At 45.9% G+C, this 144179-nt stretch overlaps 2 protein-coding genes across 3 annotated transcripts; both read right to left on the bottom strand.

The window, feature by feature from the left end:
• Positions 1 to 35057: 35057 nt before the first annotated feature.
• On the bottom strand, positions 35058 to 82469 carry LOC141139047 (L-threonine 3-dehydrogenase, mitochondrial-like). 2 transcript variants are annotated; one of them, XM_073624823.1, is made up of 9 exons: positions 82358 to 82469; positions 55078 to 55276; positions 52531 to 52573; positions 50523 to 50593; positions 46559 to 46708; positions 45825 to 45997; positions 40922 to 41012; positions 38878 to 39147; positions 35058 to 37742 (listed from the first exon to the last, which is right to left on the bottom strand). In XM_073624823.1, the coding sequence occupies exons 2-9, from the start codon at positions 55256 to 55258 to the stop codon at positions 37603 to 37605; spliced, it is 1119 nt and encodes a 372-aa protein (XP_073480924.1). In that variant the 5' UTR covers positions 55259 to 55276; positions 82358 to 82469; the 3' UTR covers positions 35058 to 37602. The 2 variants fall into 2 exon arrangements, with proteins under 2 accessions (XP_073480924.1, XP_073480923.1); XM_073624822.1 differs by lacking the exon at positions 82358 to 82469 and adding an exon at positions 64722 to 64864.
• Positions 82470 to 99461: 16992 nt separating this feature from the next.
• Positions 99462 to 142192, bottom strand: MTMR9 (myotubularin related protein 9). Its single transcript, XM_073624821.1, has 10 exons — positions 141872 to 142192; positions 134191 to 134299; positions 133938 to 134063; positions 123261 to 123434; positions 120005 to 120222; positions 111404 to 111565; positions 110857 to 110998; positions 108959 to 109179; positions 107364 to 107515; positions 99462 to 104609 (listed from the first exon to the last, which is right to left on the bottom strand). The coding sequence occupies exons 1-10, from the start codon at positions 142051 to 142053 to the stop codon at positions 104446 to 104448; spliced, it is 1650 nt and encodes a 549-aa protein (XP_073480922.1). The 5' UTR covers positions 142054 to 142192; the 3' UTR covers positions 99462 to 104445.
• Between the last annotated feature and the right edge of the window lie 1987 nt (positions 142193 to 144179).

Raw genomic sequence — 144179 nt, 5'->3', positions numbered from 1 at the left:
AAAGTTTTAACCCCTTGATCACCCCCTGTCACCAGTGTTGCTAAGCGATCATTTTTCTGATCGCTGTATTAGTGTCGCTGGTGACGCTAGTTAGGGACGTAAATATTTAGGTTCGCCGTCAGCGTTTTATAGTGTCAGGGACCCCCATATACTATCTAATAAATGTTTTAACCCCTTGATTGCCCCCTAGTTAACCCTTTCACCACTGATCACCGTATAAACGTTACGGTTGACGCTGGTTAGTTTGTTTATTTTTTATAGTGTCAGGGCACCCGCCGTTTATTACCGAATAAAGGTTTAGCCCCCTGATCGCCCGGCAGTGATATGCGTCGCCCCAGGCAGTGTCAGATTAGCGCCAGTACCGCTAACACCCACGCACGCAGCATACGCCTCCCTTAGTGGTATAGTATCTGTACAGATCAATATCTGATCCGATCAGATCTATACTAGTGTCCCCAGCAGTTTAGGGTTCCCAAAAACGCAGTGTTAGCGGGATCAGCCCAGATACCCGCTAGCACCTGCGTTTTGCCCCTCCGCCCGGCCCACCCAAGTGCAGTATCGATCGATCGCTGTCACTTACAAAACACTAAACGCATAACTGCAGCGTTCGCAGAGTCAGGCCTGATCCCTGCGATCGCTAACAGTTTTTTTTGTAGCATTTTGGTGAACTGGCAAGCAAGCACCAGGCAGCGTCAGGTTAGCGCCAGTAGCGCTAACACCCACGCACGCACCGTACACCTCCCTTAGTGGTATAGTATCTGTACGGATCAATATCTGATCCGATCAGATCTATACTAGCGTCCCCAGCAGTTTAGGGTTCCCAAAAACGCAGTGTTAGCGGGATCAGCCCAGATACCTGCTAGCACCTGCGTTTTGCCCCTCCGCCCGGCCCGGCCCACCCAAGTGCAGTATCGATCGATCACTGTCCCTTACAAAACACTAAACGCATAACTGCAGCGTTCGCAGAGTCAGGCCTGATCCCTGCGATCGCTAACAGTTTTTTTGGTGGCGTTTTGGTGAACTGGCAAGCACCAGCCCCAGGCAGCATCAGGTTAGCGCCAGTACCGCTAACACCCACGCACGCAGCATACACCTCCCTTAGTGGTATAGTATCTGAACGGATCAATATCTGATCCGATCAGATCTATACTAGCGTCCCCAGCAGTTTAGGGTTCCCAAAAACGCAGTGTTAGCGGGATCAGCCCAGATACCTGCTAGCACCTGTGTTTTGCCCCTCCGCCCGGCCCAGCCCAGCCCACCCAAGTGCAGTATCGATCGATCGATCACTGACACTTACAAAACACTAAACGCATAACTGCAGCGTTCGCAGAGTCAGGCCTGATCCCTGCGATCGCTAACAGTTTTTTTGGTAGCGTTTTGGTGAACTGGCAAGCACCAGCGGCCTAGTACACCCCGGTCGTAGTCAAACCAGCACTGCAGTAACACTTGGTGACGTGGCGAGTCCCATAAGTGCAGTTCAAGCTGGTGAGGTGGCAAGCACAAGTAGTGTCCCGCTGCCACCAAGAAGAGGACAAACAGGCCCGTCGTGCCCATAGTGCCCTTCCTGCTGCATTCGCCAATCTTAATTGGGAACCCACCGCTTCTGCAGCACCCGTACTTCCCCCATTCACATCCCCAACCAAATGCAGTCGGCTGCATGAGAGGCATTTTCTTTATGTCCTACCGAGTACCCCTACCCAACAAACCCCCAAAAAAGATGTTGTGTCTGCAGCAAGCGCGGATATAGGCGTGACACCCGCTATTATTGTCCCTCCTGTCCTGACAATCCTGGTCTTTGCATTGGTGAATGTTTTGAACGCTACCATACACTAGTTGAGTATTAGCGTAGGGTACAGCATTGCACAGACTAGGCACACTTTCACAGGGTCTCCCAAGATGCCATCGCATTTTGAGAGACCCGAACCTGGAACCGGTTACAGTTACAAAAGTTAGTTACAAAAAAAGTGTAAAAAAAAAAATATATATATAAAATAAAAAAAAATAGTTGTCGTTTTATTGTTCTCTCTCTCTCTATTCTCTCTCTATTGTTCTGCTCTTTTTTACTGTATTCTATTCTGCAATGTTTTATTGTTATTATGTTTTATCATGTTTGCTTTTTCAGGTATGCAATTTTTTATACTTTACCGTTTACTGTGCTTTATTGTTAACCATTTTTTTGTCTTCAGGTACGCCATTCACGACTTTGAGTGGTTATACCAGAATGATGCCTGCAGGTTTAGGTATCATCTTGGTATCATTCTTTTCAGCCAGCGGTCGGCTTTCATGTAAAAGCAATCCTAGCGGCTAATTAGCCTCTAGACTGCTTTTACAAGCCGTGGGAGGGAATGCCCCCCCCCCCCACCGTCTTCCGTGTTTTTCTCTGGCTCTCCTGTCTCAACAGGGAACCTGAGAATGCAGCCGGTGATTCAGCCAGCTGACCATAGAGCTGATCAGAGACCAGAGTGGCTCCAAACATCTCTATGGCCTAAGAAACCGGAAGCTACGAGCATTTTATGACTTAGATTTCGCCGGATGTAAATAGCGCCATTGGGAAATTGGGGAAGCATTTTATCATACCGATCTTGGTGTGGTCAGATGCTTTGAGGGCAGAGGAGAGATCTAGGGTCTAATAGACCCCAATTTTTTCAAAAAAGAGTACCTGTCACTACCTATTGCTATCATAGGGGATATTTACATTCCCCGAGATAACAATAAAAATGATTAAAAAAAAAAAATATGAAAGGAACAGTTTAAAAATAAGATAAAAAAAGCAGAAAAATAATAAAGAAAAAAAAAAAAAAAAAAAAAAACACCCCTGTCGCCCCCTGCTCTCGCGCTAAGGCGAACGCAATCGGCGGTCTGTCGTCAAACGTAAACAGCAATTGCACCATGCATGTGAGGTATCACCGCGAAGGTCAGATCGAGGGCAGTAATTTTTGCAGTAGACCTCCTCTGTAGATCTAAAGTGGTAACCTGTAAAGGCTTTTAAAGGCTTTTAAAAATGTATTTATTTTGTTGCCACTGCACGTTTGTGCGCAATTTTAAAGCATGTCATGTTTGGTATCCATGTACTCGGCCTAAGATCATCTTTTTTATTTCATCAAACATTTGGGCAATATAGTGTGTTTTAGTGCATTAAAATTTAAAAAAGTGTGTTTTTTCCCCAAAAAATGCGTTTGAAAAATCGCTGCGCAAATACTGTGTGAAAAAAAAAAATGAAACACCCACCATTTTAATCTGTAGGGCATTTGCTTTAAAAAAATATATAATGTTTGGGGGTTCAAAGTAATTTTTTTGCAAAAAAAAAAATAACTTTTTCATGTAAACAATAAGTGTCAGAATCGGCTTTGTCTTCAAGTGGTTAGAAGAGTGGGTGATGTGTGACATAAGCTTCTAAATGTTGTGCATAAAATGCCAGGACAGTTCAAAACCCCCCCAAATGACCCCATTTTGGAAAGTAGACACCCCAAGCTATTTGCTGAGAGGCATGTCGAGTCCATGGAATATTTTATATTGCGACACAAGTTGCGGGAAAGAGACACATTTTTTTTTTTTTTTTTTTTTTTTTTGCACAAAGTTGTCACTAAATGTTATATTGCTCAAACATGCCATGGAAATATGTGAAATTACACCCCAAAATACATTCTGCTGCTTCTCCTGAGTACGGGGATACCACATGTGTGAGACTTTTTGGGAGCCTAGCCGCGTACGGGGCTCCGAAAACCAATCACCGCCTTCAGGCTTTCTAAGGGCGTGAATTTTTGATTTCACTCTTCACTGCCTATCACAGTTTCGGAGGCCATGGAAAGCCCAGGTGGCACAACCCCCCCCCCAAATGACCCCATTTTGGAAAGTAGACACCCCAAGCTATTTGCTGAGAGGTATAGTGAGTATTTTGCAGACCTCACTTTTTGTCACAAAGTTTTGAAAATTGAAAAAAGAAAAAAAAAAATGTTTTTTCTTGTCTTTCTTCATTTTCAAAAACAAATGAGAGCTGCAAAATACTCACCATGCCTCTCAGCAAATAGCTTGGGGTGTCTACTTTCCAAAATGGGGTCATTTGGGGGGGTTTTGTGCCACCTGGGCATTCCATGGCCTCCGAAACTGTGATAGGCAGTGAAGAGTGAAATCAAAAATTTTCACCCTTAGAAATCCTGAAGGCGGTGATTGGTTTTCGGGGTCCCGTACGCGGCTAGGCTCCCAAAAAGTCCCACACATGTGGTATCCCCATACTCAGGAGAAGCAGCTAAATGTATTTTGGGGTGCAATTCCACATATGCCCATGGTCTGTGTGAGCAATATATCATTTAGTGACAACTTTATGCAAAAAAAAAAAAAAAAAAAAAAGTGTCACTTTCCCACAACTTGTGTCAAAATATAAAATATTCCATGGACTCAATATGCCTCTCAGCAAATAGCTTGGGGTGTCTACTTTCCAAAATGGGGTCATTTTGGGGGGTTTTGTGCCACCTGGGCATTCCATGGCCTCCGAAACTGTGATAGGTAGTGAGGAGTAAAATCAAAAATTTACACCCTTAGAAATCCTGAAGGTGGTGATTGGTTTTCGGGGCCCCGTACGCGGCTAGGCTCCCAAAAAGTCCCACACATGTGGTATCTCCATACTCAGGAGAAGCAGCTGAATGTATTTTGGGGTGCAATTCCACATAGGCCCATGGCCTGTGTGAGCAATATATCATTTAGTGACAACTTTTTGTAAATATTTTTTTTTTTTTTTTTTTTTGTCATTATTCAATCACTTGGGACAAAAAAAATAAATATTCAATGGGTTCAACATGCCTCTCAGCAATTTCCTTGGGGTGTCTACTTTCCAAAATGGGGTCACTTGGGGGGGTTTTGTACTGCCCTGCCATTTTAGCACCTCAAGAAATGACATAGGCAGTCATAAACTAAAAGCTGTGTAAATTACAGAAAATGTACCCTAGTTTGTAGACGCTATAACTTTTGCGTAAACCAATAAATATACGCTTATTGACATTTTTTTTACCAAAGACATGTGGCCGAATACATTTTGGCCTAAATGTATGACTAAAATTTAGTTTATTGGATTTTTTTTATAACAAAAAGTAGAAAATATCATTTTTTTTCAAAATTTTCGGTCTTTTTCCGTTTATAGCGCAAAAAATAAAAACCGCAGAGGTGATCAAATACCATCAAAAGAAAGCTCTATTTGTGGGAAGAAAAGGACGCAAATTTCGTTTGGGTACAGCATTGCATGACCGCGCAATTAGCAGTTAAAGCGACGCAGTGCCAAATTGGAAAAAGACCTCTGGTCCTTAGGCAGCATAATGGTCCGGGGCTCAAGTGGTTAAAAAGTGCTCCAATCTTTATTTATATATTTATTTTGAGGTTTATTTTGTGGGGTGTGGTGTGTATTTAGAATGGTTTTGCTTATTTTGTTTAGTCTTTTTTTGTAAGTGTTTTTTTTCCTTTTTTTAGGGGTGTTTTTTATCGTTATTTGTGTGCTGTTTGCTTTAGATTTTTTTATTTTACATTTTTATTCACAATACAATTATGAGGCCAATTTGGGGATGTTTTTGTAATGAGAACAGGTCCGGGATAGTTGAACAGAGCCTCCAAAGCAATTTTAAACCCATTGTACTCTTAAGACCACAAAAAAACGACCTTAAAGTAGAACTATAGGCAAAACTTTTTTGTTGAAATTACTTTACTCCTTACCAACCACTATATGTGCTGTATAATAGATTTGTATCACATGTTGGCAATCAATCATGATACCACTTTGAGCATGGTCTTCTTTAATCACTAGCTGGTGATTGTCTATCAGGTTGTCCTCTTAACCAATATGCTGCTGTAGGTGCCGCTGCTTTTTTCACCATGCGCTTCCACCCTTGGAGACCAGTGACTGTATTTTAGCCACGTAAAGGGTTAGTCACTGGTTCCTTAGGTCTTCCTCAATGTGTTTGGGCCGTGTTTTTTTCGGTGGTGCTCGTTAAATCCCCCAGTCCACAGGTCAGTCTCGCCAGTGACATTTATATAGCAGCCTACTGCTGTTTATTTTGCAAAAGCGGCAAAATCAATCCATTTTTGTTCTTTGGGTGAAGGTCGTAACGTGTCCAAATTGCCTTGTTCCAAATGGCAATCACAAAGAGAGTTACACCCAAAATCTGTCTTGGGCAATGCATTTGGAAGACCTCCATCATGATACCACAGTCTTTGGTGCATTTTTTTATCTTTTTGAACTGATACCACCCTGGGATTAATCACAATGACCTTGTGGGTTTCAATTTACTAAAACTGGAGAGTGCAAAAATCTGATGCAGCTCTCCATAGAAAACAATTAGCTTCCAGTTTTGTTTTTTTTTTGTCAAAGCTTAACCGCTTCAGCCCCGGAAGATTTTACCCCCTTCCTGACCAGAGCACTTTTTGCGATTCGGCACTGCGCCGCTTTAACTGACAATTGCGCGGTTGTGCGACGTTGCACCCAAACAAAATTGGTGTCCTTTTTTTCCCACAAATAGAGCTTTCTTTTGGTGGTATTTGATCACCTCTGCTGTTTTTATTTTTTGCGCTATAAACAAAAAAAGAGCTACAATTTTGAGAAAAACGCAATACTTTTTGCTATAATAAATATCCCCCAAAAATAAATTTAAAAAAACCCACTTTTTTTCCTCAGTTTAGGCCGATATGTATTCTTCTACATATTTTTGGTAAAAAAAATATCCCAATAAGCGTATATTGGTTGGTTTGCGCAAAAGTTAAAGCATTTACAAAATAGGGGATAGTTTTATGGCATTTTTATTATTATTTTATTTTTATTAGTAATGGCGGCGATCTGCGATTTTTATCAGGACTGCAACATTATGGCGGACACATCGGACATTTTTTACACTATTTTGGGACCAGTGACATTTATACTGCAATCAGTGCTATAAAAATGCATTGATCACTGTGTAAATGACACTGGCAGTGAAGGGGTTAACCACTAGGAGGCGATGAAGGGGTTAGGTGTGTCCTAGGGAGTGATTCTATCTATGGGCGTGATGGGCTACTAGTCACATGACAACAATCACTGCTCTCGATGACAGGGAGCAGTGATCTCTGTCATGACACAAGGCAGAACGGGGAAATGCCTTGTTTACATAGGCACTTCCCCGTTCTGAGGTTCCATGACATGATCACCGGGAGACCGGCGGACATCGAGTCCGGCGGTCCCACGGGCACGGTTACGCTGTATGCGGCAGGCGCGCGCACGCTCCTGCTATCCCCGGCTCTTAAATTGGACATACAGGTACGCCCATTTGCCCACCGCCGCCATTGTGCCGACGTATATCGGCGTGCGGCGGTCGGCAACTGGTTAATTGAACAAGTTGAAGTTAGAAGCTGATTGGCTACAATATAGAGCTGCACCAGATTTTGCACTCTCCAGTTTTAGTAAATCAAGCCCTGTGTGTCCACATGGCCTATCCTAAGATAAGATAAAAAAAAAAAGAGTACCAATTTTTTTGTGCATAGTTGAGTCACTTAGCCTTGTTTTCCATGTCCTGGGGTGCAGAAAAATGGCAACAGTTGCTCTGGACTAATGAGTCAAAAAAATGAAATATTTGGCTGTAGCAGGAAGCAGTTTGTTGGTGAAAGGCTGGAGAGTGGCACAATAATGAGTGTCTGCAGGCAACTGTGAAGCATGGTGGAGGTTCCTTGCAAGTTTGGGGCTGCCTTTCTGCAAATGGAGTTAGTGATTAGGTCCGGATCAATGGTGTCCTCAATGCTGAGAAATACAGGCAGATACTTATCCATCATGTCATACGATCAGGGAGGTGTGTGATTGGCCCCAAATTTATTTTGCAGCAGAACAACGACCCCAAACATACCCCAATGTCATTAAAAACTGTCTTCATTGTAAAGAAGAACAAGGAGTCCTGGAAGTGATGGTTTGGCCCCCACTGAGCTCTGATCTCACCATCATGGAGCCTGCCTGGGATTACATGAAGGATTTGAGGCAGCCAACATCCACAGAAGACCTATGCTTAGTTCTCCAAGGTGTTTGGAGCAAACCTACCTGCCGAGTTCCTTCAAGTACTGTATATATATAAATCCTCATGCAAATAAAATATTCCTTTATTTATTTGAATGCTTATTCTCTTTATAGGCTGATATTGTTTGCTAAAGAATTTGTTATATTTTAACACTATGCATGCAATAAATGTGATATTGTAACATGTGAATGTCCCACTGATAGCATTCTGAGTTTATTACAAGTTCCCCCGGAGAAAGGGAAGGGGCTCATTCTATGGAGCGTCACCTTACCTATAATAGACTGGATTACATTACCTCCAGTTTGAGCATGACCTTGTTGTGATCAGTAACACCACCTCTTATCTCCGCTCTGGAATGTTCCAGGCTATTTTTGTCATCGTTGCATTTTTAACTGAATCTTAAATTTAGCGGCTCATTTGTCCTAATCAAACAGCATCGTGTGTAGAGGAAGATAAGACTGCGGAGGAATAAATCAGCGTTGTGCATGGACAGCGGCGTCCTTGAGGCTGTCTGCACATTACAGCTGTGTCCAGGCATTATTCTCCCAGGATAAAACGTCATGATACACGGTGATCTATATATTCAAGGGTACTCCAGCCGAAAATTGGGAAATTACACCCAACGTGGGATATCTGACAAGACACACGCTGTCACCTTATATACAACTCACCGATCCAGTACTTCTTCCTCCTTCATTATCTGACAAGGCACACATTGTCTTATAATCTTATACATTGCTTTTTTTCCCAGTCAGCCAGTGACATAACAGCTGGTGTGGAGCGTTATCCTGATCATTAAAGGTACTTCTACACCTAACTGTACACCCTAGTGCATACAATATACAAATGTAGGTAGTTTAGATTTATGGTCATGATGCATGGCAATGCACATTATGTGTGTTATGGAATGCTTTGATGTGCAATGTAAAGTGTGGCAACATGCATGCCAAGACACAAAGGTGTATTTGGCCCCTTAAGGGAAATACACTTTAGCGTTTTTGAATCCAGCCTAGGTAGAGGTATACTGCCGTAAGAGGCCATGCTGGTTTTTCTATGGAAATGACACAACAGAAGTTATTACCTTTCAGACTGTCTTTCAAGAATAGTATAAATGAGGGGTGGGGGGGGGGAAGGGGAGTGAGTTACACCTCTGACATTTCCTATCGTAAACTTGATATTGAGCTATTGAGAACTGTAAACATCCAACTTCTTTTTTTTTTGGGCACCAGTCCTCAGGAAGGATGTACTGGAAATGGAGAGAGTACAAAGAAGGGCAACAAAGCTAATAAAGGGTCTGGAGGATATTAGCTATGAGGAAAGGTTGCGAGCACTGAACTTATTCTCTCTGGAAAAGAGACGCTTGAGAGGGGATATGATTTCAATTTACAAATACCGTACTGGTGACCTCACAATAGGGCTAAAACTTTTTCGCGGAAGGGAGTTTAACAACACATGTGGCCACTCATTAAAATTAGACGAAAAGAGGTTTAACCTTAAACTACGTGGAGGGTTCTTTACTGTAAGAGCGTCAAGGATGTGGAATCCCCTCCGGTGGTCTCAGCGGGGGGCATCAATAGTTTCAAGAAACTATTAGATAAGCACCTGAATGACCACAACATACAGGGATATACAAGGTAATGCTGACATATAATCACGCACATAGGTTGGACTTGATGGACTTGTGTCTTTTTTCGACCTCACCTACTATGTAACTGTAACTTTTTAGTAAAACAGCTAAAGATAAACTAGTAAATGTGCAAAAAGGAGTTTAGGTCTCCACCTGTTGACTGGACACTGTACATTCCATCTTCCCTCAAATTCGCTGTACCCATGATTTATTTCAATGCCCCCTGCCCTGATCTCTTTCCTCCCCAACATCACATACTATCCTTTCCTTTAACTCCCCCACAGTTTTCAGAACTGCCTGAAATGAGTAAAGGAAATCCCTTTGTAACTTCCAAGTCTCTCTAGATGGAACTTACTCATTGCTAAGGACTCTCTTCCCACCCACATATGACAGCACTAGGTCAATCAACAAGTACCAATAATAAGTGGAAAGGAAGTGAGTTACTCCATACCCGGAAGGGCTAGATATTTTCGTTCATGCTTCCCCATGCCCCAAAGTGCCAGGCATTTTCCATCATCCAGCAGCCAAACGGATGGTTAGAGGCCAAGATGGCGAGGGGACTTCACTTACACCACTGGTCTAAAAACCCCTGGAGTGGAGCATAGGGAATGAAAAAACCCAGGGAGGCATGGATGCCCAAAGTCCAGTCCATGGAAGCTGACTTCTAGAAGGCTCGATTGTGAGGATTCTTGCAAAGGTCAAAGAAAAGATCAACAAGGTGAAAGAGATTGAAAGGTAGCTGGCAGACTTCTGAAGCGTGTGGCAGGCTAGATGTGTAGTCAGAGACAGACATGATTTGACAGTTGAGAAGATATACAATAGGCAGCAGAGTCAGCAGAGAAAGGCCATTGTCAGTAACTAGGTGAAAAAATATTGTGGTGCCCGGATCTACCGCACTATTAGTATACTAATAGTAACTATTTAGATAATTAATGTAGTAATTACTCCAACCTTTCACCATGCAGTATCAACAACATGGCGCAGTCCATGCGACCACAAAACGTGCATATAAGAAAAAAATAATTTTATTTAGAAAAAACACACCATAATATCAAATATGACAGAATACCAAAAATAGTGGTCTGAGTATAACCTTCCAAAACATTAAAAAAGACAAGGTTGTCATTTAAAAAGAGGGATCGCAGCTGCACATACATCCACACAATCACACAATCAGACATACACACAGCTCAAAGGATGAGAGTTGATTGAAGTATTGTTGATCAATATATTACATATACTATCATCCTCCTTCCTAATTAAGCAGTGGATTGAGGTCATCCCAAACAGGATATGTAACTGTAAACTGATTGAGATGTGGATGCGAATAAACAAACAGGTAGGTATATCATGGGCCGTCCTAAGTCATTAGTACACAAATTCAACTGTGGCACCTAGGATTAGGGGCTCTCATTTATCTATTGGAGGCACAAGTGGCTTAATTGTATAGGCTTAATTGTACGGACAACAACCATCTCAACCCGCTACAGTCTGGCTTCCGCCTACAACATTCTACTGAAACTGCCCTACTAAAACTCACCAATAGGGATGAGCTCCGGCGTGTTCGCATGGCGCACGTGCCGAGCCCGCCAGGAAGTCGGCACGGCGCAGCGCTAATCACAAGCAGTGAGACATTTCCCGATCTCTGCAGCCGCACATCGGGAAATGTCTCACTGCTTGTGATTAGCGCTGCCCCGTGCCGACTTCCTGGCGGGCTCGGCACGTGCGCCATGCGAACACGCCGGAGCTCATCCCTACTCACCAATGACCTAATAACTGCCAAAACCAATGGCCACTACTCCATACTCATACTTTTAGACCTCTCTGCTGCCTTTGACACAGTTGACCACCTGCTGCTCCTCAGCAAATCACACTCCCTTGGCCTCCGTGATTCTGCATTATCCTGGTTCTCCTCCTACCTATCTCAGCACACTTTCAGTGTCACTTACAACTCCATCTCCTCCGCTCTCCTTCCTCTTTCTGTTGGGGTACCCCAAGGCTCTGTCCTTGGGCCTCTCCTTTTCTCACTCTATACCTCTTCCCTGGGCCAGTTGATAACCTCCCATGGCTTCCAATACCACCTCTATGCCAATGACACACAGAACTATCTCTCTACTCCTCAACTCACCCCCACTATCTCCTCACGGATCTCAAACTTGCTGAATGACATATCGGTATGAATGTCACGCCACTTCCTCAAACTTAATCTTTCTAAAACTGAGCTTGTTATATTTCCTCCTTCACAGTCCCCCTCCTGTGACTTCACCATTAATATCAACAACACAACCATTGGTCCCTCCACACATGCCAGGGTGTTGGGTGTAATCCTTGACTCTGACCTCTCCTTCAGCCCCCATATCCAATCACTGGCTCAATCCTGCCGCCTTAAACTCCGCAACATCTCCAGAATTCGACCCTTCCTGACCAATGACACCACAAAGCAACTTATTCACTCCTTGATTATTACCCGCCTCGACTACTGCAACTCTCTCCTTAATGGCCTACCCTTAAGCAGGCTATCCCCCCTTCAGTCTATTATGAATGCTGCTGCTAGACTAATACACCTCACTAATCGATCCGTGACTGCTGCTCCTCTCTGCCAATCCCTTCACTGGCTTCCCCTACCCCACCGTGTAAAATTCAAAATCCTAACCATAACATACAAGGCCATTCACAACATCGCCCCCATCTACATCACCAACCTCATCTGCAGATATCGCCCAAATCGCCCCCTCCGCTCCTCCCAGGACCACCTGCTCTCTAGCTCCTTTGTTACCTCCTCCCATGCTCGCCTCCAGGACTTCTCCAGAGCCTCTCCCATCCTCTGGAATTCCCTGCCCCAGTATGTCCAATCAGCCCCTACCCTGTCCACCTTTAGGAGATCCCTGAAAACTCATTTAATCAGGGAAGCCTATCCCACACCCACATAACTGTCCCTGAGCCACCCCCATCAAATCATTCTTTGCAGCTATTACCTTTTGTACCACCACCCCCTCCCTTTAGAATGTAAGCTTTATGAGCAGGGCCCTCCTGTACCTTTTTGTATTGAACTGTACTGTAATTGTGTTGTCCCCCTTATACATTGTAAAGCAATGCGTAAACTGTTGGCGCTATATAAATCTCGTATAATAATAATAATAATAGGCTACAGTGCCCAGTAAGCAAGGCTGTAGGGGTAAAACTTCTTAAGTATAATACTTATTTAAAAGTTCACTGATCCATCACAAGTAGGTATGGGGAGGGAGGAACACAGCAGGGGGAGTTGGTGTTGTCAGTCCACAGCTAATCAGCAAGTTCAACTGAATAATAGCAATGTAAGATACTCTCACCCACGTCTGTGTGCCTCCACCCATCCTTTCTGAGCCGCGCTCCACTCCTGAAGTCACCGGATTATCCCCTTGGGAAGTTGATCTAGGTGTTGGATCCAGTGTCATTCCCGCCTCTACAAGCTCTCAGCTGTTCCTTTGCCACTGCCTCAATACACTGTGTTAGTGCTATGACCCCTCCATCGTCACGAACGTGCTGGCGTCACGCTGACATGTGTCGTTAGCCAATGGCAGCTAACGTCCTCAGAGGCACGTATCACGAGACCCGATGCATTTTGTCAGCAATGTCTGATGTCATCATGATCCCTGATAACATTAGACATTGCTGACAAAACACGTTGGATCCGTGATATGTGCCACGTCACTTCCACCATTCGTTAGAGCGCAGGTGGAACCCCTGCCATTTCCTATGAGCATGATTTGATCTTCTGTTTGTAAGTGCAACTTGTAGTTTTATATAATACATTATTTTAATGGTATTGCACCATGAGGAGCCCCTTTCTTTCTTTCACTCAGTGGTCTTGCCATTTCCTGAGCTGCTGGTTCTGGAGATCTGTCTGCTCTGCTGGTTTTGACTACCTGTCATGGGTGTAAATTCCGTCTGGTGAGTAGGATACTTACCTAGAAGTTGGTGGAAGGAAACGCACCCTTGAAGACACTATTATTTATTTATTTCAGGTACTTATATAGCGCCGTCAATTTACGCAGCGCTTTACATATACATTATACATTCACATCAGTCCCTACACCCTCAAGGGGCTTACAATCTAAGGGCCCTAACTCACATTCATACATACTAGGGACAATATAGACAGGATCCAATTAACCTACCAGCATGTCTTTGGAGTGTGGGAGGAAACCGGAGTACCCGGAGGAAACCCACGCAGACACAGGGAGAACATGCAAACTCCAGGCAGGTGGTGTCGTGGTCGGGATTCGAACCAGTGACCCTTCTTGCTGCTAGGCGAGAGTGCTACTCACTACACCACTGTGCCACCCCACTAAAATATCATTTAATTTTTGAACCACAATGTTTGAAGAATTAGAAGATTCCACCGGCACATTTGTGGGGACTATTTGTTTTGGTGGTGGTTTATTGGACATTTATACATATTTGTTTGTTTAGCATGGTATGAAATCACAGTTGCTTTCTTTGCAAAGACAGGAACTAGCCCAAGTCACACCAGGAATCAGCAGAGTTAAGCAAAAGTCAAGAACTTGCCAGTTCACACCAGGGATCAGCTGAGAAAAGCCGAAGACAGGAACTAGCCAAGGTCACACCAGGAATCAGCAGAGGCAAGCTGCAGTCTTGTAGACATGTCATAAGTCACAGCATAACAGCTAAAGATCATCCAGTAACTTCCTAGCTCAGCTTTGCCTCTTAATAGGCCATCTGGTTCCAAGCCTGGGGCTAGGAATGTGTTTCCTTGTGTTTGCATTCCCAGACGTCTGAACAACTTGCCCATGTAGATTAGCTTGTGCAAATGTGCATGGAGGCACAACCTGCTGGCAATGACCCTGGATCTGTGTATTGGTGCACGTTCTGGTTGTCTTCTGACACCATCTTGTCAGGCAGTAAACAAAGGACCGTTGACCATGTGCTGCACCAAAGGGGGACATTAAAGCGCAGTTCTACCTAGGGCATAAAATCCAATGGCCGATCCAAAGCAGCTCATTAAAAATAATAAAAGCAGTTCCATTTGCTAAAATCACCTCCTCTACCCCATGAAACCAGTGCCTCTCCTCTTCCAGGTTGATTGACATCTGGAATCATTCAACCTACTGCCCTTAAGCCTAGGGTGTCAAGGCTCCACCCCCTGCCCAAGGTGCACAGGAGAAAGCTGCAAGGTCCTCTAAGAACATAAGGGGGCCCTGCAATAATTAAAACACAAGCTTAGAGATAGGAAATTATCGGGCAAAACACCTCCGTGAACCTGTGAAGCCTTTGATCATGGTAGATAGATGATGATCATGTCTACTCTATAGTGTTTTTACTGTTTATACTGGACTGTGAGTATTATTATATGCAACTGCATATGTTGATGAATCACTTTTTTTATGTAATGTTTTATTTATTATTTTACCAGGTTCCAATAGATGAGGGCGAGTTATTAATGATTCAGAATATGAGAATAATAATATTACACTATGTAAGTGTCTCTAATGCCCTGTACACACAATTGGTTTTGCCATTGGAAAAAACTCTGATGGGGCGTACACACAGTCGGACTTTTCGGCTACAAAAGTCAGACGGATGCCGACGGACCAAATCCGGCGGACAAACCGATCGTGTGTGGGCTTCCCCGGACTTTCAGCTGACTTTTTCCGTCGCAAATCTGACGGACTTTAGATTTGGAACTTGCTTCAAATCTTTACGTCGTAACTCCGCCGCACCCAGAAATCCGCTCGTCTGTATGCTAGTCCGACGGACAAAAACCCACGCTAGGGCAGCTATTGGCTACTGGCTATCAACTTCCTTATTTTAGTCCGGTGTACGTCATCATGTACGAATCCGTCGGACTTTTGTGTGATCATGTGTAGGCAAGTCCGTTCGTTAGAAAGTCCGCCGCAAGTCCGCCGAAAGTCCGTCGAAAGTTTGTCGGACGGGCTGTCGGACTTTTGTAGCCGAAAAGTCTGACCGTGTGTACGCCCCATGAAAGTTTTTCCAATGGAGTTCTGTCAGAATTCCACTCAAGCTGTCTTGCATACACACGGTCACACCAAATTCCGACCGTCCAGAACGATGTGACGTACACCACATACGACGGGACTAGAAAAAGGAAGTTCAAGAGCCAGTAGCCAATAGCCTCCGTCTCGTACTTGCTTCAGAGCATGCGTCGTTTTTGGTCCGTCGGAAAAGCATACAGACGAGCGATTTTACCGATAGTAATTTGTTTCGTCTGAAAAATTTAGAACATGTTCTCTATCTAAGTCCGTCAGAATTTTCGACAGGAAAAAGTCCGATGGAGCGTACACACGATCGGAAAATACGATGAAAAGCTCCCATCGGACTTTTTCTGACGGACATTCCGCTCGTGTGTACGCGGCATTATAGTGGGGGTAGAGTTTCCAGAGTTCTACATTTTTTTATTATACCTTCCATTACAATGACTAGACTGTGTGTCATGGTGACTGTGGGAATGCTGAATCATGCTTTCTTTGCATTTGCTGCATTTAGTTCTGTCAATAGACCAAGAATGACTGTCAATGTATAAATATGGTCTAAAGTCAATGTCACTTTTCAATGAACCCGACTCAGCTAGTGCTTAAAGTGATATAAACGATATTACTTAATAGCCCTGCAATCCATTTTTTTATTAAATCGTTTCTTGCTGTTCTGCCTCCTTGTAGCATCCTCTGTGAGCTCCTCTCCTTTTCCTCCATTTTTATCATTCAGAATTTTACAATACAAAGGATTATTGAAAATACGATTACATGTGCTTGCTTCTTGTTTCCATTGAGAACAGGAGTAGTATGAACATTGAAGGTTACAAATCCTAGAAGATGTGGGCTTGTTGCTGCAATAAAGAGCTGCTGCTTTAAAGGGTGTAGTCTGGGGGCCAGCCTTGTTCAGATGTTGAGAATTTTATATAACATGCATATTATGTTAGCTGCTGACCAGAAAATAAAGGAGCAGGAGCACTTTGATAGCAGGAGCATATTGATCTGGGCTTCCTACTCTTGTTAGCATGTTCACAGTGTTCGATTAAGAACACTATGCAGAGCCCTCATTGGATCCTAACTTAGTTCTCATTTATTCAACCCCCAGGAAAAAGGAGCCGATCAGGATCCTATTGCTTTGCGCAGTGCTGTCAGTCTAACACAGTGAATGTGCCTACATGAGGTAGAGCAGTGTAGCAACCACTTCATGCTGCTGCTGCTCCTTCACTGTCCAGTCACAAGCTGTGGTGGGTCCTGGTCCAGGCAATATTGTTAAAAGGATATTTACAGATGTTTTGTACATATTTTCTTTCTTATTGTCAGGATTAAACGCTTCCCGACCAGCGCACGCCGATATACGTCGGCAGAATGGCACTGGTGGGCAAAGGGGAGTACAGGTACGTCCCCTTTAAGAAGCGGCGCTGAGGGTGCACGCCGCGTTCTCCGTGACCGTGGGTCCTGCGGACTCTATGTCCGCCAAGTGCCCGCGATCATGTCACGGAGAGGTAGAACGGGGAGATGCTTTTGTAAACAAGGCATTTCCCCGTTCTGCCTAGTGACAGGACAGAGATCACTGCTCACTGTCAATGAGAGCTGTGATCGCTGTCATGTGTGTCCCCCCAACAGTTAGAATCACTCCCTAGGACACACTTAACCCCTTCATCGCCCCCTAGTGGTTAACCCCTTCACTGCCAGTGTCATTTACACAGTAATCAATGCATTTTTATAGCACTGATCGCTGTATAAATGACAATGGTCCCAAAATAGTGTCAAAATTGTCCGTTGTGTCCGCCGTAATGTCGCAGTCCCGATAAAAATCGCAGATCACCGCCATTACTAATAAAAACAAATCTAATAATAAAAATGCTATAAAACTATCCCCTATTTTGTAGACGCTATAATTTTTGCGCAGACCAATCAATATGCACATTTTTTTTTTACCAAAAATATTTAGAAGAATACATATCGGCCTAAACTGAGGAAAAAAAAAATTTTATATATATTTTTGGGGGATATTTATTATAGCAAAAAGAAAAAAATAATGCGATTTTTTCAAAATTGGCGCTCTTTTTTTGTTTATAGCGCAAAACATAAAAACCACAGAGGTGATCAAATACCATCAAAAGAAACCTTTATTTGTGGGAAAAAAGGGACGTCAATTTTGTTTGAGTACAACGTCGCACAACCACGCAATTGTCAGTTAAAGTGATGCAGTGCCGAATTGCAAAAAGTGCTCTGGTTAAAATAAAATTACATTTTACAATTTCTATGTGTGCTTTTAACTTAGATATGCATAAACTATTTTATATAAATATTTAGCATTTTTTTTCAGCCAGTAGCCCTTTAGGTTACTTTGTTCCTGTTAAGACGTTATCTCCTTATGGTCTTTTGAGTAAAGATTGTTTACAGACCTCAATAGCTTAGCATGGAATGTATGTACATAAGTGGATGACTTATTGCTGTGACCTTTCCCTGATTGGAAGGCACAGTCCAATGTTTAATTCAGACAAACGGAGGCAGAAATACAGGCAGCACCTGCTATGCTTTCTCTTTAGCTAACCCATCGTGCTCAGGGAACTGCCTGTAAGATATTTAATTTCTATTTGTTAAACATAGTATATATAGAGTAAACAACATAAAGTTACATAGTTAATCAGGTTGAAAAACGATATATGTCTATTGAGTTCTCCCAAAAGACAAAAATGAAAAGACCTTCCATTCTCAGAACACTAACATTGCAGCTGATCTGAAAGAGCAGTGTTTCTCAACTAGGGTTCCTCCAGAGGTTGCTAGGGGTTCCTTCAGCATTAAGCAATTGTGCTCTCGCAAATACGTTCCCACTGACACCTTTGATCCTTTAAACTATCTGTAAGGGGGTAATTCTTCTCAATGACCACAAGTGTAAGGATCATTATTCCCACTGACCATCACACTAATGTATCATGTGTTGTAGATATAGTCATTTTAGCAGGGGTTTGCTGAGACCGGAAAGTTATTTTAAGGGTTCCTCTGTGTTGAAAAGGTAGAAAAGGGCTGCATAAGAGGTAAAAAAAAATTCTCCATCAGGAAACTTCCTTCCTATTCCCTTAACCTCCCTGGCGGTAATCCCGAGTGTGGCTCGGGGTTCATTTTCAGTACCAAAAGCGGTAACCCTGAGCCATCCCTCTAATTTACTTACCTTGTCCCTACGATCCCCCAGTGTCTTCCCGCTGTCTCCTCCGGCCGATGCATCTGTCTTCCAGGTTCCATTCCCTGCGAGCGCCGCAACGCATAGGGGCGGAGCCGGCGGGAAATTAAAAAAAGTTTAAAACATAACATACACACAATGCATTGTAATCTGTAGCTTACATTACTGTATCAAACCATTTCACCTCAGTTTTGTCCCTAGTGCTTTGTCCAGTGCCCTGCTTGCACTTTTACCGTTCTTTCTGCCTGGAAGATTGAGAATGTCCATGGCATTCAAAAAGCGTCTCTTTAGGACAAAAGCGATTTTAGACCAGCTAGAAAACAGCGATAGTGAATTAGAATCACTTGCAGAATTGAGCGATAGTGATTCGTGGGGAAATTCATCATCAGACACTGAAAGTGACGGCAGCAACGATTCTGCGACTGAACTCGGTGATGTGAGAACTTGGTGCTCTATTGACTGTGGTACGGATCAGGCAGCGCCCCCAAGATTACCATTTACTGGAGCATCTGGTCAGGGCCGTCTTTAATATTGATTGGACCCTGGGCAAAAATTTTCTTGGGCTCCCCCATGCAGTTTCGCTCTCCACCTGTTCTGAGACATACAATAAATAGCAGCTAGACTTAAAATCAGTTTACTGTATCAGATCAGGCAGCGATTGCGATTGGTTGCCAGAGGCTACATCTTATCATTATGGCTTACTGACTGGTTGCTAGAGGTTACAGCACACATTAAGGCTCACTGATTAATTGCTAGAGGTTACAGCACATGATTTTTGCTTGTTGATTGGTTGCTGGAGATTACTGTACAGTAACACTGCTCACTGGTTGCTATAGGTTACATACTCCTCACTCCTCACTTCAGGGGGGCATGATATACATATGAATGCCGCCTGTATTTACATATCAATGCAGCCGGCCTCAGCTATACATATGAATGCAGCTGCTATTTACATATGAATGCTGCCGCTATTTACATATTATTGACGGTTATTTACATGTAAACATGGGGTCTGCAGGTGAGTCACCTGTACACAACAATAGGGCAGAGCTGAGCAGCATTAATAGCAGCACTTCACACTGAGATATCGGGACACAGCACAGGACTAAAACTTCAAGGGACAAAGGAATTTAAACTGGGATAGTTGGCAAGTATGAAGCAGCTGCTTTGGGCCCCACAACAATGACAGGGCCCAGGGCAGCTGTCCCTTTTGCCCTGCCTTAAAGACGGCCCTGCATCTGGTATGAAATTAGAAATTGAACATGACAACCCCTTGGCATACCTACAATTATTTCTGACCAATGAGGTTATTGAAAAAATAGTTACTGAGTCAACCCAATACAAAGAGCAACAATTAGCTACTATGCATCGGAAGTTCCTAGAAGCAGAATGTGGGAAGCAGTGGCCAAAGATGACGTTTGAAAATTTCTGCGCCTAATATTACTTCAGGGAGCGGTGGGAAACCTCTGCAGAAGTGGTATTGGACAACTAACAAATTACTTGCCACTCCATTCTTCGGCACGGTCATGTCAGAGTATAGATTTTCCCTGATCATGAAATATTTACAAAATTTGATGAATCTACTGATCCTGCACCAAAACTAAAGAAAATTTGGGAAGTATCTCAAATGATTTTAAAGAATTTCCAACAGAGCTATGTGCCAGAAAGAGATATCATCATAGATGAAAGTCTAATGGCCCACAAGGGAAGGCTCAGCTGGGTACAATACATTGCATCAAAGAGAGCATGATTTGGCCTAAAATCGTACATGCTATGTGAATCGTCAACTGGCTACATTTGGAGTTCAGTCCTATACACTGGAAAGGGAAAAAAATCCAATCTAAAATACAGCAACCATGAAATGGCAACATCTTCCGTTCTTTCACTCATTGAGCCATTGCTAAATCAGGGCTATTGCATAACAACCAACAACTTTTATACGTCTCCTGAACTTTATGAGTTTCTTCTGCAAAACAAAACAGATGCCTATGGAACCGTTAGGGCTAACCGGCGCGACATGCCGCCAATGTTTGGGAATGAGAAGATAAAGACTGGAGAAATGGTTGCCTGGTGGAAAGGCAAAATGATGGCACTGCAATGGCGTGACAAAGAAAGATGTGTGCCTAATGAGTACAGTCCATAATACCTCCACTGTTATGGTACGCACAAAAGGTCGGAAAGAAATCATGAAGCCACAAGTAGTGATATACTACAATAACTCCATATGAAGTGTCGACAGAGCCGACCAAGCAATGACATTCTAACCAGCAATGAGGAAACAGCTAAAGAAGTACTACAAGAAGATCTTCAGGCATCTTCTTGAGCAATGCTTGTCTAATGCCTACATTCTGCTAAAAAAAAAGAGTGACAAGCCTGGGATTCATTCTGACTTCATTTGGAAAGTTGCCGAACATATCTTTGTGAACCACCAAACACCATGAATGGTTGTGAATAGAGCTGGAGGTCGTGCTGTTGGCATTGTCAACCCGGAAATGCCTGACTGGTCATCACTTTATGGACTACAATCCACCAACCAAGAAAAAGTCAGCACCTACAAGGATGTGCGTGGTTTATTGCTCGAAGCGAGATGACAGTGGAAAAAAAAATCAGAAAGGAAGCCAGGTTCCATTGTCCTGATTGTGACATCGGACTTTGTGCAGTCCCAGGTTTCAAAATCTTTCATACCCGGGATGTTTGCTAATTTGCAGTGTCTAGTATTACAGTGACTAGCAATATTGCACCTTTGTTCGGACAAATTTCAGTGTTTTTAGTTTGATTACACTATTGAATAACATTTATTATTATTATATATTTTTTTATAACTATTCATTATATTATAAATTTATGATTTTGTGTTTCAAACGTTATCATACGGGGGATGTCTACTAGACTCTTGTTTGGACAGATTTAAGTGCGTTATTCCTTATGCCCCGTACACACGATCGGACTTTCTGACAACAAAACTGTGGAATTTTGTTCGAAGGTTGTTGGCTCCATCTTGTCTTGCATACACACGGTCACACAAATGTTGGCCAACAATTACGAACGTAGTGACGTACAAGACGTACGTGATATCTCCATTACGAACGCTAGTTTTACAAGACCGAGCGCTTCCGGCTTGTACTTGATTCCGAGCATGCATGGACTTTTGTGCGACAGACTTGTGCACACACGATCGGAAAGTCCGACAACAAAACTTTGTTGGCGGAAAATCTGAGAACCTGCTAGCCAACATTTGTTGGCTGAAAGTCCGACAACAAACGTTCGATGGAGCATACACACGGTCTGACTTTCCGCCAACAAGCTCACATCCAACATTTGTTGTCGGAAAATCTGATCGTGTGTACGGGGCATAAGAATTACAGGTCTACTGTATAAAACAACAAATTTCCATGTAAAACAATGTACCGCTTTGACATTCAAAAATACTGACATAATCAGACCGCCAGGGAGGTTAAAGCAATCGGATACTCTAACAATCTAAGGTGGTGTATTACTTATAAATATGAATAGTCAATTATATTCTGTACATTTAGAAACACATCTGGACTTTTTAAAAATCTATTTACCTATAACTAGTTCCTGAGGGATTCTATTCCACATCTTCACAGCTTTTACTAAAAAGAAGCCCTTCACTTTGTTGAGGTTCAATCTTTTTTTTCTCCAGGCAAAAAAAGTGCCCCCTTTTATTTGTATCAACTTACAACAGTTGCGTTACTCCGAAAGGGGCTGCCATAGTTTGAAAGTAGTGTAGAGGCAGCCAGATACACATTTCTTTCCCTCAGGCGCAATAAACATTCTAGGGGAGGTCTTTATGCTTTTATTGTTGTAGAAACTTGGATGGGGTGAGGGAGGGCAAGGGGTACCCCAAAAAAAGTACTCTGAGTGATTAGAGGACAACTTTTCTGCCAGCTTATCTGTCTCTGTGTCATAAAGCAAAGGAGGTAGATAACTTTAAGTTCACACCAAGATCTTTTCTGACTGAGTAATAGCAAGGGCATTTTTGTAGAGCTGAGAACTATATGCAGTCACTAAGGCTCTGAATTCAGATCAGTACTCACAATGCCACAGGATCGTTGGTTTCCACCTTCCGATATCCACTGGGCACACTTCAGTGAGGGAGAAACAAAGTCACAATCCCACAGGACATCCAGACACCCTGCAACAACTTTCACTGGGTACTCTTTAGCAAGCTCTATAGACCCAAAATTCTAGTCCAGGCTTGGAGTCGTAGATAGTCCCCCTAGCAATTCTGCAGCTGGGACCTCGATGACCCTCCAGCAACATTCCAGCAGACTGCCCTCAAGCAGGGGCTCCTCTGCAAGATGGGATGCAGGACCAACTCAACCCCTGCTCCAGGCTTCAGACTACTTATGGGCCCTCCAGCCACTTACTGGGTATACCTCCCCAGGAATTGGCTGAGTCCCCATAAATATTCAGACTACGCTTCTGCCTTCCCTCCCACTGCAATCCCAGAACCTTCTAGAATACAGGGGTAAATAATCAGACCAGCAGCCTGTGAAAAACTGAGCAGGCTAAAGTAATTAACCACTGCTCCCACTGGCTACAGAGGAGCCAAACTACATTTGCATGACATACTATACCCTAACTAGAAGGATGCTACACAAGAAAAGCAAACAACCTTTATAAACACTGAGCCAAATCTATATAGTCTTCCTATAACTATAGTGTAGGCAGCAGAAAGGTTCAAGGTCTGGTAGTACTGTCCTAGGAATGTCTGGATGACAATCCTGAAAAAGAAATAAAACTCCTTAGGTAGGTAAAGCATCTGACATATATGTGGTGCTACTCCCAGAGAATTGTTTGGTCCCCTCTGCTCTGCTCCAATGGCAAGTTGCCGTGTACATGGAACCGATTGACACCAGCACCCCTGAAACTGTTCAAAATAGGCTTTATAAAAAGGAGTAAAGCCCTGTAGAGGAACTGGGGGCTGGACAAATAAAGTGCAGAAAAACATTGCAGTGTGGCACCATTAGGGAGAACCCCAGTCGTTCCTCACAACCACCTGTGGAAAAACCGGACCGCACTAGGCCGGTGCAAGGGAACCACACTGCCTCAATTAGCAAAAGTAACTTTTCTTAACACTGTAGAGCAATAAGGATGGGCACTGATGGCATTACAACAGTAGTATAGCCTACTTAATACTTTAAGGCCCTACCTAGCCACCTGCCAGTGGAACTTGAACTCAGGTTCTTTGGCTTTGGGGGCCCTTTCCTTTATTCTTGGTAGAGCACTCACTCCCCAACTGGGAGGCTTGTGGTCCACAGTGATCACTGATGGAATTACAGTAGTAATAAAGCCTAATAATACTTTAAAGCCTTACCTAGCCACTGGCCAGTGGAACATGAACTCAGTTCTGCTGACGTTGGGGTCTTTTCCTTTATTCTTGGTAGAGCGCTCATTCCCCAGCTGGGAGACTTGTAGTCCACAGTGATCACTGATGGTATTGCAATAGTAGAACAACCTAGTACTTTAAGGTCCTACCTAGCCACCTGGCTGTGGAACTTGAACTCAAGTCTGCTGGTGTTGGGGCCCTTTTCTTTATTCTTGCTGGAGCGCTCGCTCCCCAACTGGGAGACCTGTAGTCCACAATAATCACTGATGGAATTACAATAGAAGTACAGCCTACCTAATACTTTAAAGCCCTACCTAGCCACTACCAAGCAGCTTAAAAGGGGCTGCCAGCCAGTGCTACAGATAAATATACTTCAACTATATTACCAAAAGTATTGCGACACCTGCCTTTACATGCACATGAACTTTAATGGCATCCCAGTCTTAGTCCGTAGGGTTCAATACTGAGTTGGCCCACCCGTTGCAGCTATAACAGCTTCAACTCTTCTGGGAAGACTGTCCACAAGGTTTAGGAGTGTGTCTATGGGAATGTTTGACCATTCTTCCAGAAGCACATTTGGCTGGCTCGCAGTTTCTGCTTTAATTCATCCCAAAGGTGTTCTATCGGGCTGAGGTCAGGACTCTGTGAAGGCCAGTCAAGTTCTTCCACCCCAAACTAGCTCATCCATGTCTTGATTGCACCAAGCACTTTATATATTTTTTTTGGCACTTTAAGTTACATTATATGTATTGATTATTACTGTATTATTTTATTCATTTGCACTTTGAAGATTTATTTTTGAATTTAGCATTATTTGCACTTATTAATTTATTTGTTATTGATGAATTAGCTATTTGGTTATCTTTATACTTTATGATTTAGTTTATTATAATTTTGATCACTAAAAGCGCCACATTTATTCATTTTTACTTCCCAGAAACGTTGAAGCTTTTATAGCGGCAAAGGGTGGGCCAATTCAATATTGAACCCCACAGACTAAAACTGGGATGCCATTAAAATTCATGTGTGTGTTAGGCGTCCCAATACTTTTGGTAATATAGTGTAGCTGCTTGCCAGGAGTTTAGCTTTAACCACTTCAGCCCCGGAAGATTTGGCTGCTCAATGACCAGGTCTTTTTTTGCGATTCGGAACTGCGTTGCTTTAACTGACAATTGCGCGGTCCTGCGACGTTGTACCCAAACAAAATTGACGTCCTTTTTTCCCCACAAATAGAGCTTTCTTTTGGTGGTATTTGATCACCTCTGCGATTTTTATTTTTTGTGCTACAAACAAAAGTAGAGCGACAATTTTGAAAAAAACACACGGGGGGTTATTTACAAAAGGCAAATCCACTTTGCACTACAGGTGCAAACTACAAGTGCAAAGTGCACTTGAAATTGCACTGAAAGTGCACTTGGAAGTGCAGTCGCTGTAAATCTGAGGGGTAGATCTGAAATGAGTGGAAGCTCTGCTGATTTTATCATCTAATGATGTGCAAGCTAAAATGCTGTTTTTTATTTTCCTTGCATGTCCCCCTCGGATCTACAGCGACTGCACTTCCAAGTGCACTTTCAGTGCAATTTCAAGTGCACTTTGCACTTGTAGTTTGCACTTGTAGCGCAAAACGGATTTGCCTTTCGTAAATAACCCCCAATATCTTTTACTTTTTGCTATAATAAATATCCCAGTTTTTTAAAAAATAAAATAAAATTTTTTCCTCAGTTTAGGCCGATATGTATTCTTCTACATATTTTTGTTAAAAAAAAAAAAAAATTGCAATAAGCGTAGGTTGATTGGTTTGCACAAAAGTTATAGCGCCTACAAAATAGGGGATAGATTTATGACATTTTTAAATTATTTTTTCTTTTTTTTTACTAGTAACGGCGGCGATCTGCGATTTTTTTTTATCGGGACTGCGATATTGCGGTGGACACATCGAACACTTTTGACACATTTTTGGGACCAGTGACAATTATACATCGATCAGTGCTATAAAAATGCACTGATTACTGTATAAATGTCACTGGCAGAGAAGAGGTTAACCACTAGGGGGCGATCAAAGAGTTAACTGTGTTCCCTCAGCGTGTTCTAACTGGGGGGGGAGAGGGGACTGACCAGGAGAGATGACAGATCATTGTTCATAATCAGTATGAACACATGATCAGTCTCTTCTCCCCTGAGAGAACCGGGATCTGTGTGTTTACACACACAGATCCTGGTTCTCGCTCTGCCACGGGCGATCGCGTGTGCCTGGCGGTCATCGCTCCCGCCGGGCACTCGCGTCAGCTCCGGCGGCACGCGCCCTAGTGGCCAAAAGGCAAAACGACGTAAGGTAACGTCCTTTTGCCCAGGGGAGCCAACCTGCCGCAGTAAAACTGCGGCGGCTGGTCCGGAAGCGGTTAAGCTAATCCAGGTAATTATTGATCTTCCCTGAATTTTTTTTTTTGTATCATGGCGATTAACTTCTTTTGTAGCAAGAAATGAATCTATTCTTCTAATATATCTATTTTTTATAATCCCTTCTTAGGATAGAAGTGGTCATTGGGTCCATATTTTAAAATGACTAATGCCGCGTACACACGGTCGGACTTTATGTCTACAAAAGTCCAACGGACGCTGACGGACTAAAGCTGGCTGGTAATCCGATCGTGTGTGGGCTTCTCCGGACTTTCAACTGACTTTTTTAGCCTCAAATCCGACGGACTTTAGATTTGAAACATGCTTCAAATCTTTACGTCGTAAGTACGACGGACCCCGAAATCCGCTCGTCTGTGTGCTAGTCCGACGGACAAAAACCCATGCTAGGGCAGCTATTGGCTACTGGCTATGAACTTCCTTATTTTAGTCCGGTGTACGTCATCACGTACGAATCCGTCGGACTTTTGTGTGGTCGTGTGTAGGCAAGTCCGTTCGTAAGAAAGTCTGCCGCAAGTCCGCCGAAGGTACGTCGGAAGTATGTCGGACAGGCTGTCGGACTTTTGTAGACGAAAAGTCCGACCGTGTGTACGCGGCATTACACAATTGCTGCCTCGTCTGTGCTCAAGGATATCACCTATTACAGAGATTTATTTGGTTGGGTAAACACAGTTATCGATTAGTTGGGGCGAAAGTAAATCTTGTCCAGAAAAAGCAGTCACATCAGCACAGACTAGTTTATACTGGCAGAGTCAATTATCCAACTGCCTCAAACGACGACTGCTCCTTTGGCTAATAGCCAGGCCTTTGCCACATTTATGTAATCTTCTCTTTTGTTCTGGTAAATATCCCATTGAAAGTGTTTTAGTATATCTGTTCGGTAAGTGCAAAAAAATAAAAATAAAATAAAAAACAGTTGATCCTGCCATGCAACCTGTGAGCTGATAGCTTCCTGTGCTCTTTGCTGTACTCGTAACAGTTACATTATCTCTGAGGACCACAGATCACCTCCTCCCTATATTATGGAGACGAGGAGACGGGAAGGTGTTTTGTAGTCACAGGGTGACAACACTGCTCCTCCATCGGTGCAGCACCATGAGTAAGCTGCCATCCAAGGACAAGCACAGAGGCTTAGTGGTTAGCGTTTCTGCCTTGCACACTATACGCATGGGGTTTGCTTGTCCTCCCAATGCTTCCATGAGCTTCCTCCCACACCCCAAAGACGTGCTGGTAGGTTAATTGGACCCCAGAAAAAGTCTTGTTTGTCGGTTTGCCTATGTTTGTTAGAGAATCTGGGAAGTTGTCTTTGCTACTCGTCCCCCCCCCCCCCACACTTGTTGCTTCTAAGGCACAGTATGCGGTGAAATCAGAGTAAGCCAGTTCAGTCCTGGAGAGGAGCCGGTACAACTGTGCAAGACTGAAGGGACGGCTAGAGGTCAGCTTTAATAAATACGTCCCCATCTACCTCATTTGACCTTAGTTGGGAATGTAAGCATACATTTTATTGCCTTGGCTGACGTTGGATGTACTGGCAAGCTCTGTAACCCTTACATACTGTACTATGTGTAACTCAACGCGGTGTGGACGGAAAAAGCCGTCTTCTTGTATGGAGGTCAGCCGAGGACATGGACTATAACACGTACACCATGCACTGTACACATACCTGGCTCCTGAAGTCAACACCGTCTCAGCATAGAAAGCCGATACTCGGAGACTTGTGTAGCATAGCTCAAGAATATAGTCTCTATAGTAAATATTTGCTTACAGGACATAAATACAAATCGTGTGGTCCCCATAGAAAAGTTTTGATGAGGGCCCTTCCCTGTTAGCAGCGATCAGTATCAGCTGTGTCTGGAGTCTAAGACTCCTCTTATCTGGGGGTCTCAGTCTTTGGGGTTCCTATCTCAGGGAGGGGGCTCAGTATCTGGGGCCCCTGTCTCTTCTCCTCTGGGGGTCTCAGTCTCAGGTGTCCATATCTCCTTTCCTGGGGGGGGGGGGGGTTTCTCAGTCTCTGGCGTCCCTGTCGTCTCTCCTCTGGGGGGGTCTCAGTCTCAGGTGTCCATATCTCCTTTCCTGGGGGGGGGGTTTCTCAGTCTCTGGCGTCCCTGTCGTATCTCCTCTGGGGGGGTCTCAGTCTCAGGGGTCTTTATCTCCTTTCCTCGGGGGGGGGGGGTATCTCAGTCTCTGGCATCCCTGTCTCCTCTACTCTGGGAAGTCTCAGACCAGTGGCGTAACTAGAACCTTTAGGGCCCCGGTGCAAGAAATCATGAAGGGCCCCCCTGACCCCCAGCTCTCCGAGCTGATGGCGTAAATGCCAAGGCCCGGTCGCAAGTGTGATGTTTGTGACCCTGGTAGTTCTGCCACTGACGTCTGTTTTTTTTATTTTTATTGTATTTTTCTACCATTTATTTATTGTTTTACAATATTATTTTATACAAAATATTTTAATTTTTTTTTTAAGAGTTGGGGGGCTTTGGTGAGATATCAGGGGTCTAAGCAGACCTCTGATGTTTCACCTTTGAGAACGAGAAAGGAGATTGAGAGCACAGCCTCAGCTGCACAGAATGAATGGACAGGAATAGCTCTGTATAGAGCTGCCCCTTTATTCGCCAATTGAAGCATAGTAAATACAGTTTACTATGTTTCAGTTATGAATGGATTGAGTCCGTGATCAGTATGGATCACTGACTCTCCATGCAGATACCCTACAGCAGCTGGCAGGAGAGGGGAGGGGGGAACTCTGCTGAGCTGTGGGGACAAGGGGAGGGGCCAGGAGAGAGCGGGGGGGGGGCAGGAAAAAGTACAGGGGGGCTGGAGAGCACATGGGGGGGGCAGCAGAAAGAAGCTGCATAGGAGGCGTGGTGGGTGCGACTGCATATAGAGCAACTGATCTTTCCATTTCCCCCACTTCTCATCTCCTTTCAGCAGCTGCAGGAGGAGAATGGAGAGATCAGTTTCTCTGTATCAGCGTTTCTCAACATTTCTTCAACATTTTAGTCAAGGTGCAACATAATCTCCTTCACTGCCTGTCAAATGCCTCTGAAAAGCGATCTGCATCATTTTCATTTTCATTTTTGCATCATTGTTGGTATTATGAACCCACCCTAAAAAAATCTGTTCTGATCGTAAAGAAAAAGGGGGTCAGAATTACAAGTAATGTGTATACATACACGCATGTAAACACACATGTACGCAAATACACACATATACATATAAATATGTGCACACACATAAACCCACACACATGAGCAAACACACAAACATGCGCACACACATATAACTCTATACACATGCACACACATATAACTCTATACACATGCACACACACATATAACTCTATACACATGCACACACATATAACTCTATACACATGCACACACACATATAACTCTATACACATGCACACACACACATGCGCACACACATATAACTTTATACACATGCACACACACATATAACTCTATACACATATGCACACACACACATGCGCGCACACATATAACTCTATACACATGCACACACATATAACTCTATACACATGCACACACACACATGCGCGCACACATGTAACTCTATAACAGCCTGATGCCTAAGGCAGGAACCAAAGCTGACTGGTGTTTCTTCTGCCTATAGCAGCCTCCTGTTCCCGTAAAGCAAGCAGGCCTATGGGTACTTGGTTGCCACCAGGTCTTAGACAATGATGCTATAGTTCCTGGCCAAACAGCACTGGGACTAAGGACAAGGAAGGGGACCTGTAGTCCTGACGCTGGGCAGACAGCTACAATCCTGAGACAATCCAAGGTCAGGGCAGGGAGTGAGCAAGCATAGTCCCAAAACAGGAGCTGAACATTATATAGAAGCAGTATTTCTTTATAGCACTATGACAGCTTCCTGCTGTCAATGGTTTGTAAAGAAGTGGCTGGCACCTGCTGAGTCCTTGGAAACTGCTTATGTCACCAGCACCATTCCCTGACTGGGAATCCCCGGCCATGTAAGCAAAAGAACGGGGATAGCGGTGACAACACTGGCCATATTTGGGTGATGATATTGACCAAATTTAGCCATGGCCATATTTGATTACAGCTCCAGGAATGAGCAGGGATAGTGGCAAACAGTCAATGGAGTTATCAAGTCAAACTATGTTGGGGTAAGGGCAGCCGTAGGACCATTAGAGGAGGAACGGGTAGGGATATGGTACTGAATTTCGAATAATCGGTCTACCATTAAGATTCTGACAAGGCATGGTGGCTCCTAATCAGAGCGCCATACAAAAGGTCTGAGAATCAAAGTACTTGGTTCACAAAAACATAGAGCAACCATCGCATTTTGGGGCTCAAATACCTACTCCATTTTAAGGGCTACAAAAACAGGTGTAAAAACATATTAGTTAAGTTGATATACCCCAGTATTAACCTAATTATTATAGGAACTTATATGGTTTTTGTAATGGTTTTGTTAACCTTAAATCTGTGAGCTCCTGAAACACGTTGGATATTCTATGGTGTTTTTTGGACTCTCAGCTCTTTCGTTTGGCGATCTCTCATTTAACTCTATACACGTGATTCTTCAAATCTGAGTCCCATCCACCAATATTCTGAAATCCTGCACCTTACCTCTACCTGTGCCACCTCTAATGGTCCTATGACTTGCGTACTCCAGCTTGATAGCCTTGTTGCGTTTCCAGCTCCAATGGTAGACCCGGTGCCATGTCCAAATAAACCAGTCAAAAGCCAGAGCAAATCAAACTGAACATGGGGGAGTTGTGGATTAGGGTACTCTGCAGATTTGTGGGCTTTATAGGGGGATGAGGTTTCTAGAGGTTGTGGGCTGCACTGTAGGAGGTTGGGAGGCACTGTGGGTCACTGTTGGAGGTTGGGGAAACTATGAAGAGCTGGAGGCTCTGCAGCAGGCTGGGCGGCACTGCGAGAGGTTGATAGGCACTGTGGAATTTAAGGGCTCTCAGTGGGCCTGGAGTCACTGTGGGTCCCTATATTGGGTTGGGGGGCACAATGAAAGTTGAGCATCACTGCAGGAGCTTTATGGGCACTGTAGAGGCAGAGGGCTCCCATGGGGCCTGGGGGCACTGTGAATCACTATAGGAGATTGAGATGCGCTATGGGAACTGCGAGGTACTGTAGGACAGTGGTCATCAACCCTGTCCTCAGGGCCCACTAACAAGCCAGGTTTTATGTATTACCTTGGGGAGATGCAGACTAGAATACTGCAATCACTAAGAAGCAAATTATATCACCTGTGATGTATTTCAGTTATTTTGCATACCTGGCCTGTTAGTGGGCCCTGAGGACCACTGCTGTAGGAGGTCAAGAGATCTGCAGCTGGTTGGAGGCCCTAGAGAGGGAAGGCTATGGCTTGGCAGTGGGCCACAGCCTGGTGGTTGAGAACCTCTATGGTAGGTACATAGTGAGGGATGGAAAAAAATGATCTTTGGCACAACTGGTGCTCATAAATTATTTAAAGTGTAAGTAACACCCCCCCCCCCCTATCGTTTTGCGCCAAGGAAGCTGCCATCTTTGCCTCTGTTTAATCTACAACTGCCATGATGCTGCACACTTTATTAGTTATGAACCAGCCATTATATGGTTTGACAGTTTGGTTGAGAGCACAACCAATGAGAGTGTTACATTTCCAGCACGTGCCGGAAATTAAACTGTTTTATGGATGGGTTTACTTCCGCTTTAATAGGGTATTTAAGTTCTCCTCAGACAATACCGTGTGTAGCTAAATAACAAAGTCTACCCTGGATGTGATATTGGCCACGCCAACCTTGACTCACCATAAAACAAGCCTCATTCATTTTTGCTTTCACTTCATATTTTATTAAATACATTCTTACAGTATGACAAATGAAGAATGCAAAAATATACCCATGCTTTTCATTTACAAAAATAGTGATTTATCAGCACATCACACTTGTTGGTCATTGTACAGCGAAACAATTCATATTTCAGTGTGATCAGAGTCCGCCATATAATTTGTATCTGTTCCATAGTCCTGTTGATGGCTCATTGTGCATTAGGTTGGTCTCAGGGCTCTGCGACACCAGAGACTGTATGATCATGCAAATGAATGATTGGGAATTGTTCTGACCTACTGTCCAGGAGTAGCAGGACATTAACTAATTGTTGTGAATGTAAACTGCTACACAAGGTAACACAACATAGGCTACATTACATGAGCAGTTCTAATCTCACACTTCTGGAATTGCCTCTATTTTTCTTACTGGGACACTCATTATGCATACAATGACTTTCAGCTGAGAAGTCAGAGCTTTGGCACGCCTCCCTACAATGCAAGCCTCTTGATAGGCTCAAACATGGCAGAAATCAGGCTGGGGGTGGATCTCAAAGCTTAGTGCAGTATTAGAGCTCTGGGACACCTCTCTACAATGAACCTCTATAGGCTCACACATTCTTCAGAAACTGGGGGTAGGGCACCAGAGCAGGGGGAAGGGGGATCAGAGCTCTGCCACACAATGCACACCCCTCTATATGCTCAAACATTGCAGGAATTGGAAAGGAGGGTGGAGTATTAGAGATCTGGCACACCTGTCTTCAATGCACACCCCTCTATAGGTTCACAAATTGCAGGAATTGGAAAGGAGGGTGGATTATTAGAGATCTGGTCTTCAATGCACACCCCTCTATAGGTTCACAAATTGCAGGAATTGGAAAGGAGGGTGGATTATTAGAGATTGGGCATGCCTTTCTATAGGCTCACCCATTGCAGTTATCAGAAAGGGAAGGAGCAGAGTATTACAGTTTTGGCATGTCTATCTACATTGACCCGTCAATAGGCCCACACATTGTTGGAAACAAATAAACTAATAGAGCCGAAAGTCCATAATGTTCTGCACAATAAGCAAAACAAAAGGTAAGTTTAAGTACTTTTAAATGTCCTGCTTATAGCAGGGTTAGTTGTGCCTAGAGATGGGCTTTAAGTCTATTTCAGTTAAGTATTCTTCTTTAGTGCCTATTCTGAAGAACTGTAACCCATATGAACCATCCACAATCCATGCTGTACTGGTTTGACTTCAGATGATTCCCTGCGCAATGAGTATCAGCGCGGCCATTTGAAGTCTCCACCAAGGAAACACATGACAGGCATGGATAAGATATGTTGTCAACACACCGACAAGCTTGGCATGTTAGCCTTGATGTCTTTAAAAGATTGATGAATGATCAGGCCTCATAAGGGTCCATGCACGGTTCCGAAATGTTGTCTATGTGATAATGAAGTAAAGATTGAAACGAACTTGCCGATGCCGGTGCATTGACGAAATATCTTACCCATGTTACACACCGTGACCAGTTGGGAGTCATTGTAGCACCCTTTTAAGAAATGGTTGGTTTCAGAATGGAGTATATACTCCAAGGGTGACAATGCGGGAGCACAGGGACAAAGCTTTGGAAAGACATATTAGATAAGCGCTGGGACTTAAAAACTTATTCATGCAGTCAAGTGGAGGGTAATTTCTAAATAAGCCCATTGGTTCTGGTGAGACTGCTCACTTACAAGGCTTCCCTTTATGGGTATCTGGAATGGAATCAAACCATAGAAGTAATTAAAGGAGCACCAATCCACAAGACGAGACAAGACCATAGTTACATAGTAGGTGAGGTTGAAAAAAGACACAAGTCCAACCTGTGTGTGTGATTATATGTCAGTATTACCTTGTATATCCCTGTATGTTGTGGTCATTCAGGTGCTTATCTAATAGTTTTTTGAAACTATCGATGCTCCCCCCAGTGTATAGATTGCATTCATATTTTTGCCACCCAAATGCATTATTTAAAAATGTTCTACATTAAACCATCATATGTTATCGAAAGACTTTCAGGGATCAAACACTCCCCTTCATCAGGGCTTAAAAAACAAAAAAAATGGGAACATGAATGGACTCTGGAAACAGAACCAGACAGATCTGTACTAAATCTGATCTTTGCTCTCCTTAAGAACTGTTATTGTACCTAAATGATCAGAGGCGACTTTTAAAGCTTATATGAGACTTCAACGACTGGGGTTACATCTACTTTAATAAATATTGTGTAGAAATTGCAGGAGCTTGTCATGGTGGATGAAAATTAAGGTAAAGCCAATGTCTTAGCGACATGTTCTGATTTCCATGTGCCATCAACTACCATGTACCATCCCAAAATGGTGGCTTATGGCAGTTGACCACCATAATAAATACATTGTTAGCAGATATTGCAGATCTATATATCATTCGCTGGTCCTTTAAATCCAACCAGCCAACGTTATTCTCTGGTCACAGTCTAGTCAAAGCATCTACGAAATGTGATATTGAAGAAACTTAAGTCAGTCATTCTCTTTAGACTCTTATCCCGTATTAAAAACATATTTTAATCAAGTATACTTTAAGCCTGTATGATACAACCTGCCCACCAAACTTCATGCATAAAGGCAATAAATTAAAAGCAAACAACTCATCTGCACAGAAATTTAACATTTTATAAAACAAAGCCAACTGCAAACATCAGATGCACATATATACATCGTGCTAATACAATTCTGAAAGACATTAAGACGTTGTTTAGAAGGTAACTTGCCAAAGACCCCATTAAAGGAAAGGATGGACAACCGATATATATCAAACATCACTGAAGAACTTAAGGTTAGGTTGATGGCAATTATTTATTAAGACTTTTGTCACTTTTATTTAGCTTATGTTTATACTACAGTTTAAGGTTCATACTGCTTCAGCAATTCACAGAGATAAAACTGAACTCCAGCCAGATATATTAAAAAGGTCTTCATTTAATCCAGCTATTTCTTTGGTTAAAACATATGTCACATCATCTTAAATACAGCTAGTATAAGTCATATCTTTAATAAAACACTGCATTCTCTATAAAAAAAAATACTCCAGCAATATTCAACACTCAACATTTGACTCCAGTTTTTTGCCCATAGAGTAGCCTTTCTCAACTACGGCACTGTGGAAGCCTAGAGTTTCTCCAGAGGTTGTTAGGGGTTCCTTGAACAAAACTCTTTCCAGCTTTTTGTAAGGGGGGGGGCATTGATCACCAGTGTAAGCAGCACTCTTCACAATGACCACTAGTGTACTAAGGCCCTTTACTGACCACCCATATAAAGGGCACTTATATGACCAACGTCATCGATGTAAGGAGCATTCGTCCCACTGACCACCAATATAAGGGGCATTCTTCTCACTGATCACCAATGTAAGGAACATTCTTCTCACTGATCACCAATGTAAAGGAACACTCTTGCCACTGATCACCAATGTAAGGAACATTCTTCCCACTGATCACCAATGTAAGGAACATTCTTCCAACTGATCACCAATGTAAGGAGCATTCTTCCCACTGATCACCAATGTAAGGAACATTCTTCCCACTGATCACCAATGTAAGGAACATTCTTCCCACTGATCACCAATGTAGGGAACATTCTTCCCACTGAGCACCAATGTAAAATACATTTTTTTCCACTGAGCACCAATGTAAGAAGCATTCCTCCTAATAAAGAACCCAACAGTTCCTCCAGCAATAATGATCACTATGGGCAGATGGGGAGGGTTCTCCGGCACTGGGTAGTACAGAAGATATCTCAACACTGGAGACCCAAAGATAGAAGAAGTCAAAACCAAAATATAACATTTGTGTGGAGATGACCTTTAAACATGCTGGATTTCTAAGCTCTGTTATAGTGGTCTGATGTTTAGCCTCCTGCCTTGGTGGGTGCAGGGCAGTGCCCTTTTTTGTGAATGGCCAAAATAAAAGTCCAAGATCAACCATAAAACAAGAATAAAACAAGAATGTAACAAGAATAAAATAAAAGACAGGACAAGGAAAACATGTAACATTTTCGCACTAGCGTTCTTTAACTTCAAATAAGACAGCCTGCAACCTTGTAACAATCATCGCCACTGAACTGTAGCTTTCCCATTGACGAAGGGGGGGCATAATTAAAGGAGGACTCTGGGTAAAACAAAAATTCATCAGATCAACGCAAGAATATTTTGGGGAAAAAGTGCTTATAGGAGGCTGTTTAAGCAGGCTTAAAGCCACCTAAAGTGGACTTGTACTATGATCATAGTAGGCAAAGTAACAGGTTCTTTTTTATAGGAAGCACAATAAGCATTCTGCATTGGAAAAAGGAAATTATGGTTTTGAGGTACATGTTGAGTACAGGTTCACTTTAAAGCTTGAAATGCCTTCCCCGCTTCTTCCTTTCCCCCTCATCAACATGTTAATTTAAAAAAAAAAAGCCTTTCTGTTTTCATTATATACATTATTTTATACCCAGTGATGCCATTACTAGGCGTTTGTACTTGTCTATGCAATGCAGGCAGATCATGGCTGGTGGGAGGGGCTGGCAGGGTGCAGCACCCTGCCTCTGTACTCCCCTCAGTCCTGATGCAGGCAGTGGGCTGGATCTTGGGACGAGTTATGCAAATATTAAAATGCCTTGATGGGTAGGCATCAGCCTGGAGGAATGGGTGCGCCTAGGCAGGGTGGATTTGTATGCAAACTATCTTTGCCGAGCCTTCATGATTGAAAACAGAGGGGGTGGGCCAGGAAATGAGGCGGGCTCTATCTGACCTGCTGCAGCTTCTAACGCACATTGTGAGACGCTCACAGTGTGCAGTGAAATCAGAGTAAGCCATTTCAGTACCGGACAGGAGCCTGTACAACTGTGCAAGACTGATGGGCAGGAGTTCAGCTTCAATCATTGTAAATGAAACAGGATGACTACTGCTGTACTGACCCTGAAAACAGAAGATTTCAAGTAATGTTCCATGGATTCACACCTTGCCACTTCTAACCAATGAATTAAAAAAAATTAAAATAAAAGTAAGTTATGTCTACACACATACATACATATAGGTATGCAGTTGCAGCAAATGGGGGGGACAACTGCGTTGTACTCTAATCAAGTTTCCCATCCAGGACATGCGGCCATTGTACACTGTGGCATGACATGGGGGTTGGTGGTCATTGAAATTGGTCTCAGTTGGCTTGCACGGCCAGACGTTCGCTGTTCAAGTATCCAAGCATTGTCGTTACCAATTCAGGCAGATCGTATTCATGTTTCCAGCCCCAGTCCTTGCGAGCGTTATTGTCATCGAAATTCATCGGCCAGCTGTCCGCTAAAAAGAACAGGACAAATTGGTTGCAATACTGCTAATCAGGCTTTTTTCATCTACGCTCCCTCCATCTCAGTGATACTGATCTCCTCCAGCCTCTTTCAGCCATATCATTGCTCTAGACCGGCTTCTAGTGGTTATTGCTTGTCCTGCCACTTAATATGGGTTGTTGCTAGCCCTCATACTTGCTGGCCATGCCACTTACTAGGGTTTATTGCTTGCTCTGATACTTGCTGGGGCTTATTGCTGGGGGTTGCCATTGTTAGCTCTGTACTTGTTCTGGGTTTCTATGGGTTGTCATTGCTGGCCCAGACACTTGCTGGCCATGCCACTTACTAGGGTTTATTGCTTTATTGACACTTTGAGGGTTAGTACTTGGCATAAAAATTTTCTTGGGTTTATTGCTGGGGGTTGTCAAAGTTAGCTCTGCACTCGCTGGGGGTTATTGCTTGCTTTGCCACTTACTATGGGTTGTCATTGCTGGCCCTGACACTTGTTGGCCATGCCACTTTTTTCAGTGTTTATTGCTTGCCCTGACACTTGCTGGGGGCTATTGCTTGGCATGAAATTAGCTTAGGCTAATTGCTGGGGGTTGTCAATGTTGGCTTTGCATTTGCTGGGGGTTATTGTTTGCCCTGCCAATTACTAGAGTTGTTTATTTATGGCCCTGACACTTCCTGGAGGTTACTGCTGGCCATGCCACTTAATAGAGGTTATTGCTGGGTTTTTTCTTGCCCTGACATTTTCTTGAACCTGGGGGGTTGTCATTGTTGGCTCTTGATGGGGGTTTTTGCTTACCCTAACATGCTGGGGATTACCACTGCTGGCACTGACATCAAATATTGCTGCTAATAACAGCAGTAATGGGCCTTTTTTTACTCCCCCAACCCCTTCAGTGAACCCTCAGGTCCTATTTTGTCTAAACATTAGCAAAGAAAAAGGTGAAACACTAAAATTCATAATGAATGAAGCACCGCCCACTTTATGGATCATTCCTACTTTCTGGCAAAGCCTATGGGATCACTATGGGTTATTTTAGTGAAAGCTTCAGGAGGTAAAGAGAACTAAAAATGGTCTTTTGGGATTTTAGTAAATGAGATTCCATCTATGTTATAGTTCAGTTTGACAAAACACTTACCGATGGCTTGTCGTACGGGGTCCACATTGTACACAACTTCTAGCTCAGGTAGATGTTTCTGCACCTCTTGTGTCAGCTCCTCGGGGCTGAAGCTCATGGCATTGATGTTGTACGTCCTCATGGTGAGGGATTCTGAGGGGGCCTGGAGCACTTCCACCGTCGCCCTCAGACAGTCGTCGATGTACATCATGGGCAAGCGAGTGTTTGGTTTCAGGTTGCAAACAAACCTTCCAGTTTTGATGGCATCATGGAAGATCTGGACGGCATAGTCTGGAGGTAGAAACATGCAGAGATAAGTTTATTTCAAGAGAGGCGTGTTACATAGTTACAAAGGTTGAAAAAAGACACAAGTCCATCAAGTCCAACCTGTGTGTGCTTTTATGTCAATATTACATTGTATATCCCTATATGTTGTGGTCATTCAGGTGCTTATCTAATAATTTTTCTAAATTATCGATGCTCCCTGCTGAAACCACTGCTTGTGGAAGAGAATTCCACATCCTTACCGCTCTTACAGTAAAGAACCCTCTACACAGTTTAAGGTTAAACCTCTTTTCTTCTAATTTTATTGAATGGCCGCGAGTCTTTTTAAATGCCCTATCGCGGAAAAGTTTTATCCCTATAGTGGGGTCACCAGTACAGCATTTGTACATTGAAATCATATCCCCTCTCAAGCGTCTCTTCTCCAGAGACAATAAGTTCAGTGCTTGTAACCTTTCCTCATAACTAAGGTTCTCCAGTCCCTTTATTAGCTTTGTTGCCCTTCTCTGGACTCTCTCCAGTTCCAGTACATCCTTCCTGAGGACTGCTGCCCAGAACTGGATGGCATACTCCAGGTGCGGCCAGACCAGAGTCTTGTAGAGCGGGAGAATTATGGTTTTATCTCTGGAATTAATCCCTTTTTTAAATGCATGCCAATATTCTGTTTGCTTTGCTTGCAGCAGCTTGGCATTGCATGCCATTGCTGAGCCTATCATCTACTAGGACCCCCAGGTCCTTTTCCATCCTAGATTCCCCCAGAGGTTCTCCCCCTAGTGAGTAGATTGCATTTGTGTTTTTGCCACCCAAATGCATTATTTTACATGAAACCTCATTTGCCATGTAGTTGCCCACCCCATTAAATTGTTCAGATCTTCTTGCAAGGTTATCACATCCTGCCGAGAAGCTTTTGCCCTGCTTAACTTCGTATCGTCCGCAAATACTGAGATTGAGCTTTTTATCCCATCCTCCAGACCATTTATTAATAAGTTAAATAGGATTGGTCCCAGGACAGAACCCTGAGGGACCCCACTACCCACCCCTGATCATTCCGAGTACTCTCCATTTATCACCACCCTCTGAACTCGCCCTTGTAGCCAGTTTTCAATCCATGTACTCACCCTATGGTCCATGCCAACGGACCTTATTTTGTACAGTAAATGTTTATGGGGAGCTGTGTCAAATGCCTTTGCAAAATCCAGATACACCACGTCTACAGGCCTTCCTTTATCTAGATGGCAACTCACCTCCTCATAGAAGGTTAATAGATTGGTTTGGCAAGAACGATTCTTCATGAATCCATGCTGATTACTGCTAATGATACCATTGTCATTACTATAATCTTCTATATTAGTCCCTTATCATCCCCACCAAGAGTTTACATACTATTGATGTTAGGCTAACTGGTCTGTAATTCCCAGGGATATATCTTGGCCCTTTTTTAAATATTGGTGCTACATTGGCCTTTCTCCAATCAGCTGGTACCATTCCGGTCAGTAGACTGTTCGTAAAAATTAGGAACAATGGTCTGGCAATTACTTGACTGAGTTCCCTAAGGACCCTCGGGTGCAAGCCATCTGGTCCCGGTGACTTATTTATGTTACCTTTTTTAAGTCTATTCCTAATTCTATCCTCTGTTAGCCACGAGGGTGTCTCCTGTGATGTGTCATGACGATAAACCTTGCAGTGTTCTATTTCCATTTAAAGCAATACTAAAATAAGGATGACATTCTTTACAATGTACCGGTGTCTTCTATCATACCAAGCAGTAAAGAAAAATTCATACCTGTTGTTCCTCCTCCTGGCTGGGAATCTGCAGAAATGATCCCTGGGTATCGGAGGCATCGGAAGTCTAGTCCATACCGGTAGTGATAATACTGAGGAAATAAAAGGAAGAAGATTTCAAATAAAACTCCAGGCAAACAGGTGAGAATCATATACTGGAGACATTTTAATCCCCATAGGATTTGCATTAATGTGCATGCAGTCCTGAGATTTACACAGCTCTGCCACACATCACTACCAGGTGGATGACAGTTAGTTACAGTTAAGAAATACAGTGGTGTCTTCTCTCCACCCCCAGCCTGTGACTGGGCCATGAAAGAGCAGCAGCAGACTGCAGAAGTCATCTCTTTGCTTACTTTGCTCTCTCCTCCCATCAGCATACTCCATGTTAACACATTTGCATACAGCACATCTTAATGGCTCCCAGTCCTGCCCCTTCCTCTCCCAGTCTGAGCTCTGCTCTACAAGAGATTGCAAGATGCTTATACCAACTCATATTTAAGTACCTACACTAGTTGCACATATATTACATTTAAAGGGGTAGTAAAGGTTCGGATTTTTAAAATAAAAATAACAAACATGTTATACTTACCTGCTCTGTGCAAAACCCCCGATCCTCCTTTTCTGGGGTGTCCCGGCGGCACTCCTGGCTCCTCCCCTTCATCGACCAGCCCCTTCAAGACTCAGCCCCGCCCCCTTCCACTCCCGTGTCTCTGGATTTGATTGACAGCAGCTTGAGCCAATGGCTCCTGCTGCTATACCCCAGTAAATCTCTCCACCAGTACAGATCTCCCACCCCAGTACCTCTCTCCACCAGTAGAGATCTCCCACCCCAGTACCTCTCTCCACCAGTACAGATCTCCCACCCCAGTACCTCTCTCCACCAGTTCAGATCTCCCACCCCAGTACATCTCTCCACCAGTCCAGATCTCCCACTCCAGTACATCTCTCCACCAGTCCAGATCTCCCACCCCAGTACATCTCTCCACCAGTCCAGATCTCCCACCCCAGTACAGATCTACACCAGTCCAGATCTCCCACCCCAGTACATCTCTCCACTAGTCCAGATCTCCCACCCCAGTACATCTCTCCACCAGTCCAGATCTCCCACCCCAGTACAGATCTACACCAGTCCAGATCTCCCACCCCAGTACATCTCTCCACTAGTCCAGATCTCCCACCCCAGTACCTCTCTCCACCAGTAGAGATCTCCCACCCCAGTACAGATCTACACCAGTCCAGATCTCCCACCCCAGTACATCTCTCCACCAGTCCAGATCTCCCACCCCAGTACATCTCTCCACCAGTCCAGATCTCCCACCCCAGTACATCTCTCCACCAGTCCAGATCTCCCACCCCAGTACCTCTCTCCACCAGTAGAGATCTCCCACCCCAGTATCTCTCCCCACCAGTCCAGATCTCCCACCCCAGTACATCTCTCCACCAGTCCAGATCTCCCACCCCAGTACATCTGTCCACCAGTCCAGATCTCCCACCCCAGTACATCTCTCCACCAGTACAGATCTCCCACACCAGTACCTCTCTCCACCAGTACAGATCTCCCACCCCAGTACCTCTCTCCACCAGTACAGATCTCCCACCCCAGTACCTCTCTCCACCAGTACAGATCTCCCACTCCAGTACCTTTCTCCACCAGTACGAATCTCCCACCAGTATTGATCCCCCACCCCAGTACCTCTCTCCATCAGTACAGATCTCACACCCTAGTACATCTCTCCACCAGTACAGATCTCATACCCCAGTACATCTCTCCACCAGTACAGATCTCCCACTCCAGTACATCCCTCAACCAGTCCAGATCTCATACCCCAGTACATCTCTCAACCAGTCCAGATCTCCCACCCCAGTACATCTCTCAACCAGTCCAGATCTCATACCCCAGTACATCTCTCAACCAGTACAGATCTCACACCCCAGTACATCTCTCAACCAGTACAGATCCCCCACCCCAGTACATATCTCCACCAGTACAGATCCCTCACCCCAGTATATCTCTCCACCAGTACAGATCTCACACCCCAGTACATCTTTCCACCAGTACAGATCTCACACCCCAGTACATCTCTCCACCAGTACAGATCTCACACCCCAGTACATCTCTCCACCAGTACAGATCCCCCACACCAGTACCTCTCTCCACCAGTACAGATCTCATACCCCAGTACATCTTTCCACCAGTACAGATCTCACACCCCAGTACATCTCTCCACCAGTACAGATCTCACACCCCAGTACATCTCTCCACCAGTACAGATCTCACACCCCAGTACATCTCTCCACCAGTACAGATCTCACACCCCAGTACATCTCTCCACCAGTACAGATCTCACACCCCAGTACATCTCTCCACCAGTACAGATCCCCCACCCCAGTACCTCTCTCCACCAGTCCAGATCTCCCACCCCAGTACATCTCCCCACCAGTACAGATCTCCCACCCTAGTACATCTCTCCACCAGTACAGATCTCACACCCCAGTACATCTCTCCACCAGTACAGATCCCCCACCCCAGTACCTCTCTCCACCAGTCCAGATCTCCCACCCCAGTACATCTCCCCACCAGTACAGATCTCCCACCCCAGTACATCTCTCCACCAGTACAGATCTCACACCCCAGTTCATTCTCCGAGGTGCTAGCTTTCTAGCTGCATACTTGACCACTGTATAATGGCTATCACCACGGTGTAGAGGAGACAGGTCCACTTCAGCAAAGGGGCTGGGCATATGATCACACTGGTCAACATTTGCACAGGTTCAGTTTCAGGGCCATTCCAAAAAAAAAAGGACAACCAGTGGGAATTAAGTACCCAGCTGGAGCCAGGTGCACAGGATAAAAATGACAACTTTGATATTAAACCTGCGCAATTGAAGTGAAAATTTGTGTTCCTCGGGTTTATTTCAGGATCCTTTTAATGATTGTGCTTTTGGCGGTTTGTTTTGGCTAGGTGTCCCTGTCCATGAACAGGTGAATGCTAACATTAGCAGACTGCCAGATCAGCAGAATGACGCATCTTTGGAAATATAAATAGTTCATTCTCCTAGTAGAATGTTGGCAGCTCCTGCCAAATATTACCAAACACACCGCGAGAGACGTCTACGCTGCAAACCGCACATCGCTGAGTCAGCTCTGGGGACGTCATTTTGTCACTGCTAGGAATTTATTACACCCCTTCATGTCGGTCAAGTACTGACCATCGAGAGTCAGTAGGACCGGTTCCTGACAGCAGTGCTGTGCAGCCAAATACACAGTGCTATTCAATCGGGAGGGCTTCCTACCGTCCCCAAACATTTAAAGTGATTTAACTGACAACACATGCAGATGGAAATTCATCTCATTGATCTATAGATGAATGAAACAGAATAAATGAGCAGCCAGTTTACTTTGTATCTCTCCATCTCTTGTCTGATCAATGTTTATAAACAATGATAAGGGGATGATAAGGGACTATATACAAGATTTTAGTAATAAGAACGATATCATTAGCAGTAATCAGCATGTATTCAGGAAGAATCGTTCTTGCCAAACCAATCTACTAACCTTCTATGAGGAGGTGAGTTGCCATCTAGATAAAGGAAGGCCCGTAGACGTGGTGTATCTGGATTTTGCAAAAGCATTTGACACAGTTCCCCATAAACGTTTATTGTACAAAATAAGGTGCGTTGGCATGGACCATAGGGTGAGTACATGGATTGAAAACTGGCTACAAGGGCGAGTTCAGAGGGTGGTGATAAATGGGGAGTACTCAGGTCAGGGGTGGGTAGTGGGGTTCCCCAGGGTTCTGAGCTGGGACCAATCCTATTTAATTTGTTTATAAATGACCTGGAGGATGGGATAAACAGTTCAATCTCTGTATTTGCAGACGATACTAAGCTAAGCAGGGCAAAAACTTCTCCGCAGGATGTGGAAATCTTGCAAAAAGACCTGAACAAATTAATGGGGTGGGCGACTACATGGCAAATGAGGTTCAATGTAGAAAAATGTAAAATAATGCATTTGGGTGGCAAAAATATGAATGCAATCTATACACTGGGGGAGAACCTCTGGGGGAAAGATGGAAAAGGACCTGGGGGTCCTAGTAGATGATAACAAAGCAAACAGAATATTGGCATGCATTAAAAGGGGGATCAACTCCAGAGATAAAACGATAATTCTCCCACTCTACAAGACTCTGGTCCGGCCTCACCTAGAGTATGCTGCCCAGTTCTGGGCACCAGTCCTCAGGAAGGATGTACTGGAAATGGAGCGAGTACAAAGAAGGGCAACAAAGCTAATAAAGGGTCTGGAGGATCTTAGTTATGAGGAGAGGTTACGAGCACTGAACTTATTCTCTCTGGAGAAGAGACGCTTGAGAGGGGATATGATTTCAATTTACAAATACTGTACTGGTGACCCCACAATAGGGATAAAACTTTTTCGCAGAAGAGAGTTTAATAAGACACGTGGCCACTCATTAAAATTAGAAGAAAAGAGGTTTAACCCTAAACTACGTAGACGGTTCTTTACTGTAAGAGCAGCAAGGATGTGGAATTCCCTTCCACAGGCGGTGGTCTCAGCGGGGAGCATTGATAGCTTCAAGAAACAATTATATAAGCACCTGAATGACCGCAACATACAGGGATATGTAATGTAATACTGACACATAATCACACACATAGGTTGGACTTGATGGACTTGTTTCTTTTTTCAACCTCACCTACTATGTAATGTTACTTTGTATCTCTCTATTTCCTGTCTGATCAATGTTTATAAACAATGTTACTTTGTATCTCTCTATCTGCCACCTAATCAATGTTTTTGACATCCCCCCCCCCGCCATCCCCTTAGTGTTTCTATAAATTCGGAAAGTAATACAGCGTTTTCTTTGGCTCTCGGTGATTCGCACCTCTCCCATTAGCTCCGCATGGACTTTGGACACCCCATAGATCGTCCTCGGCCTCTGTATGCACAAATCCGGAGTTGGGTTTCTGGGCGAGGTTGGACCAAACGCTCCAATTGTGCTGGGGACAAACAGCCGTAACCCGTGTTCAGCCGCAATATCCAGAATATTATGTAAACCTGGAAACAAAATGGAATATGGAATTAGATCTGAAATCCAGGGAGCCGAGTGTGAGGCTGAAATACACATATGTGAGCTTCCTCATCTGTCAGGGGATTTGTAATTCTGAGTGGTCATTTTTGTGATACATACACCCCTGCCACACAACACAGCCAAGGAGGGTGACACCACTGTAAAGGTTAAGAGTTGAGAAATGCATTGGTGTTACCCAATGAGCGGCAACTCAATGATTGATCATCAACTCTGCTGACACATGTGCATGTGGCAGCACCTGATTGGCTCCCAGTGCTGCCCCTCCCTCTCCCAGTTTGTGTGTTGCTGTGCAGAGGAATCCAGGAAGCTGATGCACAACTTTAATAAATGGTGCTTTTTTGGAATTTTTCTTTGAGTGCTCAATTTAACATGCGATTCTTGTTAGCAACTGCATCAAATTTATTACATGGATATCAGAGTTGGAAATTGGCAAAAATGTGGATCGGTTCACATGAAGGGTCAGACTTGGGTTAGAAGGAAATGCAAATGTATAGTTTAAAAAAAAAAAAAAAAAATTATTTTCTTACCAGTTATATTGACTGATCTGGCCAAAGCGACGTTCGCCTCGCCGACCGCACTGAGCAGCGCGCTGTAGTGTATTAACCAGGTGATGCGATTATTCACCACGATTTCACGGAGGTTTTTGTAGTCCAAAATATCAGAGTAAATGAAAGGTCCTATTTAAAGTGATCAATTAAAAAAGGATTATAAAACTGGCACCGGATGACCCATCACCACACCATATAATTTATGAAATCGGGGAGGCTGTAAGACACACCCAACGCCTTCCCGTAACCTGCATGAAGCATCCTGACCGAACCCAGGATAATACAGGTTCAGAAACCGGGCTGTCCAAGGTATATAATGGGCGGTTGTAGATGTTCTCTCTCAGAACTATGATATACTTCCACCAGTCCCAGATTGGTTAAGACAGCCTCTTCAGTCATGGTCACATGGAACCCTAATGTTCCATCAGAGATTGCTAGGGGTTCCTTGAGCTGTGGCAGGTTGCTCTCCTGCTCAGTTGTACCTGCATAGTTCTGAAGCTGACGTCACGTGGCAGAACCAATAGATTGGGCCCAGCAAAGTTTTTCTTCTCACCTCTTAGGTAAGTAACCACTGACACCAATTATTAATTTTTTTTAGCTGTAAGGAGGCATTCTTCCCTCTAATCACCAAAGTATGGGTTGTTCCTCTCACTGACCATCAATGTAAAGATGGCATGTCTACTATTGACCATCAGTGTAGGACAGGGTTTCTCAACCAAGGTTCTATGGAAACCTAGGGTTCCTCCAGAGGTTGCTAGGGGTTCCTTGAGCAATGAGCAATTTTGGCCTCTCAGATAAGTTCCCACTGACACCATTGATCTTTTTAGCTATCTGTAAGGGGGTAATTCTTCCCAATGACCACAAATATAAAGGAGCATTCTTCCCACTGACCATCACACTAACGTATCATGAGTTGTAGGTATAGTCATTTTTAGCAGGGGTTCCCTGAGACTGGAAAGTTATTTCAATGGTTCCTCTGTGTTGAAAATGTTGAGAAATGCTGCTATAAGAGGACCCTTTTTAATGTCTCACCTCTGCTCTGAAGAAATCGCTGTTTGTTTCCCCATGTCCTGTTCAGACTGATTCTGAATGCTGATGAGGAACGCTGCAGGGTCTACATCCCTTTGGAAGTATTTAACCCTTGGGGAGTATCTCACCAATACTGAAATTCCTATTGCAGAGGGTGCCTAAAACATCCTATTGCAGTGGGTGGCTGCGACCTACATAAGTAAGTGCGGGGCTGGTGACCGACCGACCGACTGACCAGGGGGAGTGCCTGTGATACAGTTTCTGTGGACACAGTCCCGCTCTCCTCCTCTCCTCTATGGGGCAATCTGATAAAAACGGATCGCCTGTCCGTTTCCACCCAATGCCATCTATTTCGATCCTCTGGACGGATAGGGAATAGGACCACCATCCATCTGTTTTTGGCAGACAGGATCGGATCACTTGTAGCCGGGTGTCATCGGACATCCTCTGCTCCATAGAAGATTTGGGAGGCTCCGATCAGGTCTGCCTGAAAAACTGACAGGCGGACCTGATTGGACTGCCCATGTGAAAGGTCTCAAGTATGTACCTATGTAAGGAGGAGGAGGAGAGGGGCGAGCATAGCATCTGCAGTGTCTCTACTATTAAGTACTCTTGGAAAAACTGCGATAGTTATCTCCGGGGAGTACACCTCCTGTCACATATACAGCGGGTAAAATACAGTAACTATTGAACACCATTTTTCTAGGTAAATGTATTTCTTAAGGTGCTATTGACATTAAATTTTCACCACATGTCGGTAACAACCCATGCAATCCATACATACAAAGAAACCAAAAAAAACAAATAAGTTCAGAAATTAAAATTATATGTAATAAAATGGAATGACACAGGGAAAAGGTATTGAACATGCTAACTGAAATGTTTTTAAATACTTGGTACAAAATCATTTGTTGGTAATGACAGCTTCAAGATGCCTCCTGTATGGAGAAACTAGTTACATGCATTGCTCTGGTGTGATTTTGGCCCATTGTTCCACACAGTCTTCAAATCTTGAAGGTTCCGTGGGCCTCTTCTATGAACTCTGATTTTTAGTTCTTTCCACAGACTTTCTATTGGATTTAAGTCAGGTGATTGGGTGGGCCATTCTAGCAGCTTTATTTTCTTTCTTTGAAACCAAATGAGAATTTCCTTGGCTTTGTGTTTGGGATCATTGTCTTGCTGAAATGTCCACCCTCGTTTCATCTTCATCATCCTGGTAGATGGCAGGAGATTTTTATCAAGAATGTCTTGGTACATTTTTTCATTCATCCTTCCTTCAAAGATATGAATTTTGCCAGTACCGTGTGCTGAAAAACACCCCCTCGCCATGATGTTCCCACCTCCAAACTTCACTGTTGGTATTGGGGTGTTTTGGGGGTGATGTGCCATTTGACCTCCAAACATGGTGTGTATTATGGCATCCAAAGAGTTAAAATTTAGTCTCATCTGACCAGACTATATTCTCCCAGTATTTCACAGGCTTGTCTAACTGTTGTGCGGCAAACTTTAAACAAGCTTCAACATGCTTTTTCTTCAGCAATGGAGTCTTGCGTGGTGAGCGTGCATACAGGCCATGGCGGGTGAGTGCATTACTTACTGTTTTCTGTGAAACCATTGTAGCTGCCAATTCCAGGTCTTTCTGAAGCTCTCAACAAGTGGTCCTTGGCTCTTGGACAACTCTTCTGATAATTCTTTTCACTCCTGTGTCAGAAATATTGCGAGGAGCACCTGGTCGTGGCCGGTTTATGGTGAAATTATATTCTTTGCACTTCTGGATTATGGACCCAACAGTGCTCACTGGAACATTCAGAAGTTTAGAGAATCCTTCTGTAACCAATGCCATCAGTATGTTTTGCAACAATAAGGTTGTGAAGGCCTTGAGAGAGCTCTTTGCTTTTACCCATCATGGGATGTTTGTTATGTGACACCTTGGTAATAAGACACCTTTTTATTGGCCATCAGTTGAGACTGAACCAGCTGATATTAATTTGCACTGACAAGCGGCAGGATAGCTTTGTAATTACTGATAGATTTCAGCTGGTGTCTTGGCTTTCCATGCCTTTTTGCACCTCCCTTTCTTCATGTGTTCAATACTTTTTCCCTGTGTCATTTAATTTTATTACACATAACTTAATTTCTGAACTTATTTGTTTTGGTTCCTTTGTATGTATGGATTGCATGGGTTGGTGACAATTTCATATCAAGAGCACCTTTAGAAATATATTTATCTAGAAAAATGGTGACGTCTTCAATACTTGCTTTACCAGCTGTAAATAATAGAGATATGCCCAGGAGATGTCAAGCACCTCCTTGGACTTAACTTATAGTATGCCTTCACTTTTTACAAAAGGAGCTGAATAACTGGAATGCAGCTTTAAATTACAATATAGTTTGTGTAGCAACTGTATATGCCAAATTATTTTTCCCATGAAAATGTACTAACCCTTATTATATGCTTGGGGGATGGAAAACGACCAATGAAAGTCCCACTTCCACAAATTGATGAACACCATTTGTATTTAAAGGGTTACATAAAATAATATTGATAGCTTTGTCAATTATAACCTTTCTGTTGGTAAAAAAAAAAAAAAAATTGGATATAATTCCCCAATGCCATGATGTGACAACTACAATGTGAATGAGATGGCCTGAATTGTATCTTGGGAGGATGCCGATCCTGCACTCTCAGGTAGTAGGTGAACCTGTTACATAATTTCCAGGTGAGTAATTCCCAATTGCAAAACTATATCCTGCTTTTAATTAAATTTGCGTTCCGGACTCATCACAGTAGAGGTAGACAGAGAGGGGGGTGTTTGCCGAAGGGGCAGAGTACAGAGGGATGTTGATGGATCTTTCCTTATAATGTGACAGAGCAATCAGTAATATTTCGGGAACACTGCATACAGGATCTTACCGCTATAGAAGACGTTATCTGGAGGTTTACGGATATCTGAGAGGATCACATTGTTTTTCCCGAACCTTTTCCTGAAAAACAAGAACACACACACCTGTCATTTCATGTCATCACCCGGCTACTACGTCAGTCTACTCCAACCTAATCCAGACTTCCTCACGAAAGGAATAAAGTACTATATTCACGGCTCAAGGTACATTACCATGAACAGTAAGTTAAATAGAAGAATCAAAACAAAATAATAAGGAATGGGGCATGCTTGGTGCTCCTGACACCTATTACAACTATTATTTTCAGTAATAATAATGAAATAAGCAATGATAAAAAGGCAAAAAAAATGCAAATGGTAATGTTCCTAACATTCATTGGATGGTCAAAGGGAAGATTGCTTTACTTGCATTGGTGGCCACTGGGAGAATGATCCCCTTAGGGGATCAGAGGGAAGTTCCACCCTTTACATTGGTCATTGGGAGGAATGTTCCTTACATTGGTGGACCTTGAGAAGAACGTTCCTAACATTGGTGATCATGGAGAAAAATGCACCTTCCATTGGTGATCGGTGGGAAGAATGCACCTTACATTGATGGTCAGTGGGAAGAATGCCCCTTACACTGGAGATCAGTGGGAAGAATGCCCCTTACATTGGTGATCAATGGGAATAATGTCCCTTACATTGGTGATCAGTGGGAAGAATGCCCCTTACATTGGTGATCAATGGGAATAATGTCCCTTACATTGGTGATCAGTGGGAAGAATGTCCCTTACATTGGTGATCCGTGAGAAGAATGCCCCTTACATTGATGATCAGTGGGAAGAATGCCCCTTACATTGATGGTCAGTGGGAAGAATGCCCCTTACACTGGAGATCAGTGGGAAGAATGTCCCTTACATTGGTGATCCGTGAGAAGAATGTCCCTTACATTGGTGGTCAGTGGGAAGAATGTCCCTTACATTGGTGATCAGTGGGAAGAATGTCCCTTACATTGGTGATCAGTGGGAAGAATGTCCCTTACATTGGTGGTCAGTGGGAAGAATGTCCCTTACATTGGTGATCAGTGGGAAGAATGTCCCTTACATTGGTGATCAGTGGGAAGAATGCCCCTTACATTGGTGATCAGTGGGAAGAATGTCCCTTACATTGGTGATCAGTGGGAAGAATGCTCCTTACATTGGTGGTCAGTGGGAAGAATGTCCCTTACATTGGTGATCCGTGAGAAGAATGCTCCTTACATTGGTGGTCAGTGGGAAGAATGCTCCTTACATTGGTGGTCAGTGGGAAGAATGCTCCTTACATTGGTGGTCAGTGGTAAGAATGCCCCTTACATTGGTGGTCAGAATGCCCCTTACATTGGTGATCAGTGAGAAGAATTTCCCCTTCATTGGTGGTCAGTGGGAAAAGTGCCCCTTACATTGGTGATCAGTGGGAAGAATGCTCCTTACATTGGTGGATCTTGAGAATAATGCCCCTTACATTGGTGGTCAGAGGGGGAATGTACCCCTTACAGATAGCCAAAAAGACCATTACTTATCAGTGTTAGTGGTTACTGAAAGGCAGAAAATGCTCAAGGCACCCCTAACAACTTCTGGAGGAACCCTAGGATTCCATGGAACCCTAGCTAAGGAAGGCTGGTCTACTCAAAACTGGTGTATAAGCTTTGTGAGGATGCCCTATTCTGGAAACATCCTCCAGTGTCCTCTCTCTCCAGAGGAGAACCCTGGATAGTAACTGTGGCCAATATGTCTTAGCCCTTATGGATAACTGCAGCTGTAATAGTAAGACTCCACTTCAGCGTGAGACAGTGTTGAATTTTGGGGCTGATTTACTAAAACTGAGGAGTGCAAAATCTGGTGCAGCTGTTTTTATGGTAGCCAATCAGCTTCTAATGTCAGCTTCTTCAATGATACATTCAGTTTAATAAATCACTGTTTCCCTATGGCGTTGTACATAGCAGCTATAGCCAGCTTTGAGAATGTCAGACTATACACAGGACAACAGTATTTAGCTTACCTAAGCAGTTTTGCGAGCCCGACACCCAGCTGACCCAATCCTCCTGTAAGTAAAAACACATGGAGGGTTCAGAAGTAAGAACATCAAATCAGAGCTACGATCAGGAAACCTGGACTTGAGGGAACAGGCAGACTGCCATTGTAGACTTATCCTTCTGAAAATGCTAATTGTCTGACTGTCATACTAATCCAATAGCCTTAAAACTATAAATAAAAATCAATCCACTCAGTTAATTATTCCCTATAGCCTGGGTTGCAAGCTCACACAAAACAAAGTAATTCCATAACACCTTTTAGCAGTATCAATATCTTCAGCTGGAAGGAAGGAACTCTTATCTGGAAGCTGACGGTGCGCTGGAGCACTGATATGAGATATACAAGCTTTTATTTTTTTCTATGTGAGTGTTATTTTATCCTTTTTTTATACATTGAGCACTATAATCAGTACTATTTTGTTTATTGATCAAATAACCTAAAAGCCCACTAAAAAAAAACCCGGAACAAGTAACAAAAAAAAAAAAAAAGAAAAAAAAAAAAGAGAAGGAGGTCAGAACTACTTTGCATACTAATTCTAGCTCAGTGACTCAAAAAAAAAGTACTGGCAGTGGTGACATGGCATTATGGCCAGGCTCCATCTTCAAATACTACATGCTGTCTTTGGGCTAGAAATGGAGAAAAGCATTGATGGCCATGGCGTTAGCATTTTCAGGAGAAGGGCAGCAATGTTTCAGGACAGGTTTCCTCTAAGCGCTTTTAAAAAGGGATTTGTAAATTACCCCAATACCACCCCCCCCCCAACAATTTCATTATCACAAACCTTTTTTGTCACCACATGGTCATTTGTAATGTCGTAAAATAAAAATGACGGAAATCACCTTACAGAAATGTTCATTATGATAAACAGTACAAGAAATGGAATTTCTGGAAATACAGTGGAGTGCCTTACTAGACAATCTGACAGGATGGGGACAATCAGAAAGACGGAAGGCATGTATAGGAGAGACACACAAGTGACGGGGGAAGCATTAGGGAAAGAATCCGCAGGGGAGGGGCATGAAGAGAAGGATGTGCAGGGGAGGGGCGTAAGGGAAAACAAAAAGGTAGGGAAAAGAAAAAAGAGGAAGGCTGGAGAAGGATGGTGTGCTAGGCAAAACCAGGAAAGCAGAAAATGTGTATGGAAGACACATGAGGTGCGCATTCAAGAGAAGGGATTCTAGGGGAGGGGCAAAGGAAGAGCACACAGAGGAGGAAGGTGCAGGAGGAATTCCAGAGGAGAGACAGAGGGAGAGCACACAGGGGTGGGAGGAGAAGAATGCTTATGGGAAGGGCAGGAGGAGGAGGAAAGACGGAATTTTAGGGAAGGGACAAAGGTTGAGTACACAGGGGTGGGAGGAGGAGAAGAAGGAATTCCTAGTGGGAGGGAGAGCACACATGGGTGGGAAGAGAAGGATGCTCAATAGAAAGGCAGGAAGAGAAGGGGCAGAGGGAGAATATCATGCAAGTAAAATTTTAAAAAGAAAGAAAATTAAGATGTGCTGGCCAGAGTCAGGAAGGTGGAGTGACTGTACAGGAGATGCACAAGCTTAGCAAACTAAAGTTGGGAGAAAAAGGAATTTCAGAGAAGGAGAAGATGGACAGGCAAAGGGAGGAGGATGCTCAGGGGCAGACAATTGATGGAAGAAGGGAAGGATATGCAGGGGAGGGACATGAGGATAAGGGACATGCATTTTAGAGACAGAGGGAGAATATCATACAGGGAACTGAAAAGTCAAGAGAAGGATGATGTGCTGCCCAGAGTCAGGAAGGTGGAAAGCATATAGGGGAGATGCACAAGATGAGCAAAAGATGAGAGAAAAAGAAATTACAGAAGAGGGACAAAGGGAGAACAAGTAAGGTCAGGGAAGAGAAGGATATGCAGGGAGGGGCAGAGGGAGAACACCCAAGGCAGAACCAGTATGGAAAGGATATGCAGGGTAGGGGCAAAGGGACAACACAAAGGGGTGGGGCCAGGAAGAGAAGGATATGCAGGGGAGGAGCAGAGGGGAAGAACACAAGGGGAGGGCTGGGAGGCGAATGATAAGAAGGGGAGTGGCAGAGGTAGAGCACACAAAGGAGGGCCTGGAGGAGAAGGATATGCATGGGAGGGGCAGAGGGAGAGCACATGAGGAAGAGCCTGGAGGATAAAGATATGCAGGGGAGGGGCCAAGAGAAAGCACACTAGGGAGGGCATGGAGAAGAAGGATATGCAAGGGAGAGGCATAGGGAGAGCACACAAGGGAGGGCCAGGAGGAGAAGGATAAGCAGGGGAGGGGCAGAGAGAGACCACACGAGGGAGGGGCTAGAGGGGAAGGGTATGCAGGAAAGGTGGCAGAGGAAGATAATACAAGGGAGGGCCTGGAGAAGGATATGCAGGGGAGGGGCAGAGGGAGAACACACAAGAGAAGGCCAGGAGGAGAAACATATTCAGGGCAGGGGAAGAGGAAGAGCACATAGGGGAGCTCTAGTATCCTCATACCGAAACTAATGGCTGAGATCATTGCATACGTACCAGTGATCAACACCCGAGGGTGGTCAGCTTCAGAGAAGGACACCGAATGGAAGCTGGCATCAGATGGCACCTGACGAGGTGAGAAGCCGATGAAACGTATAGACGTGATGGCCTGACACCCACATGCAGGGCTCTGCAGCACATGCTTCACTGCACGTGTTAACGTCCTCATGACTGGCATGTTGTCTGTGACAGGAATCTGAAAAGGGACAAATAAATTAAACACTTACAGCCTTTTAATGGCCAAATGCAGATCAATAGCATTCTGCAGAGAATTTCATGTTCCAGCAAAGAGATCATTTAAAGTTGAACTCCAATTAAAACAGTATATACAGTGTTACATAGAACATCTCTAGTGCTACTTGAATGTTCTCCTGTTTGTTCATTCATAGCAGTGATGCCCAGAAATTAGGGAAAGAAGTCCTCCATTTTCTGTGTCCGTATTGGTAAGGCCCTATCAGGCACCAATTGCCTACAAGTCCATCCTCCCTTGTGCAGTGTCAGGGTGGTACACAGCTTTCATTATTCGCCCTGTCCTCCTGGTTTGTGACAAGAGCATGATGGCTGTAGCTGGGCCCCCTGGACATCCCCCAGACCCTAGACTCCTGCCTAATTTGCCTTGTAGATGATCTGGGCCGGCTTTTAAAGCAGAAATAATGAGTTTAACTGTTAACTCTAGGGGAACTGAGAGATGTAAAAAAAACAGTTTGGCTGAGTCAGCCTAAATACTTCTTCAGTGTTTTATGGCTACTGGGCACAGATGAGAACAGCGTGAAGACCACGCCACCTGAGCTCCTAAACCCCAGAGGACCATGTTACAGATGACTAAAATCAGCACGTACGCATTTTTAAAGGTGTTTTTAGGCACTGAATAATGAAAAATTGAGTCAGGAATCCGGTTATTTTATATGTCAGCACCTGTGTGCTTTACCTAATGTTTTTTTGGAAATATGTATCAAGGCAAGTCATTTATGTCAAGCCTTGGAGGTACAGGTGTGCAGGGGAAAGCCATTATATGTGTATACCAATATAATTTTGGTAAGCAAAGTATAGTATGCAGGCAGTGAGGTTCTACGGCAGATGGGTTAGAAAGCTCTAGGAGTTCATCTATGGGTTAGGAAATCTAAGAGTTAATCCTCGGGTTAGAAGATGTAGGAATTAATCCCTGTGTTTGGAGATCTAGAAGTTAATCTTTGGGTTAAGTGATTCAATAGTTAATATTTGGGTTAGGAGATATAGGAGTTCATCCTTGGGTGAGAAGCTCTAGAAGTTAGTCCTTGGGTTAGGAGATCCAGGAGTTAATATTTGCGTTAGGAGATCTAGGAGTTAGTCTTTGGGTTAGGAGATCTAGAAGTTAGTCCTTGGGTTAGGAGATTTAGAAGTTAGTCCTTGGGTTAGGAGATCTAGAAGTTAGTCCTTGGGTTAGGAGATCTAGAAGGTAATCCTCTGGTTAGGAGATGTGGGAGTTAATCCTCAGGTTAAGAGATCTAGGAGTTAATCTTTAGGTTATAAAATCTGGGGATTTATCCCCGGGTTAGAAGATCTATAAGTAATCCTTTGGTTAGGAAAGTTAATGCTTGGGTTAGGAGATCTAGGAGTTAATCTTTGTGTTAGGAAATGTGGGAGTGAATCCTGGGGTTAGGAGACGTGAGCATTAATCCTCAGGTTAGGAGATCTAGCAGTTAATCTTTGGTTTAGGAGATATAGATCTTTGGGTTAGAAGATCTAGGCATTAAAGTGTTACTAAACCCACAACAGTAAAATCAGTCTGTATATGCAGCATAGCATGCTTGTTATACTCCCTGTGCAACTTAAGGGGTTAATCCTCTGCATTGTGTAAAAAGACTGTTTTATCCTGTATGCATAGATCCTCCCCCTCCTGCACTGTCTATCTGGGGAAGGCCAGCTAACACAGGCAGGGTAGCCGACCTGCACATGCTCAGTTGTATCTTTTATGCTGGAGAGAACATTTACTTGTTCTCAGAGCTAGCCAGCTCACATGATATTGACATCACACATGTGAGCGTGTATACAGGCTGTAGTGGAAATCTCCTCCTACCTGAACTCTCAGCACTGTAGAAACTGTGCAGTTTATCATGTAACCGTGGTATACAGATCATCCAAAAAAGGTATATAGTGGCAGTATTTTAATGTTAAAAGAAGATTTATAAGCTGTGAGCACTGTGGGGGGGGGGGGTGAATCAACTATTTTCATATTACTGGGTTTAGTAACACTTTAATCCCTGGTTTAGGAGATTAGGAATTAATTCCTTGGTTAGGGGATGAAGAAGTTAATACTTGGGTTAGGCGATCTAGGAATTCATTTTTGGTTTAGCTTTCAGAATTAATATTTGGGTTAGGAGATGTAGGGGTTAATCCTCGGGTTAAAAGATCTTGGAATTATTCCCTGTGTTTGGAGATCTAGAAGTTATTCTTTGGGTTAAGGGATTCAAAAGTTAATATTTCGGTTAAGAGATCTAGGAGTTAATCTTCAGGTTAGGAGATCTAAAAGTTAATAGTTGGGTGAGGAGGTCCAGGAGTTAATCCTTGGGTTAGGAGATATACAAGTTAATTAGGTTGGGGGCTGTAGGAGTTAATCCTGGTGTTAGGAGATCTAGAGCTTAATCCTGGGGTTAGAAGATCTAGGAGTTAATCTTTGGGTTAGGAGATCTAGAGGTTAATCCTGGGGTTGGGAGATGAGGGAGTTAATCCTTTGGTTAGGAGACCTAGAAGTTAATGCTTGGGTTAGGAGATTTAGGAGTTAATCTTTGGGTTAGGAGATGTGGTAGTAAATCCTCGGGTTTAAGAGATATGGGAGTTAGCCCTTAGGTTAGGAGATGTAGGAGTTAATCCTCAAATTAGGAGATCCAGGAGTTAATCTTTGGGTTAGAAGATCTAGGGATGTATTCCGGATTGGGAGATCTAAGAGTTAATCCTTTGATTAGGAGATCTAGAAGTTAATGCTTGGGTTAGGAGATCTAGGAGTTAATCTTTGGATAAGGAGAGCTACGAGTTAATCTTTGGGTTAGGAGATGTTGGGGGTTAATCCTTGGGTAAGAGGTCTAGAAATTAATCATTAAGTTAGAAAATCTAGGAGTTAATCTTCATGGTTGGGAAATCTAGAAATTCATTTTTGGGTTAGGAGATCTAGGAATTAAATCTTTAGGTTAGGAGATTTTGGAATTAATTCTTGGGTAAGGAGATGTAGGGGTTAATCCTGCAGTTTGGAGATCCAGAAGTTAATTCTGGTGTTAGGAGATGTAGGGGTTAATTCTGGAGTCAGGAAACCCCCTCTGCGTTCCGGAATGCCTGCGTGTCACTAGAGGAGAGGAGACATGGACAGGATGGGGGGGAATCACGTACAGGAGATCAGGGACAGATTGGAATTGGCCTCAGATAAACTTTACTCTGCTGACATCACAAGAGAACCCACCAGTACATTCCTATAGAGAGCGCTGTTCGGGGGGGATTTCAGGAGATTACTGGGAACAATACGAGACAAGCATAGCACTTACATTGTCCCTATGAGAGCCTATTGCTGTGTTCTTACAGTTCTGGAACTTTGGGTTCAACTGCCAGGAGCAACATTTGCCAACAACTGGTTTCCTCCCATAGGGAAAAAATAAATAAATACATCTAAAAAAAAAAAAAAAAAGTACTGGAAGGTTTAATCGGTTTTCCCCTTAAATGATCCTAGAGCCCTGGTGCTCAACCTGTGGCCCTTTGGTGTTTTACAGTGTGGCCCTTAGGCCCCAGCACTCAGTAGCCGGAGCAGTCTCTGACTGTTTCCTATAGCATGACTCCAGTCTCCAGTTCTGCTTTAAAAAATTTCTGTATGTATAATGCCATTGATTTTTGCTGGGACTTCTAGCTCCTCAATCTTGACGGAAGAATAAATGAACCATCTGTGTTCTCATTGTGGGAGATAATTTTCTGCATTGCTGTTTTTTGTACACGTATGCCACGTACAAACCAGTCAATCCAGCAGCAGCCGGCTGTGCGGTTTATTACCTCCAGTCCATACATGACTGGTCCAGTACACATAGAAAACATTGCTTTCATTCCAGGAGCTGTCATCCTATAGCCCCTGCACTCAGAAAAAGCAGTCCTTCCCAGAAGATAACTCTATACTATTAACCCTCTGTGGAACGCTCTCTTAAAGGATTACTCCATTGATATAGTGGAACACCCCATTGCTATAAGAGATCACTCCATTGATACAGGGGATCACTCCACTGATACAGGGGATCACTCCATTGATACAGGGGATCACTCCACTGATACAGGGGATCACTCCATTGATACAGGGGATCACTCCACTGATACTGGGGATCACTCCATTGATACTGGGGATCACTCCATTGATACAGGGGATCACTCCATTGATACAGGGGATCACTCCACTGATACTGGGGATCACTCCATTGATACAGGGGATCACTCCACTGATACTGGGGATCACTCCATTGATACTGGGGATCACTCCATTGATACAGGGGATCACTCCATTGATACAGGGGATCACTCCACTGATACTGGGGATCACTCCATTGATACTGGGGATCACTCCATTGATACAGGGGATCACTCCACTGATACTGGGGAAGTTGAATTAATCATCTTCCATGTAGCCTAGTGTTCCAGCCTGCCCACAAACACGAAACTGATCGTTTCAGTTATTTTACTAAAAAAAAAAAAAAAAAAAAAAAAGTAAGCTTAACCATCATAGTGCCATGAGATAAACATGGGAAAGAGTAATCTCCCATGATTGACATTACTATTAGGTGGACTGGCCCTTTAAGATTTTTTTTTTTAACCTTTATTTTTAATGTGGAGTTCTAGAATATATTAAACTATTATTATTTTAATAGACTATAATCTGTGTCTTATGACATATCCTTTGCTTTTACTGCCTTGTGTATTCATCAACTGCGGGACAGACTACTCATCACAATTATATATATTTTTTTTATTACATCTTTAACATCTTTACTCTACAATTTGCTAAAAGGAACAAAATGCAAAGCATGTACTTTTTTTTTTAGAAAAAAAATGCTTATTAGCAATAATAATAATAACAATATTTAAAAAAAAAAAAAGTTTCATCTTTAATCCACAATTTGCTAAAAGGAACAATGTAAAGCATCTACTATATGTAGGGAAAATATTATGAATATTATAATTAATAACAATATTTTTAAAAAAATATTAAAAGGAACAGTATGTAAAGAATGTACTATATGTAGAAAAGCTGTGGTCAAACGTTTTGAGAATGACACAAATATTAATTTTCACTAAGTCTGCTGCCTTCGTTTTTATGATGGCAATTTGCATATACTCCAGAATGTTATGACGAGTGATCAGATGAATTGCAATTAATTGCAAAGTCCCTCTTTGCCGTGAGAATAAACTTAATCCCATAAAAAAAAAAATCAATATTTCCACTGCATTTGTGAAGAAGACTTCAGGACACCCATGAAAGTCCAGCTGGCGCCAGGACCGTCTCCTACAGCTGATTCAGCTGTGGGATCGGAGCACCACCAGTGCAGAGCTTGCTCGGGAATGGAAGCAGACAGGTGTGAGGACATCGGCACGCACAGTGAGGAGAAGACTTTTGGAGAATGGCCTGGTATCAAGAAGGGCAACAAAGAAGCCACTTCTTTCCAGGAAAATCATCAGGGACAGACTGAAATGCTGCAAAAGGTACAGGGATTGGACTGCTGAGGACTGGAGTAAAGTCATTTTCTCTGATGAATCCCCTTTCCAATTGTTTGTGGCATCCAGAAAAAACCTTGTCCGGAGAAGAAAAGGTGAGCGTTACCATCAGTCCTGTGTCATGCCAACAGTAAAGCATCCTTAGACCATTCATGTGCGGGGTTGCTTCTCAGACAAGGGAGTGGGCTCACTCACAATTCTGCTTAAGAACACACCCATGAATAAAGAATGGTCCAAAAACATCCTCCGAGAGCAACTTCTCCCAAACAAGAACAGTTTGGTGAGGAACAATGCCTTTTCCAGCATGATGGAGCACCTTGCCAAAGCAAGGTGCTCCATCATGCTGGAAAAGGCAAAAGTGATAACAAAGTGGCTTGGGGAACAAAACATGGAAATTTGGGGTCCATGGCCAGGAAACTCCCCAGACCTTAATCCCACTGAGAGCTTGTGATCAATCCTCAAGAGGCGGATGAACAAAAAAACCCCCACAAATTCTGACAAGCCCCAAGCATTGACTACGCAAGAATGGGCTGCCGTCAGTCAGGATGTGGCCCAGAATTTGATTGACAGCATGCCAGGGGGAATTGCAGAGGTCTTGAAAAAGAAGGGTCAACACTGCAAATATTGACTCTTTGCATAAACTTCATGTCATTGTCAATAAAAGCCTTTGACACTAATGAAATGCTTGTAGTTCTACTTCTACTGAAAATTAATAGTTGTGTCATTTTTAAAACCTTTAGCCACGGCTGTAAAGCATGTATGTAGGAAAAAAGGAATATTTTTATTTTTTAATAATAATAGTACATTTTTTACATAAATATATTTTAGATAGATAAAGATATAAATTGTATACATACAAACACAATGACCTGTTCTGTTCCATAGAGAAACTATTTCAAGTATTTTGTTTTTATTTTGTTTCTAACAAACAGAGCAGCACTTTATAAGTCAATGGCAATGTCACAGATCATGTCATCATATGACCATGAAGCCCTCTAGGTGTCACAGATATATAGGACAAGGAAGCCTTCCTGGGTGTCGCAGATCACATGAGAATGAAGCCTTCTCGGTGTCACAGATCATATATGACATTGAAACCTTCTTGGTGTCACCCTTCAAATATGACAATCAAGCCTTCTTGGTGTCACCATTCATATATGAGAATGAAGCCTTCTCGGTGTCACAGATCATATATGAGAATGAAGCCTTCTCGGTGTCACAGATCATATATGACATTGAAGCCTTCTCGGTGTCACCCTTCATATACAACAATGAAGCCTTCTTGGTGTCACCCTTCATATACAACAATGAAGCCTTCTTGGTGTTACCCTTCATATACAACAATGAAGCCTTCTTGGTGTCACCCTTCATATACAACAATGAAGCCTTCTTGGTGTCACCCTTCATATATGACAATGAAGCCATCTTGGTGTCACCCTTCATATATGACAATGAAGCCTTCTTGGGGTCACCCTTCATATATGACAATGAAGCCTTCTTGGTGTCACCCTTCATATATGACAATGAAGCCTTCTTGGTGTCACCATTCATATATAACAATGAAGCCTTCTTGGCATCACAGATCATATATGACAATTAGGTCTTCTGGGTGTCACCCATCATATATTACACCTCCGATACTATTTTCCTGCTGTTGCTACATCCAAGCCTGCTCACACACAATAATCTTCCTATGAGAGCACCGTATACTATACCTCCTACAACCCATTCATTACATTGGAATACAAATCATTTTAAATGGTTTCTGAATGATCCAATATCGCCAAGCTCAAAAAACAAAGAATATGAAAATCAAACCCAACATCCTGAAATAATATGAACTTCACCATACAACCAAGGAGAAATCTGACAAAAACTATCCATACACTGAACAATCTAATTGTACAATCTCTGTAGAATCTCCTTTATATGTAATAGGAGGACATACCTAAACATTGCATTCAGAGCCTTGCACTACATGGACGGTAGATTAAAAGGAGATGGTCACCTTAAGAGCTTTGAAAGTTACATTTAGGCTACTGGATACATTGTTCAGTGTGGTCACTGATGCTTTTTTTTTTTTTTTTCGCACTATGGGAGTGTTCACCTGTGCTTTCATGTCTGAAAAGAAATCCACAATTGGATAGCTCTTCCGAGAGCATTTCACAGGCGGGGGGGAGGCATAATATAAATTTAACGTTTGGCAAATCCTGTGTGCTGGGATGACTGAATGAGAATGGCCGCAGCCCAGCACCCAGAAGAAGCTGGGTAGAAGATGCTGGCGACGGTGAGGAACCTCGGAACATTGAAGAAGAGGTAAGTATTGTGGATTCTAGTTCTAGTAGCTTTATTGCAAATAAAAAAGTATCAGCGGAACTCAACTGTGATGTTGCAAGTCCTCCAACACAGCTACAATGTATTAATTGTAGAATCTACTTTGTTACCATCAGCAGCCATCAACCAATCAGGAGTTCAGTATCAGACCATAGTGGAGTATACAATCCAGTCCATTACATACAATTCGGGGTGCAAACACCTGAGCTTCAGCTGATGTCTTTTAAAGGATTTAATGGACATGTCCTCTCCTTGTCTACACTGTATGAGTGTAATGAGTATCCCAAGCATCCTGTTCCCTCACTCTGTGTGTTCCTCCAATGTCTCCTCAGTCCTCACCCTCTTCCAGTGTCTCCTCAGTCCTCACCCTCATCCAGTGTCTCCTCTTTTCTCACCCTCTTCCAGTGTCTCCTCAGTCCTCACCCTCTTCCAGTGTCTCCTCAGTTCTCACCCTCTTCCAGTGTCTCCTCAGTCCTCACCCTCTTCCAGTGTCTCCTCAGTCCTCACCCTCTTCCAATGTCTCCTCAGTCCTCACCCTCATCCAGTGTCTCCTCTTTCCTCACCCTCTTCCAGTGTCTCCTCAGTCCTCACCCTCTTCCAGTGTCTCCTCAGTCCTCACCCTCTTCCAGTGTCTCTTCAGTCCTCACCCTCTTCCAGTGTCTCCTCAGTCCTCACCCTCTTCCAGTGTCTCCTCTTTCCTCACCTTCCTCCAGTGCCTTCTCTTTCCTCACCCTCTTCCAGTGTCTCCTCTTTCCTCACCTTCCTCCAGTGCCTTCTCTTTCCTCACCCTCTTCCAGTGTCTCCTCTTTCCTCACCCTCTTCCAGTGTCTCCTCAGTCCTTACCTTCCTCCAGTGCCTTCTCTTTCCCTCACCATCTTCCAGTGTCTCCTCTTTTCTCACCCTCTTCCAGTGTCTCCTCTTTTCTCACCCTCTTCCAGTGTCTCCTCTTTTCTCACCCTCTTCCAGTGTCTCCTCTTTTCTCACCCTCTTCCAGTGTCTCCTCTTTTCTCACCCTCTTCCAGTGTCTCCTCTTTTCTCACCCTCTTCCAGTGTCTCCTCTTTCCTCACCCTCTTCCAGTGTCTCCTCAGTCCTCACCTTCGTCCAGTGCCTTCTCTTTCCTCACCCTCTTCCAGTGTCTCCTCTTTTCTCACCCTCTTCCAGTGTCTCCCATTTTCTCACCCTCTTCCAGTGTCTAGTCAGTCCTCACCCTCTTCCAGTGTCTCCTCTTTTCTCACCCTCTTCCAGTGTCTCCTTTTTTCTCACCCTCTACCAGTGTCTCCTCTTTTCTCACCCTCTTCCAGTGTCTCCTTTTTTCTCACCCTCTTCCAGTGTCTCCTCTTTTCTCACCCTCTTCCAGTGTCTTCTCTTTCCTCACCCTCATCCAGTGTCTTCTCTTTTCTCACCCTCATCCAGTGTCTCCTCATTCCTCACCCTCCTCTAGTGTCTCCTCATTCCTCACCCTGCTCTAGTGTCTCCTCATTGCTCACCCTCCTCTAGTGTCTCCTCATTCCTCACCCTCCTCTAGTGTCTCCTCATTCCTCACCCTCCTCTAGTGTCTCCTCATTCCTCACCCTCCTCCAGTGTCTCCTCTTACCTCACTTTCTGTGTAGCTCCTGTACATGATCCAGCGTGTTTTTGGTCCTTTTATAGGACACATCCTCCAGAGGCAGCCAATGGCAGAGGGTTATGGGGTAGGAGTTGTCCCATGTGTCACAGAAGAGAGGAGGGGATGAGGGCTACGATCAAACACTGCTCTGCAGCGTGACTCCATCTGGTCATGATGTATGGGTGGGGACATGCTGTGTGTGATCTACACGGAATAACAGATACATGGGAGCAGCAGGCAACTGGATGCTTGCCACATGGGAACCGAAATATCAGCGCTAGCCACAGATTGCCAAATCCTATCCCTATCCGAGCTGACACCCTCATTGTGCAATGTCCACTTCTATCAATGAATCTCAGTATCTGGTCTTATTCCAGGTATATGTATATATGGGGAGCAGAGATAATCGTGTATAATAAAATATAGGGAAACAGACATAATCTTGTATAATAATATATAGGGGAGAAGAGATAATCCTGTATAATAATATATAGGGGAGCAGAGATAATCATGTATAATAATATATAGTGGAGCAGAAATAATCCTGTATAATAATATATAGTGGAGCAGAGATAATCCTGTATAATAATATATAGTGGAGCAGAGATAATCCTGTATAATAATATATAGTCGAGCAGAGATAATCCTGTATAATAATATATAGGGGAGCAGACATAATCCTGTATAATAATACATAGGGGAGCAGAGATAATCATGTATAATAATATATAGTGGAGCAGAGATAATCATGTATAATAATATAGAGGGGAACAGAGATAATCCTGTATAATAATATATAGTGGAGCAGAGATAATCATGTATAATATATGGGGGAGCAGAGATAATCCTGCATAATATGATTTGGGGAGCAAATATATTCCTGTATAATGATATACGGGGGAGTAGAGGTAATTCTGTATAATAAACATAGAGGGGATCAGAGACAATCCTGTATAATAATATATAGGGGGTCAGAGATAATCCTGTATAATATGATTTGGGGAGCAGAAAAAATCTTGTATAAAATATGGGGCAGTAGAGGTAATCCTGTATAATAACATATAGGGGAACAGAGGTAATCCTGTATAATAATATATGGGCGAGCAAAGATAATACTGCATAATATGATTTGGGGAGCAGAGATAATCCTGTATAAATAACATATAGGGTAACAGAGGTATTCCTGTATAAAAAAATAGGGGAGCAGAGATGATTCTGTATAATATGATTTGGGAAGCAAAGATATTCCTGTATAATGATATGGGGGAGTAGAGGTAATTCTGTATAATAAACATATAGGGGAGCAGAGATAATCCTGTATAATAATATATGGGGCACCAGAGATAATTCTGTATAATAATATATGGGGGGGGGGGCAGAGATAATCCTGTATAATAATATATGGGGGAGCAGAGATATTCCTGTATATTAATAAATGTGAGATCAGGGATACTCTTGTATAAATCTGTATAAAGACACAGTGTTCCTTTCTGAGAAGTGATGTCAGGGAGTGGATGGGGTGTGAACTCTCAGTATACAAGTGACATGTTCCCATTGGGAATGATATCAGGGATTATCTGTTTATTAGACAGAAGCCTCAACAATTATCTAACAGGAGCTTCCTGGAGAACAAGTTGGAGGTAATAACCCTGAAGGTGGGACTTTGTGAATTTACAAACAGCCGAATTAGTGGTAAGGCAACCTAGGCAGGAGCCTATGGGCCTGGCAAGTTCGGGGGACCCAATTCGCACAGATCTCCTTTTGACATAAAAGGCTGTCTGCCTAAACAAAATGACAGTGGAAGTGATGAGTCACAGTCCCACAGTTCATGTATGTCAATTCACTGAATGAAGAGGTCAGGAGTAAGTAATGCACAGAGTGCAGAGGTCAGAAGACTGTCATGGATAGAGTGCAAAGGTGAGAAATAAGTAATGCACAGATTGCAGAGGTCAGAAGTAAACTATAGAGTGCAGCAGTCAGGACTAAGTCACACACAGAGTGCAGAAGTCTGTCATGCACAGTGTGCAGAGGTGAGAAATAAGTAATGCAATGAGTGCAGAGGTCAGGAGAGCGTAACGCAAAGAGTGCAGGGGTCAGGACTAAGTGACACACAGAGTGCAGAGGTAAGGCATGCAAAATGCACAGAGTGCAGGAGTAAGTAATGCACAGAGTGCAGAGGTCAGGAGTAAGTAATGCACAGAGTGCAGAGGTCAGGAGTAAGTAATGCACAAAGTGCAGAGGTCAGGAGTAAGTAAGTAATGCACAAAGTGCAGTGGTCAGGAGTAAGTAATGCACAAAGTGCAGTGGTCAGGAGTAAGTAATGTAGAGAGTTCAGAGGACAGGAGTAAGTAATGCACAGAGTTCAGAGGTTGGAAATGCATAAGGCACAGTATTATACAGAGGTCAGGAAGAAGTAATGCATAGAGTGCAGAGGTCAGGAGTGCGTAACACAGAGTGCAGGGGTCAGGAGTAAGAAACGTACAGAGGAAAGGAATAGGTAATGCACAGAGCCCAGAAGCAAGTGACACACAGAGTGCAGGAGTAAATAAAGCACAAGATACAGGGGTCATGAGTAACACGAAGAGGTCAGAAGTGCATAAACACAAACAGTGCAGGGGTCAGAAGTAAGTAACATACAGAGTTCATAGGTCAGGAGTAAGCAGTGCACAGAGGTCAGGAGTGCATAAAACAAACAGTGCAAGGGTCAGAAGTAATGTACAGACTGCAGAGGTCAGCAGTAAGTGATGCACAGAGTGCAGAGGTCAGGAGTCTGTCATGCAGAGAGTGCAGACGTCAGGAGTAAGTAACGTACAAAGTTCAGAGGCCAGAAGTAAATGACACACAGAGTACAAAAGGTCAGGGGTAGGTAACACACAGAGTGCAGAGGTGAGGAATCAGTAATGCACAGAGTGCAGAGATCAGGAATAAATAACACACAGAATACAGAGGGCAGGAGTAATTGACGCAGAGTGAAAAGGTCAGGAGTAGGTAATGCACAAACTGCAGAGGTTGGGAGTGCATTGGGCACAGAATAACTGGTCGTGAATAAGTAATGCATAAAGTGCAGAGGTGAGGAGTGTGTAATGCAAAGAGTGCAGGGGTCAGGAGTAAGTAACCCACAGTGGTGTTCATATGTTTAGCACATAGCATGCACTTGCGGTTTATGGAATACATACATACATACAGTATCTCACAAAAGTGAGTACACCCCTCACATTTTTGTAAATATTTTACTACAGTATATTTTCATGTGACAACACTGAAGAAATGACACTTTGCTACAATGTAAAGTAGTGAGTGTACAGCTTGTATAACAGTGTAAATTTGCTGTCCCCTCAAAATAACTCAACACACAGCCATTAATGTCTAAATCGCTGAGTTAATGAGTACACCGCTAATTGAAAATGTCCAATTTGGGCCCAAATGGTCAATATTTTGTGTGGCCACCATTATTTTCCAGCTCTGCCTTAACCCTCTTGGGCATGGAGTTCACCAGAGCTTCACAGGTTGCCACTGGAGTTCTCTTCCACTCCTCCATGACGACATCATGGAGCTGGTGGATGTTAGAGACCTTGCACTCCTCCACCTTCTGTTTGAAGATGCAATACAGATGCTCATTAGGGTTTAGGTCTGGAGACATGCTTGACCAGTCCATCATTTTTACCCTCAGCTTCTTTAGCAAGGCAGTGGTCGTCTTGGAGATGTGTTTGGGGTCGTTATCATGTTGGAATACTGCCCTGCAGCCCAGTCTCTGAAGGGAGGGGATCATGCTCTGCTTCAGTAGGTCACAGTACATGTTGGCATTCATGGTTCCCTCAATGAACTGTAGCTCCCCAGTGCCGGAAGCACTCATGCAGCCCCAGACCATGACACTCCCACCACCATGCTTGACTGTGGACAAGACACACTTGTCTTTGTACTCCTCACCTGGTTGCCGCCAGACATGCTTGACACCATCTGAATCAAATAAGTTTATTGTGGTCTCATCAGACCACAGGACATGGTTCCAATAATCCATTTCCTTAGTCTGCTTGTCTTCAACAAACTGCGGCGTATGGTCTGAGCACTGACAGGCTGACCCCCCCACCCCTTCAACCTCTGTAGCAATGCTGGCAGCACTCATACGTCTATTTCCCAAAGACAACCTGTCACAACCCATGAATCAGACTGAGGCCCCTTTCACACTTATACGACTTGTCCCATGATTTTGTACTGCAAAATCATATGACAAGTCATTCTCCATGATTTTCAATGACTACCATTCATATTGGCACGACTTTAAGTCGTGCCGACTTGAAAGTAGTCCCTGCACTACTTTGGTCCAACTTCTATGCGAGTTGTACTCCATAGACCTCAATGTTAAACCCTGAAGTAGCATGCAAATCGTGCCTGAATAATATAGACACAATTTCAGTACGACTTTGTAAGCACAAGCCTGGCTCGCTGATCGGGAAAGGAAAACTTTTTTTTCCTTTCCCGATGAGCGACAGGCAGTGCTGACAGCTGTCTGGTATGAATCCTGAGGGGGAACGCCGCGCCAAGTTTTAAATGAAAAAAAAAAATGGCGTGGGTTCCCCCCCAGGGGCATACCAGGCCCTTAGGTCTGGTATGGATCTAAGGGAAACCCCCTATGCCGAAAAATCGGTGTGGGGTCCCCCCCAAAATCCATACCAGACCCTTATCCGAGCACGCAGCCCAGCCGGTCAGGAATGGGGGTGGGGACGAGCGAGCGCCCCCTCCTGGACCGTACCAGGCCGCATGCCCTCAACATGGGGGGGTAGGTGCTTTGGGGCATGGGGGGCACCCTGCGGGGCCCCCCCACCCCAAAGCACCTTGTCCCCATGTTGATGAGGACAAGGGCCTTTTTTTACATAGTTACATAGTAGGTGAGGTTGAAAAAAGACACAAGTCCATCAAGTCCAACCTATGTGTGTGATTATGTGTCAGTATTGCATTGTATATCCCTGTATGTTGTGGTCATTCAGGTGATTATCTAATAGTTTCTTGAAGCCATCAATGCTCCCCGCTGAGACCACCGCCTGTGGAAGGGAATTTCACATCCTTGCCGCTCTTACAGTAAAGAACCCTCTACGTAGTTTAAGATTAAACCTCTTTTCTTCTAATTTTAATGAGTGGCCACGAGTCTTGGTAAACTCTCTTCTGCGAAAAAGTTTTATCCCTATTGAGGGGTCACCAGTCCGGTATTTGTAAATTGAAATCATATCCCCTCTCAAGCGTCTCTTCTCCAGAGAGAATAAGTTCAGTGCTTGCAACCTTTCCTCATAACTAATATCCTCCAGACCCTTTATTAGCTTTGTTGCCCTTCTTTGTACTCGCTCCATTTCCAGTACATCCTTCCTGAGGACGGGTGCCCAGAACTGGACCGCATACTCTAGGTGCGTCCGGACCAGAGTCTTGTAGAGCGGGAGAATTATCGTTTTATCTCTGGAGTTGATCCCCCTTTTAATGCATGCCAATATTCTGTTTGCTTTGTTAGCAGCAGCTTGGCAGTGCCTGCCATTGCTGAGCCTATCATCTACTAGGACCCCCAGGTCCTTTTCCATCCTAGATTCCCCCAGAGGTTCTCCCCCCAGTGTATAGATTGCATTCATATTTTTGCCACCCAAATGCATTATTTTACATTTTTCTACATTGAACCTCATTTGCCATGTAGTCGCCCACCCCATTAATTTGTTCAGGTCTTTTTGCAAGGTTTCCACATCCTGCGGAGAAGTTATTGCCCTGCTTAGCTTAGTATCGTCTGCAAATACAGAGATTGAACTGTTTATCCCATCCTCCAGATCGTTTATGAACAAATTAAATAGGAGTGGTCCCAGCACAGAACCTTGGGGAACCCCACTACCCACCCCTGACCATTCTGAGTACTCCCCATTTATCACCACCCTCTGAACTCGCCCTTGTAGCCAGTTTTCAATCCATGTACTCACCCTATGGTCCATGCCAACAGACCTTATTTTGTACAGTAAATGTTTATGGGGAACTGTGTCAAATGCTTTTGCAAAATCCAGATACACCACATCTACAGGCCTTCCTTTATCTAGATGGCAACTCACCTCCTCATAGAAGGTTAATAGATTGGTTTGGCAAGAACGATTCTTCATGAATCCATGCTGATTACTGCTAATGATATAGTTCGTATTACTAAAATCCTGTATATAGTCCCTTATCATCCCCTCCAAGAGTTTACATACTATCGATGTTAGGCTAACTGGTCTGTAATTCCCAGGGATGTATTTTGGGCCCTTTTTAAATATAGGTGCTACATTGGCTTTTCTCCAATCAGCTGGTACCATTCCAGTCAGTAGACTATCTGTAAAAATTAGGAACAACGGTCTGGCAATCACTTGACTGAGTTCCCTAAGTACCCTCGGATGCAAGCCATCTGGTCCCGGTGATTTATTAATGTTAAGTTTCTCAAGTCTAATTTTAATTCCGTCCTCTGTTAACCATGGAGGTGCTTCCTGTGTTGTGTCATGAGGATAAACACTGCAGTTTTGGTTACTGAAGCCCCCCGATTCACTCGTGAAGACTGAGGAGAAGAATAAATTCAATACCTTTGCCATCTCCCCATCCTTTGTAACCAGATGTCCTTCCTCATTCTTTATGGGGCCAATATGGTCTGTCCTCCCTTTTTTACTGTTTATATACTTAAAGAATTTCTTGGGATTTTTTTTGCTCTCCTCCGCTATGTGTCTTTCATGTTCTATCTTAGCTGTCCTAATTGCACCTTTACATATCCTGTTGCATTCTTTATAAAGTCTGAATGCTGAGGATGATCCCTCAACCTTGTATTTTTTGAAGGCCTTCTCCTTTGCTTTTATATGCATTTTTACATTGGAGTTAAGCCATCCAGGACTTTTGTTCGCTCTTTTAAATTTATTACCCAATGGGATACATTGGCTAATGCCCTTATTTAATATGCTCTTAAAGCAAACCCATCTCTCCTCCGTATTCTTTGTTTCTAATATTTTATCCCAGTTTATGCCTTTTAGCAAGGTTTGTAGTTTAGGGAAGTTGGCTCTTTTGAAATTCAGTGTCTTTGTATTCCCTTTATGTTTCCTATTTGTGTGATTTATACTGAAACTAATTGACCTGTGATCACTGTTACCTAAATTGCCCCGCATTTCCACATCCGTGATCAGGTCTGTATTGTTGGTAATCAGTAGATCCAGTAATGTTTTATTTCTAGTTGGTGCGTCTACCATATGACCCATAAAATTGTCCTGCAAGACATTAAGGAACTGGCGAGCCTTAAATGAATGCGCGGTTCCCTCCGCCCAATCTATGTCTGGATAATTAAAATCCCCCATTATGATAACACTTCCCATCCTTGCTGCTACTCCAATTTGTGATAGGAGATCCGTCTCCACTTCCTCCCTCAGGTTTGGGGGCCTATAGCATACTCCCAGTATTATTTTCCCCTTAGCTTTATCCCTTTGGAGCTCTACCCATAAGGATTCCACCTCCTCTCTAGCTCCCTCAGTGCTGTCATCTCTCACATTCACTTGTACATTATTCTTGATATATAGGCATACCCCTCCCCCTTTTTTACCCTCTCTATCCTTGCGGTATAGGGTATACCCTTGAATGTTTGCCAGCCAATCATGAGAGCTGTTGAACCAGGTCTCTGAAATTCCCACAAAATCCAAATCCTCCTCGTACAACAGTATCTCTAGTTCACCCATCTTGTCCGCCATGCTCCTGGCATTGGTGAACATGCCACATAGTTTAGACCGGTCGCATATTGTCTTCGTATTGGGTGTTTCGAGATTGCAACTAGGACTTGCTACTATACTCACCTTGTGTTTTTGTGCTTTGGTTAACCTACCACTAATGCCCCCAATACTACCCTCTGGAATATCTTCCGCGCTGGCTATCTTTGCCTCTGGACCCTCCACCCCATCGCCTAGTTTAAAAACCCCTCTAACTTTTTGGCCATCTTCCTTCCCAGCAGATCTGCACCCTCCTCATTTAGGTGCAGTCCGTCCCTTCTATAGTACCGGTTACCAACTGAGAAGTCGGCCCAGTCCTCCAGGAACCCAAACCCCTCCTTACTACACCAGCTCTTCAGCCACTTGTTTACTTCCCTAATCTCCCTCTTCCTTTCTGGTGTGGCTCGATGTACCGGTAGTATTCCCGACAACCCTGGCCGTTGGTTGTCGGGGTCTGCCGGCGGGGAGCTTATCGGAATCCGGGAACCCCCTTTAATAAGGGGGCCCCCAGATCCCGGCCCCCCACCCTATGTGAATGAGTATGGGGTACATGGGCAAAAAAGTGTCAATAAAAAACACAGTACACAGGTTTTTAAAGTAATTTATTAGGCAGCTCCGGGGTCTTCTTCCGACTTCGGGGGTCCTCTTCCCACTTTGGGGGTCTCTCCTGCGTCTCCTCCCGGTGTCCTGATCTTCTGCCGGCTCCTCCGCTATCTTCTGCAGCTCAATTGCTAGCGTTGGCCCGGACTTCTGCCTTCTTCTTTTCTTCCAGAGATGTTGACACGACGCTCTCTCCAGCTGGAATGGTCTCTGAACGCTCCGCAATGGACTTATATAGGCGGTGACCCCGCCCCCTTATGAGGTCACTGTCCCGCGGCATGCTGGGACTGTGCCGTCATAAGGGGGCGTGATCATCACCCGGTGACCATGCCTCCTAAAATGTCACAGTCCCAGCATGCCCAGGGACTGTGACGGCATAAGGGGGGCGGGGTCACCGCCTATATAAGTTAGTTGCGGAGCGATCAGAGACTATTGCAGCTGGAGAGAGCGTCATGTCAACATCTCTGGAAGAGAAGAGGGAAGAAGATGATCCAGAAGTCCGGACCACCGCTGGCAAGAGAGCGGCAGAAGATAGCGGTGGAGCCGGCAGAAGATGCGGACACCAGGAGAAGACGCCGGAGAGACCCCCGAAGTCGGAAGAGGACCCCCAAAGTCGGAAGAAGACCCCGGAGCTGCCTAATAAATTGCTTTAAAAACCTGTGTACTGTGTATTTTATTGACACTTTTTTGCCTAGGTGAATGGGTAGGGGTACCATGTACCCTATACTCATTCACATAGGGTGGGGGGCCGGGATCTGGGGGCCCCCTTATTAAAGGGGGCTCCCGGATTCTGATAAGCCCCCCGCCCGCAGACCCCGACAACCAAGGGCCAGGGTTGTCGGGAAGAGGCCCTTGTCCTCATCAACATGGGGACAAGGTGCTTTGGGGTGGAGGGGCCGCAGGGCACCCCCCATGCCCCAAAGCACCCACCCCCCATGTTGAGGGCATGCGGCCTGGTACGGTCCAGGAGGGGGGGGGGGGGCGCTCGCTCGTCCCCACCCCCATTCCTGACCGGCCGGGCTGCGTGCTCGGATAAGGGTCTGGTATGGATTTTGGGGGGACCCCCACGCCGATTTTTCCGCTTAGGGGGTTCCCCTTACAATCCATACCAGACCTAAGGGCCTGGTATGCCCCTGGGGGGGAACCCACGCCAGTTTTTTTTTATTTAAAACTTGGCGTGGAGTTCCCCCTTATGATTCATACCAACTACTGTATGTTTTCATTTGTTAATGCCAAAAATGTGGCAAAGTCGTACAACGTAGTACTGCTCCCAAATCGCGGTAAAATCACAGAAAATCGCGGCAAAATCGTGGCCGCGAAATTGCGGTAAAATCGCGCGACTTTGAAGTCGTATAAGTGTGAAAGGGGCCTGAGACAGAAGTACAGTTAAATCACACTTGTTTAATAATAATAAAAAAAAGGTAAACAGAGTAAATGTAGTCAAAACATAGCCAGAGTTCAGCTACCGGAACAGATAGTCAGACTAGCCAAAACATCAGGGAGCCAGAGATGAGTGTAGTAGAACAGCAAGCAGGATCTGGAGCCAGAAGGAATGTCAGCCAAGCAGTCTTTAACAGGAACACAGGAGAGCGTCTGTAGAGATGTGACCAAGGCGAAGGCAGAGATCATCTGGGCTGGACGGCTTAAGTAGGCAGGACTGATGAGTAGGATATCATCAACAGCTGAGTCACTGTGGAGAGATATGAGCTGGCAATTAGCCAACAGCTGAGCGGCCAGCTTTGAAAAGGAAGGGCTGAGCCCAGCCCTGACACAACCTCTGGATATGACGCTGAGCACGTGCACTCAACTTCTTTGGTCTACCAAGGCGAGGCCTGTTCTGAGGGGAACCTGTCCTGTTAAACCGCTGTATGGTCTTGGTCACTGTACTGCAGCTCAGTTTCAGGGTCTTGGCAATCTTTTTATAGCCTAGGCCATCTTTTTGTAGAGCAACAATTCTTTTTTTCAGATCCTCAGAGAGTTCTTTGCCATGAGGTGCCATGTTGAACTTCCAGTGACCAGTATGAGAGAGTGAGAGCGATAACACCAAATTTAACACACCTGCTCCCCATTCACACCTGAGACCTTGTAACACTAACAAGTCACATGACACTGGGGAGGGAAAAATGGCTAATTGGGCCCAATTTGGCCGTTTTCACTTAGGGGTGTACTCAGTTTTGTTGCCAGCAGTTTAGACATTAATGGCTGTGTGTTGAGTTATTTTGAGGGGACAGCAAATTTACACTGTTATACAAGCTGTACATTGTAGCAAAGTGTCATTTCTTCAGTGTTGTCACATGAAAAGATAGAATAAAATATTTACAAAAATGTGAGGGGTGTACTCGCTTTTTTTGGGATAGTGTACATACGCTTCCATACTCAGACTGCACAGGGGTGGAGACCGTGACCAGCATGCAACCACCTGGGGCGAACGGTGGGGATGATTGTATCGTTGAGACCGACCACTAGGAATGGAGACTGTCCCAAGGTACTGAATAAAGGTAACCATATTCTAATCTCAGGACCATGTCTCAACACATTTGCCCAGCTGGCATTGCACTGAGTAGACAAGCAGTGAGCGTGACCCGGGCTTCCAGTAAAGACATGTCAGTCAGCAGATCTCAGCTACCTGCCCAGGGGGCCATCTGTACAGTAGATGCAGATGGTGTGTGTTGGATGGGAGGAGTTTTAGTGAGCTCCTTTGATTTATATCTTCCTGACACAAACGTGAAGACAAATGATTTTAATTACTTGTCTACCAGGGCAATTTGTACATTTTTTAAAATTATTTTTACTTGTTTTATATAATCTTTTTTTACAGTTACATTTTACATCATGTCTGCAGTCTCTGACCGTCTCCTGTATCATGTCTGCAGTCTCTGACCGTCTCCTGTATCATGTATGCAATCTCTGACCGTCTCTTGAATCAAGTCTGCAGTCTCTGACCATCTCCTGTATCATGTCTGCAGTCTCTGACCATCTCCTGTATCATGTCTGCAATCTCTGACCATCTCTTGTATCATGTCTGCAGTCTCTGATCGTCTCCTGTATCATGTCTGCAGTCTCTGACCGTCTCCTGTATCATGTCTGCAGTCTCTGATCATCTCCTGTATCATGTCTGCAGTCTCTGACCTTCTCCTGTATCATGTCTGCAGTCTATGACCATCTCCTCTATCATGTCTGCAGTCTCTGACCATCTCCTGTATCATGTCTGCCGTCTCTGACCATTTCCTGTATCATGTCTGCAGTCTCTGACCATCTCCTGTATCATGTCTGCCGTCTCTGACCATTTCCTGTAGCATGTCTGCAGTCTCTGATCATCTCCTGTATCATGTCTGCAGTCTCTGACCGTCTCCTGTATCATGTCTGCAGTCTCTGATCATCTCCTGTATCATGTCTGCAGTCTCTGATCATCTCCTGTATCATGTCTGCAGTCTCTGACAGTCTCCTGTATCATGTCTGCAGTCTCTGACTGTCTCCTCTATCATGTTTGCAGTCTCTGACTGTCTCCTGTATCATGTCTGCAGTCTCTGACCGTCTCCTGTATCATGTCTGCAGTCTCTGACAGTCTCCTGTATCATGTCTGCAGTCTCTGACAGTCTCCTGTATCATGTCTGCAGTCTCTGACCATCTCCTCTATCATGTCTGCAGTCTCTGACCATCTCCTCTATCATGTCTGCAGTCTCTGACCATCTCCTCTATCATGTCTGCAGCCTCTGACCATCTCCTCTATCATGTCTGCAGCCTCTGACCATCTCCTCTATCATGTCTGCAGTCTCTGACCGTCTCCTGTATCATGTCTGCAGTCTCTGATCGTCTCCTGTATCATGTCTGCAGTCTCTGACCGTCTCCTGTATCATGTCTGCAGTCTCTGACCGTCTCCTGTATCATGTCTGCAGTCTCTGACCGTCTCCTGTATCATGTCTGCAGTCTCTGACCGTCTCCTGTATCATGTCTGCAGTCTCTGACCGTCTCCTGTATCATGTCTGCAGTCTCTGACCATCTCCTGTATCATGTCTGCAGTCTCTGACCGTCTCCTGTATCATATCTGCAGTCTCTGACCATCTCCTGTCATACATCTGCTTATTACACTCTATGCATTTAGATGTCCCAGATTTGTAATCAGTTTTGAATTGAAAAGTGCAGTCGGGATAAACCCTCAACTGACACAAACCAGTAAGATGAATATAACCGGATAGAAGTGGCTCACACCTGCCATAACCTGCTCACAACTTAAGCTGTAGCTATATAAGTAGCTGGAATAAATAAATAAATAATCTGTACTGTCCTTGTAACAATGTTACTAATAGCTGTTACCTGCCAGTGTACTGCACAGCAGGGCTGAGTCCACCAATGAAAAAAGACCTTCTCAGAGGTAGAGAGAAAAAAAAAAAATTTGTAACAGTTTATTGATTTTTTTAAAACACTCTGAATGCCAATCAAAGCACCCATCACTAATCAAAACGGTGACCTTACAGTCCTGTTCTCACGTTGTGTTTGCTTCGGCTTCAGCAGAGCTGGGGACACTAATGAGCAGGGCATCAGCAGAGCTGGGGGTTATTACTGAGAGGGGGGATCAGCAGAGCTGGAGGTTATTACTGAGTGGGGACATCAGGAGAGCTGGGGGTTATTACTGAGTGGGGCATCAGCAGAGCTGGGGGTTATTACTGAGTGGGACATCAGCAGAGCTGGGGGTTATTACTGAGTGGGACATCAGCAGAGCTGGGGGTTATTACTGAGTGGGGCATCAGCAGAGCTGGGGGTTATTACTGAGTGGGGCATCAGCAGAGCTGGGGGTTATTACTGAGTGGGGCATCAGCAGAGCTGGGGGTTATTACTGAGTGGGGCATCAGCAGAGCTGGGGGTTACAACTGAGAGGGGGGATCAGCATAGCTGGGGGTTATTACTGAGAGGGGGGATCAGCAGAGCTGGGGGTTTTTACTGAGTGGGGCATCAGCAGAGCTGGGGGTTATTACTGAGAGGGGGGATCAGCAGAGCTGGGGGTTTTTACTGAGTGGGGCATCAGCAGAGCTGGGGGTTTTTACTGAGTGGGGCATCAGCAGAGCTGGGGATACTATTGACAGGGGGATCAGCAGAGCTGGGGGTTATTACTGAGCGGGGGGGATCAGCAGAGCTGGGGATACTACTGAGCGGGGGGGGATCAGCAGAGCTGGGGATACTACTGACAGGGGGATCAGCAGAGCTGGGGATACTACTGAGCGGGGGGGATCAGCAGAGCTGTGGATACTACTGAGCGGGGGGGATCAGCAGAGCTGGGGATACTACTGTGCGGGGGGGGGATCATCAGAGCTGGGGATACTACTGAGCGGGGGGGGATCAGCAGAGCTGGGGATACTACTGAGTGGGGGGGGATCAGCAGAGCTGGGGATACTGACAGGGGGATCAGCAGAGCTGGGGATACTACTGAGCGGGGGGATCAGCAGAGCTGGGGATACTACTGAGCGGGGGGGGGATCAGCAGAGCTGGGGATACTACTGAGCGGGGGGGGGGATCAGCAGAGCTGGGGATACTACTGAGCGGGGGGGAATTGGCAGAGCTGGGGATACTGCTGAGCAGGGGATACTGCTGAGCGGAGGATCAGCAGAGCTTAGGAACCGCAGAGCTGGGGATACTACTGAGCGGGGGGATCAGCAGAGCTGGGGTTTATTATTGAGAGGGGGATCAGCAGAGCTGGGGGTTATTACTGAGTGGGGCATCAGCAGAGCTGGGGATACTACTGACAGGGGGATCAGGAGAGCTGGGGATACTACTGACAGGGGGATCAGCAGAGCTGGGGATACTACTGAGCGGGGGGGGATCAGCAGAGCTGGGGATACTACTGAGCGGGGGGGGATCAGCAGAGCTGGGGATACTACTGAGTGGGGGGGGGGATCAGCAGAGCTGGGGATACTACTGAGCGGGGGGGGGTCGGCAGAGCTGGGGATACTGCTGAGCAGGGGATACTGCTGAGTGAGGCATCAGCAGAGCTGAGGATACTACTGAGTGGGGCATCAGCAGAGCTGAGGATACTACTGAGTGGGGCATCAGCAGAGCTGGGGGTTACTACTGAGCGGGGGATCAGCAGAGCTGGGGGTTACTACTGAGCGGGGGATCAGCAGAGCTGGGGGTTACTACTGAGCGGGGGATCAGCAGAGCTGGGGGTTACTACTGAGCGGGGGATCAGCAGAGCTGGGGGTTACTACTGAGCAGGGGATCAGCAGAGCTGGGGGTTACTACTAAACAAGGGATCAGCAGAGCTATGGTTACTACTGAGCGGGGGATCAGCAGAGCTATGGTTACTACTGAGTGGGGGATCAGCAGAGCTATGGTTACTACTGAGCGGGGGATCAGCAGAGCTATGGTTACTACTGAGCGGGGGATCAGCAGAGCTGTGGGTTACTACTAAACAAGGGATCAGCAGAGCTGGGGATACTACTGAGCGGGGGGGATCAGCAGAGCTGGGGATACTACTGAGCGGGGGGGGGGGAATCAGCAGAGCTGGGGATACTACTGAGCGGGGGGGGGGGGATCAGCAGAGCTGGGGATACTACTAAGCGGGGGGGAATCGGCAGAGCTGGGGATACTGCTGAGTAGGGGATACTGCTAAACGGAGGATCAGCAGAGCTTAGGAACCGCAGAGCTGGGGATACTACTGAGCGGGGGGATCAGCAGAGCTGGGGTTTATTACTGAGAGGGGGATCAGCAGAGCTGGGGGTTATTACTGAGTGGGGCATCAGCAGAGCTGGGGATACTACTGACAGGGGGATCAGGAGAGCTGGGGATACTACTGACAGGGGGATCAGCAGAGCTGGGGATACTACTGAGCGGGGGGGGGGGGATCAGCAGAGCTGGGGGTTACTACTGAGCGGGGGGGGATCAGCAGAGCTGGGGGTTACTACTGAGCGGGGGATCAGCAGAGCTGGGGGTTACTACTGAGCGGGGGATCAGCAGAGCTGGGGGTTACTACTGAGCGGGGGATCAGCAGAGCTGGGGGTTACTACTGAGCAGGGGATCAGCAGAGCTGGGGGTTACTACTAAACAAGGGATCAGCAGAGCTATGGTTACTACTGAGCGGGGAATCAGCAGAGCTATGGTTACTACTGAGTGGGGGATCAGCAGAGCTATGGTTACTACTGAGCGGGGGATCAGCAGAGCTATGGTTACTACTGAGCGGGGGATCAGCAGAGCTATGGTTACTACTGAGCGGGGGATCAGCAGAGCTGTGGGTTACTACTAAACAAGGGATCAGCAGAGCTAGGGATACTACTGACTGAGGCATCAGCAGAGCTGAGGATATTACTGAGTGGGGCATCAGCAGAGCTGGGGATACTACTGAGTGGTGGATCGGCAGAGCTGGGGGTTACTACTAAACAAGGGATCAGCAGAGCTGAGGATACTACTGAGCAGGGGGATCAACAGAGCAGGCTAAACACAAAGACACCACAAATACAATTGCTGCCTATGTGCCCGGGAAGGGCACAAAAACATTTGTTACAAAATGCGTCAATGCTTCACAACACGCCAATAAGTAATCAGTAGCAAAGAAAGGACAATTATAGTGCTGACATGGAGATGACACTAAATAAAAGTCCCAGGCAACAGACATACCTAAAGTGTATGTGACCCTCAACAAATGTGCCCTCTACACACGTCCTGTGTTAGTTCAAATCGCCTATATAGCCCTCCTATCCCTTATCTTGGACTACAGAATCATTAGCCTGTAGAGATCTGACAGTGAACGGACACCCTTCAGTCCACAAAAAAATAAAATAAAATGCTGCATGTATATATATATATATATATATATATATATATATATATATATATATATATATATATATATATATATATATATATACATACACACACACACACACACACACACATACATATATATATATACACACACACACATACACATATATATATATATATATATATATATACACACACAGTAATATCTCGGATTACGAGCGTTTCGCAATACAAGCTATTATTTTTAAAAAATTCTGACTCAGTTTGCGAGTGTTGTCTCGCAAAACGAGCAGGATTCAAGCCTCTGCGGTGTGCAGTACCGCATTTGGCCAGAGGTGCGGGGGCGCCGGTGACACTCTGAGTCCTTCGGAGCCGCTCGGATGCACTCGGAAACACTCAGTTCCGAGTGTTTCTGAGCCTTTCCGAGGGTTTCCGAGTGCATCCGAGCGGTCTCTGAGTCTCTCCGGTGCCCCGCCGCCTCTGGCCACATGCTGTACTGCATACAATAGAAGTCAATGTGGAATGAATTATCTCCGTTTCCATTGACTTCTATGGGCAAACTCATTTTGATACGCGAGTGCTTTGGATTACAAGCATTCTCCTGGAACGGATTATGCTCGTAATCCGAGGTTCAACACTATATATTTTATTACACACACACACACACCCCTGTGTGTTTGAGCTTTGTGGTGCACACCCTAATGCAATAGGCTGCCCACACCTATACACACACACACACAAGAAAACCAAATCCAGTGTTCAAAATTAATAAATGGACCAACAGACAAAATAATTAAAAAAAAATATAAACAAAAAAGGTACAAATACAAAAAATAGAAAAAAAAATACAAAAGACACACAATAAAAAAAAATACAAAAATCTAAAATAAATAAAATAAAAATGTATTTATTTATTTTTTTAATAAGTACACAAAAAATACAAACAATGCACAAAAAGTACACAAAACATGCAATAGAAAAAAAACACACACACACACACACAAGCAACACCAAAAAAATATATAAAAAAACATTCAAAAGAATCCACAAAAAAAACCCCACAAAATACACAAACATTTCTTAAAAACCCACAAAAATACCAAGATACACAAAAATATAAAAAAAGAAATAGAAAAATGTATCCCCCCCCCCCCCCCCCCGAAGTAAAAAAAAATACAAAGATACACAAAAAATACAAAAAGAAAAAAAAACACATCAATTTAGTGGTACTCAGAAATGACCCCTGTAAGGACAGATATACAGAAGATACATAAATTAGATATAAAAAAAAATAATGTATTGCTCAGTAATCCCCCTGTGTGAGAACAGATAAGATTTATAGAGGATACATAAACTAAAATAAAAAAACAACACAAAATCTAAATGAAATGCTTGAATACAGAAGTGCCGTCTATATGACTGGTCCTGGGGAAGTCCCCCCCCCCCCTCCATGCTGTTCTCTCATCTGATGACATTGTATATTCTCCTTCTCCATACATTGTATTATACAGTGATGATCTCTATGGATAGAACACTCACCCGCTCCGCTCTCCCGAGCTCTCCGCACTGTCTATGACGTCACCCGAACTCTGCAGATATTCTTCGGCTCCGACCACGTGCGCCTCAGCCCAGCCGGTCACTACGTTCCTGATTGGCCGAGGGTCGAGGGGGTGGGCGGGGCGCGTCCACCCTTTCTTTACATTCACGCGTATCTAGGAGTCAATAGAACGCCGTGGGGGGGTCAGCCCGCCCACTATGGCGACGTCATAGAGGAATGCGAAGGAGCGTCGGAGGTGTGTCCGCCTGGACCAATCAGAGATTAGTTTCGCCTGGTGTGACCGAGAGTCAGCTGTCATCTATAGCTGTGTCTGTACAGGAAAGGGGAGGAGTCATCATAAGCTTAAACACATAACACATTCCTCCTCCAGGGGAGGTCATCGATCCCTATCCTCAGTGCTGGGGCAAGGACTTCCAGAGCCCAGGGCGAGCATGCTAAACCGAGCGTTATGTGTCAGTAACCCCCCCCCCCCAAAAAAAACAAATAAGAGCATTGATCTGCATATTTATCCTCTAAGCAAAAATTCTCCCAGAACAAATCAGTTTCCCATGTTAAAATCCCCCCAGATACAAATCCCCCCCCTTCTTCTACCACACATTCTCTTCCCCCTCCCAACACAAATGCCCCTAAATCACCACTTCGCCCCCCCCAATTTCCACTCCTAGAACATTTCTTACCCCTTGATGCCCCACAAATTCCCCCCTCCCAACACATATCCCCTCTCCTCATCTCCTCGTGGTGCACCCCCCCCCCCCCACCCCACACCTCGCACGATACCACAGTGCCCAGGGCAGCCACCTCTCCTGCCCACCCCTTGTCCTGGCCCTGACTATTCTTATCCCTCCTAGGAGGTGTGTTCTGGATCATCAATCCCTATCCTTATCCTTCCTGCTGGAGGAGATCATCAATCCCTATCCTTATCCTTCCTGCAGGAGGAGGAGATCATCAATCCCTATCCTTATCCTTCCTGCTGGTGGAGATCATCAATCCCTATCCTTATCCTTCCTGCTGGAGGAGATCATCAATCCCTATTCTTATCCTTCCTGCTGGAGGAGATCATCAATCCCTATCCTTATCCTTCCTGCTGGAGGAGATCATCAATCCCTATCCTTATCCTTCCTGCAGGAGGAGGAGATCATCAATCCCTATCCTTATCCTTCCTGCTGGTGGAGATCATCAATCCCTATCCTTTTCCTTCCTGCTGGAGGAGATCATCAATCCCTATCCTTATCCTTCCTGCAGGAGGAGGAGATCATCAATCCCTATCCTTTTCCTTCCTGCTGGAGGAGATCATCAATCCCTATCCTTATCCTTCCTGCAGGAGGAGATCATCAATCCCTATCCTTATCCTTCCTGCTGGAGGAGGAGATCATCAATCCCTATCTTTATCCTTCCTGCTGGAGGAGGGCGTCATCATCCCTATCCATAGCAGGGGAGGATCATCAATCCCTATCCTTATCCTTCCTGCTGGAGGAGGGTGTCATCATCCCTATCCATATCAGGAGAGGATCATCAATCCCTATCCTTATCCTTCCTGGTGGAGGAGATCATCAATTCCTATCCTTATCCTTCCTGCAGGAGGAGATCATCAATCCCTATCCTTATCCTTCCTGCTGGAGGAGGAGATCATCAATCCCTATCCTTATCCTTCCTGCTGGAGGAGATCATCAATCCCTATCCTTATCCTTCCTGGTGGAGGAGATCATCAATTCCTATCCTTATCCTTCCTGCAGGAGGAGATCATCAATCCCTATCCTTATCCTTCCTGCTGGAGGAGGAGATCATCAATCCCTATCCTTATCCTTCCTGCTGGAGGAGATCATCAATCCCTATCCTTATCCTTCCTGCTGGAGGAGGAGATCATCAATCCCTATCCTTATCCTTCCTGCTGGAGGAGGGCGTCATCATCCCTATCCATAGCAGGGGAGGATCATCAATCCCTATCCTTATCCTTCCTGCTGGAGGAGATCATCAATCCCTATCCTTATCCTTCCTGCTGGAGGAGGAGATCATCAATCCCTATCCTTATCCTTCCTGCTGGAGGAGGGCATCATCATCTCTATCCATATCAGGGAAGGATCATCAATAACTATCCTTAGCCTTCTTGCAGGAGGGGATAATCATCCCTATCCTTATCCTTCCTGGAGGAGGATGGGGGTCATCATCCCTATCCTTACTGCAGAAGAAGGGGGGTTGGAAACAGGAATCTCCATCCTTATCCTTATTTTTCCAGCATGGGGAGGAGAAGGAAGGGAAGATTCCCACCCTTATCCTTCCTAGAAGAGAGGGCTGGCAGGAAGGATCCCCCTCACCTGTCAGATACATTGTATCATATCGTGTAATGTCACCTCCCCCAAACTCCTCCCCCCTCACCTGTCAGATACATTGTATCGTATTGTGAATTGTAACCTCCCCCAGACTCCTCCCCCAGACTCCTCCCCCTCACTGTCAGATACATTGTATCATATCGTGTAATGTCACCTCCCCCAGACTCCTCCCCCCTCACCTGTCAGATACATTGTATTGTATTGTGAATTGTAACCTCCCCCAGACTCCTCACCTGTCAGATACATTGTATCATATCATGTAATGTCACCCCCCCCCAGACTCCTCCCCCCTCACCTGTCAGGTACATAATACCTGAACCTCAGGTGACTCCTCAGGTACATAGTGATCATTCTTTTCTAGGAAATCCAGGCAAACAGACAATCGCTCTACCTGTGCTGTGTGGACAGATCCGGATCATTCTGGTTATTCTGTATACTCACTAATAAATAAAAAATACTTAAAGCCGACCTCCGGCCTTGCCTTCAGTCTTGCACAGTTGTACCGGCTCCTCTCCAGGACTGAAATGGCTTTCTCTAATTTCACCGCACACTGTGAGCTTCTCACAAGGGGCTCTATTCACAGAAACAGGTTGCAGGAGTGAAAGTCAATTCACAAAAAGAAAAAAAAAATGCACGTGGTAAATAAGCAGTGTTCCCAAAATGTGGAACGGGCAGCCGCCAGGATCCTTCACAACCAGTAAACAACAAAGAGCGGTCGCCACGTCCTTAACAACCGATGAGTCATCCGCTGTCAGCGGGCTTCCCCACCAAATGGTAGCAATGAAAAATTAAGAAAAAAAAACCAAAACGTTGAGAGGTCCCCTTCCCAAATCCATACCAGACCCTTATCCAAGCATGCAGCCCGTTGGTCAGGAAAGGGGAGGGACAAGCAAGCGCCCCCGTCCAAATCATACCAGGCCACATGCCCTCAACTTGGGGGGGGGGGTTTAGGCAGGGGGAGCTCTGCCTTCTTGGCACCACTCCCTTGTGACATCACAGACCCAAGATGCCCCGGGCTGTGACATCACCAGGTGGCAGTGCCCCTTAGTTATTTAAGAACTGTCAGAAATGTTGAGGGCATGTGGCCTGGTATGGTTAGTGGTGGGGGGGCGATCGCCCTCCCTTTCCTGTCCTGTCGGGCTGCATGCTTGGATAAGGGTCTGATAAAGGATTGGGGGGGGGGGCACGGCATTTTCATTCTTTACGTTTTAATAAAGGCATAGTCAAAAACAATCTTTTGTGTTTGTTTACTTTTTGACACTTTTTGTTGAATGGGTAGGGGTACAATGTACACAATACCTATTCACATAGAGGGGGGCCAGGATCTGGGGGCCCCATTGCTAAATGGGGCTTACAGCCTCTGATAAGCCCCCCCCCCCCCACCTGCAGACCCTGACATCCAATGGCAAGGGTTGTCAGGAAGTGGCCCTTGTCCCCATCAGCATGGGAACAAGGTGCTTTGGGGGCGGGGGGGGGGGCCAAAGCACCCTCCCAGTGTTGAGGGCATGTGGCCTGGTATGAAATAAAAATATTGCTGGTTGCGCTACCCCAATACCTTAAAGTTAGATACACCACTTTTTACATCATATATATACGCAAACAATAATTATATTCCAGCATAGTATCAATATATACATCCAAAAATGTCAAGCTTATAATATCCAATTATTATTATTATTATTATTATACAATGTGCTATGTGCCAATGTATGCAAAAATTTCGTTGGAAACTGTCCTTAGTGAATATATTATTCTTGTGCTTTTAAATTTATCATCCGTGATTCCTAGTGACAAGTTCACTACTTCAGTGACAACCTCACCACCACATGGATTGGCCACTCACCGAATGCCGGTATAAAGGCATTGGTTCATTTAGAAGGGATAACCACTCCACCTGCAACCTGACCCCAGTATATTATGGGCATAAAGTATCCATTCTCATAGAGAAATCCTCATAGAAAAACAAACAGCAATCATTGCGCAATATCTCAATGCTGTTTAAAAAGAGATTATACACTCACATTTTGTTGGTGCCCGTAAGCTGGCACCAAGCTCTTCCAGCAACAGCTGGAGGTCTGCTAATTGCATATCCCTGCACTATATTATATACTCTGCACTGACTGCACTGTACAGTGGAACCTTGGCTTACGAGTAACGCAGTTAACAAGCGTTTTGAAAGATGCGCAACTTTTTTTTTTTTAAATCCTGACTCGATTTGCGAGTGTTGTCTCACAAAACGAGCAGGATTCAGGCCAGTGGGGTGTGCAGTACTGCATTTGGCCAGAGGTGCGGGGGGGGGGGGGGGCGCCGGTGACACTCGGAACAGTTTGGAGCCGTTCGGAAATACTCAGAATCACTCGGATATACTCAGAAACACTCAGAAATACTCTGTTCCCGAGTGTTTCCGAGTCTTTCCAAGGGTTTCCGAGTTCAGCCGAGCTGCCCCTGAGTATTTCCCAGGCTCTCCGGCGCCCCCTGACCTCTGGCCACATGCGGTATTGCATGCAATAGAAGTCAATGCGGAACGAATTATCTTCGTTTCCATGGACTTCTATGGGGAAACTCGCTTTGATATGCGAGTGCTTTGGATTACAAGTATTCTCCTGGAACGGATTATGCTCATAATCCAAGTTTCCACTGTACACACACACACATATATATATATATATATATACTAGACTAGACTAGACTGCCTGCACTGTATATATATATATATATATATATATATATATATATATATATATATATATATATTAATACATTGCCTGCACTGTATATATATTCTACACTGACTGCACTGTGTATATATATATATATATATATATATATACACACACACACACACTAGACCGCCTGCACGCCACTAACTAACCTGCCTAATCTAGCTCAAGTTCTCCTCTCTACGTTATCACACTACACACGGCCGCCGTGTAAGCAGCATTATATAGTGTGGGGCGTGGACTTAGCCCCCTGACCCATGATTGGCCAAAGGCACCCTGCCTTTGGCCAATCATGGCTCTCACAGCAGATCGTGCCGTGACTGGCCAAAGCATGCAGGTCAGGTGCATGCTTTGGCCAATCAGCAGCCATCAGTGCATTATGGGGCGCTCGAATTTGCTGCAAATGCCCCATAAGTTTGTTTGTTCTGCGAACAAATAAACACCTATGTTCGACCCGAACAACGGGACCATCCCTACAAAGTAACATTGCTTATAAACATTGATCAGACTGGAGATAGAGAGATACAAAGTAACATTGTTTATAAACATTGATCAGACGGGAGATAGAGAGATACAAAGTAACATTGTTTATAAACATTGATCAGACAGAGATAGAGAGATACAAAGTAACATTGTTTATAAACATTGATCAGACGGGAGATAGAGAGATACAAAGTAACACTGTTTATAAACATTGACCAGACAAAGTTTTAGCAATAAATAAACAAAGCCTTATTTCATTAGTAAATAACTTTATAATTCTTTGCACCAGAATCAAAGTTTTAGTGAGACAAATGATAGAATAATGTAATGTAATGTATAATTGTATAATTGTATGTGGCATTCTCATATTTTTTTTTAAACTAACTTTGGTCAAAGTAGAAAAAAATGTGTTATTCTTTTATAGTTTTTTATTCTTTAACAATTTTTTGTCTATGGATTGCATACATTTTTTTTTTTGCAAACCCAAAACAAAGCCTTGTCTCCACCCCCCCCCCTCCCCCCCCAAAAAAAAGAAAATATATTAAACTTGTTTTCTTGAGAAACAACAAATGTATTGGTGAATAAATGGGTCCATAGCAGAAATGTAACAATTGCTCAGCTCCATAGGGGATGTACAGAGGGGGGAGAGAGGTGAAGGGGTTAATTATGTAGGAATAGTCAATAATGTAACAAGTGGCTCTGGTTGCATCAGGCATGGGTGACACCACGGGAAGGGCAGGCCCCCGAATCTTACTCTTCATTGGGCGCCAGGGATTAATGCATTAGAGCCAGTCTATTGCACCCGGTCAGTGCTGAATACACAGTGAGGGGGATGGAGGGGTCCTGAGCTCTGACAAAGACACAATGGGGAGGGGGGAGGGGGGGGGGGGCGATTTACTAAAAATTAGGCATGTAAAATCTGGTGCAGCTGTGCATAGAAACCAATCAGCTTTCAGGTTTTATTGCCAAAGCTTAATTGAACAAGCTGAAGTTAGAAGCCGATTGGCTACCATGCACAGCTGCACCGGGTTCACAGTGCTCCAGTTTAAGTGAATCTCCTCTGATGTGGTACATACATTTTTTTAAACATTTAACAATGAAATATGTAAATATTTTAAGGGCAAGGTTTTACTACAAAAGGATAATTAACTAGTTCAGATCCGCGATGTAGCCGTCATTCGGACCTACTTTGCTGGGATTACGTCTATTCACGTCCTCCCGTGCCCGCGCGGCCTGTGCGCGCCCTGCAGGGCCCACACGGCGCGCTCTGTGATCAGCGAGTCCATGAGACTCACTGGATCACAGATCGGAGAAAGGGTTCGATCCCGACCCCTTACCACGTGATCAGCTGTCAGCCAATGACAGACAGCTGATCATGTGATGTAAACAGAGTCGGTAATCGGTTATTTTTTCTCCTCGCGTTGGCAGCGTGATAGGGACATCGGTCCCGATCAAGGAGATTGCCAAAAGCTCATCTGTGCCCACCTGTGCCACCTGCCAGTGCCACCTACCAGTGCCCGCCAGCGCCGCCTACCAGTGCCCACAGTGCCACCTATCAGTGCCCACAGTGCCACATATCAGTGCCCACAATCAGTGCCTCATCAACAGTGCTGCCCACCAGTATCACCTACCAGTGCCCATCAGTGCCACCTATCAGTGGCACCCATCAGTGCCACCTATCAGTGCCATCTATTAGTGGTACCTATCAGTGCCCATCAGTGCCACCCATCAGTGCCACCTATCAGTGCCATCTATCAGTTGTACCTATCAGTGCCTATCAGTGCCACCCATCAGTGCCACCCATCAGGGTCCATCAGTGCCATCTTATCAGTGGCCATCAGTGCTGCCTTATCTGTGCCCATCAGTGCCGCCTTATCTGTGCCTATCAGTGCAGCCTATAAGTGCCCACAGTGCCACCTACCAGTGCCCGCCAGCGCCGCCTACCAGTGCCCACAGTGCCACCTATCAGTGCCCACAGTGCCACCTATCAGTGCCCACAGTGCCACATATCAGTGCCCACAATCAGTGCCTCATCAACAGTGCTGCCCACCAGTATCACCTACCAGTGCCCATCAGTGCCACCTATCAGTGGCACCCATCAGTGCCACCTATCAGTGCCATCTATTAGTGGTACCTATCAGTGCCCATCAGTGCCACCCATCAGTGCCACCTATCAGTGCCATCTATCAGTGGTACCTATCAGTGCCTATCAGTGCCACCCATCAGTGCCACCCATCAGGGTCCATCAGTGCCATCTTATCAGTGGCCATCAGTGCTGCCTTATCTGTGCCCATCAGTGCCGCCTTATCTGTGCCTATCAGTGCAGCCTATAAGTGCCCACAGTGCCACCTACCAGTGCCCACCAGTGCCACCTCGTCAGCGCATATCAATGAAGAAGAAAAATTACCTGTTTGCAAAATTTTATAACAAACTATGAAACATGATTTTTTTTTATACAAACTTTTCCATCTTTTTTTGTTTAGCAAAAAATAAAAATCCCAGCTGTGATTAAATACCACCAAAAGAAAGCTCTATTTATGTGGAAAAAATGACAAAAATTTTATTTGAGTACAGTGTAGCGCGACCGCGCAATTGTCATTCAAAGTGCGTCAGCGCTGAAAGCTGAAAATTGGTCTTGGCAGGAGGGGGGTTTACGTGCCAAGTAAGCAAGTGGTTAATAGCAACAATAATGGCTGTTTGTAATTTTTTTTGTGTGTATCCTCACAACAGGAAGTGAGTAAAAATATCTTCCAAAAGAAGGAAATCCCATTTATCAGAACTAGTGTCCCCATTGTAAGATTTCCCCTCTGTTCCTCTTTTGGTGACAGCTATAAAACTCTGAAAACGGCATCACTTTCTGTACCGGGGAATGTGGATGTCCCCAGCAACACCAAAGAGTATTAAAGAGTTGCTGCCAAGGGCAAAGCCCATAATGATTGTGTTACTCGTTGATAAAGCAGAACAAACAAGCAGCCAAACATATAGAGAAAAAAAAAGTCAGTGACCACAGTAGATGGTAACACTCATGGAAGTTGTCACTAGTCGTAGTAGCGTTGTAATGTACAACAGCACACCACACTGCACATACACTCACGGGCCACTTTATTAGGTACACCTGTTCAATTGCTTGGTAACACAAATTGCTAATCAGCCAATCACATGGCAGCAACTCAATCCATTTAGGCATCTAGACGTGGTGAAGATGACTTGAGGTTTAAACCGAGCATCAGAATGGGGAAGAAATGAGATTTAAGTGACTTTGAACGTGGCATGGTTGTTGGTGACAGACGGGCTGGTCTGAGGATTTCAAAAACTGCTGATCTACTGGGATTTTCACACACAACCATCTCTCGGGTTTACAGAGAATGGTCCGAAAAAGAGAAAATATCCAGTGGGTGGCAGTTGTGTGGAGGAAAATGCCTCGTTGATGTCAGAGGTCAGAGGAGAATGGCCAGACTGGTTTGAGATGATAGAAAGGCAACAGTAACTCCAATAACCCAATAATGACCATGTTCATCCCTTTATGACTACAGTGTCCCCATCTTCTGATGGCTCCTTCTAGCAGGATAATGCACCATGTCACAAAGCTCCAATCATCTCACCACTGGACAATGAGGTCCCTGTACTCCAATGGCCTCCACACTCACCACATCTCATCCAAAAGAACGAGAGATTCCCATCATGGATGTGCAGCTGACAATTCTGCAGCAACTGCGAAATGCTATCATGTCTCTATGGACCAAAATCTCTGAGAGGGTTAGAGATAGAGGGAGGTGAGAGAGAGGGGGGGTTCAGAGAGAAGGGTCAGACGGGGTCACAGAGAGGGGGGTGAGAGAGAGGGGTCAGACGGGAGGGTCACAGAGAGGGGGTGAGGGAGAGGGGTCAGAGAGGGGGGTCAGAGAGGGGGTGAGAGAGAATAGTCAGAGGGGTGAGAGAGAGAGGGGTCAAAGAGAGGGGGATGAGAGAGAGAGAAAGAGGGGTGAGAGAGAGAGACCCCTAGCCCTGTCTGCAGTGCCTCCTGTGCTCCCCTGTCAGTGGGTAGGTGTGTGTGATGTCCAGTACCTTCCATAGGACTTTCATGCTGGTCAGCGCCCATCCTCCTTCTGGATGAGGTGCTGTGATCTTTCCAGGGGATCCATTTTTATACGGGCGGGTAGCAGTCCCCGTCTGCCTCCCGTTGGTTCTTGGTGGCCCCCGATCCATCTGTCCTCCAGCCGCTGTCAGAGCTGGAAGTGGAGAGGAGGGCAGATAGCAGTCCCTGGCTGCATGCTCTTCCCACTGGTCCTCAGGGTCCCCCCGATCCGTCTGTCCCCTGGGCCGCTGACAGAGCTGGGTGTGGAGAGGAGATCGGAGGAATCCAGGCTCTGGGTGGTGGCGATGAGTCAGGTATACTGTGCCTGCTGCTCCTCACCTCTCCGGTGGTCAGGAAGCTCTTCTCCCTCCCGGGTTCCTGTTTTACCCTGCTCTAACCGCCACCAGTCCAGGGCTCCCAATGACAAGGGGCTCAAGGGGCAGCTGCTTTGGGCCCCTCAACAATAACTGGGCCCAAAGCAGCTGCCCCTTTTGCCCCACATTAAAGACGGCCCTGACCACCCACCCACATTAGTTGTACTGCGCATAGGGGTTAGCTGCAGGCCAGGCAACGTACTGGTATGTTGCAGCCTCTCCGCCGGGTTTGGGTCAGCCTGTGCTTTGGTTGAACACAGCACGAGTTTGGCAGCTGATTTTGGCTCAAGTCAGCTGATCGGCTGTGGCCAGTCACACACAGAGCTCTGTGTACAGGGAACAGCGATCTGCATGTGCACAGAAAAGCCCCTTTCACAGAGAGCGGATCTCTCCGGAGATCCCCGCTGAGCAGGCGGATGACAGGTCTGTATACAGTCTGCACATTCAGAGCCGACACAGACACAGTCCTCTCCCTATGGGGGGGCTGGATGTAAACGGACCACCTGTCTGTTTACACCCGACTGCCATCCAATATGATCTACTAGACGGAATCCCCATTCGTCTGTTTTGGGTGGACGGGATCGGATTGGATGTAAGCGGGTGTAAATAGACACATGTCCATTTACATCCACCGCTCCATAGAGAAGAATGGAGGTTACGATCGGATCCACCTGAAAAACTGAAAGGCAGACCCAATTGGAACGTTCGTGTGAAAGGGCCCTAAGGAGACATCCTGGAGATTGGGCTGTGGATATCCACAGGGCCATCCATACAATAATGCAGCACCACAGCCATGAGTTCCAGCTGTTGAAGGACAGAAGGAACCAAAATGATGGAACCCAGGTCCCTGGACATATGCTTGGCTCAGATACCTAGGGTTTGGCATATGGACATAGCTCCTTCAATAGCAGATCCTGCATAGGCAAAAGGCTTTGGAAAGAGCTTCCAGCCTTTTATTCTCTGGATCCCATGGGCAGGTGACAGGTCCTCTTTATGAAGACATCAGAGTCCATTTAGACCAGCCTTTCTCAACCTTTTCAACACAGAAGTACCCTTGAAATAGTTCTCCAGTCTCGGGGAACCCCTGCTAAAAATTTGAAATCTACAACTCATGATACATTAGTGTGATGGTCAGTGGGAAGAATGGTCCTTACACTTGTGGTCATTGGGAAGAATTACCTCCTTACAGATAGCTAAAAAGATCATTGGTGTCGGTGGGAACTTATCCGAGAGGCAGAAATGGCCCAATGCTGAAGGAACCCCTAGCAACCTCTGGAGGAACCCTGGTTGAGAATCACTGATTTAGACCCCCTAATGTCTCTCTTGCCCTCCACTGCAGCTAATCACACACAGATCATGCTTGGTTAGATGCCTCCCCAGCTACAGTAAGGTTCAAGAGTCACAGAGGAGATCAGGGAATGGATATTCCCGACCTCCTCCAACTCTCCGTCCTTAAACCATGGGTTTGCTTCTGTCAGAACAGACTGATTGGCAATTGCTGGTCTGGCATAATAAATGACATGAATGATGAGAGGAAATGAAGGATTTTGCAATGTTATATAGCATATAGCATTGCAAAATCCTTCCTTTCCTCTCATCATTCATGTCATTTATCATATACAGTAGTATGCTGCCACGCCCATCTTGGTACACCTTGCACTCAACCTCAGTAAGCAGCAGCGGACATCTTGTTACACCCAGCCTGAGCTATATGGGCTGGGTGTAACAAGATGTCAGCTACTGGCTTATTGCGGCCGAGAGCAGGGTGTACCAAGATGGGCGTCGGGATGTTTCACCTCCGAGGGAGACACGGAAGGTCACTTCCTTTACCGAACGTGACAGCTCCGGTCTCCGATTTCTACGGAATATGCAGCTGCCACCCTGCAGCGGCCAGCTTACCCCTAGTTCCACTGCTGCCAGCCTAGTTGACTCGCTCTCCGCTCCGCCCGCTGACTTCCGGTTCCGCTGCACTCCCAGGTATCAGATTAAGCATCGGACGAGGAAAAGTACTCGCACAAATGCTCGGTATCGGTCCCAATACTAGTATCGGGACAACCCTAGTGCTTGAATAGCTGAAATTTCCCTTGTTAGTTTTGATTGCGTAGGGAGGGGTTAAATCTGACCTCCGAACAACATACAACATACAACATACAACACAATCTCCTGCGCTTGGGGGACAATAAATATGTGGTGCGACCAGCCCTTTGGATTTGTATGGAACATCATTGGTCTTGCTGCCCTCCTCAGAACAATGGGTATCCTTGGAACCAAAGCATAGAGAGAAGAAAGGAGGGCGCACCGACCTTGTGCATTACCAAAAGGTGAAATGTATTTAAAAAATGGAACAGTAATAATCATACTCACATACAGACGTGACAAAAGGGCTTGAAAACACAACAGCTAGTTGAATTGTTTCTCTAAACTCAGCAACCTGGACTGGACATTACGGAGGAACAGACAGTATCGCAAAAAAACGGCTTACGGGTTTCGAGAGAGGACCCTCCTCCTCAGAGCCAAACCGATGAATGACTGGCCTCCTCTAGTCTTCTCTATATATACACACATGAATGCATCTAAGTATACGCCTACAAGGTTTTAGCACGCCCATCACAGTGGGCTCCACCCACCATGCGGACAAAGAAGAGGTTTATTCCAGCATATAGTATCTCATATCTACCCTTTTGTTGCAGCAGAAGTGCTCCCCACCCCCGGACAAGACGTGACAGCCCCACACCACATGCAGGGAGCTATACAAATGCAAAATATGAAATACAAAATATCAAATGCAAAATCCTGCCACCACCAGATACTCTGATGTAAGGGGACTCTCTGATGGGGACACACTGATGTGAAGGGAGCTGCTGGTGGGGACTCTCTGATGGGGACACACTGATGTGAAGGGAGCTGCTGATTGGGACTCTCTGATGTAAGGGGGACGCTGTTGGGGACACTCAAAATTAAAGTGGGCCGGTCACGATGAAGTCCAGGGCCAAATTTTTGTCCCAGTCCAGCCCTGCAGCCTCCCATTGCTCTAACCACTGGGAATCGTACCAAAAAATAAATACACAGGTGGTATCTTACACCCTACCGTCTCTCCAAATTCTTCCCAGGACATCCCTCTACCTGTTGGAGGTCTTGTGGAAGTGCTGGTACTATAGCACACATCCTATGGTTTTGCAGATCCTTAACCTCATTTTGGAAACAAATATTTGCAATAATCTCCACCATATCTCAGGTTACAACAGTCCCTAACTCCTCACTAGCATTACTACACCTTGGAATAGAAACATCCCCCCCCCAGGTCACGAGTAGTGCTAGTGCATCTACTACTCGCAGCAAAACTGATCACCAAACTCTGGAAAACTTCAGATTCCCCGTCCATTGCCAATACAATTGCAGATTTGAATCTTCAATGTGAAATGGAGAAACTAGTTGCTAGAAAAAAATCTAAGTATGGAAAAGTTTTTGTACAATTGGCCAGCCTGGCTCGCACATCCAAAGTGTTCTGTAACCACCTAATGTTCTCATTGTATCACGACTTTCTCCCCTTTTTTACATCTCCTCTTTACTCCCCTATCCACCCCCCCATACTAAGATGTAGAATGTTGCCTACCTAGCTGGTGCCCCCTCACCCCTAATCCTCCCTCTCCCTTCTGGAGTTAATATGTTTTAAATATTATACATGATTCACCGTTGTCTAGTCCAATTTCTAAGACTGTTTTTGCATTGCTTAACCCTACTTCCTCGGCTTTGATCTCGATCGCTCCAGTCGGAACATCTGACATGTTGTACCAAATGTATCTCTTGTTCACTTTGTTGAAAATATTAATAAAGAAATATTGGATTTAAAAGATTAAGGTGCGTGTTATACGCCGATAAATACGGTATTTAACATTTTGCATTTAATATTTTGCAGTTGCATTTTGCTCCCTGCATGTGGTGTGGGGCTGTCACGTCTTGTCCGGGGGTGGGGAGCCCTTCTGCTGCAACAAAAGGGTAGATATGAGATACTATATGCTGGAATAAACCTCTGCTTTGTCCGCATGGTGGGTGGAGCCCACTGTGATGGGCGTGCTAAAACCTTGTAGGCGTATACTTAGATGCATTCATGTGTGTGTATATATAGAGAAGACTAGAGGAGGCCAGTCATTCATCGCTTTGGCTCTGAGGAAGAGGGTCCTCCCTCGAAACGCGTAAGCCATGCATTCATGTGTGTATATTTAGAGAAAACTAGAGGAGGCCAGTCATTCATCGCTTTGGCTCTGAGGAAGAGGGTCCTCCCTCGAAACGCGTAAGCCATGCATCCATGTGTGTATATATAGAGAAGACTAGAGGAGGCCAGTCATTCATCGCTTTGGCTCTGAGGAAGAGGGTCCTCCCTCGAAACGCGTCAGCCATGCATTCATGTGTGTATATATAGAGAAGACTAGAGGAGGCCAGTCATTCATCGCTTTGGCTCTGAGGAAGAGGGTCCTCCCTCGAAACGCGTAAGCCGTTTTTTGCAATGCCATCTGTTCCTCTATAATGTCCAGTACAGGTTGCCGATTTTTGAGAAACAATTCAACTAGCTGTTGTATTTCCCTTTCATTACGTCTGTATGTGAGTATGATTATTGCTGTTACATTTTTTTAATAAAGGTTACCTTTGGTAATGCACAAGGTCGGGGCGCCCTGCTTTCTTCTCTATATAAATCTGACCTCCGGCCTTCCCTTCACTCTTGCACAGTTGTACCGGCTCCTCTCCTGGACTGAAATGGCTTCTTCTGATTTCACTGCACACTGTGAGCTCCTCTCAATGTGCATTAGAAGCTGCAGCAAGTCAGATAGGACCCGCCTCATATCCTGGGAGGACATTCAGCATCAGCTAGCCCTTTTCTCCCTAGCTTGACTTCAGACATTGTAGTATTGACCCCCCCCCCCCCGGATAATATGGAGGAGGGAGTTACCCCTGAAGGGGTTAAGGGGGACTCAGAGGAGTGCTGCAAGGGACAGTGATCCAGGTCATCAGCATCAGAACCCTGGTGCCCAACACAAAGGCATCTGCATAGTCTGCAAGCTATTGGGCACCAGATGGGCAGCAGAGTGGCAGCTGGGTGCTGGAACACTCTATGTCCAACCCCGCCATTAAAAGCAAGTCTGTACTGTGGGCGGAGTTACCCCCCTGGCCTGGGGAGAGAGAATGACTGAAACGTGTGATTGCCAAACTGGGGGAGGGGGGAGAAGGGGTTAACTTTCACTGCCATGACCACTAATGTTGGGGGGGTGGGGTAATGGGGATTAAATGTTATTGCCACTGATCAGTGCGTGTGATTAATAGTACTAAACACAAATACTGAGGGCAAGAACTGTGGCCACTGATACCAATGTTGGGGGTTATCATTGCATCCAATGACACCAATGTTGGGGGTTATCATTGCATCCGCTGACACCAATGTTGGCGGTTATCATTGCATCCGCTGACACCAATGTTGGCGGTTATCATTGCATCCAATGACACCAATGTTGGGGGTTATCATTGCATCCAATGACACCAATGTTGGGGGTTATCATTGCATCCGCTGACACCAATGTTGGCGGTTATCATTGCATCCGCTGACACCAATGTTGGGGGTGATTATTGCATCCAATGACACCAATGTTGGGGGTTATCATTGCATCCAATGACACCAATGTTGGCGGTTATCATTGCATCCGCTGACACCAATGTTGGGGGTGATTATTGCATCCAATGACACCAATGTTGGGGGTTATCATTGCATCCAATGACACCAATGTTGGCGGTTATCATTGCATCCACCGACACCAATGTTGGGGGTTATCATTGCATCCGCTGACACCAATGTTGGCGGTTATCATTGCATCCGCTGACACCAATGTTGGCGGTTATCATTGCATCCAATGACACCAATGTTGGGGGTTATCATTGCATCCAATGACACCAATGTTGGGGGTTATCATTGCATCCGCTGACACCAATGTTGGCGGTTATCATTGCATCCGCTGACACCAATGTTGGGGGTTATCATTGCATCCAATGACACCAATGTTGGCGGTTATCATTGCATCCAATGACACCAATGTTGGGGGTTATCATTGCATCCAATGACACCAATGTTGAGGGTTACTATTACATCCTAAGACACCAATGTTGGCGGTTATCATTGCATCCACCGACACCAATGTTGAGGGTTACTATTACATCCTAAGACACCAATGTTGGGAGTTATCATTGCATCCGCTGACACCAATGTTGGGAGTTATCATTGCATCCGCTGACACCAATGTTGGGAGTTATCATTGCATCCGCTGGCACCAATATTGGGGGTGATTATTGCATCCAATGACACCAATGTTGGGGGTTATCATTGCATCCAATGACACCAATGTTGGGGGTTATCATTGCATCCGCTGACACCAATGTTGGGGGTTATTATTGCATCCACTGATACCAATGTTGAGGGTTACTATTACATCCACTGACACCAATGTTGGCGGTTATCATTGCATCCGCTGACACCAATGTTGGCGGTTATCATTGCATCCACCGACACCAATGTTGAGGGTTACTATTACATCCTAAAACACAAATGTTGGCGGTTATCATTGCATCCGCTGACACCAATGTTGGGGGTGATTATTGCATCCGCTGGCACCAATGTTGGGGGTCATTATTGCATCCAATGACACCAGTGGTCTGGAAAATGGCCCACAGAGACCAGAAGTGTTGCAGTCGGTGAATCTATGTTAACCCCTTAGGGGAGGAAAGGATAGGCATGCACCTGGAACTCCCAGGCTTACTGCTGCTGGTGCAACCCCCCCCCCCCACCACCACACAGACAGGGGATCTGAGACCCCACGGGAGAGATCCCCCCACTTCCTGTCAGAACTCTACACCTATAGAGCCTGATCACACGAGAAAAGCTGAACTCCGGCCAGAAACCAGACCAATTCATTATTACATCAGTGGTAATGTGTAATGGATCCGTCAGTCTTAGCTACGTTAATATTTATCCGATCATCAATGTCACATCCCGATGTTCGCACTGACACCTGCAAAACTCACACACCAATTTAAAATGTTGGCGCTGTAAAAGAGACGCTGACACCTGATTGGTAGAATCATTTTATAAACATTGCACATTTACATATACAGAGGAATTACAGAACATACAGAGACAGTCTTCAATATGACTGAGTGCAAAACCAATGAAGAGGAATCTCAGTGTTCCAGGACTGGGACTGTAACTGGATTACCACTGCCACCTAATGGTAGGATTGGAGAAGGACAGTTGTAACTGGTCTACCACTGCCTAATGGTAAGATTGTAGTTGTAACTGGTTTACCACTGCCACCTAGTGGTAAAACTGGAGGAAGACAGTTGTAACTGGATTACCACTGCCACTTAATGGTAAGATTAGAGGACTGTTGTAACCGGATTACCACTGCCAACTGGTTGTAAAATTGGAGGGCAGTTGTAACTGCATTACCACTGCCACCTAATGGTACAAATAGAGAAGGACAGTTGTAACTGTCACCTAATGGTACAAATAGAGAAGGACAGTTGTAACTGTCACCTAATGGTACAAATGGAGGACAGTTGTAACTGTCACCTAATGGTACAAATGGAGAAGGACAGTTGTAACTGGCTTACCACTGCCACCTAATGGTAAGATTGGAGGACAGTTGTAACTGGTTTACCACTGCCACCTAATGGTACAATGGCTTACCACTGCCAGCTAATGGTACAAATGAAGGACAGTTGTAACTGGATTACCACTGCCACCTGGTGGGAAGATTGGAGAAAGATAGTTGTAACTGGATTACCTCTGCCACCTAATTGTACAATGGCTTACCACTGCCACCTAATGGTACGAATGGAGGACAGTTGTAACTGGATTACCACTGCCACCTAGTGGTAAAACTGGAGAAGAGTTCTAACCAGATTATCAATCTTATCTGACTGTAATATCAGAGGAGTATTCTAACTGGGACACGACTGCCACCTAGTGGTAAGATTGGAGGAGAGTTAGAACTAGGTCATCACCACCTAGTGGCAATATCTGCGAAGGAGTGTTTTACATGGGATTACCAGCGCCACCTAGTGGTGAGATAGGAGAAGACATGTTGGAACTGGATTGGAGAAGGAATTTGAGAAGGTAAAAACTAAAAAGAGGAGCTAAATATTTTTTTTTTTAATTTACTTGCTCACTCATTTTGAAATTGTTTGTATAGCTAAAGCTTCCCTTAGTTTTGGATAGAGTGGAGAAGCATTAAATCTGTCCTCCGGCCTTCAGTCTTGCACAGTTGTACCGGCTCCTCTCCTGGACTGAAATGGCTCACTCTGATTTCACTGCACACTGTGAGCTTCTCACTATGTGCATTAGAAGCTGTAGCAAGTCAGATAGAGCCCTCCTCATTTCTTAGTTGGAGGAGGTCTATCATCATCTAGAGATTTCCTCCCCAGCTTCACTGTCCCTGGCCTGCCCCCTTCAGGTGGGCCATAGAAGTAATTGGCTGCACTCGTGCAAATGCCAATGCTGTTTGCCATCGCATAGGACGTAATTATTTAAATGTGACACTTCTATATTTGGTAAAATAGACCGTATGTGCACGCACGGGTAAATGCTGACCCAGGGCATTTACACAAGTACAGAAGTGTACACCCCTTTTTTTTTTTTTTTTAAACATCCGTGGGATGTGCATGTTGCCTAAGGCTACATTCAGACATCCACACGGAATTCCTGGAGGCCATGGGGATCATATATCAGTAAATTTGCATCTGGCGAGGGGGGATCAATTTGCAAGGAGAAAATAAAGAGGAATGATATAGTCAGCGCTGCCCTACATCTTTTACATATTGAAAGTTGGAATATCTCTATAGCCAAATACAGGGGTCTAACCCCAAAAATTGGTCATTTTACTTCTGTTTATTACAGGTATTTATTTAGGGAACAACGGTTTATGCATACCATACATTCACATCAGTCCCAGCCCTGACTATCTTCTATTTCAGTGCAATGAATGATGGCATGAAGATATAGAAGGTGGTCAGCACCACTTAAGGGAGACAAGAGGAGCCTAACCATTTGTGGACACCGGGGCATACCACACATATCCAAAAAAAAAAACTTAAAGTGTAATTCCACACAAAATCTAACACTAAACCTACTCCAAGCCTAATCTAACTAACCCTGTAAACAAAAGATCGCTATACTTACCTATTCTGCAGCCACTTCAATTTCCAGCGGTAGCTTCTGTGTAGAGAAAAAGCTGACAATGGCTGGGAAATGAAAAGGCGACGTGCCCCAATGACTTACTATGGGGCATTTATTTGTAGACTGCCCCTCCTCTACACAGAAGCCACTGCTGGCGGCTCAGCCTGGAACCAGACCGGAGCAGCTTAAAGGTTAGGCAAGTATAGCAATCATTTGCTTACAGGGTTAGATAGATTAGGCTTAGAATGGGGGTGGAAGTTGGTTTAGCGTTAGTTAGATTTTAAGTGGAATTTCACTTTAATGAATTAAGTACTCAAGACAAACGTGGTACGCTCTGTTCTACCGCAATTCAAATTGAATTGCTATTCAACCCCAAATTACTTGCTTCTTCCCCATAACTATTTTTTTTTTTTTTTTTTTAATTTCCACGATATAGAAGGTGGTAATGACTACTCAAGGGAGACAAGAGGAGTCTAACCATTTGTGTACACCGGGAGTACTACACACATCCAAGAAAACGTAATGAAAGTGGATAGGACGTATGGGGTACGGCACTGTTCTACTGCTGCTCCCGGTGGTCAAAATGAATTGCTATTTAACCCTAATCAACTCCTTCTAACTATTATTTTTTTTTTTAATTTCCACGATATATAGAATGTGGTCACAACATTTCAAATGAGACAGAAAGAGTGTATTTGTGGACACCGGAGCGTACATGTCAAAAAAAAAAAAAAGCAAAAAAAAAAAAAAAAGCTTAATGAAAGTACCTAGGTCTAAAATGTATGTGGTATTCTACTGATTCTAATGCTGCTCCCGGATGTCAAAATGAATTGCTATTAAACCCTAATCAATTGCTTCTTCCCCTTCTCCCCTGTTATTTTTTTTTTCATGTACGCGATATAGAAAGTGGTCACGACCGTTCAAAGGATACAAGAGGAGTCTAACCATTTGTGTACACTGGGAGTACTACACACATCCAAAAAAACGTAATGAAAGTGGATAGGACGTATGTGTTATGCGCTGTTCTACTGCTGCTCCCGGCTGTCCAAATGAATTGCTATTTAACCCTAATCAATTGCTTCTTCCCCTTCTCCCCTGTTATTATTTTTATTATGTACACAATATAGAATGTGGTCACAACCGTTCAAAGGAGACAAGAAGAGTCTAACCATTTGTGGATACCGGGTGTACTACACACATCTAAAAAGAAAAGAAAATGAAAGGACTCAGGACATATGTGGTACACTCCTGTTCTACTGCTGCTCCCGGATGTCAAAATTAATTGCTATTTTAAACTCTAATCAACTTCTTCCCCTTCTCCCATTAACTGTTATATATGTTTTATTTCCATTTTCCTAACCATTCATTTTAATTTTTTTCTTTCAGATTTCTTTTTTGCATTGCATTAAAATAAAAATAACTTTAAAAAAGGCCTTTATTTTATTTAATTTGTAAATAACGTTGCAACAGTTTGCACGTGAATCATTATTTTAGTGTCATTTTAAACAGGACAAGTTATGGGCAAAAAAAAAAATGTATACTGTTTATCTGCAGTAACATTTTTTTTTTTTAAACCTAATAAAAGTAAAAAAAAAAAAAAAAAATTTATTGGATTGTATATGTGTATATATATATATATATATATATATATATATATATATAAAAAATAAATTACTGAGAACTCACGGAGTGTCTTCAAAATATTGCCAGTATCCAATCACTTGAAGGTACGAGCCTTTAACTCAGGGTCTATAAATACTCAGGTATAGTTTTACCTTTTGTCCCACCAGCCCCTCCCTATTAGATTGTAAGCTCCCAGTAGCCCTCACTAACCCTCTTGTATTGAATTGTATTCTCGCTGTATTGTCTCCCTTTATATTTTAAAGCGCTGCACAAACTGTAGACGCTATATAATTCATGTATAATAATAATATCGTTAACCTTTAGGTTATTTATTCTTACATTTTTTTTAATTGCCCAAATTTGGCATTTCCAATGGAAGTTTAAAAAAAAAAAAATTTTGAGAGTTGGGTACATTAGAAGCGTGTGATTGGGTAGAGGAATTTTACAATGACCAATATACATTAAGCTCCATTTAGAAAACATTAGATGGACGAATGTCACAAGCATTCATACATACAGGCGACACAATTTTTGTGATCATTTCCTATGATTTTCAGCGCCATCTACTGGCCAAAAATAGACTTCATTTTAATATCTCCATTTGAAAATATACCACATTTTTGCCACTAAATGGAGCTGACAATCATAGGAAATGGTAGTACAGTATTTGAGGAACTATAGGGACATTTGTGCAGCCTGGACGAACGCCTGTGATATTGGTCCAAAGAATGTTTTATCACTAGACCCCCTTAGTGTAGGGTAGTGCCGGGTACGTCACAGCAACTCTCTGCCTTCTTCTGTCCCTGATGATGAGATCTCCCCATCGGCATCCACGGGTCTAACCTTATGGCAGCAGACACTAATAGGTAGTCAGATGGCGGCACGTTCTCCAGATTATAAATAATTAGGGTCTCCCACTGGTGAGAGAAGGACGTCTTCATTATGGGGTGGGGCAGACTACAGAGAAATCCCACTAATAGTCTTTGAAAGCAATAAAATAGGACCCAATCACCCAACCAGTGCCCCAGCTTGATTGAGATTATCGGCTTTGGGTAGAATTGGTCTTACAATCAGAGGCGCCGCCGTCCCCCTTGGTCCCCATTTTCTGTCCACAGATTAATAAACCAAATGCACAAGAGGAAAACGTGTAGTGCATGCATGACAGGTATTGTAAACATGGAGCCCTCCCCCGCCTCGGGTCACGTACACAAGGGCACAGTAGAGGGGCAAGGCAATTGGCAGAGGGGGTGCCCGCTCTATGGGGTCTCCAGTATCCCGTCCTCGGTCTCCAGCTCGGCCAGCTGCCTCCTCAGTGCGTTGACTTTGATTTGCAGCTCCTTGTTGTACTCTATGATGTGGATCATCTCTGCGTAGGCGTCCTCCAGGTACTTAGAGGGCCGATTCCAGCGCAGGAACACACCTAAGGGGGGGGGGGGGGGCAAGAAAAAGCGTTACTTCTTAAAAGGGGGCTTCCAGATTCTGATAAGTCCCCCACCCACAGACCCCACCCCCACAACCACTGCCCAAAGCACCCACCCTGCCATGTTGAGGGCATGTGGCCTGGTATGGTCCAGGAGGAGAGAGGGGGAGGTTCTCTTTTAAGAACCTTACCAGACTCAAATGGTCTGGTATGGTCTTGGGGGGGGGACCCCACAGGTTTTTTTTAATTTTCTTTTATTTTGCTGTGGGGTTTACCACCAAGATCGTCAGAGCACAAGTCACATGCCACAAGTCAGATGATCCAACTTGGATGCAAATTCCATTCAAATCAATCGGCCGAAAACGTGCCCAAGTCGGACCAAAGTAGTGTAGGAACCCAAGTCGGACTAGTTAAGATGGCTCTCATAGGGAACCATTGATTTGTACATGTTATGTGACTTGTGCACTCAAAGTCAGAGAGCATGTGGGACCAGTGTGAACCGGCCCTTAGACAGCAACAAGTCTGCCCCCTGCTGGTATATTGGTGTAATTACTTCTACTTATGTCACCAGCTAAGTGCCCATTCCTGGCCGCCCTAAGATTCACAGAGCGCCATGCCATGATGATGTCATCATCTATCGCTATTGAGGAGCTCTGCTCTGACTATCCTGAAACCCCATGTGATATCATAGGGGGTTAGGCTATGCCTCTTAAAGCAAAACCTAATCCCCCCCCCCATCCCACCCTCTGTCACGCGCCCCCCCCCCCCCCCCCCCCCCAACACCACTTTACCAGTATTCCTAGGTTATCTTCAAAGTCCTGTGTTGTTCTGCTGCAATCCACGGTTAAGGTAACATAACCTGGGTCCAGCGCCGCCATCTTGGTCCTCCTCAGCTGGCTGCCCCTTCTGTGTTGGGTACCCGCACTCTGTGTGCCTGGTCCTTCAACCTCCTGGAAGATGTGTCACGAGTATCCCAGGAGGCTGCAGGACAAGGGACACGTCATTCTGGCCTAGGCCACAATGGCAGCGGGTGGGGGGGGGGGGGGGGGAGGTTGTCCTGGGCTTCAACTCCCCCATACGTCCTTCTGATCAATACATATTGCCAATTTGATGAGCTGTGACCTGGGTGACACGTCACAACACCAAATGATATAAAAAAAACTAAAATAAAAAAAAAAAAGAAGAGTGCCAGAAGGGTGTCTTAACAGTCTAAATTCATTTACTGCTGGAAACCATATCAAACCAGGAAAATAAAAAGGCATTCAATGTGTTTCAAGGCAGACAACCCCCTTCTTTAGGGCTAGAACAAGTCAGAATCATAACCTTAATATAGAAAATAAATACCATAATTATTGTCATTTGTAACATTTCTCTTATTTTAAACAATGCTTATTATTACATTTGTTCTTTATATATAATATATATATATATATATATATATATATATATATATATATAAATAAATAAATAAGATTATGGTTATGTTTTGCTCTAGCCATGATGAAGGGGACTGATTGCCCCCCAAAACGTATTGGATGCCTTTTATCTTCCTGTTTTGATATTGTTAGCAGCAATGAAGAAGTACTGACTCTATGATGAGCTTGTTGATTCAATTTGGTTTTATTTAATTTGGGAGGTCTTGGTGCGCGCACGTGCGTGCGTGCGTGTGTGGTGGTGGTGGGGGGCATGAAGCCCAACCAACAGTGACCGATATAAGATCAGAATCCATCACATCTAGGCCATCTTTAACTTCCCTGCATTATGGCAGCTTGGAATGCAAAGCGAGGTGGGGGCTCCCCTGGACTGTTCATGCGCTGGATTTATTCACAGTGTCGGTTGAGGGTGAAATCCGGATTATAAATGTAGTCACGAATTGGACGGCTGTGAGCAGCCTTTATCTGGAAAGACCCCTGAATGTCATATAGACAGTAACTGGAGTGCAGCCCTCACCTGGAATGACCCCTGTCAGTTCCTATAGGTAGGGATTGGAAGGGGTGTACAACCAAATACAATGCAGACTAATCCTCCTAGCAGTTATATGAGAGTCATCAGTTGGCTGTGAGCAACCTTCACCTGAAATGACCCCTGCCAGTCCCTACAGGCAGGAATTGGGCCGCTGTGAGCAGCCTTCACCTGGAAGGACCCCTTATCAATCATTACAGTCAGGAATTGGACGGCTGTGAGCAGCCTTTACCTGGAATGATCCCTGAATGTCATTATAGACAGTAACTGGACTGCTAAGTGCAGCCTTCACCTGGAATGACCCCTGTCAGTTCCTATAGGTAGGGATTGGAAGGGGTGTACAACAAAATACAATGCAGACTAATCCTCCTAGTAGTTATATGAGAGTTGGGTCCCCCGGTTTCACACAGGTTCCATGGAATAGGGACAAGGACTCAAGATTATGCTCAGCAGCTTCCACCGACGTCACATATGCCAGGCGCTCCACTTCTTGAAGACCTGGAAGCGTACAAGTTCTGTAGGGGGCACTACAGGAAAAACTGACATCCCTAGACACCCTCTGCTTTCCATGTTATGAATAGCTAGGGGCAGACGAGGCATGGCTGCCTACTAGAGCACATAGGAACCCTGTACTCCGTACAATCAACACAGTAGGGCTGAGCAGCTAAACCGACTACAGGAAATACATCTCTCTTATCTGTGTGCAGGAAGAGCGGACTCCGGACTACAAAGATCCCTCCTGGACTTGGGAAAACTCATCATCATCATAAATGAGATCTGCAGTATCCATACCTTCCCATAACTGAAGGCTCTGGGGGGCAACTGATGGCCAGATCACCAGCCCATTGGCTTCGAATAAGGGATTGGTGAATTTGTGGAGCTCCGTCGGCTGGTTCATCCAGGACCAGAGCGACAAAGTCTTCTGCTGGACCTTCAGTTTACACCTAGAACATAAAAAAAGCAAGAAAATTCAGTTTAGTGAAAATCCCAATTTTTGGTCTGTTTGTATTACCACCGGATCATCCCCATTCTGCTGTACATTCCTGCATTGTCACATGATCGCCATGTGACAGCTCTGCTTTCCTAAGTGGCCAATCACCAATGCTGTCAAGTGGGGGGGGGGGGGGGGGGGGGTAGGCGAGTGAGTCGCATTGTTTCTCCAGATTGATGAACTCATCTCTGTCCCACTCTGCTCTCTCTCCCCCTACTTGCATGGTTCTTGTTCGCACATGTGCACTGTAGCATGCCTGATTGGCTCCTGGCTCCGTTTCTCCCTCCCAGTCTGAGCGCTGCTGTACAGGGACTGCCAAAAGGCTTATAACAAAATCACATTCAAGTACTTACGCTGCTTTTATTTAAATTAAAAAGTCCTTGTTTATACCTGTGGCCGAGGGGGGGGGTTGAAAAAAATAGGTGGTTGCGCTGAGATTTTACCAGCCCCCAACTTTAACTTTGCAGGCTGGCCGGCTGGGATGGTACACATGCTGCGACTGGCGCTTTGAAGCCGTGGCAAAACTTTTACCCTAGTATGGAGATGTCCCTGTGACTGCATATCCATAGTGCCACACTCCAATGCGTTTTGCTCCGGCCCTCAGAGCTTAGGTCATGGAAAACTTTAACCCCCCCCCCCATGTCAGGTTTTGCAGGCAATACTGCTGCCAAATGGGACTCATTCAAGTGAATGGGGCCACAACACAAACGCATGCATGCAAACGCGGAATGTGACCCCATTCACTTGAACGAGTCCCGTTTGGCAGCAGGACTGCCTGCAAAACCCAATATGGGGTAAAATTTATGCCCACGGCCGTGAAGCAAAGCATCACTGCCAAGGCTTGTGTAACATCCCAGCCAGCATGTAAAGTTAAACTTGGGGGTTGGTAAAACCGCAGGCTTTCAATGCGTAAAACAGGCGACCAGGAAGCGACATATCACCCCCCAGCCGCTGGTCAACTGCCTTCTGCAAAGCAATCCTCTGCGGATTCCTTTTCAGATGGCAGTGAAAGTGTAAAGTCCTGAATGATTTATGAACCCCTTTATGATCGCATGTGTGGCAACAGAAGGGTGGGCTTTGACGCCCACATGTAGCACATATGAGTCACTGGGCGGCAATGTGTGCCCTCCTAGCACAAAGACCACATCAAGACAGCTCTTGATCCTGACTAAGTATTAGTAGTCAGCAGAAAAAGGTTTCCGATCACGTGACCACTGTCATCGCCGATCCTTCCCGCCCGCACCCAGCATTCAAAGGGGACGCTGGGGCAGGAAGGGGTTAATGAACACACATGCCTGTACTAACTGGTCTACCTAGAGTTTAATTCTGTTTAAAAACAAATATAACAGGGACAGATGGATTTACGTCTATTTCCCTGGTGGACCTGGGCACTGACCTCTCATACTCGTCGTTGCAGAGGAAGGACCCAAACTGAGAGGCGTAGGCGTGCTCGAAGAGCGTAATGAGAAAGCGTTCGTTAAACTGGAAGGAGCACGGGAACTGACGGAGGATCTGCCACACGCAGTCCAGGAACAGCAGGAACGTCGGGGCCTCCCACTTCTGCTTGCTGTTGGAGTAAGCGGACTGTGCACAGCGATACCGGAATGGATGACCCGCCTGAAGGAAGAGAGCGGTTATTATTGGAAGGGTTGTATGTTGGGTTTAGATATGCTTAAAGGCTTCTTTAATACAATCTTGCAATGCAAGCAAATTTGCAAATGTAAACTTCACCAACTGTTCTCTAAGAACTTCACTAAAATCTCAATAGTCTTAGTAGCTTAGTGTTGTGCTCTTATAGCTGGTATTGGCATCTACAGAGGTTTCCAAATGCAGAAATAATTATGTCAAAGAACGCCTTCTTGGGAAAAAGTACAGTGCATATTCCCATTCTCCAAGATACAGCAGGGAATGAGCAAGCCCATTTAAAAACGATTTCCACAGATGTCCTCCACAAACGAGGATTCCAGGCCCTTCCTCAGGGTCTCTATTTTTTTTCTGCCAGAAAACAATGGTTAAAGGAATGGTAGACTGTAGAAAGGAGACCCATCTCCTCCTATAAATACCCCCTCAAACCAAGAAGGCCCATCTCCTTCTATAAATACTCTTTCTCAAATAAAGGTCCATCTCTTTCCATAAATACCCCCTCCAAACCATGGTGGTCCATTTCCTCCCATAAATACCCCCTCAAATCAAGAAGGTCCATCTCCTCCCATAAATACCCCCTCAAATCAAGAAGGTCCATCTCCTCCCATAAATACCCCCCCAAATCAAGAAGGTCCATCTCCTCCCATAAATACCCCCCCAAATCAAGAAGGTCCATCTCCTCCCATAAATACCCCCTCAAATCAAGAAGGTCCATCTCCTCCCATAAATACCCTCTCCAAATCGAGGAGGTCCATCTCCTCCCATAAATACCCTCTCCAAATCGAGGAGATCCATCTCCTCCCAAAAATACCCCCCCTCAAAATCGAGGAGGTCCATCTCCTCCCCCCCAAAAAAAACCCTCCAAAATGAAGGAGTTCCAGCCCCCCCTATGAAATCAAAGAGGTCCTCCCATAAACAACCCCCAAAACAAGGAAGTTCATCTCCTGTCATTAATACACCCTCCAAAATCGAGGAGGTCCAGCTCCTACAACAAACACCCCTCCTCCCAATCAAGAAGGTCCATCTCTTCTCATAAATGGACCCCTAAAAATCAATGAGGTCCATCCCCTCTCATAAATACCCCCTCCAAATCAAGGAGGTCCATCTCCCCCTTTAAATTCAATGAGGCCCATCTCCTCCCGTAAATCCCCCTGCAATCCCAGATACAAAAACCAAGAAGGTCCATCTCCTCCCATAAATACTCCCTCAAATCAAAGAAATTCATCTTTTTCCATAAATACCTATCCCCCAGTTTAAAGAGGTACATCTCTTGCCATAAATGCCTACCCCATATCAAGTAGGCCCATCCCCTTCTAAAACTCTCCCCCCTAAAACCAAAGTCCACCTTTTCCCATATTCCCCAGCCCCCCAAGTCAGGGAGGTTCATCTCTTCTCATAAACCCCTTCAAATCAAGCAGGTCCACCTCCTCCAATAATCCCCCCCTCCACTCTTCCAAACCAAGGAGGTACATCTCATTGATGTACAGTTCTTCCCAAAAATCCCCCCCCCCCCGCCCAAATGAAGGAGGCCCATCTCCCATAAATACCACCCATCCCAAATTTAAATGGAATCATTTGTATAAAAATTTACATACCCTGCATGTTACCCCCTCCCCAAATACCTCTGAATCTATATACTACCCCACTCACCTGTAACCATTCCTTCTCAATCAGGGCCTCAAAGCCACGGATGGTTCTGCATTTGGGGTCTAGGATGATCTGGGCTAAAGATGTCACCTGTAAAGTGGAATCCATGCCTTCCGACCCATGGACCAACACTGACGCCCCCTCCCTGACACAAAGACATACAAATGTATGATTACTTTAACAACAACAATCAGGGCAATTATGAAACAGTTCACTGACAAATCTGTATAACTGTCTGATATGGCAGTAAGGCTATTTCAGTTATCAATGGGGCATCTCCCGTCACTACTGAATGCACCTTAACACCAATCGCCGCACACCATTCAAGCCCAGCCCGTCTCAGTCTAAGCCATGCCTCCGACGCGCTATAGCCAAACCATTTCCCTTTGAGCCCCAGCCAAAATACAAGACTGAGAGGATAGACTTTCTACCCACCGTATTAATCTTTCCACTTTCTATAATGTACATTTACTTTGGCTTTTGTAATTTTTAGCATTTCACATATATAATCAGATACCCATCCCTATCGGATGTGTTCTAATCCACTCACCGATCGATACACTGTGCCGCCAGGCAGGCAGTGGTTAAAATCTCCTTGATGTGGCTCAGCCAGTTAGAGGCCTCCACCTTGCTAAGCCAGCGATCCATGTTATGCGATTGGTCATTGCAGGCCTCTACCAGTTTGATCAAACTTTCCTGCAAGATGTTAAACCTGAAACAAAAACGAACAAGTATAATATATAAAAAAAGATAAAATACAAAAAAAAAAAAAAAAAAAAAGTTATGTATATATATAAGATATGCTGGTAAGTTAATTGGCTTCTGTCTAAATTAGCCCTAGTATATGAATGCGAGTTAGGGACCTTAGATTGTAAGCTCCTTGAGGGTAGGGACTGATGTGAATGTACAATGTATATGTAAAGCGCTGCGTAAATTGACGGCGCTATATAAGTTATATAAGTTTTATATATATATAGTAAAAGTGGTAATATCTAAAATAGAATTTTTGTATTCACCGTCAAATCCTTTTCTTAACCACTTCAATACAGAGTAACTATACACCTTCCTGCCCAGACCAATTTTCAGCGCTCTCACATTTTGAATGACAATTGCGTGGTTATGCAACACTGTACACAAAACAAAATTTTTTTTCTTTTTTTTTTAGCGCTACAAATAAAAAAGAGCGAAAATTTAGAAAAAAAAAAAAAAAAAAAAAAAGTTTGTTTCTGTTACAAAACTTTGTACATAAAATTTTCTCATTCACTGATCAGCACTGATGAGGCTGCACTGACTGGCACTGATATGCAGCACTGATAGCTGGCACTAATGGGCACTCATTGGCGGCACCAATAGGAGGCACTGATCAGAGGCGCTGGCAGGTTATCACTCATGGGCACAGAGTGCCATCCCTAATGGGCAATGATTGCCATCCCTGGTGGGCTCTAGTGGGCTTACCTGGTGGTCATGGGTGGGCAACCTCAAGGGGGGACTGCACTGATAATCAGTGTACACCCCCCCGTCAGGAGAGCAGCCGATCGGCTCTCCTCTACTCAGGTCTGTCAGCGCGAGTAGAGGAAAAGTCGATACACAACTCTTCCTGTTTACACTGTGATTGGATACAGCTGATCACAAGGTAAAGAGCCTTCATCAGAGGCTCTTTACCTAGATCAGAGATGCAGTGTGTCAGACTCATACACCACACCACCGATCGCGGCTTACCCTGCTGGACATCACACGACGCCCAGTCAGGATAACTGAACCACTTCCTGGCCGTCATTTTGCTTTAGGCCGGGCGGGAAGTGGTTAAAGTAGTTCCAAGAGTCCACTGAGGGACACAGGAATTAAGATACAGTCAGGTTAATCTGCCAACTACAGGACAATTGGACACTGGCAAACAGAAAAATTGTAACGCTGTCCTCAGTATAACCCACCTCAACCAAATAAGACTGGTTAACAGTACTAACCAACAGTACTAAGGAACAGTACTAACAGTACTAAGGAACAGTACTAACAGTACTAAGGAACAGTACTAAGGAAGGACCTGTGTCTTTCAATGGATTCCAAGAAATGAATTTTACGGTAAGTACAAAAATCCCATTTTCTTTTCGGTCCATTGGGAGACACCAGAGTTCAGACACAGTGGTGACGTTGAAAAGCAATCCAATTGAGGGGTGGGCAACACAGCAAACAGCCCTCATTAGGAGGACTGGGGCGTGCCTGCAGCCCAGCTGATGCCTAAAGGAACAACACCTGAGTGTGAGGAATGAATGAATGGGGATAGGCCTACTACTAGATAGGGGAACCTACTAAAAACAACAAATGGAAGAACACAGGATCAATCTGATGTTCCAGGCCAAGATGTGAAGGTCACTGCCAGTGGAGAATGACCTCAGAAAGAAGGGAAACATATATGATTTTACAGGCCAAGATGGAGAAAGTCTCTGGCAGAGGAGAACGACCTCACAAGGAAGGGAAAAACGAAGAACACAGGATCAATCTTATGTTCCAGGCCAAGATGATGAAGGTCACTGCCAAGGAAGGGAAAAAAGAAAGAACACAGGCTCAATCTGATGTTCCAGGCCAACATGCAGAGTCTCTGGCAGAGGGGAATGACCTCACAAAAAAGGTAAAATAGGATTTTTATAACAGCTTACCTGTAAAATCCTTTTCTTGGAGTACATCATGGGACACAGAGCACCATAGTAAATCACTATGTGGGTATATAGGCACCTTCAGGTGATGGACACTGGTATACCCAATACAGGAAGTTCACTCCCTATATAACCTCTCCTCCTACCAGGAGTACCTCAGTTTTTGTAGCAAAGCAATATACCTAAACCCCAAAAAAGAGGGGAGGGACCTCTGTGTCCCATGATGTACTCCAAGAAAAGAATTTTACAGGTAAGCTGTTATAAAAATCCAATTTTCTTTATCATACATCACGGGACACAGAGCACCATAGTAATCACTATGTGGGACGTCCCATAGCAATGCTATTTGAGGGGTGGGAGAGACAACCCGTAGGGCACCCCCAGACTTGAGGACCTATACTGCTGCCTGCAGCACACTGCGCCCGAAGGCGATATTCTCATGCCTCCTCACATCCACCTGATAAAATCTGGTGAATGTATGTACTGAAAACCAAGTTGTGGCCTTGCAGATCTGGCCATGGAGGCCTGGTGACGCACTGCCCAAGAAGCACTGACCGCCCTGGTAGAGTGCGCTTTGACTTGGAAAGGTGGAATCTTACCCCTTAAATCATAAGCCTAAATTATAACTTGCCGAATTCACTTAGCGACAGTGGATTTCAACGCTGCCTGTCCTTTCTTAGGACCTTCTGACAGTATAAATAAGACATCAAGATTCAAGATTTAAATGTTCACTCACACTCACATTCCCCACAGCTGAATTTCAGCTGCTTCGTGTGTTTGCATTGATTACTTGGTCACGTGATCAATAATAGTTAGTATATATGTGGTCTGATTTTCTATTATCATTAGCTATGAGTAAGCACTTGGACAATTGTGAAACGCGTTAGCCTATGATCTGTACACTCGGTCTATGATGTCCTGTATCTGATGTGTTCCTGATTTTAAAATAAAGAAACTTGGATTATTACTTCCTGGAGTGCGGCTGTCCAGATCTTCTCGTTTATACACAGTATAAATAAGACATCAGTCTTCCGAATCAGAGCAGTCATCTTTAAATAGACTTTGACCGCACTCACTACATCAAGACAATGTAGTGACTTCTCTTCACTGGAACGCGGTTTTGGAAACAATGATGGCAGGACAATATCTTGTTTCAGGTGGAAACCCAAGACCATTTTTGGCAAAAAACCTGGTCGAGGGTGCAACACCACTCTGTCCTCATTAATAAGTATGGCTCTTTACAAGAAAGAGCAGCCAATTCCGAAACCCTCCTTGCCGAGGATATAGCAACCAAGAACACCAACTTCTTTGTCAGAAGGACTAAGGAAATATGCTGTATCGGTTCAAATGGCTGTTTCCGTAACACTGACAAAACTAAGTTCAAGTCCCAAGGGTTCAAAGGTGATCTAACCGGAGAATTAATCCGCATCACCCCTTGCATAAAACCCCAGACTAAAGAATGTGTAGCAAGCGGTCTTTGAAATAAGACCGATAAAGCTGAGACTTGGCCCTTAATAGTACTCAAGGCCAACTTGATCTCTACGCTCAATTGTAGAAAAGGCAAGATTTTTGCCTATGACACACTTCTGAGGGTGCCAACCCTTGGATTCACACCAGGAAACATAAGCCCTCCAGACTCTATAATATATAGTTCTGAAAGCTGTCTTCCTTGCATTAATTAAGGTAGAGATAACTGGCCCGGAAAGCCCACGTTTTTTCAGAATGTGGGTTTCAATAGCCAGGCCATTAAATTTAGAGTTTGTAAGGTAGGATGGAATATCGGCCTCTGTGAGAGTAGGTCTGGCCGTAGTGGAAGGGACCAAGGATCCTCCACCGCCATCTTTACGATATCTGCATACCAGACCTTGCTCTTCTGTGGGGATCTGTATGATCACCCCCTGAGCCAGTAATATGTCTAATGTTCGAAACAGAGATTGCCTTTTCTCTGGATCTTTGGGAATGATTGACCTCAGAAAACGAGACGGTGGAAACTCCCGAAATTCTAGTTTGTATCCTAGTGGAGATGACCCATCTGTCCTGAATTTCCTCTTGCCAGACTTCTGAGTATTGCAGAAGTCTTCCCCCCACTCTGGCAAGGGGGGGCGCCTCTTCATAATGAGGCTTTAGAATTCTGCTTTGCAGATTTCCGGCCCCAGGTCTTCTTCTGTGCCTGGGCCTGACCGAGGTTTTCCTTTAGAGTCTGACAGTGGAGGCCGTCGGCACTGCCTAGAGGCGGATGCCCCTGGAGCAGGGGAAAGAGTTTGCTTAAATGAAGGACGTTTATACTTTCTTTTGACTAGCAAGAGTACTCTTCCCACTAGAAATCGTTTGGATGTATTTGTCCAAGTCATCCCCAAATAGTCGATCCCCATGAAAAGGGAAACTAGTCAGAAGCCTTTTGCAAGGTGCTTCGGCTGACCAATTTTTTTAACCACAGGGTTCTACACGTGTACTAGCACAAGCGCAAGGCAGGACACCTGGTGAATAGAGTCTTTCATGGCATCTATGGCAAAACATAATGCCTTTGGTAGTTTGGCCAAATCGCGGGCCGGTTGTGCAGGAACCTCCTTAAGGGCCCGTCTAAACTGGTCCTTTAGGGACTGACAGATGCCTATTGCAGCGACCGCAAGCTGAGTAACGGCACCTGCCAATGAAAAAGAGGATTTTAACAGGAATTCCAACCTTTTATCTGTTGGATCTTTAAGCATTTGCGCATTGACTACTGGGCAAGTTAGACTATTATTCACACTGGAAATCGCAGCGTCAACTGCTAGTACATTCCATTTTTGGTGAATTTCTCCTCCATGGGATAGAGAGCTGAGAATCTCTTTGGAGGGAGAAAATGCTTATCCGGGTGATCCCATTCAGCATAAATAAGCTTTTCTAGTAATGCATGGACAGGAAACGCATGGCTGTGAAGGTTTTAAGGAACCTAAAGAAGAAACAGAACTTTCAGCTGACTCAGTTAGGGGTAGCTTGAAAGAGAAACTAACCATCTCTGTAAGAGATCGTACCAGCAATTTCTCAGACTGCAAGGCCGAAAAAGGTTCATCCACTGTTGTCTCCTCCGCAGAGAAGTAATCTGCTTGTCTTTCCTCCTGATCGCCTGACCTCATCCTGTGCCCACTGTTCCCTTGGTAAAGGGTCTGAAGTGGGGGAGGGGGAACTAACACGCTTCCTATCCTTTTGGATGGAGGATGCGATTAAAGCCGCTAATCTTCCTTCTAGGCCCTGCAGGGCGGAGGAAAATGCATCTTCAGTCACGTATACAGGGGCTGAGATGTGAGAAGCAGCTGCACCACCAATTGGTTCCAATGACCCTGGCTTGCCATATCTGGTATCTCAGGAGAGGATGACAGTGTGGAGGCACGACTGGAGTTCCCGGCGCCTGGGGGTGGGATTTTTGGTACCTTTGTGGTCTCTTTTTTGGGAGCCATCGTGCTGAGCACAAAAAGCAGAGGCACTAAGTAAATGCACAACTCTCTGAGCAAATAGTCTAGCAAAAAACAATGCCGCTAATAAAGTTCAGCTTTGGTGCTGGGTATAAATGTTATTTCCTGTACTGGAAATGCCTGCATGCAACCTTACGTGCCCCCAGCGCTCCTGTGTCCTGTGTGTCAGACTCCAGCTGGTTTAGCTGTGAAGCGTCTGTCGCTGTTGTCCCCAGCGCCTGCGCTGTGTGCTCCTCACGGACTTACGGGACCGCGCTTTAAGCCACACCCCCTCCATCATTTTAAAGCGGAGTTCCACCCTATTTTACATCTTTTGCTCAATCACATGCCAGGAATGTATTCAATTATAAACAGAGGTATTTTTTTTTTGTACCTGTGTTTTTGCCATGTCCTTCTCTGCTTCCTTCCTATCTCCTGGGAGCTCATGTCATTATTCCCAGGAATCATTGCGGAGGCCTGCCGCGAGTTCTCGCGGGATTTTGAAAGAGGAAGTGAAAGTAAATATCCTTTTTTTTAGTTTATGCTAATCAAATTCTGCTATTCAGCTTCATTTTCATTACCTGTATACATGCAGGTCTCTCCCCTACTGAGCTTTGCTATCTTTTTTTTTTTTTTTTTATTGGTTTGGTTGCCATCACAGTGGGGCGGGAACTTTCGACGCCGCCGCCTGTTGTGATGGCAACCCTGAAGTTTACGTGGCACTGCTCGCCTTAAACACTGAGCATGCGCGGGAAATAGCAGTGAATGCTGGGAGCTCAGCATTCACCAGATCCTGGAAGTCAATGCTTGTGGGCTTCACATGCCCACAAGCAAGATGGGAACAGCCAGGATCAATTTTTATAAATACTTATTGAAAACGAAAACGGACAGCAGCAGATTTAAGAAACCGAAACAGCGAGTATCACTTTATGATTGTACAAGTGTCTGAATGACTACAAAAAAAAAAAAATAGGAATGGTCGCGGGAACCCTGCTTTAAACTAGCTATAGTCCGTGCGCATTCGTTAACATGCTCCTTCCTTGGTCAGCTGTTGTGCAGACCCAGCAAAAGGGGAGGGAAGGGAGGGCTGGTGGCTGGAAGTTTAAAAAAAAGCTTCTGTGGGGAATAAAAAATAAACATAGAAAAGCCAATACCACCCCCCACCCCCCGGGGTTTACAAATTACTGTTGTACTTTCCTTCCCCCAGGGGGGAAATGTTTTGGATGAGGAATCCTCCCTAGCTTGCTGAGACCACACACGTGCTGTTTAGCTGGGACTCCGAGCTGACTGAGAAGCAACGTACTAAGGTATGTGCATTTTATTCTCCTAGTGGAGACTTTAGGCATGACAACATTTTACTTATGGAAGAAAAAAACCACAGGTGGACTTTTTACAGTTCCTAGGCTTCTTCCCTTCCCTTTTCCTCGCTGCAGGATACTGCTTTAACAGACAGATCCAAACTTCACCCATCACAGCGGGCTGCGTTAGCAAACCTTCAAGGACCCGGTCCCTTTTTATCGGGGTTCCACTCCCTTGGACCTGTATTACCACCCCGCCAGGAAAAGCTTTAGGTAATGTAAGCATGATCAAAAAGCCCTGGGTCCCGAGGTCCAGCCCCGCAAAGAGAGGCGTTACAGGCAAAACCTTATGCTTCGTATACGAGGCCTGGGTACCATCCACCTTGGCCTGAGTGGCACTTTGGATGGATCTGGTCTATGGAGTCTGTTTAAATCCACAAGGATCCCTCCAGTGGAGCTCTTCAGAGCACATCTTCACTTGTAACCAACACCTTAGACACTGGCGAAAAAACTGAGGTACTCCTGGTAGGAGGAGGGGTTATATAGGGAGTCAACTTCCTGTATTGGGGTTACCAGTGTCCATCACCTGAAGGTGCCTATTTACCCACATACTGATTACTATGGTGCTCTGTGTCCCATGATGTACGATAAAGAAAAATGAAGAACACAGGGTCAATCTGATGTTCCAGGCCAAGATGGAGAAGGTCACTGCCAGAGGGGCATGACCTTACAAGGAACGGAAAAACGAAGAACACAGGATCAATCTGATGTTCCAGGCCAACATGGAGAAGGTCACTGCCAGAGGGGCATGACCTTACAAGGAACGGAAAAACGAAGAACACAGGATCAATCTGATATCCAATCTTTCGTTGGTGTCAGTAGGTGGAATAGCGTTCCATTGTTTTATGTCAGTAGGAGAAGTTATGCCCCAATGTTGGTGTCAGTGGAAGTAATAGTGCCTCATCGTTGGTGTCAGTGGGCGGAATAGTGCCCCAAGGACCAGAAAAGGGCAAGCAAAGACCGCATCCAGCCTATGGGCCACAGTTTAGAGACCACTGGTTTAACTCTCCACAACCCTATACAAAACAGCAAAAAGAAAAAAAAAAAAAAAGTTCACTTTCCACAAAACTAAACCTAGAAAAAAAAAGATGCTTCTTAAAAAAAAAAAATGTTGTTCAGGTGATTTACATCCAGATAAAAATATAATTTATAAAAAAGAAAGAGCAGCATTGATGTAATCTCAGATTGAGCAATGACAGGAAGGAAGGCGCTCCGATTGTAATCTTCAGTTCTAGGAAGGTTTGGACACCTCGGTGACATTACGTTAATGTGTACTTTACCCTTAAAGTGGAATTAGGCTGGATTCACACCTATGGCTTTTTTAGTGCTTTTTGCAATTTGAAGATTTGCACTACAGAACATGTTCCATAAGAAACCATGTTAAATAGACTGTAGTGCAAATCTGCAAAAAGCACTAAAACTGCATAGGTGTGAATCCAGCCTTAAGCCCTAAAAAGTAAAAAAAAATGCCTCCTGGGAGCTGTATGGCATAATATAATAGTATTCACAGCATGTTGGCACACTATGGCCGACTTACCTGCCCAGCAATCCCCTCCAGCGATGAGGTGTCAGTGCTCTTGGCTGTCACAGACGCTTCCCTTCCAAGCTTCAAACTCTTCGGCTGCAATCAGGGTGGCCATAGACATATACTGTATATTAGATGTCACAATAACGGCTGAGAAGGGGGTCATGGGGGCTCAGCTGAACCTACCTTTCAATGGATTTGTGGATTCTCCTCCATTGTGGGTAGTAGGCTTCCTGCTCGAAGCCGCCCCCCCGGGCTCTGGCTTGCTGGGCCACATTCAGAGTGCGGGTGTCGATGATGTAGCCGCGCTTCCCTGGCCTTAACGTGGCGTTTATAAGCTTTTCGTCTTCCTTGCAGCGTCTGTTGTTGGTTCCGGTGAGAGGCTGACTGCTGCGCATCATCACCTGGGGAGGAGACCATCCACCAATCGGTTAAAGCTGAACTCTAACCTTACCCCCCTTCTCTCCCTCCCCCCACCCCCCACCTAATATCCTGTGCTGAATCCGATTCATTTACATTTTTATCAAACTTGAACTTCTACAATATAACCCCTAAAAGCTGCAAGAACTACCTTCAGCCCGCATTCATTTCCTGTCAGAACAACACCAATTATCATCACACCCCTCCCCTCCTGATCCATACTGTTGCCGGGCCGCCTCTCACAGCTATAAGCTTTCTCTTCCATTAATCAATCTTGCTCTTCCTCATGTGTCGGTGTGATCTTTAAGGCTGGCGTCTGTCGCTGTACTGTTTTTTGAGCTTTAAATCAAAGAACACATCCCAGGCATTCTCCTCCCCACTGGCCACTGTAGACTTTAGCTATGCAATCTGCTGCTCAGTTGCTTCATTATTAGAGTGATCAGCAGATAGCACACCTAAAGTCTGAGGCAGGGGGCTGTGATGTTTGCAGTCCCTCCTCCAAGTTCAATCTTCCCACAGAGCAAAGACCAGCAGAAAGACCTAGTATGAAATGATTTGGCATGTTGATTGCGGGGGGGGGGGTGCATTCTCCTCCCTACTGCCCACTGGGTGCTGCAGACTTTAGCTGTGCAATCTGCTGATCAGTTGCTTGGTTAATAGCGTGATCAGCAGATTGCACACCTACAGTCTGTAGCAACCAGTGACTAGCAGGAAAGCGCATGCACGTCTAATTGGATGTCTGGAAAATGTGAGGCGGGAGGCTGTGATGTTTACAGGAGCTTTCTGGACAGCCCCTCCACCAAGCTAAATCTTCCTACCAACCGGCAAAGACCAGCGGAAAGACCCAGTATGAAAAGATTTGATTGGGGAAGGGGGGGGGGGGGGGGGTTTCATTCACCTCCCTACTGACCACTGGGTGCTGCAGACTAGCTGTGCAATCTGCTTATTATGATTAATAGAGTGATCAGCAGATTGCACACCTAAAGTCTTTTGCATTCTGTGACTAGCAGGAGATTGCATGCATGTCTAAATGTATGACTGGGAAATTTTTTTTTTTTTTTTTTATAGAATGCTTGAGGCAGGGGCTGAGATGTTTACAGCCCACCAGCCCCCTCCACCAGGCTCAATCATCCTACAGAGCAAAGACCAGCAGAAAGAACCAGTGATGACATCACTGGCTCTCAAAACAGGCATTTGTTAAAGGCTAAATTCACCTTTTGAAAAAAAGAATAACAAAACACATTCGTTTGCAGTTATAGATATGCATTTATTATTTTTTCCCTAAGAAGCCTGCAGAGTATTGCACTCATGATCAGAAGATCACTGGTGCAATGGCAGGCTCCTGCAGACTCTCAGGATAGCCGTTACTTGAAAGCAGGGAGATCAATGAACTACGAACGAGAGAATGCTCACCAGCACCCTCATAGTTCATCGAGGGCGCTGGTGGTGAGCGCTCTCATAGTTCATTGAAAATAACAAGCCATCAGCTGCAAAACGGGTGGAACATGTAACATGTTCCAAAGGTGAACGAATCCTTTAAAAATGAAATGATTTGGCATGTTGATTGGGGGAAAAGGGGGGGGGGGTGCATGCTCCTCCCAGCTGGCCACTGGTTGCTGCAGATTTTAGCTGTGCAATCTACTGATCAGTTGCTTGATTACACTGTAATGGAGTGATCAGCAGATAGCGCAGCTAACGTCTTCAGCACCCAGTGTCCAGAGAGGAGGATGCATGTCTAAATGAATGCCTGGGATGTATTCCTACATAGAATGCTAGAGGCGGGGTACTGCAACGTCTTCCTTGCCCAGTATAGTGGAGCTGTCACCAGTGGCGGCAGGTGGGGCGGTAAACAAGCACCACCCCCGGGCACTATCTGCTGGTCGGTCTGATACTTACCCCATCTAGGTGGCGGGGGGGGGGGGCTGCAGCTCCGGTGTCATCCAGCGGCTCCAGTGTCCTCTTTGTCTCCTCTCTCCTGCGGCTCCGGTGTCCTCCAGCATGGCGGGCAGCGGCTCCAGTGTCCTCTGTGTCTCCTTTCTCCTCGTCCTAGGTGCCCAATAGGATCGCCTGACATTTTGGCCAATCGGGGATTGGCGGGGAGATTTAGTGTGAAATATAGCAAATATTCATTCGCTATGGGCACACAACTGGGTCAAGAGCCCACCATTTTTTTTTTGAAGCCTATTAAAACCTCGGCTCAAACCCCACCCCCGCCCACTGGAATCCATGATCCGGCACCCATGTAGATCAGGTGACCGGACGCATGGATGGGGGGGCGTCACCCGTGTGCCCCTATTGGGCGGGCTGCCACGGCCTGTCACCTATGTCCAGGGGCATGTTGCATTTCTCACTTTACATCACGGAGTTCCTCTAATGATCAGCACTTAGAGCCATTCACATTGTTCATGTGGTATAGTCTTATAGTCTTTGTGATCTGGTATGTATTGTCCTTTCTATAGCGCTTCATTGTGCCGCGCTGGAGATTTATAAAGTGAAGAAGCAGAGAGAAGATTGCGGTGAGTTTGGCCATTTTCCGAGAGAAGGAGACGTTCTCCGCACAGAGAACCCGGACAGGAGTACGGGGCTGTGATTGATGAACTGATCTGCCGTGTGCCGAGAGCCGCTCTTCAATCAATTCATTTACTGCTCGACAACCAAACATCCCCAGAGGACTCTGAGTGATCCTATCCTCTTATACACAGCCTTACCAAGGACGAATGTCCACCAATTACAGTGACCTGAACCATAAAACTTAAAGTGCCACTACAGGATTCCCCGGTGTCTCACACAGCCGATGACTGCCGGCATCAAAAGGCCTCAACCCTGGCAAAAGTGCACTCTAACAAAATAGGAAGCCGCAGTCCAGAAGACCCAGCCAAGGTACAAGATGCAGCTTCATCCTGGCTCCTCCAGGGCCATGCATCCAACGTGTTTCACCTCATCCACAGGGCTTAGTCATAGTGATATATTAAATCACAAAAATGTCAAAGAGCCAATTCTGAATGTGCAGTGGAATACTCACCATACCGTTCTTACGATGGAAATAGCTGAGAACCGGGAATCTCCCCCCTTGCCGAAAGGCAGCTACTTTTCGTAGGGATTCATCATCGATAGATTTGGGTACGATGACGATGGGAGGGTACGACGGGCACACAGTGAAATCTTTATTCACGTAGCTCAGCTGCCATTCATCGGTCTGTAAGGGAACACAAGGTTATATTGTGAAGCTGCACAACCCACCTACAAACCATTTTCCTGACCTTTTATAACTATGGAAGGAGAGGAACCCAAAGCCTTGGCTACTACTAGCACACATGCAACACTTCTTCAGATATTTATGAGAACTCCACACCACGTAAAATTACCAGAAAACTTACACTATATGGATAAAAGTATGCTGACCTCTCTACAAATGATGGAGTTCAGGTGTTTCCAGTGAAGGGTGCTGGTAATACTACATGATACAAAAGACATTGTAGACCCTTGTGCTCTTCCAACCTTGTGGTAACGGTTTGGTGAAGACCCTTTTGTCTCCTAGCATTGACGTCCCGCCATTGGGACGAATTTTGTGATGTTATGTTCACCAAATGAGCTGGGCCAAGGGGCGGGACTGCAATCTGAGCCCACAGGAGATCCCGCTCTGTTTATTTCAGCAATAACAAGGCTGCAGATGCTCACTGATCATGTTGCAAAGAGGGGCAAGACTGCAGATGGGCATTGATCATGCTGCGATGATGGGCAATGGCGAGGCTGCAGATAGGCACTGATAATACTGCAATGATGGGCAAGGCTGCAGATGAGCACTGATCAGACTGCAATGATGGGCAAGGCTGCAGATGAGCACTGATCAGACTGCAATGATGGGCAAGGCTGCAGATGGGCACTGATCATGCTGCAATGATGGGGAAGGCTCCAGTTGGGCACTAATCAGGCTGCAATGATGGGCAAGGCTGCAATGATGGGCAATGACGAGGCTGCAGATAGGGACTGATAATACTGCAATGATGGGCAAGGCTGCAGATGGGCACTGATCATGCTGCAATGATGAGGAAGGCTCCAGGTGGGCACTAATCAGGCTGCAATGATGGGCAAGGCTGCAGATGAGCACTGATCATGTTGCAATGATGGGCACTGATCAGGCTGCAATGATGGGCAATGGCGAGGCTGCAGATGGGCACTGATAACGCTGCATTGATGGGCACTGACCCTTATTTTGCTTCAAAATTCTTTATTTAAAATGTAAGTTTTTTCCTAAAACTTCCCTCTTAAAATTAAGGTGCGTGTTATACGCCGATAAATACGGTAATATTGTCATTTTAAATTAATATGAATTTATTGTTGGCCATTATTGGCACCTTTAATGCTAGAAAGGTCAAGAAAAATGCAGTCTTCGACCATCTCTTGTATCAGGTCCTCAGTCTATAACCATCTCTTGTATCATGTCTGTAATCTCTTATTTAAACTCAAACACACTGCTAACAGTATTAGCAAAATTTCCATTCGGTGCACCTTTAGCAGACATAATACAGGAGATGCTCAGAGACTGCAGACATGATACAAGAGATCAATGCAGCCTCACCAGTGTCCATCAAATTCAGCCTCACCAGTGCCAGTCAAATGCAGCCTTGCCAGCGCCAGTCAGATGCAGCCTCCCAGTGCCTGTGGATGCAGAATTTCCCGGCCGCAGTAACAATTTCCCGCCTCCTGTGATCACGTCACACTGATTCATTGTCCTGCCATTGGATCAGTGTGCCGACTATCACAGGAGGCGGGAGATCGCCAATCTGTGTGAGGAGGAGGGAGGAGAGGAGGAGGACTGGGGCGTGCCAGGATGACACCCCCACAATGGGCGGTGCCCGGGGTAGACCCTGCCCCCTTTTCGGCGCTCCATTATCGGCTTTTTTACCCCTTTTCGGCCGATAAATTTTCGGCGGCTGAAATTTCGATGCACCACTATACAAAATCTTGTGGAAAGTCTTCCCAGGAAAGTGGAGGCTGTCTGGTTCCAAAAGGAGCCCCTCCAAATGAGGGACCGAGGGATCATTGGGAGCTTTGCTGACCAAGAATGTTGCACCAAAATCTTGTGGAACAAAAAGAGGGGGGGGGGTGGTGTTTGCATGCGCAACTCCATATTAATGGACAGAATTTTGTGATGACATGTCTAATGAGCTTAAATCTCTGACCTCAGCCCTACTGGGATAAACTGGAACATCCAACCCTGGGCCTGGACTTTTTTTTTGGTGCTTGGAATGCAAGCCTGGTCTTATCCAGCATCAATACCTGACCTCACAAACAGGCACGAATTCCCACCGACACGCTCCAAAATCTTGTGGAAAGTCTTCCCAGAAAAGTGGAAGCTGTCTGGTTCCAAAAGAAGGTCAGCACCTCCAAATGAAGGACCGTTGGGAGCTTTGCTTACCAACTGTAAGAATGCTGCACCAAAATCTTGTGGGAAGCCATCTCAAAACAGCGGATGCTGTTAAAGTAACAAGGGGGGGGATCCATATTAATGGCCATCATTTTGGAATGAGATGTCCAAGCTCAGAGCCCTGACCTCAATCCTACTGAACACCTTTGGAATGAATTTGGACCCTAACTGTGAGCCAGGTCTTCTCATCCAACATCAGTACCTGACCTAACAAATGGGCTCAAATTCCCAGACACACTCCAAAATCTTGTGGAAAGCCTTCTCAGAACAGTGGAGAATGAGATGTCCAGTGAGCACAGAGCCCTGACCTCAACCATACTAAAACGCCACTGGGGTGAATTGGAATGTCGATTGTGAACCAGGTCTTCTCATCCAACATCTGTTCTTCGACTACACTTCTGCTTGATTCCAACTTGCAACCACTTGTTACCGACCTTTGGCTTGTTTACTGACTGTTTCTACTCAATCCCTACCTGCTATATCTGCTACTGGACCCTGGCTTGCTCATCTCCTGGTGTGGCAATACCGAGGACTGTGACCTGCTACTAACATGCAGAAAAACCTATCTCCACCATCAGGAGCTCTGGTGAATACAGTTTAGTGCTTAGACCCCGCACCTCAAGTGAGCCCATGTCATACCCCATGGTGACCTGCTTCTATACCTATCCTGATGGCCAGTGGGAGGCTCTCTACTGCTATGGCTACTGGTCTCCGAGCCAGAGTATGAAATGGTCATTGGCCGGATAGATTTCAGTGGTTTGTAAGATTGGCCGAGAGTACCCTTGTGAGATTTTTCCTTTGTATCTTATTATTTCAGACTAGGAAGTGAATAGTCAAATTAGTACATACCACCTAAATATTTTATGACTCCAGAGAGCTGAAAATAAAATAAATAGCACCTAAAGTGCTCGTCCACCTGTCAAATGCTCACTAGATCCCATAAACTCAGATCAGGGTGTCAATTGGCTATTACAACCATTGGGGAGCAGATGACAATATATTAGGTAGCTTAGAGAAAGTGATAGTAAAACTGGAATGACCACAAACTTAACCTGTCCACAGGAAGGTACCTCGTTGTCCGGGGTCACATTACCTGAACCCTGCACTAGGTAAGTAGTGTGAAGTAGCTCTGCATTCTGGGCTTCCATGTCAGCAGAGCCTTTATTCACGATGAAAACTCTGGCCATGGTCCATGAAGACCCTGGCCATGGTCCGCATCAGAAAAGCCTTTATTCATGATGAAGACTCTGGCCACTGTCTATGAAGACCCTTGCCATGGTCTATGTCAGCAGAGCCTTTATTCACAATGAAGACTCTGGCCTTGGTCCATGTCAGCAGAGCCTTTATTAGCAAGGAAAACTCTGGCCACGGTCTATGAAGACCCTTGCCACGGTCCATGTCAGCAGAGCCTTTATTCACAATGAAGACTTTAGCCATGGTCATGTGACATGAAGCTAGCATGACCCTGGACTCCATGCTATGGCAGGCAGGTAAGGTTATGCCAATTGTATTGTCATTACCTAAAATCCCTAACTTTTTTTTAAAGGGTCTCATTTCTAAGTTTTGAATGAAGAAGTGAATCTGAACTTGAAACAGGAACCTTGCAAAGAGGTATAACTCAACGATATAGCAGTCACCATGTAGGAAGGAACCCATTCTGCGGAGTATTCGCAGGCGGTACTCCAACATGTTCAGAAAAGTAGTGCACAGTTAATGACACGGGTGCAAGATATTTTGTTATGGTGACATATGACATAACTGTCAGCAGATCAGACCTTTATCTTCTCCTACACAGCCACTTCCTCCCTTCACTTCCTTATCGCTACTCAGCTTATACACTCAGGAAGACGATACATTTGAGAGCATGCCAACCATAAATATTAACCCCCCCCCATAATTTTTAAAAAGTTTTCCTCTTACCTGTATTCCTAGGTTCTCTTCAATCACACATTCACCCACTCAGCAAATCCAGCGTTAAGCTGATATGATCTGCTGTTCAGGTGACATACATTGGGTCTCAATGCCGCCATCTTGGTCCTCTTTAACTGGGTGCCTCCTGCAGGCAGCCAGCTACCAATGATGTGACTAACCTATCCTCTGGCCACTCTGTGTGCTGATCCTGCAGTCCCAGGAGGCTGCAGGGCCAGGGGCACGTCGTAAATGGCCTAAACCAAAATGCCAGTGGGGGGGGGGGGGGGGGGGACATGGCCAAAAAAAAACAAAAAACAAACAAAACACACACCACACACTACTTTCTCAATCCTTGCCTAGGTGAGGATGGTGTCACTTGCCTTGCCCCCCTCCCATAGGGTTATGTCACATGTCCCAGGAGGCTGCAGGACCATTCCCTGAGTACCGTGCAAGCTCACTGCTGCGCAGTGGGTAGTCAGCTGTGGTTCCCAAGAAAGTCAGAGCCGACTCCCATATCCAAGATGGTGACACTTGGGGAATACAGCGCTGTATTCCAGACACTAAGTACCTTTTAAATGTCAGCAGCTACACCATTTGGATCCTAGTCTGAACGCACATGAGCTTGTTTACCAGATAGCTATCACCTGTACTGGGCCAATCAAAAGCCCAGGTATCCCTTGCCGCGTAGACACCCATTTTACATGTGCGGCTGTGGGCACGGAATGTCCCAGGCAGCAGATGATTGGCACAGTACAGGTGTCAGGCTCGCTCAGGTGGGTTCAGACTAGGATCAAAGAACTCCCGAGCTCACCTCTAATCTTAAAGTGTATACAAACCCAAAAAACTAAAAAGTTACATGCTGCAGCTCATCGTAGTGGCTGTATTTGTTTTCTTTTTTTTAGGCTTATGATCCTCTTTATTTTCACCTGGTGATCCTGCCAACAACACGTTTCCAGCCCTACAGTGACAATGCTTACTCACTCCATCTGTGTAGGAGCAGCGCTGTCCCCCTAGGAAAAGAAGTGTGTTATGACTAATAAACATGTTCCCTCTCTTTTTTTCATAACATAGGGTGGAGGATGTCCTGCAGACCACAAAAGAGAATTGAGACAGATATCAGTTCGTTGCATATGGAGTCACAAGGGCACTGGATTTCTGGCAGGATCAAGAGGTATTTTCTGTACTTGCTGAATGTTCTTAGTTTGAAAAAGAAACCCATCGCAGCCAAAGCATCTAAGGACCAGCAAGCTGCAACATATGACATTAAGTTTAACTTATAGGAGGGGAGGAATGTCTGGAGTCATCTGAAGGTCATAGTTTAGGGGCTCCCTGGAGCACAGGTAAGACATCTTACAAGAAGCCATGGACAATCATCTTTAGTACACTGATATACTGTAAGGTACTTAATAAGATAATTATCTCTTTCAACCTCTCTTAAATTATATTACGGAACAACTTTTACACCGACAGGAAAGAGGAACCTGCAACTCACTAAGAGGTTGTGGTAGTTCACATCCAACTGGATTTGTTCTGTAATGCTGAAGACATTTGGTAGCTTCTCCAAGCCACTAGTCAGTTTTAATGCTGAAGACATTTGGTAGCTTCTCCAAGCCATTAATTCAGTTTTGATGAGTGTCAGGAGGATGTCCCGTCATTTATATCCACTGAAGATGTTTCATAGCTTCTCCAAATCACTTCTTCTGTTCTGATGAGCTTCAGGAGAATATCCCACCATTTACATCCACTGAAGACGTTTCATAGCTTCTCCAAATCACTTCTTCTGTTCTGATGAGCTTCAGGAGGATATCCCGCCATTTATATCCACTGAAGACGTTTCATAGCTTCTCCAAATCACTTCTTCTGTTCTGGTGAGCTTCAGGAGGATATCCCGCCATTTATATCCACTGAAGACGTTTCATAGCTTCTCCAAATCACTTCTTCTGTTCTGATGAGCTTCAGGAGAATATCCCACCATTTACATCCACTGAAGACGTTTCATAGCTTCTCCAAATCACTTCTTCTGTTCTGATGAGCTTCAGGAGAATATCCCACCATTTACATCCACTGAAGACGTTTCATAGCTTCTCCAAATCACTTCTTCTGTTCTGATGAGCTTCAGGAGGATATCCCGCCATTTATATCCACTGAAGACGTTTCATAGCTTCTCCAAATCACTTCTTCTGTTCTGGTGAGCTTCAGGAGGATATCCCGCCATTTATATCCACTGAAGACATTTCATAGCTTCCCCAAACCACTTCTTTTCTGATGAGCTTCAGGAGAATATCCCGCCATTTATATCCACTGAAGACGTTTCATAGCTTCTCCAAATCACTTCTTCAGTTCTGATGAGTGTCAGGAGGATATCCTGCCAATTAGGCCTCATGCTCATGAGTGTTTTTACAGCCGCTTTTAGGGGTGTTTTTTACAGCTTAAAAACGCCTCTCCATGTTAGTCTATGGCCTCATGCCCACACAGACGTTTTTGAGCTGTAAGTGGCATAGGCGTTTTTAAGCACCAAAAAACCCCCTCCCCAAAAACCCAGGACCAGCGCATTCTGAGGCTCCAGCGCGCTGTTAACCTCCATGACGGTAATCCCGAGTGTGGCTCGGGGTTAAATTTCAGTCCCATTAGCGGTAACCCCGAGCCACACTCGGGATTACATTGCAGGATCCTGGTGCGGCGTTACTTACCTTGTCCCCGGGATCCTGCGATGTCCCCCGCAGTGTCCGTGGGCTGTGTCTCCGCCGAAGCCTCTCCGTGCCAGGCTCTGTTCCCTGCGAGCAGCGCGACGCACGGGGGCGGAGCCTGGCGGCAAATTCAAAAAAAATTTAAAAATCATAACACATACAGTATCTTACAGATTACAGTACTGTATGAAATTATTTCACATCCCTTTTGTCCCCGGTGCTTTGGCTCATGCCCTGCATGCAGTTTTATATGATATATACTGTTCTTTCTGCCTGGAAACTGGAAATTGTCCATAGCAACCAAAAAGTGTCCCTTTATGTCAAAAGTGGCTTTAGATCAGCTAGAAAACAGCGATAGTAAATTAGAACACTTGCAGAATTGAGCGATAGTGAATCGTGGGGAAATGTATTTTATTATTATTATATTATTATTTTTTAATTATTTATTACATTATAATTTATGTTTTTGTGTTTCAAACTTCATCATACCCGGGGTATCTACTAGACTCTTGTTTGGACAGATTTAAGTGTATTGTTAAGAATTACAGGCCTACAATATAAAACACCAAATTTCCATGCAAAATAATTGTACCGCTTTCAGCACCTAAAATCCGAAATAATCATACCGCCAGAGAGGTTAAACGCGGTTTAATGCTGTATTCAGAGCGTTAAGCCTCGTCAGGCGTTTCTCTGCCTCTATTCAAAATCAATGGTTCCCTATGGGAGCCCATTGATCTGAATAGAAATCGCTTCAGAAGTCGGATCATGATGATCCAACTTGCGGTGCGATTTGTGTGCTGAGGATCTTGAAGGGGAACTCCGCAAAAATGAAAAAAAAATTTGGTGTGGGGGTTTTCCCTCAGGATGATACCAGACCCTTCAGTCTGGTATGAATTTTAAGGGGAACCCCCACAGCCAAAAAAAAAAAAAAATGGCATGGAGTCCTCCCCAAAATCCATACCAGACCCTTATCCGAGCACTCAGCTCGGCAGGTCAGGAAAGGGAAGGGGCGAGCGACCCCGCCCCCCCCGGACCATACCAGGCCACATGCCCTCAACATGGGGGGGTGCTAAGGGGAAGGGGGGCCCTGTGTCCTCCACCCCAAAGCACCTTGTCCCCATGTTGATGAGGACAAGGGCCTCTTTCCGACAACCCTGGCTATTGGTTGTCGGGGTCTGAGAGCAGGGGCTTAATCGGAATCTAGAAGCCCCGTTGAACAAGGGGACCCACAGATCCTGGCCCCCCACCCTATATGAATGAGTATGGGGTACATTGTACCCCTATCCATTCACCTAAAAAAAAAAAAAAAAAAAAAAAAAAAGTGTCAAAAATAAACACAGTACAAAGGTTTTTAAAGTATTTTATTAAGGCAGCTCGGGCGTCTCTTCCGATTTCTTTTTCCCTCTCCGGCTCTTCTCCTTCTGGCGACGTCTTCTCCCTCTGCTGGTCCTTCTCCCTCACCAGTTCATCTCCTCTCTCGTCACAATGAGGCGGGGCCTCCGGGTGATGTCAGCGGATGGCCCCATCCCATGCCAATACAAGTCATTGCACACAGCGGACCCAGCATTACACCGGGAGATCGTGTCGAGTCAACATCAGAAGAACAGAGGGAGAAGACGGTGGAGAAGGCCCGGCAAAGGAGCAAGAAGACAGCGGAGAGAGAAGTCAGCGCAGAGAGGAGAACTGGAGAGGGAGAAGGACCGCCAGAGGGAGAAGAGGTCGCCAGAAGAGCCGGAGAGTAGAGAAGAAAATCGGAAGAGACGCCGGAGCTGCCTTCATGAAATACTTTAAAAAGCTGTGTTGAAGGCACGTGGCCTGATATGGTCTAGGAGGGTAGGGGCGCTCGCTCATCTCCCTCCCTTTCCTGACCTGCTGGGCTGTGTGCTCAGATAAGGGTCTGGTATGGATTTTGGGGAACCCCACGCCAGTTTTTCCCATTTTGGCAAGATCCTCAGCACAAGTTGCACCGCAAGTCGGATCATCATGATCCGGCTTCTGGTGTGATTTCTATTCAAATCAATGGGCTCCCATAGGGAACCATTGATTTGAATAGAGACAGAGAAACACGGCTGAAAACTAGCGTGGCTAACTGCACGTTGACGCCAATGGAAAATGCTGATAAAATCGTGTTAACGCTGATTTTTTTTCCTGGCGTCGGTACTAGCTCGTTTTTTAGAATGCTCGTGGGCATGAGGCCATATATCCACTGAAGGCGTTTCATAGCTTTTCCAAGCCACTTTTTTAGTTCTGATGAGCTTCAGGAGGATATCCTGCCATTTATATCCACTGAAGGCGTTCCGTAGCTTTTCCAAGCCACTTCTTTAGTTCTGATGGGCTTCAGGAGAATATCTTGACATTTATATCCACTGACATGCTGTAGCTTCTCCAAACCACTTCTGTTCTGATGAGCTTCAGGATGATATCCTGACATTTATATCCAACGACAAAGTTTCGTAACTTCTCCAACTCACTTCTTCAGTTCTGATGATCTTCAGAAAGATATCCCAGTACTTTTATCCACCGAAGACGTTTCGTAGCTTCTCCAAGCCACTTCTTCAGTTCTGATGAGTTTCAGGTGGATATTCTGGCATTTATAGCCCCACAGGGAGCACAGACACCTTCATCCATCACCGTGGAAAGGCTGATGTTATCATCCAAGAACAGAAAGGGAGGTATGGAGGTTGTGGCTGTTTTAGTTCCATCATCCTATCCTTGGTGTCAGAAATTCTATGTTGGAGTTAATAATTTGATTTGCATTGCTGAACGTTTGAACCATGTTCTAAACACCAGGGTTTCAAAAGTCCCAACACGAAAATTAAGTAAATTGGTATGGCAAAACAACCCCTCAGTAAACCAACTGCCCAACATAGGGGGACAAATTCTACAAACCAAGGACTCAGCAGGCTTAAAACTTTCCAGTCTTTACTGTCCTTCAGGCTTTAGAGGGGCTGGACTATGGCCAGAGGGAGCAGAAAATGTCCTGATGTTCAGTGGGAATAAATAAACGCCCCTTCATTTGTGTCAGGGGAAGGAATTGTGCCACACTGTTGGCGTCAGGGGAAGGAATTGTGCCACACTGTTGGCGTCAGGGGAAGGAATTGTGCCACACTGCTGCCGTCAGTGGAAGGAATCGTCCTCCATTGTTGGTGTCAGCAACAGGAATTATGCCTCATTGTTGGTGTCAGTGGATGGAATAGGGCCCCAGCTTGGAGACCTATGTCCTACAGTTTGAGAATGATGAACATTCTTTTGAGGGCTGCTAGTTAAAAAGAGGTCATCTATGTCAAAGTAGAACAACCATTGCTAAACAAGGGTGGGGGGGTTTCAACACCATCTGTCTTTCACATGTTACGTCGGTTTAACATCAATTCACAACTTTAGCCAGGTAGGATTAGCACCTGGGCAGACTTCCCAAAACCAAGGATGAGATTATGAAATTAGAACATGGTGGTCCGACAACTTTCACACCTCCCATCCAGTTCCTGGCCAACATCATTTGCTTTTCTATGTCGATTGGTGTCCGGGCTACCTGTGTGGATATAAGTGATGGAGGAGGCGGTTTCTAGAAGCTACGAAATGTCGTCATTACAGAAAAAGTCCAGTTGAATGTGACCAACTACTACTAGATCCACCATGACCTGGATAAATGAGAACCTTCACAGAAGGCAAGTACCTCTGAGCTGAGGAGTTCAAATTCTTGTTCAGGCAGGAAAGCGTGCCAGCCATCTTCGGTGACCTCGAACATTGGCCGGTAGAAGAAGGGGTACATCAGGGAGATGGTGTCCAGAGTGGATAAGGCCTAGAGAGAGCACAAAGCACATATGACTGTTTCAATCTGAAACAACCTCCCACCACTTTGTATATAGGCCCTATACAAGAGTATTGGGGGGGGGGGGGGGGGGGGGGGGTCAATAACAGGTCTTCACCTCTATAGAACTAGCAATGTTGATACTTTCATCCATCCCTGTGATCTCCAGCTGGATTATACGCAAGTCCTTACATTTTATGGTGATGGTCCCAGAGGAGCCGACAAACCTGGAAAATAACAAGTATTCAACTTCGATCCCAACAACAGAGTCACGTTTATTATAGATGCCATTAGCACCATCCCCCGGAGCTTGTAATTCCGTCAAATGAGGGGATGATCATGCAAACAACCCAAGGAGATCCTACGATGAGGTCCTATTCATAGAAAATTTGGAGAGAATGCTTCTTACATTAACAGTACACAGTGGGAGGAGTCATTTATGACATACTGGCACCGCCCCCTTCAGTCACAATAACACCCCCCTCCCCCACAGACCTGGATAATGACCTATCCCCTATAACCCTCCCCTCCACCAAACTCATATGATGACCTCCTCACCCAATAGACCTCCTCTCCCCCATAGACGCAGATGAACCCCTCCCCCCATAGACCCAGATGATTAATACCCCCCCTCATAGACCCAGATGATGAACCCCTCCCCCCCCATAGATCCCCCCCCTTCATGGACCCAGATGATGAACCCCTCCCCCCCTCATAGACCCAGATGATGAACCCTCCCCCCATAGACCTCCCCCCCAATAGACCCAGATGATGAACCCCCCCCCATAGATCTCCCCTCTCCAAAGACCCAGATGATGAACCTGCCCCCCATAGACCCAGATGATGAACGCCTCTCCCCTTTATACCCAGATGATAAACGCCTCCCCTCATAGATATCCCCCCCATAGACCCAGATGATGAACCCCCCCCCCCATAGACCTCTCCTCTCCCCCATAGACACAGATGATGAACCTCTCCCCCCATAGACCTCTCCTCCCCCCCATAGACCCAGATGATGAACCCCTCCCCATAGACCCAGATGATGAACCCCCCCCATAGACCTCTCCCCCCCCCTATAGACCCAGATGATGAACCCCTGCCCCCTATAGACCCCCCCCCATAGACCCAGATGATGAACCCCTGCCCCCATAGACCTCTCCTCCCCCCCATAGACCCAGATGATGAACCCTCCCTCCCATAGACCTCTCCTCCCCCCCATAGACCCAGATGATGAACCCCTCCCCCCCATAGACCTCTCCTCCCCCCCATAGACCCAGATGATGAACCCCTCCTCCCATAGACCTCTCCTCCCCCCCATAGACCCAGATGATGAACCCCTCCCCCCCATAGACCTCTCCTCCCCCCCATAGACCCAGATGATGAACCCCTCCCCCCATAGACCTCCCCTCCCCCCATAGACCCAGATGATGAACCCCTCCCCCCATAGACCTCTCCTCCCCCCCATAGACCCAGATGATGAACCCCTCCCCCCATAGACCTCCCCTCCCCCCCATAGACCCAGATGATGAACCCCTCCCCCCATAGACCTCCCCTCCCCCCCATAGACCCAGATGATGAACCCCTCCCCCCATAGACCTCTCCTCCCCCCCATAGACCCAGATGATGAACCCCTCCCCCCATAGACCTCCCCTCCCCCCCATAGACCCAGATGATGAACCCCTCCCCCCATAGACCACTCCTCCCCCCCATAGACCCAGATGATGAACCCCTCCCCCCATAGACCTCTCCTCCCCCCCAAAGACCCAGATGATGAACCCCTCCCCCCATAGACTTCTCCTCCCCCCCATAGACCCAGATGATGAACCCCTCCCCCCATAGACCCAGATGATGAACCCTCCCCCCCCATAGATCCCCCCCCCTATAGACCCAGATGATGAACCCCTCCCCCCATAGACCCAGATGATGAACCGCTCCCCCCCATAGACCCAGATGATGAACCCCTCCCCCCCATAGACCCAGATGATGAACCCCTCCCCTCATAAACCCAGATGATGAACCCCTCCCCCCATAGATCCCCCCTCCCCCCATAGACCCAGATGATGAACCCTCCTCCCCATAGACCCAGATGAAGAACCCCTCCCCCCATAGACCCAGATGAAGAACCCCTCCCCTCATAAACCCAGATGATGAACCCCTCCCCCCATAGATCCCCCCTCCCCCCATAGACCCAGATGATGAACCCTCCCCCCCATAGACCCAGATGATGAACCCCTCCCCCCATAGACCCAGATGATGAACCCCTCCCCCCATAGACCCAGATGATGAACCACTCCCCCCATAGACCTCTCCTCCCCCCCATAGACCCAGATGATGAACCCCTCCCCCCCATAGACCTCTCCTCCCCCCCATAGACCCAGATGATGAACCCCTCCCCCCCATAGACTTCTCCCCCCCCCCCCATAGACCCAGATGATGAATCCCTCCCCCCATAGACCCAGATGATGAACCCCTCCCCCCCATAGACCTCTCCTCCCCCCCATAGACCCAGATGATGAACCCCTCCCCCCCATAGACTTCTCCTCCCCCCCCCCATAGACCCAGATGATGAATCCCTCCCCCCATAGACCCAGATGATGAACCCCTTCCCCCCCATAGATCTCCCCTCCCCCCCATAGACCCAGATGATGAACCCCTCCCCCCCATAGATCTCCCCTCCCCCCCAGAGACCCAGATGATGAACCCCTCCCCCCCATAGATCTCCCCTCCCCCCCATAGACCCAGATGATGAACCCCTCCCCCCATAGATCTCCCCTCCCCCCCATAGACCCAGATGATGAACCCCTCCCTCCCTAGACCCAGATGATGAACCCCTCCCCACCTAGACGCAGATGATGAACCCCTACCCCCCCATAGATCTCCCCTCCCCCCATAGACGCAGATGATGAACCCCTCCCCCCATAGATCTCCCCTCCCCCCCATAGACCCAGATGATGAACCCCTCCCCCCCATAGACCTCTCCTCCCCCCCATAGACCCAGATGATGAACCCCTCCCTCCCTAGACCCAGATGATGAACCCCTACTCCCCATAGATCTCCCCCCCCCATAGACCCAGATGATGAACCCCTGCCCCCCATAGACCCAGATGATGAACCCCTGCCCCCCATAGACCCAGATGATGAACCCCTCCCCCCCATAGACCTCTCCTCCCCCCCATAGACCCAGATGATGAACCCCTCCCCCCATAGACCTCCCCTCCCCCCCATAGACCCAGATGATGAACCCCTCCCCCCATAGACCTCTCCTCCCCCCCATAGACCCAGATGATGAACCCCTCCCCCCATAGACCTCTCCTCCCCCCCAAAGACCCAGATGATGAACCCCTCCCCCCATAGACTTCTCCTCCCCCCCATAGACCCAGATGATGAACCCCTCCCCCCATAGACCCAGATGATAAACCCTCCCCCCCCATAGATCCCCCCCCCTATAGACCCAGATGATGAACCCCTCCCCCCATAGACCCAGATGATGAACCGCCCCCCCCCCATAGACCCAGATGATGAACCCCTCCCCCCCATAGACCCAGATGATGAACCCCTCCCCTCATAAACCCAGATGATGAACCCCTCCCCCCATAGATTCCCCCCCTATAGACCCAGATGATGAACCCTCCTCCCCATAGACCCAGATGAAGAACCCCTCCCCCCATAGACCCAGATGATGAACCCCTCCCCTCATAAACCCAGATGATGAACCCCTCCCCCCATAGATCCCCCCTCCCCCCATAGACCCAGATGATGAACCCTCCCCCCCATAGACCCAGATGATGAACCCCTCCCCCCATAGACCCAGATGATGAACCCCTCCCCCCATAGACCCAGATGATGAACCACTCCCCCCCATAGATCTCCCCTCCATAGACCCAGATGATGATCCCCCCCCCCAGACCTCTCCTCCCCCCCATAGACCCAGATGATGAACCCCTCCCCCCATAGACCTCTCCTCCCCCCCATAGACCCAGATGATGAACCCCTCCCCCCCATAGACCTCTCCTCCCCCCATAGACCCAGATGATGAACCCCTCCCCCCCATAGACTTCTCCTCCCCCCCCCATAGACCCAGATGATGAATCCCTCCCCCCATAGACCCAGATGATGAACCCCTCCCCCCCATAGACCCAGATGATGAACCCCTCCCCCCCATAGACCCAGATGATGAACCCCTCCCCCCCATAGATCTCCCCTCCCCCCCATAGACCCAGATGATGAACCCCTCCCCCCCATAGATCTCCCCTCCCCCCCATAGACCCAGATGATGAACCCCTCCCCCCCCCATAGATCTCCCCTCCCCCCCATAGACCCAGATGATGAACCCCTCCCCCCATAGATCTCCCCTCCCCCCCATAGACCCAGATGATGAACCCCTCCCTCCCTAGACCCAGATGATGAACCCCTCCCCACCTAGACGCAGATGATGAACCCCTACCCCCCCATAGATCTCCCCTCCCCCCATAGACGCAGATGATGAACCCCTCCCCCCCATAGATCTCCCCCCCATAGACCCAGATGATGAACCCCTCCCCCCCATAGACCTCTCCTCCCCCCCCATAGACCCAGATGATGAACCCTCCCTCCCATAGACCTCTCCTCCCCCCCATAGACCCAGATGATGAACCCCTCCCCCCCATAGACCTCTCCTCCCCCCCATAGACCCAGATGATGAACCCCTCCCCCCCATAGACTTCTCCCCCCCCCCCCCCATAGACCCAGATGATGAACCCTCCCCCCCATAGACCTCTCCTCCCCCCCAAAGACCCAGATGATGAACCCCTCCCCCCATAGACCCAGATGATGAACCCTCCCCCCCATAGATCCCCCCCCTATAGACCCAGATGATGAACCCCTCCCCCCATAGACCCAGATGATGAACCCTCCCCCCCATAGACCCAGATGATGAACCCCTCCCCCCATAGACCCAGATGATGAACCCCTCCCCCCCATAGACCCAGATGATGAACCCCTCCCCCCCATAGACCCAGATGATGAACCCCTCCCCCCCATAGACCCAGATGATGAACCCCTCCCCCCCATAGACCCAGATGATGAACCCCTCCCCCCTATAGACCCAGATGATGAACCCCTCCCCCCTATAGACCCAGATGATGAACCCCTCCCCCCTATAGACCCAGATGATGAACCCCTCCCCTCATAAACCCAGATGATGAACCCCTCCCCCCATAGATCCCCCCTCCCCCCATAGACCCACATGATGAACCCTTCCCCCCATAGACCCAGATGATGAACCACTCCCCCCATAGACCCAGATGATGAACCACTCCCCCCATAGATCTCCCCTCCATAGACCCAGATGATGATCCCCCCCCCCCAGACCTCTCCTCCCCCCCATAGACCCAGATGATGAACCCCTCCCCCCATAGACCTCTCCTCCCCCCCCATAGACCCAGATGATTAATCCCTCCCCCCCATAGACCTCTCCTCCCCCCCCATAGACCCAGATGATGAACCCCTCCCCCCCATAGACCTCTCCTCCCCCCCCATAGACCCAGATGATGAATCCCTCCCCCCCATAGACCTCTCCTCCCCCCCAAAGACCCAGATGATGAACCCCTCCCCCCATAGACCCAGATGATGAACCCTCCCCCCCATAGATCCCCCCCCTATAGACCCAGATGATGAACCCCTCCCCCCATAGACCCAGATGATGAACCCTCCCCCCCATAGACCCAGATGATGAACCCCTCCCCCCATAGACCCAGATGATGAACCCCTCCCCCCCATAGACCCAGATGATGAACCCCTCCCCCCCATAGACCCAGATGATGAACCCCTCCCCCCCATAGACCCAGATGATGAACCCCTCCCCCCCATAGACCCAGATGATGAACCCCTCCCCCCCATAGACCCAGATGATGAACCCCTCCCCCCTATAGACCCAGATGATGAACCCCTCCCCCCTATAGACCCAGATGATGAACCCCTCCCCCCTATAGACCCAGATGATGAACCCCTCCCCTCATAAACCCAGATGATGAACCCCTCCCCCCATAGATCCCCCCTCCCCCCATAGACCCACATGATGAACCCTTCCCCCCATAGACCCAGATGATGAACCACTCCCCCCATAGACCCAGATGATGAACCACTCCCCCCATAGATCTCCCCTCCATAGACCCAGATGATGATCCCCCCCCCCCCCAGACCTCTCCTCCCCCCCATAGACCCAGATGATGAACCCCTCCCCCCATAGACCTCTCCTCCCCCCCCATAGACCCAGATGATTAATCCCTCCCCCCCATAGACCTCTCCTCCCCCCCCATAGACCCAGATGATGAACCCCTCCCCCCCATAGACCTCTCCTCCCCCCCCATAGACCCAGATGATGAATCCCTCCCCCCCATAGACCTCTCCTCCCCCCCCATAGACCCAGATGATGAACCCCTCCCCCCCATAGATCTCCCCTCCCCCCCATAGACCCAGATGATGAACCCCTCCCCCCCATAGACCTCTCCTCCCCCCCCATAGACCCAGATGATGAATCCCTCCCCCCCATAGATCTCCCCTCCCCCTCATAGACCCAGATGATGAACCCCTCCCCCCCATAGATCTCCCCTCCCCCTCATAGACCCAGATGATGAACCCCTCCCCCCCATAGACCCAGATGATGAACCCCTCCCCCCCATAGACCCAGATGATGAACCCCTCCCCCCATAGACCCAGATGATGAACCACTCCCCCCCATAGATCTCCCCCCCATAGACCCAGATGATGAACCCCCCCCCCATAGACCTCTCCTCCCCCCCCCATAGACCCAGATGATGAACCCCTCCCCCCCATAGATCTCCCCTCCCCCCCATAGACCCAGATGATGAACCCCTCCCCCCCATAGATCTCCCCTCCCCCCCATAGACCCAGATGATGAACCCCTCCCCCCATAGACCCAGATGATGAACCACTCCCCCATAGACCTCTCCTCCCCCCCATAGACCCAGATGATGAACCCCTCCCCCCCATAGATCTCCCCTCCCCCCCATAGACCCAGATGATGAACCCCTCCCCCCCATAGACCTCTCCTCCCCCCATAGATCTCCCCTCCCCCCCCATAGACCCAGATGATGAACCCCTCCCTCCCTAGACGCAGATGATGAACCCCTCCCCCCATAGATCTCCCCTCCCCCCCATAGACCCAGATGATGAACCCCTCCCCCCATAGATCTCCCCTCCCCCCCATAGACCCAGATGATGAACCCCTCCCCCCCATAGACCTCTCCTCCCCCCCATAGACCCAGATGATGAACCCCTCCCCCCCATAGATCTCCCCTCCCCCCCATAGACCCAGATGATGAACCCCTCCCCCCCATAGACCTCTCCTCCCCCCATAGATCTCCCCTCCCCCCCCATAGACCCAGATGATGAACCCCTCCCTCCCTAGACGCAGATGATGAACCCCTCCCCCCATAGATCTCCCCTCCCCCCCATAGACCCAGATGATGAACCCCTCCCCCCATAGATCTCCCCTCCCCCCCATAGACCCAGATGATGAACCCCTCCCCCCATAGATCTCCCCTCCCCCCCATAGACCCAGATGATGAACCCCTCCCCCCATAGATCTCCCCTCCCCCCCATAGACCCAGATGATGAACCCCTCCCCCCATAGATCTCCCCTCCCCCTCATAGACCCAGATGATGAACCCCTCCCCCCATAGATCTCCCCTCCCCCCCATAGACCCAGATGATGAACCCCTCCCCCCCATAGATCTCCCCTCCCCCCATAGACCCAGATGATGAACCCCTCCCCCCCATAGATCTCCCCTCCCCCTCACCTCTTCTCTATGGAGTCTATATTGGAGTGAAGCAGCCATAGTTCCTCACTGTTGTCCTGTCTGGAGCTCAGGATCAGATGGTGACCCGTCAGACACAAGGTCCCGCCCACTGGCGGGTGGAAGGGTCGGTGGAGGACCACCTTGTCCACCCGGGGCGTCTTAATCAGCTCTGCGAACTCCATAGCTGACACCTGAGGAGCCCCGTCACCGTCCTCTCATCACCGGGACCGGAGAACAGCCCGGACCCAGGAACCCGCACTGCGCATGCGCCGCCTCTCCCACAAAGGCGCGCTCCCGACACTCTATAACAGCTGATCAGCGTGCGTCACCTTGTAACGTGCCCGCTCCCGTGTCTGACAGCCGAACCTGCTGCGCATGCGTAAAAGATCAACACGTTCTCCATACTGCGCATGCGTAAAATGTTGTTTGTTTGTTTTTCATCTGTGCCCGCAGCTCAATTTCTCTTCAAACATTTGCTGTTTGGCGTCAGCTGGAATGATTTTATGATTATTGGGCCGCCGCTGGAGGTTATTGATCTGTTTTTTTATAATGATCTCAGTGTCGATGGTTTCTGTAGAGGCGGCAGATAGAGCGCGTTATTCATAGACTCTGCCGCCAGATGGCGCTGCTGTCCATCCTGTGCTGTCGGATGACGTCATGGGCTGCAGCTTCCAGGCATGCAGCATGTGGATGGAGGGCTGCAGGAGGGGGGAGGAGCCTGTATATAGAGATCACATCATTTTATCAAGTGCAATGACCAATAGTAGCCAATCAGATTTCATCATTTCCCACATGTGGCAATTGAAACCTCACATCTCTGCATTGGGAACAATCACAGCACAGGAAAAAGCATATTCTTCTCCCTACAGGCAGGCCATTGCACCATTCTTTTCTATTGGACACCAACACACCTTGGTAATGCACTAAAGCACATGGTAAAGATAGCTTAATAGGCTCTGGTGGGACATTAAAAAAAAAAAATTCTCATATACTCCCATAGATCCAGGAAATGATCCCTTTCCCCTATTTACACCTCCCCATCCCCCATAGACCCAAAAGATGACCCCTATTTTACATAGACTCAGAAGATGACCCCTCCCCTCACATAGACTTTCGCTTACCCTTAGACACAGATAATGAACTCTCTTCCCCATTGAACTAGAAGATGACCCCTTCCAAGAGATGACTGCTCCCCTCACATAGACCCATAAGATAACCTCTCCCACTCTCCCTGCCAAATAGACTAAAGAGATTACCCTCCCCCATGGACCCAGGGGTTGACACCCCCCCCCCTCCCCATAGACCCAGATGATGACCCCTCCCTCCACAGACCTCTCCACGCCCTATAAATCCAGGAGATCACCCACTCCTCCATAGACCAAGGAGATGACTTCTACTCCCCCCCCCCTTAGACCAAGGAAATTACTTCTCCTCCCAATAGACACCTCCTACAATCCCAGATGATGACCCACTCCCCCATAGATCAAGGAGATCCCCCCCCCCCCCCCCCATAGACCAAGGAGATGACTTCTCCTCCCAGTAGACACCTCCTACAAACCCAGATGATGACCCACTCCCCCATAGACCAAGGAGATGTCCCCCCCCCCCATAGACCAAGGAGATGTCCCCCCCCCCCTTAGACCAAGGAGAGGACTTCTCCTCCCCCTTAGACCAAGGAGATGACTTCTCCTCCTAATAGACACCTCCTACAAACCCAGATGATGACCCACTCCCCCATAGACCAAGGAGATGTCCCCCCCCCCCATAGACCAAGGAGATGTCCCCCCCCCCTTAGACCAAGGAGAGGACTTCTCCTCCCCCTTAGACCAAGGAGATGACTTCTCCTCCTAATAGACACCTCCTACAAACCCAGATGATGACCCACTCCCCCATAGACCAAGGAGATGACTTCTCCCCCCCCCCCAGACCAAGGAGATGACTTTTCCTCTTAATAGACACCTCCTACAAACCCAGATGATGACCCACTCCCCCATAGACCAAGGAGATGTTCCCTCCCCCCCATAGACCAAGGAGATGACTTCTCCTCCCTCCCCTTAGACCAATGAGATGACTTCTCCTTCCAGTAGACATCTCCTACAAACCCAGATGATGACCCACTCCCCCATAAACCAAGGAGATGTCCCCCCCCATAGACCGAGGAGATGTCCCCTCCCCCCCATAGACAAAGGAGATGACTTCTCCCCCCCCCCCTTAGACCAAGGAGATTACTTCTCCTCCCAATAGACACCTCCTACAAACCCAGATGATGACCCACCCCCCCATAGACCAAGGAGATTACTTATCCTCC

This window comes from Aquarana catesbeiana, linkage group LG04, assembly GCF_042186555.1.
Source record: "Aquarana catesbeiana isolate 2022-GZ linkage group LG04, ASM4218655v1, whole genome shotgun sequence".
NCBI classification, from domain to species: domain Eukaryota; kingdom Metazoa; phylum Chordata; class Amphibia; order Anura; family Ranidae; genus Aquarana; species Aquarana catesbeiana.
Note: the sequence above shows the minus strand (reverse complement) of the source record. Positions and strands in the feature narration are given on the sequence as shown.

Bases quoted from the DNA above. Each gene is read 5' to 3' on its own strand.
- LOC141139047 (XM_073624822.1), bottom strand. From the start codon at position 64,784: ATGTGTCCTATAAAAGGACCAAAAACACGCTGGATCATGTACAGGAGC. The intron at 45,998-46,558 runs GTAAGAAAATAA...TTTTGTTTCCAG, and splicing joins CAGATCAGTCAATATAACTG to GTTTACATAATATTCTGGAT. The intron at 37,743-38,877 runs GTAAGTGTTTTG...TGTTCTTTTTAG, and splicing joins CCCCGTACGACAAGCCATCG to CGGACAGCTGGCCGATGAAT.
- MTMR9 (XM_073624821.1), bottom strand. From the start codon at position 142,053: ATGGAGTTCGCAGAGCTGATTAAGACGCCCCGGGTGGACAAGGTGGTC. The intron at 111,566-120,004 runs GTAGGTTCAGCT...TTTTTGTTTCAG, and splicing joins ATCCACAAATCCATTGAAAG to GTTTAACATCTTGCAGGAAA. The intron at 107,516-108,958 runs GTCAGTGCCCAG...TTTATGTTCTAG, and splicing joins TGCAACGACGAGTATGAGAG to GTGTAAACTGAAGGTCCAGC.